The sequence below is a fragment of the Microtus oregoni genome, unplaced genomic scaffold, assembly GCF_018167655.1.
Source record: "Microtus oregoni isolate MIOR12 unplaced genomic scaffold, Mior012 000019F_ref0000042, whole genome shotgun sequence".
In the NCBI taxonomy this organism is placed as follows: domain Eukaryota; kingdom Metazoa; phylum Chordata; class Mammalia; order Rodentia; family Cricetidae; genus Microtus; species Microtus oregoni.
In genome coordinates, this window is record NW_024543078.1 from 36,418,779 (window position 1) to 36,539,638 (window position 120,860).

The 120,860-nt window shown below is 49.0% G+C and overlaps 6 protein-coding genes and 1 pseudogene across 9 annotated transcripts; 2 read left to right on the plus strand and 5 right to left on the minus strand.

Moving 5' to 3' along the window:
• Window positions 1–10,913: 10,913 nt before the first annotated feature.
• Window positions 10,914–16,249, minus strand: LOC121459642 (cytosolic arginine sensor for mTORC1 subunit 1). 3 transcript variants are annotated; one of them, XM_041669557.1, is made up of 9 exons: window positions 15,792–16,249; window positions 14,272–14,342; window positions 13,053–13,240; window positions 12,839–12,971; window positions 12,518–12,641; window positions 12,051–12,164; window positions 11,800–11,882; window positions 11,612–11,706; window positions 10,914–11,448 (listed from the first exon to the last, which is right to left on the minus strand). In XM_041669557.1, the coding sequence occupies exons 2-9, from the start codon at window positions 14,294–14,296 to the stop codon at window positions 11,371–11,373; spliced, it is 840 nt and encodes a 279-aa protein (XP_041525491.1). In that variant the 5' UTR covers window positions 14,297–14,342; window positions 15,792–16,249; the 3' UTR covers window positions 10,914–11,370. The 3 variants fall into 3 exon arrangements, with proteins under 3 accessions (XP_041525491.1, XP_041525489.1, XP_041525490.1); XM_041669555.1 differs by lacking the exon at window positions 15,792–16,249 and adding an exon at window positions 14,879–15,683; XM_041669556.1 differs by lacking the exon at window positions 15,792–16,249 and adding an exon at window positions 14,965–15,508.
• Window positions 16,250–17,407: 1,158 nt separating this feature from the next.
• LOC121459641 (TBC1 domain family member 10A) lies at window positions 17,408–51,913 on the minus strand. The gene is made up of 9 exons (XM_041669554.1): window positions 51,639–51,913; window positions 29,748–29,847; window positions 25,618–25,725; window positions 20,774–20,880; window positions 20,074–20,188; window positions 19,935–20,000; window positions 19,162–19,351; window positions 18,928–19,082; window positions 17,408–18,216 (listed from the first exon to the last, which is right to left on the minus strand). Exons 1-9 carry the CDS (start codon window positions 51,845–51,847, stop codon window positions 17,764–17,766), a joined length of 1,503 nt encoding a protein of 500 aa, XP_041525488.1. The 5' UTR covers window positions 51,848–51,913; the 3' UTR covers window positions 17,408–17,763.
• A 501-nt stretch (window positions 51,914–52,414) lies between these two features.
• On the plus strand, window positions 52,415–53,073 carry LOC121459713 (annotated as a pseudogene).
• Window positions 53,074–59,987: 6,914 nt separating this feature from the next.
• LOC121459696 (splicing factor 3A subunit 1) lies at window positions 59,988–83,996 on the minus strand. The gene is made up of 16 exons (XM_041669671.1): window positions 83,806–83,996; window positions 80,785–80,906; window positions 74,642–74,849; window positions 73,439–73,696; window positions 69,665–69,739; window positions 67,986–68,136; window positions 66,936–67,129; window positions 65,880–65,997; window positions 65,265–65,450; window positions 64,449–64,570; window positions 64,124–64,369; window positions 63,400–63,607; window positions 62,806–62,960; window positions 61,478–61,579; window positions 61,293–61,364; window positions 59,988–60,639 (listed from the first exon to the last, which is right to left on the minus strand). Exons 1-16 carry the CDS (start codon window positions 83,866–83,868, stop codon window positions 60,538–60,540), a joined length of 2,382 nt encoding a protein of 793 aa, XP_041525605.1. The 5' UTR covers window positions 83,869–83,996; the 3' UTR covers window positions 59,988–60,537.
• Window positions 83,997–84,077: 81 nt separating this feature from the next.
• On the plus strand, window positions 84,078–99,826 carry LOC121459697 (coiled-coil domain-containing protein 157). Its single transcript, XM_041669672.1, has 12 exons — window positions 84,078–84,203; window positions 89,138–89,291; window positions 90,201–90,465; window positions 92,601–92,772; window positions 93,579–94,224; window positions 94,866–94,943; window positions 95,260–95,450; window positions 96,168–96,344; window positions 96,476–96,644; window positions 98,441–98,580; window positions 99,196–99,284; window positions 99,368–99,826. The coding sequence occupies exons 3-12, from the start codon at window positions 90,218–90,220 to the stop codon at window positions 99,615–99,617; spliced, it is 2,160 nt and encodes a 719-aa protein (XP_041525606.1). The 5' UTR covers window positions 84,078–84,203; window positions 89,138–89,291; window positions 90,201–90,217; the 3' UTR covers window positions 99,618–99,826.
• A 1,953-nt stretch (window positions 99,827–101,779) lies between these two features.
• LOC121459359 (heat shock protein HSP 90-beta-like) lies at window positions 101,780–104,296 on the minus strand. Its single transcript, XM_041669019.1, has one exon. The coding sequence runs from the start codon at window positions 104,186–104,188 to the stop codon at window positions 102,014–102,016; it is 2,175 nt and encodes a 724-aa protein (XP_041524953.1). The 5' UTR covers window positions 104,189–104,296; the 3' UTR covers window positions 101,780–102,013.
• Window positions 104,297–104,300: 4 nt separating this feature from the next.
• LOC121459360 (RING finger protein 215) lies at window positions 104,301–110,166 on the minus strand. 2 transcript variants are annotated; one of them, XM_041669020.1, is made up of 9 exons: window positions 109,409–110,166; window positions 109,009–109,161; window positions 108,379–108,450; window positions 108,213–108,298; window positions 107,727–107,883; window positions 105,608–105,724; window positions 105,388–105,531; window positions 105,070–105,172; window positions 104,301–104,982 (listed from the first exon to the last, which is right to left on the minus strand). In XM_041669020.1, the coding sequence occupies exons 1-9, from the start codon at window positions 109,697–109,699 to the stop codon at window positions 104,960–104,962; spliced, it is 1,146 nt and encodes a 381-aa protein (XP_041524954.1). In that variant the 5' UTR covers window positions 109,700–110,166; the 3' UTR covers window positions 104,301–104,959. The 2 variants fall into 2 exon arrangements, with proteins under 2 accessions (XP_041524954.1, XP_041524955.1); XM_041669021.1 differs by having other exon boundaries at window positions 105,608–105,727; window positions 109,018–109,161; window positions 109,409–109,812.
• Window positions 110,167–120,860: the final 10,694 nt, after the last annotated feature.

A 120,860-nucleotide genomic window follows, 5' to 3' on the forward strand; every position in this document is an offset into this window, starting at 1 on the left:
AAGCAAGCTCTTTACTGGTGGAGCTGTCTCCCAGCCCCTAATTTCTTTCCTAATCCAGACATACTGACTCAAAGCCCCCCAATGACCCGTTTTGATTTACCATTTGAAGGACCCCATTTCCAAATACAGTCCCATCTGAGATACTGTGAGTTAGGATTTACATTGTGACTCCAGGAACAGGCTCCAGTCCATAACAGATTACAAGAGGAGTCAGGATTAGAGGATGGGGACACCAGTGGAGGGTCCTTGGTGCTACACAGGAGCAGTAGGAGTGGCCCAGAGGCCCAGAGGCGGGGACTCACTACCAGCCAGGCAAAGTGTGAGGGAAGATGCGTCAGCGATTCTGGTGAGGTCAGCTCCTAGTGACGTCGCTATCGCCAGCAGGAAAGGCTTGCAACAGCCAGTATAAATAGGATCCTCAACCACAGGGCCCAGGCTGTCCCCTCTTCCTGGGCCACGTCAGTTAGGTCCTCGTGATGCAGAGAGGAAGAGAGGGTGGGTTTGTTTCCTCAAAACTGTTATCTTCCAGTCTTTCTGACCCACCCTCTGGCTGCGAGGGCTCTGCCCCTTTAAATGCATGACCAGGACCTGCCACGGCCTGAGGTGGGGTACAGGAGGCTGCTCCATTGGGCAGAGTGGGTGGACCCCCACTTGCTGGGTCAGAGGTAGACACAGATTCAAGTTGCAGTCCCTATGGCTCATGAGCCCCTTCTCAGCTGAGTCACGCCCTCTCAGGGCCTCGGTCTCTCTTCCCTGTAAACCTCAGTGGCACAATTCAACAACAAGACACATGAACAATCCAATTAAAAATGGGCAAAAGATGTGGTAGCACAGGCCTGTGATTTGAGCATTTGGAAAGGTAGAAGCAGGAGGATCAGGAGTTCAAGGTCAGCCTCAGCTACCTGGGGAGCTCAAGGTTGACCTCAGCACACAGTGAGACCAAGGGTCAATCTCAGCTACACAGTGAGACCAAGGGTCAATCTCAGCTACACAGTGAGACCAAGGGTCAATCTCAGCTACACAGTGAGATCAAAGTCAACGTCAGCACACAGCGAGACCAAGGTCAGCCTCAGCTACAGGGTGGGAGCACGGCAGTCTGTGCTTCAGGAGAGCCTGGGGATGGATGGCTGGGGTAATGAAACTGGGAAGAGTGTGCTGGAGATGGCACAGCCAATGAATTGTGGCCTGAATTCCATCCCCAGAACCCACAGAAAAATGCCAGGCACGGTGGCCTGTTCCTGTGATCCTGGCAGCAGCGTGACAAAAATGGCATCCCAGAGGGTCACTAGCCAGTCCAACTGGGGAGCTCCGGGCTAAGAACAGACCCTTTTTCAAAGGAGGTTGCTGGCATTCCTAAGGATGACACCCAAGCTTGTCTCTAGCTTCTGGGCACACGCACACCACACACACACACACCCTTGACAAAGGATTTGATCAGACATTTCCTACTGAAGAAAAACATACAAGACTGTCCTAGAAGTGTCTGAAAGGTTGCTCAAAATCAGGAGATATAGAGAGGTACAGAGCGGCGGCTGTACCACACCGTTATGGGTTGAATCAGAGACAGACAGTAGCAAACATTGGTGACAATACAGGGACACTAGAACCCTTGTACAATGCTGGCAGGAAGGCAAGACACTGCCTGGAAAACAGACAAAAACAAAGAATCAGCCCAGCAAGTCTGCTCCTGATGTGGGATTCCCTTCTGTATGCTGTGAATACCATTGGTGAATAAAGGAACTGCCTTGGCCTGTTGCTAGGGTAGAGTAGAGCTAGGCGGGGGGGGGGGGGGGGGGGGGGGCTAAACTGAATGCTGGGAGAAAGAAGGAGGAGTTGGAGAGAAGCCATGTAGCCCCACTGGACACAGACATTGGAACTTTACCTGATAAGCCACAACCTTGTGGCGATACACAGATTAATAGAGATGGGCTAAATTAAGGTGTAAGAGTTAGCCAATAAGAAGCTAGAGCTAATGGGCCAAGCAGTGATCTGATTAATACAGTTTCTGTGTGGTTATTTCAGGGCTGAGCTGCCAAGAACTAACTAGTGGCCTCCTACTACACGCTCCTCCTAAACTCACACCCCAAAACACATCCAAACTGTACCATAGGCTAGTCCTCACTCTAGGCTAGTCTGCAATTCACTATATAGTCAAGATTGGCCTCAAACTCACGGCAATCTTTCTGCTTTAGCCTTCCAAGCACTAAGATTACAGGTGTGCACCACCACTTCAGGCCAAAAACACTTGTTCTAATGAGAAGCAAAACCAGAAAATACATGCCCACACACAAACCTGCAGGAATCAGAGGAGAGGTTGTTTGCATTCCCCCGAAAGCATAAGCCCGATGGCCAGAGGAAATGGATAAACAAAGTACAGATAAACAACACAATGCCATATCAAGTCACAAAGACAGGTGAAGTGCTGACATGTGCCACAACATGGACACGCCCGGAGGAAGCACACCAGTAGGAAAGGCCACTGACACTGTGCGATGAAGATGATGCTCACACACGAGGTCAGGGAGGGCAGCAGGAGTGTGGGAACTCAGGGATGGGGAATGACCGTCAGCAGAACCTGGAGAGGAATGGCTGGATTATTCTAGAACCGGAGAGTGGCCATGACCGTGTAACCCTGAATGAAGGAAACACACAGACCTGTGTAAGCCCGAAACTATGAGGGCTGTACCTGCCGTGGCAATGCAGGCCACTTCTTAATCTAGTTAGTGTCGCTCAAGGGCTGAGCCTGGCCCTCAGTGGGAACTTGGTAAACATGTACCTGGCACTTCGTGGGGCAGACGAAGGCACACATCGGTTTATGTCACTGGGTGGCTTTGGGGCGGTTGAGAAAGGCATTGTTACGTAAGCCCCAGTGGCGGGGACAAGCGGGTCAGAGAGGTCATGGGGCCCCGGGGATCCCTTGTTCTCCAGTTACCACAGAGTCTTCCTGGGCCCTGGCCTGCCAACAGGTGTGCTCTCTGCTTCCCCAAATGAGTAACTGACCCCCAGGGGTCTGAAGCCTTATTCAGAAGAGGGGAAGGAAAGACAAGAGTTCCTCCAGCTCTGTGCCTCTCTCTGACACACTAGCCACCATCACTACAGCTCCTGTGACCAGACCCGAGTCAGGGAAACCCAGACTGAGGGGAACCCGGGGACAGTGACAACAGGCGTACCGACAAGCTGGCAACCGAGCAGAGGTTGCCCAGCCGTCACTGGCTGGTTACCCCAGGATGACCTTACCACCTACTATAAGCCCAGATCAAACCTGCAGGGTAAGAGAAGCCCAATGGCTACAGAAGGTCCAGGGCCCCCACAGACTGTGTCCCTCCAAACGAACCACCATGCCCAAAAGTGACAAGGTAGGAATTCAGCTGTACACCACATTGCTTGTAGAATACACTGCTCACTTTTTGAGGCGGGCTCTCAGGGATCCCAGGCTGGCCTTGAGCCATTATGTGGCTAACCCTGAACATGTGACCCCACCTCCTCCACCAGTGCCTGACACCACAAAGACCTACAAGGTGTAGTGCTTGAATCCAGGGCTTCATGCATGGTAGGCAAGGAGTCTACTAACTGATCTACCTCTCCGGCCTTTGGAACACCTATTTTGAAATTCAGATCCTTGACTAAAATATTTGGGTTCCCTAGCCCCTCAAAACTAGGTAGGTTTCTAGATTGTTTTTCATGGGCCAGGCTTGGCATTACACACTTTTGCAGCGCACACCACCAGATTCTCATAACCGGTTTAGGAGCCAGCTCCATTTTGCAGATGGAGAAACTGAGGCGTAGAAGGCAGGATCCTGAAAGGAGAGAACATGCAGGCTGGAGCTCAGATAGCCTTCCTAGGCCAAGAGACCAGCATGTTCAATGGACTGTCCAGAGCTGATGCTGCCAAGTGACAAAAATGACAGTCTCTCCGCAGGGGCAGAGGTAAGAGGCACAGGACCAGGTAGGTGTGACCGAGAGTCCAATAGGGAGGGAGGAAAACAAGGAAGGAAAGTGTGTCCCGTGCTCAGGGTGCAGACAGGGCCCGGGATACAGGAGGGGCTGAAGAGACCTCAGTGGGCATATGCATGGACATCCAGATGTGGCCATCTGGAGAAACCGCAGCGCAGAGGAGTCATGGCTGCCAACCTGCAGGACCCAGACACGCACCCATGCATCCATGACCGGGCTTCTGGAGGGGCAGCATCCCGGGCCGCTGGCTGGAGCAGCTGATCTCAGGCAGTCCAGCTGCTTAGGTCCCTTTCCAAAGGAATCAAGTCTCTGTCACCCTTGTCACACCGGAGCACGTGATCTTGTTTCTGGGCAGCTTTGGAAACATGCTGACTCTTTTATAGCATGTCCGAAAATTTGCTTTTTAGACTGCTCTAGATTGCAACACTTTTCCAGGAAAGCCAGCTGAAAGAAGAGTGCCACACGTCACCTCCTTTAGACAATTCACTCGGGCACCCATTCCACAAAAGCGGCACCTGCTGGTCTCACAAAGGGAGGTGCCGTGGAAGGCTGACTCGTTTTATGTGTGTGTGTTTGTGTGCATGTGTGATGTGCATTGGCTAGAGGCCAATGCCCAGTGTCTTTCTCAATCACTCTCCACCTTATTTATTTATTATTTATTTTGAGACAGGATCTCTCCCTGAACCTGGGTCTCACCAGCCTGACTGGACTGGTTGGCTATCCAGCAAGCTCTAGGGATCTACCTGTCTCTGTCCCCCCACCCCTCAGTACTGGGGTTATACCTGCACCATAGGCCCTGGATTTTGCGAGGATATTGGGCATCTGAACACAGATCCTCACATATGCAAGGCAGGCACATTACTGACTCTTTATTCCTAGGAATTAAACACCAGAGATAAACAATCAAGAAAGAGAAGTTATGTATGGGTGTGGTGGCGCACGCCTTTATTCCCAGCATTCAGGAGGCAGAGGCAGGTGGATCTTTAAATTTCAGGTCAGTCTGGTTTACGTAGCAAGTTCCTGGACAGCTAGAGGAAGATGTGGGAGAAGGACTCCAGGCCCACAGCAAGAGCACTGGGTAAGTGACTTGGGAGATGCAGTGAAGTCACCGTCTTCCATGTGTGTTCTTGGGGACACCCCAGGGAAAGTCCACATGATTACATGATATAAGAAAGAAATTTATCCTGCACCCAAGGAAAAAATTCATCATGCTGTTTCCAAGCACCTCCTGGTGGCCACGCAATGGAGGGGAGGGTGTTAAGGGGTTGCTGATCCCCGTGTTCTAGAATGAACTTAAGATCAGGATGGAGGAACCATACCAGCTTACTCAGACTCTGAGTCTAATAGGCTCAAGTGGGCAATCCCCAAATTTCTTCAAACAAAACGCAGCATGCAGTAGGTATTGCATGCAATGGGGTATTAGCACCCATGAGGAGGACATACTGACACATGCCACAGTGCAGGTGACACTCAAGAACATTGAGCTAAGTGGGAGCAATGACACACAAGTCACACTGTACGGGTGTGTGGTTCCACCAATAGGAACCAGGGAGGAAAATGCAGAGAGAATGTGGACCAGTGGTGAGCACAGAAGGAGCAATGGGCGTGGCTGCTCATGTGTGCATGGGTGGTGAACTAAATGTGCCAAATACCATGAAATCACTCGATTGAAAACAGCTGTCAGCACACCTGTAATCCTAGCACTGGGGAGGCTGAGGCAGGAGGATCGTGACATGCAAACAAGACCCTGTGTCAAGAGAGAAAGGAAAAATAGTAAAATTATGCAAATTTAAAAATTGGCCAGGCAGTGGTGGTGCACGTCTTTAATCCCAGCACTTGGGAGGCAAAGGCAGAAGGATCTCTGTGAGTTCGAGGCCAACCTGGTCTACAAGAGCTAGTTCCAGGATAGGCTCCAAAGCTACAGAGAAACCCTGTCTCAAAAAACCAAAAAAAAAAAAAAAAAAAAAAAAAAAAAAAAGAAAAGAAAAGAAAAGAAAAAAACTGGAGAAGAAGCGGGAGAGATGGCTCAGCAGTTAAGAGCACTTGTTGCACCCACACTGGAGCATCGGACTGAGCTCCCAAGGTCCCAATGAAGAGCAGAAGGAGGGAGAACATGAGCAAGGAAGTCAGGACCACGAGGGGTACACCCATCCACTGAGACAGTGGGGCTGATCTATTGGGAGCTCACCAAGGCCAGCTGGACTGTGACTGAAAAAGCATGGGATAAAACCGGACTCTTTGAACATGGCGGACAATGAGGGCTGATGAGAAGCCAAAGACAATGGCACTGGGTTTTGATCCTACTTCATGTTCTGGCTTTGTGGGAGCCTAGCCAGTATGGATGTTCACCTTCCTAGACCTGGATGGAGCGGGGAGGACCTTGGACTTTCCACAGGGCAGGGAACCCTGACTGCTCTTTGGACTGGAGAGGGAGGGGGAGAGGAGTGGGGGGAGGGGGAGGGAAATGGGAGGCTGGGAGGAGGTGGGAATTTCTTTTTTTTTCTTTCAATAAAAAAAAAAAACATAACCATAAGAGAAAAAAAAAGAGCACTTGTTGCTCATGCAGAGGACCCGAATTCAGTTCCCAGCCTCCACGGTTCACTCACAACTGTCTGTAACTCCAGTTCCTGAGGATCCAACCCCCTCTTCTGACATCTGCAGGCATTGCACGTATGCGATGCAAATACATGTAGGCAAAACACTCATACGCATGAAAACGTGGAACTTTTTTTAAGTTGGGGAACTGGGGAGATGGCCGGGGGTAAAGAGCTTGGGGCACCAGCACAAGAACTGAGTTCAGGTCCCCAGCACCATGTAAAAGCCGGGCACGGTGGTGGGCATCTGAGACCCCAGCACTGGGGGTCAGGGACAGGTGTGCCCCACGGGCTCACTGGCCAGTCAGTCTAGCAGGAACGTGGAGCTCCAGGTTCACTGAGACCCGACCTCAAAAACGAGGTGGCAAGCCATAGAGGAAGACACGTGGCTTTGACCACTGGCCTCCACAGACATGCATCCCTGCATCCACTACCCATGTGTCCACGCATGCACACATGCATCCACATACTCATGTGTCCACGCATGCACGCACAATCCAAACACTAAGAAAAAAATGAAAGAGCTTAAAAGCATGCAAGGGCTTGGGGTGTTATCAGTATGTGAGGGGCCCTTCAGTATGGAAGCGGGGAGGAAGGAGATGGGTGAAGAGAAAGATGCAGGACAGAGGGAGGAAGGGAGACAGACATACAGCCACCTCGGGAAATCCAAGGGGTTTCCAAGGTTACATGAGTGAGTGGGAAGCCCAGGGTCTGCTTGAGAAGGAGCACAGCTGTGGGGCTGTGCTCTCAAGGGACGTGCTGGGGGACAACTCACTTGTGCAGTGACAGGAAAGGGAACTGAGTCACTAAAGCCAGTAGAGACCAGGGCCAACACCAGGAATAAGAACACCCATAAGGTGCTGTGTGCTGATCAGGAGGCTCACGAGGGGCTGGAGGATGGGTCGTATCTTGGGGTCTAGGCAGGAAGCTGTCCATGCTTGCTCTGGGGGCAGCAGGCAAGGGGACAGAGAGTGGGGTGAAGTGCGAGCACCTAGGAGAGCTGAAATGGAGGAAAGCAAGGGGAAACAGGGACCCTGGGAAGAAGCAACAGGGGCAGAGGGCACCTGTGATCATGTAAACACCAAAGATGCCCACAATTCCTACATACATGCAGAGATAGAGTCAAGCCCACAGCGGACATTCATACAACACAGACACGCACACAGACAGACATCCACATGCTCACCAAAGAAGACTGGGTAACGACCACACCAGGACACTGTCCCTTCTCCATGTGTATAGGTGACTAGCAAATACACACACACACACACACACACACACACACACACACCACCAATATCCATATGATGCCACAGCTAATCCCCTGGAAAGAAGTTCTGGGCTTCACTATGACAGGCACCCATGGCTCAGAACCCCAGCACCATGACCCTCTTGGGAAAGTGACAGACAGGGGCCATTGCTCAATATCTCCACCCTATTCAGCTCAGGGTCAGGGAGGAGCCAGGGCCAGACCTCGCGTGCCTGCCCACACAGCCGCTGTCAGCTGTCACCAGCAGCAGACACCCGGCCACCAACGCAGACAGCTTGGATTACAAGGGATCTGACAAAATCTTTCCCATCCTTCAGGGCTCCTCTGAAGTCTGTCTGTCTCTCTCTCTCCCTCTCCTCTCTCTCTCTCTCTCTCTCTCTCTCTCTCTCTCTCTCTCTCACACACACACACACACACACACACACACTTCCCAGGCCCGGTGGGCAGACAGACCCTTTCAGATCCCTGATTTTGTTAGCCCTAACTGTGTGGCCTTGAGCAAGCTGCTTCAGCTGTGCTTCATTTCATCTAAGGATGAGAAAGACTGTATGGGATGTGAACCAACAGGCACACCCCCTAACAGCCCTACCCACAGAGGAGGACACTGCACACCCCCTAACAGCCCTACCCACAGAGGAGGACACTGCAACCCCCTAACAGCCCTACCCCACAGAGGAGGGCACTGCACACCCCTAACAGCCCTTCCCACAGAGGAGGGCACTGCACACCCCTAACAGCCCTACCCCACAGAGGAGGGCACTGCACACCCCTAACAGCCCTACCCCACAGAGGAGGGCACTGCACAAGATCAATGGGAGAAGCAGCCTCCTTGTGGGCATGCAGCGCCAGCTGCAGACAATTTCACCTCCCGCTCCTGCCTCCTGGCTGGGTTTCCTGCAGGGCAGGATCCTGGCATTGCGTGGTGACTAGCACCTTTTCTCACTCCTACAGAGGAGCAGGAGTCCAACTGCGAGGGCTGGAGAGACAGCTCAGTGGTTAAGGGCACTGGCTGCTCTTACAGAGATCAGGGTTCAGTTTCCAGCAGCCACGTGGGGGCTCACAACTATCCATAACTCCACTTCCAGGGGCTCCGATGCCCTCTCCTGACCTCCGTGGGCACTAGGCATGCACGTGCAGGCAAAACACACACATAAAATAAATAAATCTTTAAAAATTAAGAAGAAAAAAACCCAGCTGGGATGCAGCTTGGCACACACAGGAGCAGGCAACCCTGAACTTCTGTTCCTCTCCTGGAGGATGACCTGACATGGATTCCTGTGGATTTCCTGTGTATTGACAAGATGGGAGAGGATAGAAATGGGCCCTAGCTGAGATTTGCTCCTGTCCCATCTCCACTTGTCCAGGCCCACATCTCAGCCAGAGCTGGACCCTGGGCTCCATGATGGAAGGCTAAGCATACCTTCCGTTGCCTCTAGGACAGACCTGCTGACCCCAGCCCAGGCTGACCACACTGATTGCCCCGAGACCCCCAAAGAGGCCTATGGAGAACAAACGGGTTGGGTCTCAGCCCCTACCTCAGCCTGGAGACTGCTAGGCCCAACCTAGAACATCAGCCTCCAGAGAGGAAACAGGCAAGTTGAAGCCACTCTCTGAGGCACCAGGCTGGGCTGGAAACCCCCTCCCTGGGGCACCTTCTAAGTCCTGTGCCTGTACCCCCCAAATGTCTGAGGCCCCTTGGAACTTAGTGGACCTGCTAGAGGCTAGAACCCCAGCCCTGGGACCCCAAGGATCCCAGTACCTTGAGAGCCAAGACCCTCTACACGGACGAGTCAGATGCAGACAGAGAAGTGAGACACAGATACACTCACCAAACTGTGCACACCACCAACGAGGCTTATTGCATCTGCAGCCAGAGGCCCCAGCCTTGGGGCGCTCCTGAACAGCCTTCTTGGCCAGGGTTCTGGCCCCCAGCTGGATCAGACAGTGGGAAGCCCTGAGAGGCAGCTGGGACTGGTCTGGACCTGGCTGAGGCCTGAGGCTTTTGAGAACCAGAACAACAAAAGCACCCAAACCTGAGAGTGACTCACAGGCAGACCTTCCAAGTGGCACAGGGCCAGCTGGGTAGAGGAGAGGCAGCCCTGAGCGTCTTCACCCCTCTCTAGGGCCGTCTGCCCACCGCCCCAGCCTGAGCTTACACTAATCCCCAACTGTAGAACACAGGAGTTCTCCGTTCCATTCCCCAATCCAGACAAACTCCAAGAAAATGCTCCCTCCCAGGGTCCCAGAAGGAACTGATTCCTGGGCAGGAGAAACTGAGGCTGAGGAAGAGGACTGGCCAAGGTCTCTCACCACTCACTCACCATGCCGGACTGTGCTCTAGGCTCATCGGATCTGCAGCCTGAGGCCCCAGCCTCGGGGTCCCCAGAGCCAGGTGGGCATACTGCCAGAAGCCTAGCCCGTGTGTTGGCTTTTCTGGGGAGTCACTGTGACCTGGGTACACAGAAGTCACACCCTTCTTCCCCTCCTGAGCATGGGTGGGTCTGAGCTGAAGGCATCTGATAACCTCCCAGGGTATGTCTGGGGCCCTGGCTGCTGTAATGGAGTCCTGGTCCTACTGAACAGGGGGCCCCATGACAGAAAAACCCAGGTTCGGATGTACCCAGACATATAGCCCTGGAGGGCAAAGAGGGCTCCAAGTGGCCTCTAGGGTTCTGCTCTGTCTGCTTAGCCCTGTACCTCAGCAGGAAAAGGCCTGGCCACCTTCTCAAGTGTCATAAACTGTGTGATTTCTCCACAAGAGGAACATAAGAATTCGGGCAAGACCCATAGGAATGTAGGCAGTGGCCTGGGAGGAAGGTGTTCTGGGAGCTCCTGGATAGCTTCCCAGTGTCCAGCTAGGGGACTCAGATAAGAGGGACAGGAATTTCTCCCTGAATAGAACTCTAGGTCATCCTGTAACTAAGAATGAATGGACTCCAGACTAGCTTTGGCTGGGAACCACGTGACCTCGTCACAAATGCGTTAGAGGCCTCAGTTACTCATTGGTCACACATACATACTGCTCGAAAAGTCACGGAGGTCGGAGAAATCTGGAAGGCCAAGACCTGACACTGGCTGACACTCAGAACCTGAAGGCCCAGCTCAGAAAGTCTTTTATTTAAACAGTCATAAAAATATGAGTGAGATGTAAAACCCCTTTCCTTGGGAGCCCCAAGCGGGAAGGCACTGTTGGAGCTCACCTGGCCAGGAAGGCAACCCAAGCTGGAGATCAGAGCCCAGCTCAGGGCAGAAGGACCCAGCAAGGTGAGACAGAGATGGCTCGAGCCTTGTGCAGGGACTGTGCAAACGCTGAGGTCATGTAGAAAGTGATGGGTTGGGGGTCTAAGCCCCAAGCACCAAGGTGTCCTTTTGGGCAGATATTTGGAGGCAGCACTGCCCACTGTGCTGAGGGCCAGCTCCATGCAGCTTACATACAGACAGCAGAACCAGGGTCCCTTGGTAGGATCAGGGGCTCATTCTGCAGCTTCAGGAAAGAGCTCAGAAAAGTCTCTGAGAGCCCCGTGGTAGGGAATTCTGGGAGGCTTGTGTACCCTACGGATCTTTGGAAGTCAGCCCTTCTTGCCTTCGCTGGAGCACACCAATGACACTGCCGATCCCATCTTCAGGAACCTGGGGTAAGGGCACAGCACGAAATGCCAGGGCCGAGTCTGGCCAGGGATGCCCAACTCCCTAAATCAGCTGGAATTTCTTCCCGCCCCCACTCTGGGATCTTGCAGGATATGCCCCAGGGGTCAGGGTAGTTAGGGATGACCAGCCCAGTCCAGGCACTCACCAGGGCGTGGTCAAAGTTGAAGGTGCTGATGTAATAAGCAGAGATATCGGCAGCCGCCAGGGGACCCGCGATCTGGGCCACAATCCCACATTCATCTGAGGGTTGGAGAAACGGGTGGCTCAGGGTAGATGCTGTGGATACCCATAGGCTTGCCCTAACCCCCAATTCAGGGTGTGTGTGGTCCTCACCAAAACCCAGGGGCTGTCCCCCGATGCGCACCATCCTCCACAGCTCTCCAGAGGAACTGGTCAGCAGGAGGTCACTGGGGAACCTAGGGAGGCAGGTGGGTGATGGGAAGGGAACCGAAGCATCCCCAACTACCCTGACCCCTGGAGCATATCCTCCTGCCAACCACAGAGTCTGGCACCCCGCCTTCCCCTTTCCCTGAGGCTGGCTGAGGGGCTATGACCTTCTTGGGGGTCAGGGAGGGGTTACATACTTTTTCTGGGTCTCGGCATCCATAACAATGGAGATGTAACCCTCAATGAGGGAGAAGGCGAAGAACGGGATGGAGCTTGACTCAGGACCACTGGAGGCTGCCTCCCTGGGGACACTGGAGAGGGATGACAGGGTCAAGGGCTCTGCCAGGCACATGGCCCTCTCCATTTCCTGAATACCAGACTACAGAGGAGCCAGGAGAACGGCTCTGGAAAGGGCCTCATGAGAGAATCCTGATTTCCCAAGGGACAAGCCCTAACTGCCAAAACCCAAGGGCCTTGGGCAGAGGGCCTGACTGGGGTGTATGTGGTTTGGAGTGGCTCTGTCAACACCTCTGGCTGAGGGCTACTGGGCTGTCAGGAACCCTAAGGCACTGAGGACACAGAGTGACAGAAGGGATGGATGAGACAAAGGTCAGAGTGCACGGAGCACTAGTGAGGCCAGAGATCAAGTGTACGCATGGCCCACCTGTGTGAGTAGAAGAGGACATCGATGAGGGTGGTGGCAATAGCCGGCAATGTCTCAGGGTCCAGTGTGAGGACACAAAATCGGTTCTGCGGGCTCTGAATGGGATGCACCGTGGGGCTGGGCCCTGCACGAGACACAGGGGTCATAAGGTGAAAAGGCAATCCTGGGCTGGGGCGACCCCTGGTGGCTGGTCAGGGAAGGGCTTGGGTGTACCCATCCCATCTCACACATTGAGAAACACCCATCCCAGTCCTTCGAAAGACAAGCCCTCCTGTGGGGAAAGGTCCCACCGAAATCTGGGTGTTGGCGGGCAGACTTTACCGTGCTGGGCTCGGGGAAAGCCGTTGCTCGAATCATCCTTGGCAACCGGAACAGGCTCCCCACCTACTTCCCGGTAGATTTGGAACTCCTGGGCCAGTGTGTGGATCACTACAGACAGGTCCTGCTCCCGAACCTGGGTCAAGGCAAACGGCACACATTACGCAGCCCCAGGCACCTAGGCTCCCGCCCTGCCACAGCACCTGCCCGAACCCACCAGGATGAAGTCTGTCTGGTATGTGGACAGCATCAACACAGACACGTGGTGCTCGGCCAGCGGGGCAATGACAGACCGCGCAATCTTGGTAACGCCAGCAGCCTGCATCACCGCCCCACTGTGAGAGGATACGTTCATCACCAGCCATGTGGCCTCGGCCACTTGCAGGAACTCGGATGGGGGTAGCTCTGTGGGCAGGAGGTACATGAACCTTAGTGAGTTCTAGCAGGGCAGGCCAGGACTGGAGCTCATGGCTGTCTCTCCTCAGTTCTGCCTCCGTGTGTATGAAAGCATTCTCAAACTCAGCACTAGGGTGACGTCCCAGTTTTACCATTTGCTGTGAGACTTGAGACAAGTGGTTGCTCATTGCTTGTTTCCTTTGAGCCGTGTCTTACAATGTAGATTAGGCTGGGCTTGAACTCAAACCGATCCTCTTGCCATAGCCTCCTAAATGCTGGGATCCCAAGCCCTGTTTAGTCTCAGTTTCCTATCTGCAAAATGGGATATTTCTCATGACTTTTATGTGACCTGATTGGCTTCGTAGCACCACCAGAGGGCGCCGAGTGACCTACTGATGAGGAGGTGCTCTCCTGCAGGCCAGAGCTTTCCCTGCAGAACAGGGAAACTAAGTCCTTCGGGAGGGCGGCTAGGCCAAGCTCCAGGTGGCTGGCTTGAGACTCCAGGCCTTAGAGGACAGGACAGGCAGGCAGAAGTGGGAGCCAGAAGTCAGCTCCCAGGTTCCAGTACTGAACAGGGACAAGGGCCAGGGTGACTGTTGTTCGCCCAAGCACAGCCAGGAGGCCCCAGGACCTTGCTCTGGGCTTGCTGCCTGTTCCTGCATTCCTTCCCCAACCCTCAGACTTTTAGACTTCCCAGGCCAGTAAAGGAGAAGCTGGCTTTCACCGAGGAGCTAATTCCAAGAAGAAACAATGACCAGGGGTTAAAACAGCTACAGGACTGTAGCTAAAACACCTTAATCTGGCCTAAAACTGTGAGAACTCCCCCCAACCTTGCTGGCCTGGGACTCATATCCAGACCTTTATAAAGCTCTCATAAATATTGTTAAACAGCCATGACTATATCTTAGATATGAGAAAACAGTACTTAAGTGAGGGGTGGAGTTTCGAATCCAGATCCATATGCCTTTGAGTCCTAAACTCTCTGGAAGCTGTGCTTGGTAAGAATAGGGCTTAGAAGTGAGCAAGGGGTCAGTTCCCACCTTTAAAGCCCTCCTCATCCACCATGAGTGTGTAATCTTCCGGGGTCTCCGTCAGGCTGAAGAACTTGCACCTAGTGGGAAGGAAGGGGTGGGAACTTTCAGGCTGGGGAGGACAAATGAACTTTGCTCCAGCAGCACTAAAGGACCCCCCGCCAGGCGCCTTCCTGACCCGCCCTCAGGCCTCAACTTCTTCCTCGGAGCAACGTGGTCTGGGTCCAACGTCTGGGATCTCCGGCTGTTTTCCAACTCCAGATCTCCCCTCCATTCCACACCCTAGAGGTGTCGGGCTTTGGATTCCCCTAGACAACTCTTAACACTTTACGTGAGGAGTCTGGGAAAGGGCTAAGGCAGGGCTAGAAGGCATGCTCCACTACACTGCCTATCCCAGGCAGTTTGCACCTTGACAAGCCCAGCAAGAGGACCGCTCCAGGCCGGATAGGCGGCGTCTCAGAAAGGGTAATCCCCGGCCAGACGGCGGCCAGAGAGGACAACGTCCCCACCCGGTACATGCCGCTTCCTCGCGGCGACCCTAATCCTCTGCCCCTGGCCTGGAATGACAGAGGAGCCCCCACCCGTCTGGCCTGCGCCCCTGAACCCGGGTGCGCACCGGCTGCGATGGGGCAGGAAGAGCAGCTTGATGAGAGGGTGAGTGTAGAGCCAGAGGCCCGGGCGGGCGAGGCTCAGTACACGCACCCGGTGCTCTAGGATGTGGAGTTCCATCGCAGATCGCCCGGCCACGGCCCCGCCGCCAGCTAGACCCAGGCAGTGGCGGGGCGGCGCCCGGCTTAAAGGAGCCGCGCTGAGGGGGCTCCGCACCGCCCGCTAAGCCACGGGCCCGCCCAGGCAGCGACCCACTCTCCGAAGGCCACGCCCCACAGCCTCAACGAAGTGGTCACGCCTCCTCCCGAGCCCCGCCTTCCCGGCGCTGCAGGCTGCCCTCGAACCCGGACTTGGTCTACTGTCCATTCCTCTAGCCCAGTCTGGGGATCCCTGCCTGCTCCCACCCCTCGGCGGCCTCCAGGCCACGCCCCGGCCACGCCCTTTCCGCTGGCCGCCGGCTGTGTTGGGTTTGGAAACGTGCCGGAAGCTCAGGGTCCTGTCTGAACTCCAGGCTTGCACGTGGGCTTTACAGTTGAGGTAATTAAGACGCGAGAGGGCTTCAAGACTTGCCGGGGTTCGGCTAGGGCTGGAATGCTGTCCACAGATATCCGGAGCGTGGAGACTGGAGACCCGTGCGCGGTACAGCTGGGTGGCGCTTTTGTCCTTCCTTTTATTGCTGGGGACAGGGACTGCAGAGCTGACAGGGCTGATCGTACTAAAGATCACTAGGCAACGGCTGCCCTGGGCTGGTATTGGTAATACTGCATCCTCTACCCGGCCATTCTGACCAGCCGTCCTAGGTTTTAATCATCCGACTTCCAGAGTAGAATGCTCCTCTCTAAGGGGAAGCACAGAAAAAGCATCCCATCACCTAGCTAAGCAAAGCTTGGGGTTATTCCAGGGAAAGAACCCAGAAGTACCTGAGTTGGGACCGCCCAGGGCTCAGGCATTGAGGGGACAGGCCCTTGCACTTGAGGCTCCCTGGGTATTCAGGCCAGAGACTTGAGCCCCATAGAAGTCTCCTCAAAGCCTGTCACCCTCAGCAGAACGCAACTGGTCTGAGCACATCTAGATTTGCTTCCGATCCAAGAAGGCCCCAAGCGCTGGCAGACACCCCAGGTTTGATCAAGTTTAAGAAGACCCCAAGGCTGAGCAGGAATGAGCAGGCACAGGTTGGTTCCACGGCAGGACACAGCATGCTCCATGGGGCTTCGATTTGGCCCAGGCACTCAAGCCTCAACTTGAAGGCGTTGAATAAGGTAGGTTAAAGTCGACCTCCAGCACGACTGGGACCCAGCAGGTCCATGCAGGACGTGTTCTGGACCCAGTACCGCAGGCAGACGGAAGCTGGGCTCAACCCTGTTCCTGGCTTTTCTAGCTCCAAATGATTCTCATGGAACACAGTGCAGCCACCACATCCTGGCTGGTCCTCTGGAGAACTGGGGGTGGGGTGGGAGCACTTCCCAAAGGCTGAGTCCATCTCACCATGGCAGGTGTGGAGAGTGGGAAAGCAGAGGGTGAGAGGCAGGAGCAGAGAGCGAGTGAGCTGCCCAGGGCCTCTGGTGTCCACTCACTTCTCGAGCCTCGGTATCCTCAGCTGTGCCAGAACATGTTCTAGGCCCAGGCTGTGTCTGAAGCTCCCAGCGAGAGTCTGTTTCTCCCTCCCTGTTCCCTCCTATGGTCTGGCCCAGCTTGGTCTCAGGCCAGGAACAGCCACTATTGTTTGACTAGAAAAGCTGCTTCCTCAGCAGAAGGGGGGAACCCTCTCCCAGGGACACCCTGTTCTCGCCATTGCCAGTTATCAGGTTGTCACTGAGCACCTGCCTGCCCCTCCATGGCAGTCCGCTCACTTGGGTGAGTGAGGACCTTGGGGTATAAATGTGGCTCTTGGAGGGGGAGGACACAGAACTCCTTTTCTGTCAGGCACAATCCCAGCCTAGCAAGAGGACCATGTCAGCAAATAGGAAGTAGCATCGTATCGAGGCCAACCTCGCCCCTTACCGGTCGGCCTCTGGTGGAAGCCTGTGTCAGACATCTACAGTGCCTCATCCTGGTGGCAGCCCCTGACACAGTGTGAAGTGATCAGAAGTTAATGGGATCTGAAGTGGCATCAAGGCCTGGCTCTGGAGGAGGAACAGCTCTAAGCTACCTCACAGGGATCCACCTCTAACTCCCACCCCCAATAAAAAGACAGGGACCAGGCCAGCACACGCCTTTAATCCCAGCACTCAGGTGGATCTCTGTGAGTTCAAGGCCATCCTGGTCTACAAAGTGAGTTCCAGGACACCCAGGGCTACAACAGAGAAACCCAGGGACCTCAGGGATTATTTCCTGCTCTGCCCCAGTGGTGAGCTTCAGTTCTCGAGTCATCTAGGTCAGAAGATGGACACAGCCTCAGAGAGAACAGCCTAGAACAGCAGCTGGCCTTGGACTTGGGGCCTCGTGTATCAAAGGTATGTTTCAGAGGGGTTCCTGCCGGGCTGGGGGCCCAGGATGAAGGGTGATACCCCTTTTGGGTCCCCAGCTGCACACCAGCTCTCTATACAAGCCTGTTTATTTTCGTACAAAACCATATTTCTATTTTACACAAGAGTACCCCCTGCTTCCCCTCACGTCAGCACCCTAGCCCTGAAGAATATCCCCCAGAAGGACAGGGCTGGGTGAGACCCAACCCATTTGGCCATAGCTTCTGCCTGTGCTGGCTGGGCCAGCTTGACTCAAGAGAAAATAAATAAGGAGGCTTGGGCAGAATCTGTACTGGGCCAGCCAGATTCTATCCCAGCCCAATGGCCAAGCAGTTGGGCCTTCAGGTACACAGGACCTGGAGTGTTGTCAGTCTCTGAACCGTGTAAGATGTGTGGAGACCCCACCTGGAGGCCTGAACTCCCCGGGTTACAAGTAGGTGTCCTCACTCTCCTGGGAGGTCAGGCTCTCCTGGGAATGGTGGAAGGCTAAGTCCTGGGGAGCAGAGTCCTGGGGGACTGGGTCCTTTGGAGGCACATCCTGAGGAGGACATGCATCTCCTGAAGCAGTCACCACTGTGGCTTGATTGGGGCCTGGGGACTTGTCCAGCTGTCCACTGGCCTTTGTCCTCCTCTGCTCCTTCTGGACCTGCTTGGGCGGCTTTGCTTTGGAAGTGAGGAGGGTTGCATCTGGGGGTAGGCGGATGGATGGTGAAGGTTGCAGGGCAGGTCGGGGACCAGGCTCTGCATCCAGGATGGCTTTGGCACCATGCATCCTGGGTGGAGAGCGACACTCCAGCTCACCACGGGTCTCTTGCCAGCGCCGCAGCTGGATGAGATGTTCTCGCTCAATCTGGCGCTCTGTCACCGGCAACTCTATTACCTTTGGGACAACAAAGGACAAGTGAGCACCAGAAAGAGTGACCTTTCCCTTCTGTCTGCAATCCTAGGCTCTCCCCCCACCAGCAACCCCTAACTGTGTCTGCTAAAAGCTGAACCCAGGAAGGATGTGACTGTGGTTTGAGTGCCAAACATGAGAGACCCATTGTCTCAGAGGACAGACCTGCCTACAGCTCACAGGCCCACCCAGCTTCCATCTTGGACAGAAGCAGCAGTCTTGTATTGTCCCCTACTGACCAGGGCAGCCTGGCTGTCCAGGCTCCACTACTTTTCAGCTGGAATTGAAATCTGCCTCTGAGCCTCTATTTCCTCAAACGTAAAATGGGGACACTGCTGGAAGTTGCATATGCTGAAGATGGCCTTGTATGTCTGCCCCGTAACATGAACTAACATTGGCCTGGCCTTGGTCTGTCCCCCCTCACAGAAGTTAGCCATGCCTATGTCTCTTAATTTGTAGCCTCCAAAAAACAAGTACCCTCAGGAGAAGTGAGAGGGCAGTAGATCACAGCTCTGCTCTACTCATAAAGCAGACTCGAAGGAAGGCACTGCACAGCTGGGCCCCACTTGCCTAGCAAAATGATGAGGTCCATCAGTCCTCACCTGGGCTGACCAACCCTTGGATCAGGGCCATATAAGGCCTCCTCTAAAACCAGCTCCCTTCCCTCCAATAATATGTGGGAGGTGTGGGCCGCACCTCCTGGACCAAGAAGGCTTCCTGCATGATCTTGGGGCTGAGGCTCCGCAGCTGCTCGATGGTTTCATACTGGCCCTGGCAGGCTTTGAGCTTCTCAGGAGAGCCTAGTGCATGCTTCAGCAGTACCAGCCCCACACGGAAGATAATCTTGACGCCTGTATGGGGCAGGTGATGAGTCCAAGGGAGGCTTGTGGGCTTCTTTTGCACCCCCCACAATCCAGCACTGCCTGATACCTTCACAAAAGAACATGTCCCAGACTCGCAGCACGGAGCTCCAGGGCAGGGTGCGGGCAAAGGCACACATAAACCATTCTGTCATGTACAGCAGGGGGTCAATCTTCTGCCTGCTAAGGTGCTTGTGAGCCACGGGGGACACCTTTTGTAGCAGTGAGAAGAGGATCTCACCATCCAGCTGGATTGCCTCCTGGAGAAACAGCAAGGCCACACAGCATGACCATAGCCCATACTGGGTCAGCATAAGGTAGCTGGAGCCTATAGAGTACTGGAAGACAGGTGAGCAAACTAGATACAGAATGGGAGAGGGAACACTGGGGCTGAGTTTCCCAAACAAGGAAGGAACAGGTGCAGCCTATCAAGGTCAGGAAAGGGCCACTCCTGGGCTGAAGGACAAGGGAAAGGCATTCTGAGTTAACAGAATGGAGCTGCAAGCAGAAGCTCTCCCCTCCCTGCAACACAGGGGTTTGTTCTGGAACTCACTTTGTAGACCAGGCTAGCACTGGACTCAAGAGATCACCTGCCTCTGCCTCCCAAGTGCTGGGATTAAAGGTGTGTACCACACTGCCAGGCTCTTATACCTATGTCAAGGAGGGAGGGACCAGGAGTCCTGAGGAATTTTGATCCGTCCCACTGCCTCAGAGAACATCAAATGGCCAGAGGCACAGATGAAAATATAACTGATGAAGCTGGTGCCTGAGTGGCCTCTATCAGGTTTTGGGACTTTAGCCTTGGAGTGGCCACAGAAGGCACCCAAGTCAGCAGGTACTCACCAGTTTCTCACTGTAGTAGCCAGGCAGGTACTTCTCACAGACTTGTACCAGACACCAGAAGGCTTGCTGTGGGTGAGAGAGGCATGAGCCCTTGTGGCTGAGGTCAGGTCCCCTGCCCACCCACCCGGGTCCTGGGTACCTCAGCAGGCATGTGCATGAGCAGCACAGCGGCAATGGGTGCCTGGGCCTGGCAGTAACCCTCCTCAGGACGGTACAGCGTGTAGGCCTTCAGCACACGGAACAGGTCCTGCTGGCTGTGGAGAGGACAAGCAGGATAGGATGGCAGGCATGGCTACTGCCCACCACCTCCCCTGTACTTCACTGAACCAGACCTGCCTCAGGACTTGCTCTTCCCTGGAAAGGATGTACTGTAGTCACTGTGGGTCAGTCTCCCACTGGGATCCAAGGACAGGGTTTAAAGAGAAAGCAGGGGTTGGGGCAGGGCTGTATAGCAGATAGAGACTGAAGAGGGGCTAGAGAGGGCTACCTTGCTAGGCAGCTCTGTCCCCTTGCCCAATATATCACTCCCCTCCTACCTACTGTTTCGGTCCACCAGCCTCCCTTACCTCTTTCCCCTTGCCCAATATATCACTCCCCTCCTGCCTACTGTTTCGGTCCACCAGCCTCCCTTGCCTCTTTCCCTACATCAAGCAGGCCTAACCAGCAAAGTTCTAACAGTCTAGAGAGGAAAGAGTCACAAGTGGGTCAGGACACCAAACCAGAAGGTAAAGGCTAACAGCAGGGTTTTGAGCACATGCCCCCAAGCTCAGTGTACCTTCCTTGACAGTCTAAGAGGCATCCTAGAGCCACTTCCCAGCCCACATGCTTAGCCTGCTTACCCATGGCCTCCTCGGGACACAAACATCTCATGGAAAGGGAACTGCCGGTGCAGGTCACGTTCAATCACATCTAGCCACTTGGGGTCCCCAGGAGACATGTCCAGTTCCTGGAAGCAAGGACATAATGTCAGGAAGCAGTGGGGGGGAGGGGTGGCACTTCTGGTAGAAGATAACTGTCTTGGGTATCAGATTAGGTACCAGAGGCACCCAATTGCATCATAGAACCAGGCCTTCCTGAAGATAGCAGAACCCTGGGAAACCTGAGAGCGATCCTAGTGCTCAGTAGTTTTGTTTTTTGAGATCCAGAACTCTATTTTTTTTTTTTTTTTTTTTTTTTGGTTTTTTGAGACAGGGTTTCTCTGTGGTTTTGGAGCCTGTCCTAGAACTAGCTCTTGTAGACCAGGCTGGTCTCCAACTCACAGAGATCCGCCTGCCTCTGCCTCCCATGTGCTGGGATTAAAGGCGTGCGCCACCACCGCCCGGCTAGTTTTGTTTTTTGAAACAGGGTTCCGCTCTGTAGATCAGGCTGGTCTCAAATTCAGAGATCCATCTGCCTCTGCATCCCGAGTATTGGGATCAAAGGTGTGCGCCACCACCAACCAGGCTCTCAGAATATTCTTATGAGCAAGAATCTATCCTAGCTGTTTACCTTTTTTTTTAAACCTTATTTAACTTTATTTTATGCACAATGGTATAATGGTGTCAGATTCTCTGGAACTGGAGTTACAGACAGCTATGAGCTGCCATGTGGGTGCTGGGAATTGAACCCAGGTCCTCTGGGAGAGTAGTCAGTGCTCTTAACCACTGAACCATCTCGCCAGCCCCTCCTAGCTGTTTATCTAGGGATAATGTTGTGTCCTTCAGATAGAAGGCTTCTTTTTTTCTTTTTATTGAGAAAAGGAGGAAAAAAAAAAACAAGTTTCCACCTCCTCCCAGCCTCCCATTTCCTTCCCCCTCCTCCCACCCTACGCCCCCTCCTCCCACCCTTCTCCCCCTTACCCCCACTCCTTTCCCCCTCCCTCTCCAGTCCAAAGAGCAGTCAGGGTTTTCTGCCCTGTGGTAAGACCTAGGACCTCCCCCCTCCGTCCATATCTAGGAAGGTGAACATCCAAACTGGCTAGGCTCCCACAAAGCCAGAACATGAAGTAGGATCAAACCCCCGTGCCATTGTCCTTTGCGTCTCATCAGCCCTCATTGTTTGTCATGTTCAGAGAGTCCAGTTTTATCCCATGCTTTTTCAGTCACAGTCCAGCTGGTCTTGGTGAGCTCTCAATAGATCAGCTCCACTGTCTCAGTGGGTGGGTGCATCCCTCGTGGTCCCGACTTCTTTGCTCATATTCTCCCTCCTTCTGCTCCTCATTGGGACCTTGGGAGCTCAGTCCAGTAGAAGGCTTCTTAATAGCTACAGGTGTTACCATTGCTCAAAGCCAAAGACAGAGCTGAGTGTAGAACACACATGGGACTCACTGGCCCCTTTTCTACCCCAAAACAGATCCTGACATAACACCATGTTCACAGATGAGAGAACTGAAGGGTCAAAATAAAGTCGGTTACCCAAGGCCTTGAGACTAGAAAAATGATGGAGCTGAGATGTGAAAGCAGGTGTGACTCAGAGCCACCAAACCCAGACTCTGCTGCTTGCACCCCGTGTTTCAGGTATCCCCTGTTCAGGAAGGGACTGTGACATCTGTCAGCCTTAAGTGCTTGTCTAGGTACTGAGGGCTCAACAGTGTGCCTTTCTTCTCCAAACCCTGACTGTGTACTTTTGAAAAGCCATCAGGCTCTACCAGAATAAAGTCCCACAGTCATTGGAAATGTCTCCATCTGAGCGCTGGCAACATGCGCATGTTTTCTCAGACTCACAGCTCTATGCTCGAGTCTGTCCTTCTTACTCTAGGTGAATCCATACATCCATTTTCAGAAAAGGAAATTCAGAGGGATGGGCCGGGAGGCCAAGCAAGTACTAGTTGCCTGCGGGGTGGAACAGCATCTGGAAAAGTCCTGTAAAGTGAAGCCTTGGCAAACATACAAGATGGGTGTAGGCGGGGCTTTGGCCCTGGCAGACAGTGACTGCACACAGACCCCTTTCTCTCCTGGCCCTAGGTAGTGGTATTCAGAATACTAAAGAACTAGTGTGTTCTTCAACACACTTCTCTCTGGTCAGACCTGTTCTCTATGAAGAGGGCTCGAGCTATTTGTTGGCAGCACTCAGACTTGAAGAACAGAGTCTGAAGGGGTGGCAGCATCAGACTAGAGAGCATTGCCCAGTCAGTGAACCATATCTCCTGGGAGCTGTTGTTCATCTAAGATTCTACCCTTAGCAGGCCTAGTGGAATGAACTTCATTACAGCTCTGCACCCTATTCTAGCCCTTTCTCTTGGCAATTACTCAGGTTTGCTTTTATGGTTGAGCTCAGTGCATTACTTCACAGCTCCTGGTCATCAGGAAGTGACCCTCAGACCACATCCCTTCCTGGTGCCTCTAACATGTGCCGTAGTCTTTAGGAGCCTTCACATTTCTTGGCCCCAATCTCTATTCTGTCTCCTGTCTCTAGTATGTCAGAAACTGGGCTGGAAAGCAAACAATGAGGTGAGGCTCATGGAGTGTTGAAGGTTGCAGGGCAGAGGAAGGGGCTGGGATTTTTCAGTGGAAGGAGTGGGCACCACCCCCTCAAGTTAGTGTCCTGTGTACTCCCCTGTATCACCTGAGTACAATGCAGGCTTGCTTTTCTCAGGAAGAAAGTTCACTCGATTCTTCTAGTGGCTCCTGAGAACCCCAAAAGTCAGCTCCTTGGATGTGGGATCGGGAACCTCAGCAGCCCAGCTGCAGGGCCTCCAGGGAAAGGGATGCTGAATACCACAGGCAGGTGCAGCTGCCAGCAGACCCGTGTGTGGTGCAGTCGTTAGGACTGCAGCCTCTGTGAACCTAAGTGGTGCTTGAGGTGCTTAAGGAGATGAAGTCAGAGAAAACCAAAAAAAAGCAGGAAGATTCTGCCAAGGAAGAGGCAAGAAAGAGCAAGTGCTGGAGAAAATGGAGCCAGCAGATGCTGTAGTGTGTGCAGAAGGGCCCCGAGCTCGAGAACAGGTCAGAGCGCTGACACCACAGATCGGCTCTGTGCTTCCCCATGGCTCAGGCACTCAGAGCAGAAGAGAACACCCCACCCTCACTACTTTCTCTAGATCTTCTCCAGGTAAGTCTTTCCAGGTGTGCTTGAAAACACTGGGGCCCCAGTATTGCCATGACGACCCACCATACATCTTCAGGGTTCCAAGACAAATCTACCTCTTTATATAAGCAACCTACCAGCCATCTCAGGGGTGGCCATTTCCTCTCTGGCACTCATCTAGGCACACATGTACAAAGTTCTGTGCTTCTGCTGGGTGGTGGTGTACACCTTTAATCCCAGCACTCAGGAGGCAGAGGCAGACAGATCTCTAAGTTCGAACCAGCCTGGTCTACAAAGTGAGGACTGTCAGGACTACAAAGAGAAACCCTGTCTTAAAAAATTAAACAAACAAAAAACAACCAAAAGACCCCCCAGAAACCAAAGCTCTGTGTTTCACTGCACTGTGGACACACTCCTTCTAGACCATGCACCAGGAGGCTAGCTACTCACAGCCTGCCTTTATGCTTATGTCTGGGCCCATCCTCACACTGCCAGCCCTGGCCAGGATGGAGCCCCTGGAATACAGGAGGCATTACTACTAGAGGGAAGATTAGAGAATCAAGTTGCTCTTGTGGGACCTGGTCTCGGTGTTGTATGGGAAGATCCACTCACCCTTTCTTTTAATGAATATTGAGAACATAGTTACTGGCTCTGAGCCTAAAAGGCACCCTTGGCACTATCAAACCCAATTCACAGCTGCCTCTAGCCAAGTGCTGCCACCCCCATCAGGCTCTCTGTCTCCCAGGACCAAATGCTGCCAACAAATAGCTCGAGCCCTCTTCAGGCCAACAGTGTAAACTACAGGCTGCCCTGCTCTGCCCCTGACCACTCTTCACAGAGAACAGGTCTGGCCAGAGAGAAGTTATTTACTGAAGTATGAAGCATATCAATGAAGAGTTGGTAGCTGGCATCTCTGTCTCACTGCCTATTGTTAGTCCCAATGGCCTGGAGGAACCCCTAATGCCTGGAGCCAAGTCTGGAGGTAAGCTGGGTCAACTGTTACCATGGTATTCTCCAAGGGTAACAGGCTCTGCAGTTCAGTTCAATGAATGGAAAAGTATTATGCCATGGGAGCCATGGGGAGAGCGCTGGGGAGCAGGATGGTGGGGCATGACTATAGAAGGCACTGTCTCTGACTACTGACTGACTGGCTTCTGACCCCAAGTAGCTGTGAAGACCACCTAGTGGACATGTCTCTGTAGGCTTAAAGACAGGAGACAGAGTAGATAGAGGATGGGGGCCAAGAAATGTGAAGGCTCTTGTGATCCTAACAGGCAAGCTCCTAAAGACTACGGCACATGTTAGAGACACCAGGAAGGGATGTGGTCTGAGGGTCACTTCCTGATGACCAGGAGCTGTGAAGTAATGCACTGAGCTCAACCATAAAAGCAAACTTGAGTAACTGCCGAGAGAAAGGGCTAGAATAGGGTGCAGAGCTGTAATGAAGTTCATTCCACTAGGCCTGCTAAGGGTAGAATCTTAGCTGAACAACAGCCCCCAGGAGATGTGGTTCAGTGACTGGGCCAATCTGGGTCTTGAGCAGTCAGGTTGTGAGTAGAAGTCCTGCCAATTGTCCATCTTGCTGAAGCCTAGGGCAGCACATGGGAGATCCACTGCCAGGGGAGATGCCCAATCCAGAGACACAACAGGCAGACGAAGTAAAGGAAAGAAAACTCACATCGAATTTTCCAGGGTTCTGCTGAAGTTTCACCTTGCCTCCTGACAGGTACTGCCAAGCCCGTCCCCGCAGAGAAGGTGGGATGCCCTTCTGGCACCGAAGACGAATCTGAAAGTCAAAAAGACAGCTGTGCCCAAGCATCCACCCTAGCAGCTCCTCTGCCAAGGCTTGGTGGTCCTTCAGTGAGCATTCACACAAGAGCAGAAAGGGACTGAGGGTTTTCCTACCCTGCAATGCAGAGCCCATGGCGGGAATGGGGACTGCGATTAGACATGCTGCCACCAGGTAATGGCAAAGTGCACATTCTCTAATGGCAACACAGGGACTTCTGGACCCCACAACTACAGTCAACTGTCAGTAACCATGGGAGATTGGTTCTGGGATCCCCTGCAGACATCAAACCCACTTACAAAGAAGAAGCCAAGCATAATGGGACATACTGTTAAGACTCAAAGATCTGGGACAAATGGCTAACTGTGGTGCCTATTAGCCTATAAGTGAATGCAGGGCTCCAGGCTCACTCAGTACCTGTCTGTGGCTCTCTTAGCTCTTCTCACTACATCCCTACCTTCTCCAGTCCAAGGCTTCTCTTCTCTTCCCCCAGCTTCTCTTTTCTGTGCAATCCTGTCATTTCAGTCCTCTGCTCTTGGTTCCTGGTCTCCTCTCTAGGTCGTCCCTCCCTCTCACTGCCCAGTCCAGTCTGCTGGCCATGTTCAGTCTTTTTCTTTCTTTCCCTGTTCTGGATTCTTCCAGATGCCTTTGGCTGTTCTCTCCCTCATATCTACAATAGAAACCTCCTCAACCATACCTTAAAGTGTCATGTTCTCATTTTCACTTGTACACCTTGAATCCCAACACTTGGGAGGCAGAGGGAGGCTAGCCAGGAACTTGCTGTGTAGACCAGGCTGGCCTTGAACTCACAGAGATCCACAGGCTAACACATGTGCTACCATGGCCAGCCTACTATCATGCCTTTGAAGAAGACACAGAACTATTTAAGGGAACAAAAGATATTAAAGGGAAGGAGAGAGGAAAGGGATACAGATAGGAATATGCTCAATGTACAATAAATATATACTTACATGAAAATTTGAAAACAAAGAACAATATCTTTCCTCAGAACAGGGAAAACTCTTATTAGCACAGGCTCAGAAACCCTACCACCTCTACACTGTGCCACACAGGCTGGAGGGACCCAACCCTGTGTACTTCCTACCCCACTGGTCCCTCAGAAATCTATAGGCGAAAGGAAGTAGGCTCCTCCTGGGCTTGATCCCCAAAAGAAGTTTTCAGGGTAGCTGTCTGACCTATCAGTCAGGTGAGCGCAAAGGGGCAAAGAGGGCCTGAGTTTGTGGGGTGATGGCAGAAAGGATAGGGTCGAGAGGCAGTGACCCTCCTTCACCCCTGCACTAAGCAGCCTGGCCTGAGATCAAGGGGACCAGTGCTTGTGGCATGAGAACACCTGATGTGGGTTTGAATCCCACACTACCCTTGGACCAGCCACTTCTTACCTGCTTTAATATCTGAATAACATTACATGTTTCTGTGGAAGCTTGACGAATTTCCTTTAGAGGAGAAATGTGCTTAGTGTGTGTGGGGCTTTCTCTCCACCACCATCCCAGAAAGGCACTTGGCACAGAAACGCCAAGGGATTCAGCTGCTCACATTTAAAGCCTCACAAGAGGGTTGCAAAGTGGCTGGCCTTCCTGATGACGAGCATAAGTAAAAGGAAAGTTTCTAGAGTTAAGAGCAACTTAAGGACCAGGAAGGAGACAGACACCAGGCTGTAGAATGCAGTCAGTAAGGAATAGCAGCTGGCTACTCAAAAGAGCCAAGCTGGGGCTTCTGACAGCTTGAAAACTGGGAGAGAAGGGAGCGGAAGAGAACTGCATAGACACTGGGGACAATTTCCTGTTGCTGTGGGACAAGGGTCACCTTAAGGAAGCCACTTTTGGCAGGCTTTGGCAGTGGGACATAGGACAGTGCAGAGCCACAGGTCCTTCAAGCTCCCACACTTGGGCAAAGTCAGCATAAGACAACCTTCTCTCAGCCCATCACACATGCCTGCTGCAGGACAGTCCTGGACGCACTCAGCCTACTGTGATGCTCCCATAGACACCAGGGCGAGGGCAGGAAATGGAGAGTCAAGTGCACATCCAGCCTTTTCCAGATCCCTACAATTGAACACAAAGGTACTGGAGATGGTCATCAGCCTGCCTTAGGGAGGACGGACAGAATGAGTTAGGATAACACACGAGGAAGTATGGCCAGAATACTCAAAAGATTGCCAGTCTCTATGGCAAACTTGAAGGGGGTCATCAATGACAGCTAAGTGAAGCCACACCCTTGCCTGCTGAACTCTGGGAGGGCAAAGTCCTGACTCCCTTTCACTTCTGTCCTGAGCACAACTGGGAGGTGGAGGAGGCATCCTCCTAGCAGGACTAAGGATGAATCCAGGAGAAATGCTGAGTCTGAGCCCACTTCCCAGAATGGTTATTACCCTTCCTGTGACATGACTTCCTGAGTGGAAGAATCCATGCTTCCAGAGCCAGGCAGGAGTTACCCAAGCAGAGCCCGATGTGGCCACAGCTGAGGCAGCAGTCTTGGTTTGGGTTTCTGAGTATCATAGGCTAAAGCATGTCTCTGAAGGCCTCTGCTGGGCAAAGGCAGCCCTTGGCTCTACCCACAGTGCCAGGGAAGTCAAAGGGAAAAGGAAGGGTTTCAGGGTGATCTACTAGAGAAGGTCCCCACAGCTACAAAAGAGGTACAGAGCTAGCTACAGCTCAGGGTAAGAACTGCAGGGAAGATAAGGTAGTGCCCCAAAGTTAGCCAGGGAACAACTGGAGAATAAGTGTCCTAAAAATACTGAGTTTATCAGGTATGGTGATAATCCCAGCACTTAGAAGAATTACAGCAAGATGGAGACTAGCCTGGTTTATAGAGCAACACACACATACACACACACTCTCTCTCTCTCTCTCTCTCTCGGGGGGGGGGTGAAAGAAGGAGAAGGGAGGGGAATATTCTTTCTTTCCTTGCACATGCTAAGCACGTATTCTATTACTGAACTCTACTCCCAACCCTACACAGAATAGCAAGAAAGAGCCCCAGCCTGGATGAGCCTCTCCCGCTTGGCAGCATGTGAAGTACTTCCTGTTACCACCTTGTAAGGATCCTCATAAAAAGGCTTAGCACTCCCACTAGACTAAGGGCTCTGAGTCTGAGGAGAGGGAGACGACTTGTCCTAAATTCCATAGCTCACGCGTGAGGACACACGTGAGACTGAGCCCACACTCTCTCCAGACTTGCAGCTCTGGGCCAACAGACAAGTGTGTCAGCTGGTGACAGGAAGCAGTGAGCTAACTTTGTAGATTGGGAATTTGCACAGACTGTGGTCACGAGAGGCCAGGCAGAGATTAAACTCTGCAAAGGGCTCCCAAGGACATTGACACACACACTTCAGAAAGGTAATTGAGTATGATGTTCCCATAGGTGGACCAAGTCTATACCTAAGGACAGTCTAAATAGACAGAGAATGGGTATTCTCATTTCTGTAACACTACTTGTAAATTATAGGGTTACTTTTCTTTCTTTTCACTCTGGCCAGGAGACAAGAGGAAAATCATCAACTTGTCTTGGTGGTGAAGAAGGCCCTTACTGTGGGGGTCAACAGTGCAGACACTAAAGCTTGCTGCCTGGCTTCAAATCTTGACTCTTAGGTCATTAGTAAAGCAAGCGTGTTGCTAATACTAACTTCATCAGGGTGTCAGCTAGATTATTGCACTCAAGACATGAACCCAAAAAATGCTCCCACAAGTTAGCTGCATTAAAATTAGGAAGCTCCTCAGCCCTTCTTCTGCCAGGTGTAAAGCAAAATTACCAATGAGGGCTGTTGGCTACAGAGCGGCTCTGAGGTTTAACTCCAGGACAAAGTTCTGTGCAGCTCTTCGCTGAAGTCAGATGCCAAGTCCTAACTCTGTCCCAGTCCTAAAGCCAGGTTTACTCCCCACCTGACCAATAGAGGACCCCTAAGGCAGTCTGGCAGTTGGAGAAGCCCCATTTTGCTATAAAGATGAAGTTCATCCCCCCTTTCCCTCTCCCCTCAGACTGCGCAAGGCCAGGCCCCTTACCTTTTTGTGCTTCTTGGCCATCCATTTGTCCCAGTTGTTGAGCATGTCCAGCCACTTGGACTCCCTCTGCCTCAGCACCTCCAGGGGAACTTCCTCCAGCCTGTGGATGCAGGGCAGGGTATCAGATGTGTCAAGACAAGCAAAGGCCCTGGCTTTGGCCAGCCCTGTAGTCCACTGCACTCTGCCTCTCGACCTCCTTCAGGTCTGCAGACTCATGATGCCCTGCTACAGATGAGCACAAACGTCGCAGGCCAGATACAACAGGTGCAGGTGCCTACTCTCCCGATGTGTCAAGGGATCAGGGACACCTTGCCTCTCCGGGTCAAAGGCTGATGTATGCCTCTGTGCACTGAAGTCAAACATTCCTGTCTCAGGCCTGCCTTAGTAAATAAGCTCTTCAGGGGCCAGCATGTAAGAGTGAAGCTGGATGCAAAAACTAGTCAAGCAAGTACAGAAATATCATGCTCACCTTTTCACCTGAGCCAAACTCATTACTCAGACTTTTCCCAATTATACGCTCGCTCTTTCCCACCTCTCAACCTCTCCTCAGGCCAACCCCTTGGCAGGAATGCTCCCCAAGTGGTCTCCACCTATTAAAACCATACAGACACTTCAAAGTCCTTCAAATGCCACCTTCTATATTTGTGCACCTACTGACTGAGCAGCTGTGTCAGTTCTGGGCAGGCTAAGCAGATTCTTGTTCCCAGACCCCTTGTAGAGTTGACATTTGATGGGTGCCGAGGATCAGCCCAAGCAGATCAACACCAAAGCAGGCAGAGGTGGGTTGAGGGAGGAATCCCTGTCTTATGTGGAGAGCAGTAACTGAGTAAGCTTCCTCAGAGAATAAGCCCTGGAGACCCACAAGTTCACAGAACTCTCAAAAACAGAGAAAAGAAGGAAACTATATTTATAATACAGGCATTGTACATATGATTTCTTATCCGGCCTACAGAGTCACGGCAAAGCAGACAAACATGTAACACAAATGTACATGTACAACTCTGTCACACACACACACAGTTTCCTTAAGTGCATTTTAAAGTACTAGCTTATTAAAATCTTACATTTCTTTGTTGTGTTTTTGTGAAGTTCCCCCCAATTCCCCAAGTAAGAAAGTGGTACTTGGTCTGATGATTTGTAGCTCAGTGATAGAGTGGATGCCTAGCATGTGCCAAGCACTGTGTTCAATTCTTAGTACCTCCAGAAAAAAAAAAAGTAGTATTTTATAAACTGGGCATAATCCTGGCAGAGGCAGAAGTTTAAGGCCAGCCTGGGAAACATGACATCCTGTCAAAAAAAACAAAACAAAATAAAAACAAAAACTGAAAGTACTTGGGGGCTGGAGAGATGGCTCAGCCAGTGGTTAAGAGCACTGACTGTTCTTCCAGAGGACCCCGATTTAATTCCCAGCACCCATATGGCACTTCACAACTCTCTGTAGTTCCAGTTCCAGGGGATCCAACACCCTCACACAGACATACAGGCAAGCAAAACACCAGTGCACATAAAATAAAATTTTAAAAAATCATTAAAAAATTAAGTACTTTACAGTATTAAGAAAGGATTAAATACAGACGAGGAAACAGGCACAGAGAAGCTAACATACCCAGGGAGGGTATCCTGCTCAGAGTCAGACAGAAAATCAGTGAGGAACCTGGACTCAATTCCAAGTCAGACCCTACACAGCCCAAAGCTGGCATTCAGTCCTATTGACTGCCCTGAAAGGGGCACAGGGTAGGAGGACTTGAGTCAGCTCTGGGGAGCTCTCAGTAACAGGACATGGTAGAGCTGGGCCTGGCCCAGAGCTGGAGTTTCTGATCCTCTATGCCGGAAGGAAATATGTTGCTGTGACTTTTACTGGTTGCAAGTGCAGAGGGAGGGGCCCTGGCAGAGCTGAGGCCTCCAGGATGCCAAAAGGCAAGTCCTCTTGTTTAGTGAGCTTTATCTGGGGAACTGAGCCTGAACTCAGCCTTGGAATAGAATTTGCCTAGGATTAAAAACAAAAAACCGGGCCTCTTAACACACTGACACTAGTCACTGTGCCTTAAACTGTCTCTCCAACCTAGGGCAGGTCCAAGGCACAAAGTTACTTTCTTTCTCTCTTGGGTAAAAACAAAGCAGTGTCAGGGTGGTGGCGCACGCCTTTAATCCCAGCACTTGGGAGGCAGGGCCAGACGGATCTCTGTGAGTTCAAGGCAGCCTGGGCTACAGTTCCAGGACAGGCTCCAAAGTTACAGGGAAACCCTGTCTCAAAGAGAGAGAGAGAGAGAGAGAGAGAGAGAGAGAGAGAGAGAGAGACAGAGAGACAGAGAGAGAGACAGAGAGACAGAGAGAGTTAGTTTTAGAGAGAGAGAGAACACAAAACTGTCAAATAATTAACAAGAGGATACACATGTTCAGGCAAACCCCAAATACCTAAGAAGCAAACATCAAAGGTCCCTACACCCCACGCCACAATGACCTGTATACCAACAACAGTATTCACTTAGGCAACAAGTCAGTGATGGTCTTCTAGTTAACTAAACCGAGGGTAGGGTGCCCATGAGAAAACAGGAAGTTCTAGCAGTAATGGGTGTGATAACATCTGATTCAGCCCTCTGTGCAGATAGGAAACTAAGGTTCAAAGAAGATGAGACTTACAACTGAAACTGCTAGTTGCCAAAGAATCCCCCTGAGATGAAATCCCTGCCTATATGCCAGCTCAATCCCGGGGTCTGGTTTTTGTTGGTAAAATGTGACTGTAGGGCCTCAGGGACACCTATTCTCCCAACTGCAAACACAGGCAAACATGCTAAAAGTTCTGTCAGCTGATACCAGATGATATCTTTGGCAGTTTCAAAGCCCCAGTGCCAAACAGCAACGCAGAATTCAAACAGGGCACAAAACAAAAGGTCATGTTTCCTGGATTCTAAGACACCCCTGATTGTAGGCAAGTTTCCAGAAAGACAAACAGCTATTGCTCTCAATGTGCCTATCAAATAGAAGATTTGTTTTAAATTTAAAACCTTGAACTGGGGAAATTTTGAGGAAATATACTCGTTTAAATGGCTTCTCTTCCAGTAAAAGAACTTAATCTGGAGGTTGGGAGGGCAGCCACTGAGGCCTGGCTGTCCCTAGCACTCCGCACGGTTTCCAACTACAGGTGGGTATGTCTTCCCACACAGGATGTCCATTTTTTAAAAATCAGGTTAAAGATCCTTCAGTAGTGTCAGTCAGGATCCTAAAAAGCATGTCTGGTTTCTACAACAACCAAGTCCCACCAGGGCTGGAGAGATAGCTCAGCAGTTAAGAATACTGACTGCTCTTCCAGAGTACCTGGGTTTGGATCCCAGCACTCACATGACAGCGACCAGGTGTCTATAATTCCAGTTCCAGAGGATCCGATGCCCTCTTCTGACCTCCACAGGCACTGGTACATAGACATACATACAGGCAAAACACTCATACACAGTAAATAAAACTAAAAACTAAAAACAAAACAAAACGAAACAAACACAAAAGCCAACAAGCTAGTCCCCTTCCTTTTCTGTGCTTGTTTTCTTTGATATGTGTACAGGTGATACTGTAAATTGACTTTAAAAGGATGCCAAGAGGGGAGCTGAGGGATGAAGCTGGGAGGTTGGGAGTGCTTTAAACAGCTTGGTGGTATAAAGGCCCTAAGGTGGCTCCCTCCTGACAGTGTGGAGTGTATGAGCCAATTGCTAGTAGTGAGAGAGAAACTGACCAAATGCTCTGTGGGGGTGCTTCAGGTCAGGAGCACACTCACTTTCCAGAAAACCCTCTGGTGTAGGAGGTCCTTCTGTTTGTGTGTTGCTTTCATTGGTTAATGAATAAAGAAACTGCCTTGGCCTAGTTGATAGGGCAGAACCTAGGTAGGTGGGGAAGACAGAACTGAATGCTGAGAGGAAGAGAGGCGGAGTAGGAGAGAGACACCATGGAGCCGCCAGAGACAGACATGCCAAATCTTTCCCGGTAAGCCACTGCCACATGGTGATACACAGATTAATAGAAATGGGTTAAACTGAGATGTAAGAGTTAGCCTTACATCTTACAGTAAGAAGTTAGAGCTAGTGGGCCAAGCAGTATTTTAATTAATGCAGTTTCTGTGTGGTTATTTTGGTTCTGGGCAGCTGAGACAAACAAGTGGCCGCCCCTGCAACAATCCTCTTTCTTGAAGGTGGTCTGAGGGGGTTTCAATACCCAAAGAGCCTACTAAGAGCAATCTCTGGGGTCAGCTTTTACTGGGACGGCACGGGCTAGTGCTTATCTCTATGGCAGCCATCCTACTGCTGAACAGGTTCTACTGCTAAATGTTCTTTCCCCAGCTAGGACAGAAATTTCCTGGTATCTCCTCCCTCTAATTTCAACACCACCTTCTGGGGCTACAGTGCTCGCGCCCTCTTATACCAGACACATACAGCGTATCCCTTGTCACCCACTCACCTACTCTTGTCTGAAATGCTCTCTCTTCTCTCTTCTCTGTCAGCACCAGGGCCTCATATACCATCAAAACCCCCAACAACAACAGTAGTTAGCATTTATACATCACTTACTACTTAACTAATTCTGTCTCAGGATTTCATGTGTTTATCACATGTACCCCAGGACAATGTCACTCTCTCCATTAACAACAGAATACCAGACCTACATGCACAACTGTAAGAAGTAAAATTGAAACGAAACAAAGGGCTGCGTGACTCCACAGCCATGTTTTTGACCTTTATGCTATAGTCCTACACATCTAGAGGCCAAACCCTCAGTATCCTCACAGCCTGACCATCTGTGTGTGCAACTTGCAGACCTTCATCTGGCTTGCAACACTGTTTCTCAGACTTTAAACTGAGGCCCACGGTAAGACCCACATTCTATATTAAGTATACATTCATATAACTGAAATGTTTTATGAAAGAAGTTTCCCTTACATGAAGAAATATGCACTCTGATTTTCAAATCAATTTCAGTCAGTTTTTTTAAGTTAGGTAGGCTGGGCATAATGGCATACATCCCAGCACCTGGAAAGTTGAGACAGAAGGAGTGTCGTGAGTTTGAGGCTAGCCTGGACTACAGACTAAGACCCAAACAATCAAAAAGCCACTTTCAGGACAGTGAGATGATTCAGTGGCTGAAGGTACTTGCCTCCAAGCTTGACAACCAGAGTTTGACCCCTGAGGTCTGTTTTCCTTAGACCTCTGCACACATGTAAGTGTGCGTATGCACACACACAAAGTTTTAATAAAGAATCATTTATTTATTTTTGGGTTTTTGAGATACGGTTTCTCTGTGTAATCCTGGTTGTCCTGGAACTTACTCTGTAGACCAGGCTGGCTTGAACTCAGAGACGTACCTGCTCTGCCTCCTGAGTTTTTTTTTTAAAAAAAAAAAAAAAAAAAAAAACTTGTTTTGTTTTTGAGACAGAGTTTCTTGTAGCTTTGGAGCTAATCCTGGAACTTGCTCTGAAGACCAGGCTGGCATCAAACTCACAGAGATCCACCTGCCTCTGCCTCCCGAGTACTGGGATTAAAGGCATGTGCCACCCCGCCTGGCTCAAAAAAAGACTCTTTAAAGTTACATATAATCCTCTGGAACGGACTCCAGTAACTACATGAATGGATGGAGACATTACATCTGAAATGAATGTTCATTACAGTGTGGGTTTGCTCATACTGCTTAGTGTTATCCACTGCTGGTTGAATCAGGTCTCACTTATGCAGTAACTCCTACTCCTGATTTTCTCTGACATCATAACTTCCATATATATTATATTCAGGCATATACAAGGCACTTCTACCTACAGTAACTGTCTTTGTCTCTCTAATGTTCAACGAAAAGGAGCCCTAACAGATTAACTATAATTTCCATTTGGGCAATAAGGAGAGTGGACCAGATCAGAAACGCTTAGGCAAAGTCACATAGTTAGAAAGTAGATGGCTGACCAGAGCTTCTCCTCTGCCACAGTAACTCATGCACTGACGCTGACTCCCTATGGGAGTCTGTGGGGAAACCAGACCCTGTTCCAGATGATGCATGGTTTTATCTGGCCCACAGGCCCCTGGAGAAGTCCGTCTCCTGCCTGTGTTCTTACAGCTATAATGAGAGTCAGTCAGCCTATGTGTAACACTGCCCAGCAAGGTCAATAGGATGGACAGGCATTGCTGGCAAGTACAACCTCAGCAGGAGATGCTATGCTTAGGCGATTTGCTGTTTGCCAATAGGAGAAGGGCAACTCAGAGACAAAGGTGGTAACTGACTACAGATCCTGCCAGGCTCCCAGACTCTCAGACCTAGCTGTGCTGTGCCATCCTATGGCCCAAGGTGGCAGCGACACTTCACATACCCCACTCTCTGCAAGCCCTCCCAAAACTCAGAAGTTAGAGGCTTCCAAAAGCTCAGAGCGACAAGCCCACTTCCTAAGGTTCCTGAAGTTTCTCTCCCTAGTCCTTTTAGACTTCTGTTCTCAATCCCCTGGCCCGGCAAACTCAGTAAGGTACTGCACATGCCTAGAACCCTTATATCCTATGTGGAAGATACACCTTGGTTCCCCTCCTACAAGCTGCACTCCCTGAACCCTAAGCAGACATACTTACTGAAGTCACAGATCACAGGACTCGTGCTTTTCATCTCCCTCATCAGGGATACTAAACGGGACACCCCTCAAGTCAACCCACCTAGGAATGCATTACAGTTCCTCCATCTGTTCGCTGGACACCATGAGCTGGAGCTTCCCCCAACCTGCTCAGCTCCGGCTACATCACCCCTGGGCCTTGTGTATGATGTAAAAAGGCAGTCTTTGCCGAGCTGCATCCCCAGCACTACTTCATCTTTAGAGGGACCACATACACACCTTGTATTACCCAGGACTGCAATGAAGAATAAACACACACTGTGGATAGTCAGAAAATGGCAGCCAGTTCACAACTTGTATTTGAAAATATAACTTTCACACTCATTTTCTCTTCTAACTAGTCCCCAAATGCAGCTCCTGGACACAGGCAGGACAAGATCATCCTCATTTTACGTAGAAAGCCACAGAGGTCCACGAGATGATGTCATTTATTCTATGACACATGAACTATAGTTCCTGGCATCTATCACTTTATTTTGGGGGGTGGGGGCTCAAGGCAGGGTTACTCTGTGAAACAGTCTTGGCTATCCTGGAACTTACTCTGTAAAACAGGATGGCCTCGAACTCACAGAGATCCACCTGCTCCTGTCTCCTGAGTGCTGGGATTACTGGTGTGTGTCACCACCGGCTGCATCTATCACGTTTCAGCTATGAGAAAGAAAGAAGGGCTCTGCTTCTCCATCCTCTAAGCTCCCTGTTTCTCATTTCTAATAGGGTGGCTAATGTCACCTGCCCAGGGAGCAACTGTAAAGATGCCTCAAGAGCTGCCCATGTACTAACTCTGCTGAGCCACTACAGGGTACACATTTCCCCCTGGAAACGGTTCTTATCACCTCCATTCAGCATGGTTAAGCAATCTGCCCACATTAGATAGCCTGTAAGTGGAGACTGTCACTCAGACACTAACCTAATAGATATAAGTACCCCACACAAAACACAGATTGTCTTTGTCATACTCCCTTTCCCTTCTCTTCCCTACCACTTAAGTTAAGAAAGAGAAGAATATGAAACAGCTTTCACACCTGCACCTCTAGGACAGAGACAAGGTCACGTGAGGAAATCCCAATCAAAGTGTGGGAATTAGAAATATGCAGAGAAATATGGTTAACCGTGAAGAGAGGGGAGCTGGGAAGATATATGATAAAGAGGATGCCCTGCTCTACACACTGGGTGATAACTTCTAGAGTTCATACTCTAAAAGGTAGTAATGCCTGAAAGTACACATAGCTTTACAGCCAGTTTCATAGAAATGGAGGGGAAACTAGAGTATGGGAGAAGGTAGGGAAGGGTGTGCAAATGGCTGACAGTCAGGCCCGACAGATCACACAGTTAAGAATACCCTTTCCAGGTGGCACATGCCTTTAATCCCAGAGGCAGAGGCAGGTGGATGGTTCTCTGTGAATTCAAGGCCAGCCTGGTCTACAAAGTGAGTTCCAGGACAGCCAGCATTGTTAGACAGAGAAACCCTGTAACAAAAAACAAAACAAAAAAACAAAACAAAACAGCAACAAACAAAACAAAAAGAACACCCTTCCCAGACAGCTGGGGAGGTCTGGTGTCCAGAGGGTAAGTGACTTGCCCAAGGACATGCTGTGGGTGGCAGGGAAAAGGTGATATCTGTAGCAGCCTAGTGCTCCCTCCTGTGGTCTGGTCTCTCTGCCTTGGAGCTGGCTGGCAGTGGCTCCTGTCTGGGTGAGAGAGTCTGGCTTGCTTCACTCTCCCTCACTCCCAGTGGCAGTGAGTTCTGGACCAACCTCTCTATCCCATGAGGCACTTACTGGCTCTGCTCCTTCCGGCTCTGGGTCAGTGCACAATGGTAAACAGGTTCTCTCCACCCTTCACTGGCCTCGGCATCCTGGCCTCTGCCCAGCTCTCCACTCTACTCAGCTCCACCCTGTTCTGTTTTGCAGACTCCAAAACTCAAGGAATCATCTTTTAGTCCACTAAGCTGGGGAGGGCACAGATAGCAGAATGCCCAGGGCAGCTCTCCCTGACAACTACAGGAAGCTGTGGAGGCTCTTCTTAACAGAAGCCACCACTTTCCCAAAACCTAGCTGTGCTCAGGCAGAGTGGTGTTGGACATTTTCTGCTTGTGACTGAGCACTTAGCTCACAATCTCCCTTGTAGACGCCCAGAGTCCACCCTGATCCACGTGTGACTCCCTAGACCATCCTTACCAAACTGTTAGCTCTCACCTACTATCCTGACTCACTGTGTTCACAAGGGCCCTCCTTCTGAAACTTCCTGGCTCCCTATTGCCCCCATCTACAACAAAAATTGTAGCCCCTGGTTCTCCAATCCTCCTGTCCTTTGCACATGACTCCTCTCTCTCCTACTTTTACTCTAGGTGCCCCCTCCCTGAGCCACTTCTCTCAGCCGCCCTCCACTTCTACCTGGCTCCTACTGACCACTGAAGATCTCATCCAAAACTGCCTCTCCTTTCTGTATTGCCTCTAACTGCTCCAGGCACTGCACAATCAGCACATTTCACTCCATACACTTCTCTCCAGAGCCTTACAGGAAAGATGAATAGAATACATACTCTGCCTTTGCAGAAGCCAATGGTGCAGAAGCAGCTGGGTGGATAAATAACTCATACACACTGAAAAGAGGGCACAGAGCTTGGGAAAGGTGCTAGGAATCTGCAAGAAGCCCCGGGGTGAGGGTGGAGACGTTTGGGGAGCTGACTTTTAAACTGAGGTTTGAAGGCTGACAGGAAGTGGCTAGGCTGAGAAAGGGGGAAAGAACATAGCAGGCAGAAAGCCCAGTATGCACAAGCGCAAGTTAACAGGAAGGGCATGGCTTGTGTGGGGAATGTGAGCAGTCCAGCAGAGCAGGTCCAGCTTCCCACCTGACCTCTGCTCTGCTGAGGCAGCATTCCTTGAGGAGGTATGCTCCTAGCGAGCCCATCAGGTCATACTCTACAGTGCGTCTCAGGCTAAGACCATTACCTAGTACCTAGCTGGCACTTACTTGATCAACACAAGGTGAACGATTTCCTTTGTGACCTCAGGTCTGAGTTCTCAGCAACAAGCTGGGAAAACTGACTGCCTTGAGACCAGGCAGATGCACAGTAAGAGTATGCCCTCTCCAGCCTAACACAGCTCTGGATCTTGAAGGCTAGCAGAGGGCTGAGCTCAGATCTGCTTGAAGATGGCCTTTTACAACATTATAGTTCTATTCAATTAACTTGACTGAAGTCTGTAATAACACTTACCAGGCACTTGCTAAGCACCAGACACCGCTCAGCATCCAATTGACATCATTTCATTTAACCCTGATAACAAAGTCCATGAGATGCATTCTCCAATTACCAGTCCCACTGGGCAGATGAGAAAACTCAGACTTTCAGCAAGCTAATCACTGCCCAGGGTATATGGCAAGCAATCCCTGGCAGGTGAGGGTAGGCCCTCTGCTCTTCTCTGACTATGCCACCCCACTGCAGCACTCAGTGAGATGCACACAAACTTTGGCCCCAGGAAATTAGCGCTCAATGAACTCCCACTCACAAGCAGTGCAACACTTTGCCAGTCACTTTAGCTCTCTGGGATGAGGCTTCTGCCGATGTAAAATCAGGGTTATAATGATAACCCATCTCCCAGAATTAAGTCTGATGTGGGAGTGATTTCTTTCTAATCTGTTGCTTTCATTGGTTAATTAATAAAGAAACTGCCTTGGCCCATTTGATAGGCCAGCCCTTAGGTGGGTGAAGTAAACAGAACAGAATGCTGGGAGAAAGAAGCTGAGTCAAGGGGTCACCATGATTCTCCCACTCCAGACAGACACAAGTTAAGATCTTCCCTGGTAAGCCACCTCGTGGGCTACACAGATTATTAGAAATGGGTTAGATCAATATGTAAGAGCTAGCCAATAAGAGGCTGGAACTAATGGGCCAAGCAGTGTTTAAAAGAATACAGTTTTTGTGTAATTATTTCGGGTATAAAGCTAGCCGGGTGGCGGGACACAGCCCGCCGTTCCCTACAACATAAGTCAGAAGAGACAAGTGACAAGGCTACCACGCAAGCTCCTCTGTGAAATGGCATTAGGTAACAATGGCGAGAGAATGGAGGGGTCACCTAGGCATGCCAGGAAAACAGGACAAAAGTCCACAAGGCACAAAGAGGGAGAGTGCTGATGGCAATTATGAAGCAAACCTGCACTCTTCCTCAGGAGATTACTGGATGGCCCTAGGAGGACACAGGACCCAGGCAGCCCTCTGCCACACACTGCCCTGAAGTAAGCCTACCTCCTCTCTCACTTCTGTTTTTTCTTCACAGGCCACATAGAAAGAAAAGCAGACCTAGAGTCAGGGCTGTCAGAGGGCCTTGCTGCAAACGACTCAATAAGGAACTAATGGGGGAATTCCCAACCTGCCCTGATTGGTCAGGGAACTCCTGACCTCAAGCTGAGTAGAACTGGCTCCTGCCTTACCCCCAAGACCATGGACGAGTGAGCTGCGCACACGAGGGACACATGTGCTGGGTGCTTTTTAAACATCCTCCTCCTAAGATCCTCTTCCACTGCCACCAATGCCCAGAGAAGTCACACGGCTGGAAAGTGTCAGGAGGAGGCCTGAAAGCTAAGTCTGCTGGTGTCTTGAACTTGGGCTCTTCCAGACCCGAGTCTAGGTTGCCCTTCCCTGTGAGTCAAGACAGGGAGGAAAAAGAAAAAAATAGCATCTTCCCGGGGGCAGACTAGGAAGATTGTTCTGTGCACACAGTGTCCAGGGCCAGATGCACTGAGAATGAGCAAGAGCTCCTGGAACCTATGCTCCCTCACACCCAGCTTTTCTGTCTCATTTCAGGGTGCAAGTAAGGCAGTGTGTGTGCAGACATGGGACAGGAGTTGTACTATTCCTTGTGTGCAGACATGGGACAGGAGTTGTACTATTCCTTGTGTGCAGACATGGGACAGGAGTTGTACTATTCCTTGTGTGCAGACATGGGACAGGAGTTGTACTATTCCTTGTGTGCAGACATGGGACAGGAGTTGTACTATTCCTTGCAACAACTCAGTTACAAAACAACACAGAAAACCTGTTAGGAAGAGTAAACATTTAGGGCTGGGCTGAAGTCCTAAGACTGTGGCAGGAAAAGGGGCCACAAGGCGATCACCAGCTTTAGTAGGATGGAAAACTGAGACCCCCAGATATCAGGCCCAGTTCCATCCCTTGTTCAGCCAGTTTCCCTGCCTATAAACAAGACAATTTCCATTACTCCATCAATTTCCCATTGCTCCCATAATGGTTACCAGAGACGAAAAAGATAAAGCTCAGCATAGTGACACAGGCCTTTAATCGCAGCACTTAGAAGGCAGAATTAGGCCGATCTCCCTGAGCTCAATACTGGCCTGGTTTACATAAGGGTTCAGGCTGGCCAGAGCTACATAGGAAGACACTGTCTCAAAAATAAATAAATAGACCCAGGAGGTCTCACCAACATGCTGCCTAAACACGACCTGAACTAGGCTGGTACTGACACTAACAGGTGTGCTAACGTGAAGAAGGAAAGCACACGGGAACCCATCCCTAACAAAGAGCCACAGACAATTAAGGATGAGAGTAGAAGACTGGGACAAATAGTCTTCCCTGACAAGAGCTCATCTATTGGTTATCCAATACCAAATGATAAGCCCTGAAAACTATATATACAAGTAACATTATACTGACTGTGAAGGCTGTATTTATATAGTTAGGAATAAACACACACACGACTGCACATGAGGGACAACTAAAGAAGAGGCCATAGCCAGGCAGTGGTGGCGCACACCTTTAATCTGAGCATTTGGGAGACAGAGGCAGGAGGATCTCTGTGAGTTCAAAGCCAGCCTGATCTATAGATTGAGTTCTAGGACAGGCTCCAAAGATAAACACAAACACCCTGTCTTGAGCTGGGCAATGGTGGTGTATGCCTTTAATCCCAGCACTCAGGAGGCAGAAGCAGGTGGATCTCTGAGTTCAAGGCCAGCTTGGTCTACAGAGTGAGTTCCAGGACAGCCAAGGATATTATATAGAGAAATTCTGTCTTGAAAAACAAAAAAAAAAACAAAACAAAAAAGAGGCCATAAATCTGAGTAAAGAGTGGGTGTGTGTGTGAGGGTTTGGAGGGAAGAAAGGAAAAGAGAAATGATGTAATTATATCATAACCTCAAAGACTAAAAGCTCTTTTTAAAATTAAAAAAGAGATGAAAAAAAAGAAAAAAAAAGAAAAAGAAAAAAAAAGAGATGAATCTGATTTAAAAAAAGAAATAAAGCTTCCTTCCATCTGAATACATCTCCACACACATGAGGACCATTGGTTCAGTGCACAAAGCTCATCCAAGAGGAACAAAGTATGCTGGAAGTGCTGGCTTCTGTGGAATGTGCCACAATGACCCCTGGTGTTGAGGCTACCTACCAAAGCATTTTTCCAAGGCCATTTCTCAGAATGTTTGAATAGATGAGCTCTATTTTCTCTGCAGGTAAACTGAGGTTTAGAAAGGCCAAGCAGCTGATGATATGATAGTTTACATAAGCAACCCCAAAATTCTACCAAGGAACTTCTACAACTCATAAACACTCAGTAATGTAACAGGATCCAAGATTAACTCAAAAAAATCAGTAGCCCTCCTGTACACAGATGATAAATGGGCTGAGAAAGAAACCAGAGAAACATCACCCTTCACAATAGCAACAAATAGCATAAAATATCTCGAAGTAACTCTAACCAAACAAGTGGAAGACTTGTGTGACAAGAACTTTAAATCTTTGAAGAAAGAAATTGAAGAAGACACCAGAAAGTGGAAAAATCTCCCATGCTCTTGGGTAGGTAGAATTAACATAGTAAAAATGGCAATCTTACCAAAAGCAATCTACAGATTCAATGCAATATCCAGCAAAATTCTTCACAGACCTTGAAAGAACAGTACTCAACTTCATATGGAAAAGCAAAAAATCGGGGTTGGAGAGATGGCTCAGCGGTTAAGAGCATTGCCTGCTCTTCCAAAGGTCCTGAGTTCAATTCCCAGCAACCACATGGTGGCTCACAACCATCTGCAATGAGGTCTGGTGCCCTCTCCTGGCCTGCAGGCATACACACAGACAGAACATTGTATACATAATTAATTAATTAATTAATTAATTAAAAGAAAAAAAGCAAAAAATCCAGGATAGCCAAAACAATCCTGTACAATGAAAGAATTTCTGGAGGCATCACAATCCCTGACTTCAAACTCTACTACAGAGCTACAGTATTGAAAACAGCCTGATATTGGCATAAAAACAGGCAGGAGGACCAATGGAACTGAATCGAAGACCTGGATATTAATCCACATACTTTTGAACACCTGATTTTTGACAAAAAGCAAAAAATATCAAATGGAAAAATGAAAGCATATTTAACAAATGGTGCTGGCAAACTGGATATCAACATGTAGAAAAATGAAAATAGACCCATATCTATCACCATGCACAAAACTCAAGTCCAAATGGATCAAAGACCTCAACATAAAGCCAGCCACACTGAAAACCTCATAGAAGAGAAAGTGGGAAGTACACTTGAACACATTGGCACATGAGATCACTTCCTAAATATAACCCCAGGAGCACAGATATTGAGAGAAACAATTAATAAATGGGACCTGCTGAAACTAAAAAGCTTCTGTAAAGCAAAGGACACGGTCAACAAGACAAAATGACAGCCTACAGAATGGGAAAAAATCTTCATCAATCCCACATTAGACAGAAGTCTGATCTCCAAAATACACAAAGAATTCAAGAAATTGGTCATCAAAAGAACAAATAATCCAATAAAGAATGGAGTACAGACCTAAACAGAGAACTTGCAACAGAGGAATCTAAAATGGCTGAAAGACACTTAAGGAAATGCTCAACATCCTTAGCCATCAGAGAAATGCAAATCAAAACAACTCTGGGATTCCATCTTACACCTTAAGAATGGCAAAGATCAAAAACACTGAAGACAACTTATGCTGGAGAGGTTGTGGGGAAAAGGGAACACTCCTGCACTGCTAGTGGGAGTGCAAGCTGGTACAACCCCTTTGGATATCAGTGTGGTGATTTCTCAGAAAATTGGGAAACAACCTTCCTCAAGACCCAGCAATACCACTTTTGGATATATATCCAAAGGATGCTCAACCATGCCACAAGGACATGTGCTCAACTATGTTCATAGCAATATTATTTGTCATAGCATGAACACAGAACCTAAATGCTCCTCGACCAAAGAATGGATAAGAAAAATGTGGTACATTTACACAACGGAGTACTACACAGCAGAAAAAATAACAACATCTTGAAATTTGCAGGCAAATGGATGGAACTAGAAAACATCATTTTGAGTGAGGTAACTCAGATCCAGAAAGACAACTATCATATGTACTCACTCAAAGTGGTTTTAAAACATAAAGCAAAGAAAACCAGCCTACAAACCACAATTCCAGAGAACCTAGACAACAATGAGAACTCTAAGAGAGACATACATGGATCTAATCTATCTGGGAAGTAGAAAAAGACAAGATATCCTGAGTAAATTGAGAGCATGGGGACCTTGGAAGGGGGTTGAAGGGGAGGGGAGAGGCAGGGAAGGGAGCAGAGAAAAATGTAGAACTCAATAAAAATCAACAACAACAACAACAACAAAAAAAAGACCAAGCAGCCTTCTCAAGGCCACACAGCTACTTAGTAACTCAGGGGAGACCAGGACTTGGGTCTTTTGAGCCCTGCTCAGACGCCTTTGTTTGCACTGTGTTCCTAACCCAGTTATTTTATTTGAGCCTCACAAGCCTTTGCATAGCTGCACCTGTAACCACTTGTCTAATGTGCGACTTCCCGGTTAGACTATAAGTCATTTGAAAGTAAGACTGGTTTCTATCTGGAAGCTGACACAGGGCTATACATACAGTAAATGCTGGATAAAAAGCAGGGAACTAGCCTGTGATTGAATTAGGAAACATGCTTAAGCCATAAACCACAGAAATCAATTGGAAAACTGGCACCAACACCCTCATACACCTGTGCTGAGTTAAGAGTACTTTCCCCATTCTGTAGCCTTATGCTTCCAGCCAGAATCTCTAATCTCTAAGACTGCCTCTCATAGACACTGTACTCACCTGTCCCAGCTAAGGCACCAGTTGGAAGAAAATCAAGATACTCCATGAAATCAGACTAACCCCTGGCTGTCATCCTCCTCCCCTTGATCAGTTTACACTAGGCCGAGAGCCAAGTCCCCTGTCCCAGCTGCCATGCTACCTTAAGGTAAGGATTTCTATGTCCTCAGACTCATTCCTAGCTCCTTGGAGAGAAGCTTGGCTCTCCTTGTAGCTTTTCATACCATCCAATTTGTTTACCAGGCAGCAACTATAAAGCTCAGTGTTACTCACCCTTCCGCCTCCTCCAGCCAGGTCAGCCAACTCTCTGTCCTGCTAGAGAGAGACAAAGAACCCCTTGATGTGCCCTGGGCATTCCAGCCAAGCTATGCACCTTGGGGATATGACAAAGGCAAATCAGCAGCAGCCCACTGCAAAGGCTCCGGAATAGGCCGTGTAAGAGGCCTTTCCACCTCTGTCACTCTCAGGGTTAGCCACAGTCCAAGCTCTAATGACTTGCCAGTCTCTTCCTCCCTCTTCCAAGTCCCACCATAGATCCTTTGGCCTATCTTGGATTCTCATGACAATTTCACCACCTGTGATCCAGCTCCTCTTTCTGTCATCTTCAACAACCTCTGGGACACAGGAGGACTCAGGCTGGCATTCAAGGCTAACTTAACTGTCTGTCTAACCTCTTTTCCAGCCTAACCCTGCTTCTATCTTGCCTGCCACCACTGCTCTTAGCAAATTATATACTTCTCAAAGAGCTGGCTTTTGGGTGGAATGTTGCACATAAGTCCTTTCCATCCAATGAAAAGACCCTGCTTGTCTTGTCCCTTCTGAGTGCTGGGATCAAATGGCACTTCTTCATAGGCTCCTGTAGGCAAAGCTGCCGCTTCCTCCTGTAGATACTAAGAGCAGCTGCACACCTCAATTACAGCCTTTATCACTCAACATTGCAAAGATTTGTTTGTGGTTCTGTCTTTCAACCAGTCTGAATTCCTTGAGGGCAACAAGACAGAGATGTCTTGTTCAGTTCTTCATCCAATCACAGCATCTGGCAGAGCAAGCATTCAAGAGTTTTTTGGAAATAAGCTCACTGCTAAAGTGGCTAAGCTAGCAAAATGAAGCCTTTAGCTGGCTCCCCAGGCTCCCGCATGGGCTACCTCACTACCTAAGCAGAAATAAAGAGCTAATCTGTGCCGGCCTTTGCAGGGCTAGACAAGGAGTAGGGTAGTGTGGGGCAGGAGAGGTGGAAAAAGGAAGATGAAACAGAGAAACCCAAGCTGGCAGCTGCCCTAAAGTCCTGGCTAAGTGAGCTTTGAAGCAGGAGTTCTGGTTTGCCAGTGGGGCAGCCAGGCCAATTTTCTCCCTTCTAGGATTCCCCTCAAGGAACCCAACTGGAAGAAGAAAACTGGTCTGGCTGCTTCAGGATTTGTCATGTGATAAATTTGGGGCACTCTTTTCTGAGGTCTTCAGGTGCTTGTGTTCAGAATGGGCACTACCACCCCTTCAAGGGAAGTGAAGTTCACCTGATTAGGACTTTGTCTTGCCCATAGGGCAAGGCCTTACTATGACCTGAGAGGTGGGAACTACTCACCTTTAAAAGGGGAAAGAATATTACTGAGCACCTACTCTGTCCCAGGCTCTTTTCACACAGCAGTTCATTTAAACCTCACAGCAATCCCCAGAAGTCAGCACTAGCATAATCTTTTCATGGGTGAGACTCTGACGTTCAGAAATGAGGCGGCAAGTTCAAGGTCACACAGACAGCCAGACTTCAGAGGTTGTATTAGGAGAGGGCCCAGGACTACCTTCTTCCCCGCATCCCGGTGTAAACAGACTGAGTGACTGAGCCTCAGTCAGGTATTGTTGTCCCCTACTCCCAGGTTCTGTTTCAGGCCAGATGCTGGGAAGACAAAACATCAAGCAGGCTCCATCGCTTATCTCTTTCCCACAGCTTAGGGTTTCTAGTGAGTGGACACACAGGCACCTTCCCAGGACGGCAGCTGGTGAGCTGCCTCCTCCTTTAGCCTTTACCAAGTCAGATCTTGTCTGAGGCTCTAGAACAGTACCATTAAACGGGATTTTCCTTAGAGGCTGAGAAAAGGAAATGAGAAACAAATAAGAAGGCTCATGGTCAGGAGTCAAAGACTGTACACACATGTACAGTCGTATTCTTTCAAATGGATGACCCAGGGACCACTCACTGCCAGCTCCATGCTCTCCTGGGACCTGTACTAGCTCAACAGAAGTGGAGAGTCTGAGCTTACACACTAAAAAAGGCAGTGGAGGCAGTATAGCAGAGGCAGGCTCTAGCTTGCCAGAAGGGCCCTGGCCCCACCTCAACAAAAACTGGCATAGACCAATCTGTAAGGATGCCAATTAAGTCAGTTCTATGACTTCCAAAGTCATTAGGCTGATATAATTGGCTAGAAGTAGAGGGAACCAAGGGATTAAAGAAGACAATACTGCTGTTCCAGATGTTTCTCCCTGAGCTCAGCTCAAATCACTTGCTCCCCTAACAGGAAGCCAAAGCCCACAGGATCCCAAAGAGTGTAACTCCTGACTCATCTGGCCTACATACTGAGCAGACTGAGGCAGGGTGGGACGCTCCAGCCTCAGGCAAGTGCTGACAATCACTTGGAAAAAGGAGAGGAGGGTTAGGGATTTACCTCTCCAGCTACCAGGGATTTAATTTATGCCCTTTCCCCCTCCTGACCAACTTTCAGCTGCAGAAGGACCATCAGACAGGTCACTCTTTCCCCTCAAGAGACGGAAGGATAACGTCACTCTTCCCTTCCCACCCTTCCCTGCTCAGAACACCTGGTCTTCCTAGGATTTTAACTGCCCAGCTAAGTCTTGGGTTAACCCAGAACTAATGCTGCCAGGGCCTCTGTCTGTGACTGTGCCACCCACAGGGTCATTCATGGGCTAGTTGCTTTCTTCCCTTTGGCTACTGCTCAAGAGAAGACAGGGAACAATTCAGTTCCACTAACGGTTCCCTCCAGAGCAGGCTGAATGACAAGATGGAAAAGTGCAACAGCACAGGGAACTCTGGTTTAGGCCAGACGGAAAAAGCAGGGCTAATACTTGTTTCACATTCATCTGTACGACAGTGGCCACCTCTAAGTTCACGTCTAGTTTTCTGACTTGGTACATCTATCAGTACAGCATTTAATTAATACATATGTAGCATTTATTCCACCGCAGACCTGAGGAGAGAAAGAGGTGAACAAGGCTGGTTGGTCCAGTCCTAAACCAATTAGACTAATGACAACACACTCTTTTCCTTTCTGGCCATTCCTGTTAGCCTCCTACACTGTCAAGAGTGTAAGGAGTGCGGAGGAAGCAAGGAAAGGTGATGGCAGGCAGATTCCTGTGAGTTATCTTCAGTTTTACCTTCCTGCCTGCCTGCCAACTGATTTCCTACTGGGGATGAAGGGCCACAATTATGGATGGTGAAGCCGATCCTGACCTTGGATTCTAACATCCTGGATCCAAATTCTAGTTCTGCTGTAATATGCTAAGTGAACTTAAGCATATTAAGCAAGTTTTTGCTTCTCTAGCATGTTTTATCTTCTGGACACAGGCTATACTGGACAATCTTCTTAAGATCCATTGCAGCTTAGCCTACAATTTTATTATATCCTTTAGGCCAAAATGCAACAGACATCAGAATGAGGAAGCCTCTGAATTCTTTCCCATTCCCACAGCCCTTGGCAACTACCAAAACTAACCTATATTGAGACAACCTTTGACCCAGAGTGTCTGAAATGGACCTTTAATCTGGAGACAGAGTCCCCATCATCTCCACTGCAGGACCTTTGTGCTAATGTTTCACTTCTCTGGGATGGCACATGGACTCCTAGCCCTCAACCACGAGACTAGGTTCAGGGCGGTCACCCTGAAACTTCCCACAACTTCCCCTCTATGGCCTTGGGCAGGGACTTACTTTTGGCTTTTTTAGAAACTAAACAAGGAAGATCCAAGCTTTCTGATTCCAGAGATCTTGCTAACCGACAAGCTGAAGGGAGACAGGCAGGGAGACAGAAGTAGATCGGGGCTTTCATTCAGCCGTGGCCTCCCAGACACTGGAGATGTGGAAGGCATCTGCAGAGTCACATCCCAGGTTTGTAGTCGGAGGGTGGAGAAGATAGACATCTGGCTGCCTGGTTGGGGATGAGAGCCAAAGGGAGGTGCTCCCGTTGGGCGACTCTTCCCACAAATACCAGAGGTACGCCCTCATTTTTCTCTTCATTTCTCAGACCCTTAGAAGGAGAAAGAAAGCTATTTCTTTGGCTATTACTTGTGCCAGGCAGAGTGCTGGGTGATTTCATGTATTAGATTCTCATTTTTCTCAGTATCATTGGATTAATTTTACCCTTGAATAAACAGGTTAGGGATTCAAGATCTGCCCAAGGTCACACAGCCAACAAGTATGACCCCTAAGTCTGGCCCTTTTTCACTTTATGCATCGCCCTGTACCCTGAAATCTGGTTAAATGCCCAATAGGCATGAAAGAAGAATTTTCATGCTTTACAATGTATCAGTAAATCTAAGCTGTTGCTTCCAAGACCCCACAAATAAAACTGAATCCCTTCCTACCCCAAGACCTCACCACCCTAGGCCCCTGATCCCTGATGCCTGTGCCCTAAATACACTCTACATGACGCTCACACCAAGGAAACTAGGACGGAGTCAGGGTGAAGGGTGAGAATCAGGGGTTCTCCTCGTTTTGGACTGGACGAGGCTTAGCTTAATGTGAGCAAGTCTGGAGGGGGTGGTGGAGACAGATCCAGTGGGTGGGAGGAAACTCCTTCTAGGGCAGAAGAAGCCTGGATTTGTAAGATTCTCCTCCTAAGGAGGAGGAGGCCTGGGGAATAAGAGACTCTTGGAGGGGAGGGGAGTTGTGATAATACGGAACTGACATTTATATGGGACAGCTTTACAGAATGCGTTTCTTAAGATAGTCAAGTACTTCTGTAAATCCCAGGAATAGCTGGGGACACCTTGGGCAGTCACACCTAGTCAGAAGAGGGGGAGGATATATTCTGGAGTAAGGCTCTCCTGGTGACGGTCTCTAGAAACTGGGAAGCACACTCACTATGGGAGGAGGCTTGTCAGCTCTCTGTATGGCACTAGTCTCACACTACAGGCCAACTGGGATATAAGTGGGATCTAGAGGCCATCTTCCTGAGGGGCCCACCACATTAGACTCTCAAGTCTCTAGAGGGCTGACTTCCAGGGGTTCTGTGGGGCAGACGGCTGTATAGTCCAGCATGCTCATCTTGGAGGGAAGGCGCTACTCCACTGGCTCACCTTTCCCTAAGGGTCAATGGGGTGCTTGGATGCTCAAGGGTGGGGTGCCCCATGAGTGGGGATCCTGCTGTGTCCCTCCTTCTCCTGCCCTAGATCTGGAGCTGGGAAGAAAGTATGCATGCACACAGCAGCCTGGGAGTCTGCTGGCTGGCTCCTATGGTGATGACGCTGACAGGGAGTCCTAGCGCTGAGGGGCTGTCACCCTAAAATTACTAGGAAGGGGGAGTGTCTGCTCACCTGTTGCCTGTGACAATGGACAAAGATGCCTTTTGGCAGAAGGTTTGTGTGTGAGAGAGAAACAGACACTCTTTGACCTTTCCATGATGGAAAGAAACTGTAGGTGATAAGACGGGTCTGAGAGTGAGCTGGCCAGTGTCAACGTGTCTACGTATCGTGATGTAAGGTTAGTGTGACCTGGGGTGGGGCCAGTCGGGAGTCCTGAAGTCGACCTAAGATTTCCTGGGATGGGGATCCTGAGGGGGTGAGACAAGGATTCTGTGGGGTAAGGGAGAGGTGAAGAACAGCTATGGGGAAAGTATGGGACAGCCATCTGTGCGCATGTCAGGGGGTGGCAAAGTCAATCAGCCTAAAGACCAGGGTGACCTAGTGTGAGTCTAGTGGTGTTGGTGGCTATCCCCCAGTGGCGAGGGCAATGTGAGTCCCTTGGAGGGAGCAGATCATTCGATCAGGGGGTTACCGGCGTGGGGACCGGGAGGAAGGGGGTGGCCTGTCTGTCCGACGTAGGTAGGAAGTAGACTCCGCTTGGGGCGGGTCCGTGGGGATGGGGCAGTGGAGACACGTTGGTGGGTCAGGCCCACGCCTGCGCTGGTCCCGCGCCCGGCCCAGACCCCAGCTCTACTCACGCGCCCTCGGCGCCCTGCGAACCCACGATGAAGCCGAACTTGTCGATGCGACGCTCGGCGAAGCCGTTGGCCTCCGAGTCGGAGCCGACAGAGCTGAGCTCGTCGGCGGTGGCGGCATCGGGGCCCTGGGCCAGGCTCTCCCGGGTCCCGGACAGGCTCCCGCCCGCTGCGGGCGCGCGCGGCCCATTCTCTCTGCTGCTCTTCGCCATCCCGGCCGCGCCCGCCACCAGAGCGCCAGCGGCCACCTCAGCCGCTCGGCCTCTGCCGACGCTGCCGACGCCCCGCCCACGCACCGCGCCCATTGGCTGCCGAAAAGCTGGGGGCGGCTCCCCAGGGAGCTCCCACCACGCGCCCAATGGGTGCCGAGGGGCCCGGGCCCCGCCCCTCTTCCAGGCTGGCGCCAACTGGACCGACGTGAGGGGGCGGGACAACCGTGACCACGGACCCTCCTTCCCTGGCTGCCAATCACACAAACTCACCTGGACGAGCTCTTCTGGCTTTTCCGGGTTGGCCCGGCGCTGGCGTGTCACCTGCTGCGGCTCTCGGGACAAAGGCCCAGGGCTTCCCCGGAGGTCCCGCCCGCCTCTGCCTCTTTGGGCCCGGTCCTTGCGAAACAGGGTCGCGGGTGGGGCTGCTTCACTCTTTCAATTACAATGATCAGAAGCTAGTGGGTTTAGGTATCTGAATCACCTTGCTGCTGTTTAGGGGCGTTTAAATTAACTCGTGGGAGACGCTATAAGAATAATACAGAGCTCTTTGCCCCATCTACTGCTAGAATGAAGACCATTCTCAGCAATCAGACGGTCGACATTCCAGAAAATGTGGACATCGCTCTGAAGGGGCGCACAGTCATTGTGAAGGGCCCCAGAGGAACCCCCCGGAGGGACTTCAATCACATCAACGTAGAGCTGAGCCTTCTTGGGAAGAAGAGGGCTCCGGGTTGACAAATGGTGGGGCAACAGGAAGGAACTGGCCACCGTCAGAACCATCTGCAGCCACGTTCAAAACATGATCAAGGGTGTTACGCTGGGCTTCCGCTACAAGATGAGGTCCGTGTATGCTCACTTCCCCATCAACGTCGTTATTCAAGAGAATGGGTCTTTGGTTGAAATCCGAAATTTCTTGGGTGAAAAATACATCCGCAGGGTTCGGATGAGGACAGGCGTTGCTTGTTCTGTCTCTCAAGCCCAGAAGGATGAATTAGTCCTTGAAGGAAATGATATTGAACTTGTTTCAAACTCGGCGGCTCTGATACAGCAGGCCACAACAGTTAAGAACAAGGATATCAGGAAGTTTTTGGATGGTATCTATGTGTCTGAAAACGGAACAGTGCAGCAGGCTGATGAGTAGACCTAAGTTACCAGTTCCAGAAACAAGAACCTGAATTTTAATATGATTTGGGGTATCTTTTGGGACAATAAAAGACTTGTATTGATAAAAAAAAAAAAAAAGAATAATACAGAGCAGGGCGGTGGTGGCGCACGCCTTTAATCCCAGCACTCAGGAGGCAGAGGCAGGTGGATCTGAGTTCGAGGCCAGCCTGGTCTACAAAAGCTAGTTCCAGGACAGGCTCCAAAGCTACAGAGAAACCCTGTCTCGAAAAAAGAAAAAATACCGAGCCGGGCGTGGTGGCGCATGCCTTTAATCCCAGTACTCGGGAAGAGGCAGGCGGATCTCTCTGAGTTCGAGGCTAGCCTGGTCTACAAAGTGAGTTCCATCCAGAACAGAGAACCTGTCTGGGGGGGGGGGGGGGAGAACAAAAACAAACCTGACCTAAGCTCTACTTTCCCTTGTAATCTTTTTCCTTCCCAACACCTTTTTTGGTGAAGGTTGATTTGTATTGTTTTGAGATAGGGTCTCCAGACCCTATGTAGCCCAGGGCCCTCCCTAGTCTCCCAAGTGCTGGGATTACAGGTGTGGGCCACCATGCCTGGCTCCCCTAATGATTTTATAGAGATACGACTAATATACCCCAAATCTGTTTAAAGTGTAGTTTCTAGATTTGAATTCCATCACCCTATCCACTCATCCACACATGCACCAATAAATATAAATTAATGCATGCCTATAATCTCAGCACTCAGTAAACTAAAACATGATGAGTTTCTGGGCCGACTTGGCTACAAAGGCCTTAACGCAAATAAATAGTACAATACCATGGTTCTTTAGCATCCTTAGAGTTACACAAACACTGCAATCCAATTTTCCAACATTTTTATTGTCCAAAGAAATTACTATTCAATAATGGTCACTCTCAGTCTTCCTCGCCATCTCTGGCAACCACTACTCTACTTTGTGCCTACAGATTTGCTCTTTCTAGACATCACAATTATCTGTGGTTAGCCATCATTTTGTGTGTCCAGTTTTTTTTTTTTTTTTTTTTTTGCTTTTTTGAGACAGGGTTTCTCTGTGGTTTTGGAGCCTGTCCTGGAACTAGCTCTGTAGACCAGGCTGGTCTCGAGCTCACAGAGATCCGCCTGCCTCTGTCTCCCAAATGCTGGGATTAAAGGCGTGCGCCACCACCGCCCGGCGTGTGTCCAGTTTTCTAAGAGAGGGTTTTGTCTTATGATACAGGCTAGCCTTAAGCTTTCTTTTTGTTGCTTCTAAGATACATCTATATTTGAGTGCTTCTTAGTGCCTTAGTCTTTTCATGGCTGAAATTATACTCATTGTATGGACATACCATATTTATACAGTATTCATCAGTGAGAGTCATTTGATTCTTTTTCTTTTTCTATTTGGAATAATGTTGTTTGATCAGGGAACATATTTCATTTTTCCTAGAACTTCCTAGGAGTGGAATTTCTAGGTTTTAATGGTAACTCTGGCTAAACTTTAAAAAAATAATCTCAAACCGGGCGGTGGTGGCACACGCCTTTAATCCCAGCACTTGGGAGGCAGAGGCAGGCGGATCTCTGTGAGTTCCAGACCAGCTTGGTCTACAAGAGCTAGTTCCAGGACAGGCTCCAAAACCACAGAGAAACCCTGTCTCGAAAAACCAAAAAAAAAAAATAATAATAATAATAATAATAATAATAAAATAAAATAAAAAAATAAATAATCTCAGTACTCAAGCGGCAGAATTCTGCGAGTTTGATCCCAGTCTGGTCTATAGTGTGGGTTCCAGGACTGCCAGGGCTACATGGAGAAACCCTGTCTTGGGAAAACCAAAAACAATAAATAAGTAGTGTGTATGCATGTGCTCATGCATAGCATATGTGCAAAAGTCAGAGACAATTATGAAGAGTCATTTTCCTTCTTCTACCTCATGGATTCTGGGTATCAAACGTAGGTCATCAGGCATGGGCCTTTACCTGCTGAACTATCATGACAGCCTGTTTAACCTTTTTGAGTAACTGGTAAATTGCTTTCTAAATTGGTTGTGCCATCTCTTGTAATCTTTTAGTAATTTTATTATGCATGTTCTACTCTACAGGTAGGTAAATTGAGGCTCTAAGAAGTAGTCAGTTGCATAGGGTCCCAGGCTAGTTTGACAGTCTCAGATATGACCTGTTCTCACAATATGCTTGTATTTGAAGGATTGGGCCAATTAAACTTCTATGGACTTAACCCCAGCATCCAACTTCCAGCCCTAGAGATCATCAACTCTTAGAATGGTTCCTCATCCATCTAGTATTCTATGGTTTACCACAGTGGCATTTGACACTCTAACAACTAAGGAGGGAGACAGTCTGAGCTACCAGGGTCTGAAACAAGCTCCAAGAAAGGGGCTTAGCCTAGAGTGAGTGACTCACCAGCCATTTTCTTGATGCCACATGGCCAGAAATTCTTAGAGACCTGTAGTCTGCATTCCATTTGCTTTCGGTTTTCCACAAAAAGAGCAACAGCAGACATGGGAGCAGGCACAGGCCATTTTGCTCTTAAACCCCGTCTGGGAAGGCATTCCTCCTTTCCAATGACTGAACACAGCTCCCAGGAGGCAGAGTGGGTCTATTCCAGGGAAGGAGGAACCAGATATATACACTTTGACCTAACAATGCTGGTCCTAATATTCTTTCCAAAACATAACTACCATTCTGTCCTGTAATGTACCCGACAAAAGCAACCAGGGAGAGATGTTCATTCATTTGGGACACACAGCTTAAGGGTCCAGTCCATTATCATGGTGAGGTAGCTCTATTTGTTCGAGACAAGTCTCACCATGTAACCCTTGGGATACAAGGTATGTGCCACCAGCTCCTTTGTCTTTTTCCATTTTATTTAGTACTGGACATCAGCCCATGGAATGGTGCCCTTCACGTTCACAATTGGTCTTCCTCCCTCTTCAGTTCAACCTTTCTGGAAACCTCACAGACATGACCACAGGTGTCTCCTAACTCCAAATCAAGTTGACAGTGACACAGATACCCAGAGATCTCAGAGCAAGGGTACCTGTCTTTTAGAAACATGACAGACTGTAGTTGATGACTTGATTCTGAGGCTTTTTCTTCTTTTGAGCCAGGGTCTATGTTACCTAGGCTGGCCTCCAACTCCAGGGCTCAAGCAATTGCCCTGCCTATCCAAGTTCAAGTAGTTGGGACCAGGTAGGCACTACCATGCCTGGCTTCTTTTAGACCATTTCTTCATTAGTAAAATGGAATACTGGAAAGAAGCAAAAACAAATGCTTAATTATTTTGAGATTGTAGTGTGACATGTTCTTAAGCACTTGCTTAAGGAAAATTCCCAGTAACAATGGGCAGAGGTGACAGAATTCATCAATTTCATGAGTCCACTATAGCCTACAGCTATAGCACTGAAGTTAACAGCTTAATCCAAAGCATGTGGATTGCTTCACGCCTGTCCTAAATTACCATGTGTCCTTGTGTAAATTTATTTAACTTTAAGAACACCATTTTTCCTCTTCTGAAAAAATGGGAATGCTATTAATTACTTGGTGAGCCAGTGTGCTTTGATTCTGAAGCCTTCAGAACAAAGCAGGCTCACTGTTAGTTTATGCGTGTCTGGGTGTATATGCACACAAATGCATGTGGGTGCAAGTGAAAAGCCAGATGTTCTTGTAAAATGTCTTCCTCAATTATACCCCACCTTATTTTCTGAAATAGTCTCTCAATGAACTCACCAGTTCAGTTAGATTGGCTGGCCAGTCAGCTCCAGGAACTGTCCTGTTTCTGCCTTCCTAGTGTAGACAACATGGTGGAGATTGTTTTATGTGGTGTAGGGACCTTAATTAACTCAGGTCAAGCTTATTTGGTAAGTGCTCTCCCAACTGAACCATCGCTCTACCTCCCAATGTTAATTTCTTTAACGCCAGAGCATTGTCAAATTTTTTTGCTTTTGTTTTTTGGAGATAGGATTTCTCCTGAAACAGTCCTGGCTGTCCTGGAAATCGCTTTGTAGACCAGGGTGACCTCAAACTCACATGGATCCACATGCCTTTACCTCCCAAGTACTGGGAGCACCACCACCACTCGGTTAAGTTTTTTGTTTTTAAATGTCTTTAAAATTTATGTCTGTGTATACAGGTGCCCCCTCGGGTCAGATGGAGTAATTGGCAATTGTGACCAACGTGGGAAGGATGATGGGAACTAATCTAGGATCCTCTGAAAGAGCAGCAATCTTCAAGCACTGTATGACTGTAGTGAATGGGGCTGGCTGTTCCATGGCTGTTGTACCCATGAACTCACAGCACAAGGCCTGCTGGAAACTGGGGCCTACCAATATTCCATCATGGATGGGGAAGGACGGTTATAAGGTCCCACCCTCCCTGAGGATCTAGAGGCAGTTAACAGTTGTTTGGGTAGAAAGGAATAGTCTTTAGTGGTATAGCCACTGTTACGTTGTTGCCCTTGATCAAATACACAACCTTAATTAAATGCAGTGACATACACACATACACACACAAACATGAGAGGAAACTTGTTGGGAAGAGTGTTTGCTGGGAGGAGGAGAGAATAATGATAATGGAGGGCATATGACCAAAGCATACACATACACATATATATTAGCTATCTTTTTGGTTTACGAGATAGGATTTCTCTGAGTGAAAATGCTGGCTATCCTGGAGACCAGGTTCGTTGGCCTCAAACTCATAGATCTGCCTGCCTCTGCCTCTTGAGGGCTGAGATTAAAGGAGTGTGTCACCACACCTATTTTACATTTTTTAAATAAAATTAAAAAGCAAAACTTTAAAAACTCAAAAAAAAAAAGTAAGCACTTTTTAAACTTGCAATGTTGTAGAATGTGCAGTGCCAGCAAACAACATTCGTCTACGGCCAGCCACCAAAGGTCACAAGGCTCTGTGGTCAATGAGCCTCCAATGAATGTGAGCCAGGACAGGCTTTCATTCAGGAGTTCTGGGAACTGTGAACTCCATGGCGTATGGATCAAAGGGCCCATTCACTTGCATTCTGCCCAGCCCCATTCCTGGCCCCTTGTCATAGCCTCAGCTACAGAGAGGCACTGTGGGGTCTGCCAGTCTGCAGAGGCATATGTCTTGACACCATGCCATGTCCCTAATACCAAAAGGGAGCTCTTGGACATGGGTGCCCTCCCCTCCTGGAAATCCCTCCAGAGGATTTCTAGTGCTGCCCAATTAGTGTCTAGCAGCAAGTCTGCTTTCAGGTCCCTAATCAGAAAAGCCTACCAGCAAGTCAAATTTTGCACTAGTCCTGAGGGACAACCTTGGGGCAACCAGGAGAATGGCAAATGTCACACAGGGTACAGAATGGCATGGCATCAACAAGGTTGAATGTGAGGAATTTGTGCTGAAGCCCAGTTTCTGGCCCTGCCAAAGAGCTTCCTAAGCTTAGGTTGAGAGAGGAAAGGTAGAGCTACGGTGAGGACTAGAGCACTGCTTCCATGATCATGAAAGCACTTTCCTCTCTGACACCTGAATCACAGCAAATGAAAAGGTACCAAGAACTTCAGTTCTGAGCATGTATAATTCTCAAAATAAAATCAGCTTTGTTTACATCATCAACAGGCTCTCATCTCCCTCCCTCTGAATACTTACAGCAGCGCCTATGCCTCTGCAATAGCACAATTCCAAAAATAATAACCTATATCAGCACCTCACTCAGCGACCAAGACTGAGGCAAATGTTTCACCCATACTCTTTATCTGAAACATGTGATTATGGGCATGTGACTTGCCTTTGGTACCTCAAACAAGAAAAATCACATAAGGACTACCACACAAGTGCTTGAACAGAATGCAGTGTCAGGTCTGACAGCTTCCGTCTTTAATCCCAGCACTTGAGAGGAAGCAGCAGGCTGATTTCTATACATTCAAAATCAGCCCGGTCTGTATAGCAAGTTCCAGGACAGTTGTCTCCAAACAAAACAAAAACAAACGAACAAAAAACCCAACAACAACAAAAACAATAAAGCAGCAAACTAAATAAAAGGCCCTTAGATATGCCCACAGACATGGCATAATTAACAACACACATCCTAAAGAACAACCTGTGTTCACACTAGATGAAACACTACCTAAAAATCACTGTGCCAATCAGTGGATGGGTGATTCCAGGTCTGAAGGAAACTACTATACCAGGTACTGTGGTCCTTGTGCTGTGGGATTCTGCATGCTAGAGGGTCCCAATGCTTTACAAATATAAAATGTGTCTATGTAAAAGTGTGGCATTGTACACACGTGGAGACAACTACAGGCATCAGGCCTTGCCTTCCATCTGGCTTTAGACAGGGTCTCTCTTGTTCACTGGCCTGCTTCAGATGGTTCTGGCTCAGTCTTCCACCTCCCAGTGCACAGAGGTTACAGCAGCTTAGGCGGATTTTTGTGCCATAAGCACTTTACTCACCTGATTGGGATTTCCCTCTGAATGCTGTGATTACCACTGATAAATAAAGGAACTGCTTTGGGCTATAGCAGAGCTATAGGGAAACAGAGCTAGGTGGGGAAAACAGAACTAAGTTCAATGCTGAGAGAGAGAAGGAGGAGTCAGGAAGAAGCCACGTAACCCCACCAGAGACAGATGCCAGAATTTTAACCAGTAAGCCTCAGCCATGTGGCAATACACAGATTAATAAAAAAGGATTAAATTAATATGTAAGAGTCATCCATCCAATAAGAAGCTAGAGCTAACGGGCCAAGCAGTGATTTAATTAATATAGTTTCTGTGTGATTATTTCGGTTCTGGGTGGCTGGGACGAAGAAGCAGAGAGCAGCCAGGAACCAACAAGCAGCCTCTCTCTAACACTCACCGAGCCACTTCCCCAACCCATAGTTTTTTAGAAGAAGGACTAATTGACGGCAGTAAAAATTTACACCCAAACACCGCGACTACTGAGACCCTAAGAGCTCCATAGCACCAGGTAGTGGACACAATTGGTTAAGAGACAGACCTTATTAAACTGATTCCACGAGGGTCCAAGAGGTGTTTTGTTTTTAATTTTAAAAATACTTTTTGTTTAACACAATATCTCACACAGCCCAGGCTGGCCTCAAGCTCTACAGGTGAGGGTAACTTTGAACATCTAATTATCCTGTCAGCACTTCCCAAGTCCCAGGATTACAGGCATGCAAGTCATGCCTGGCTTCAAGAGGTTTATTAGAAAGACCAAAGCATGATACAAAATGATCAATGACAGTAACCATATCCTATCAGCCAACCATCACTTGGCATTATGGAACTGTCCAGCAGGAAAGCCCTGGGTTTTCCATCCCTAATGGCTTCCTGAAGAACCTCCAATCCAGAACCTAACATGAAGTCATTCCACAGACTGGCTTAGAAAGCTCTGCTATTCTTACCCATGTCAGGTTAGATAGTGGGCAACAACTCTAAGAACAAGGTGAATTTCCAAACTGATTTAAGAGGGAAACAAATGCACAGGCTGTGCTTGAGGTTCCAGAGAAGCTCCTGGAAGAAGTGGTGAAAGAAGAGGTCCAAGGCAGGAACTCAACTGCAGAAATTTCTCGTTACTTCTTCCTGCCACCTCTCTCCTTGAGGGCTAAGTGGATGACAGCACCACTGGCCATGTTGTAGTAAGCCAGGGAGTTGGAATCCTTGATGAAAATGCCCTGGAAAACAGACAAACGTCTTAGTTGTGGCACCTGTCTTTGACCACATCACACAGCTGAGCATAGCTGTTAATACTTAGACTTCAGCAATATGGAGACTTAAGGGAAGGCCAGTTCTGGATTACAGAACTTCGGTTTCTTCTAGAACACTTTTTCCTTCCTTCCTTTTCTTCCTTTCCTTTCCCTTCCTTCCTTCCAGCTGATATTGACAAACATAAGGGACCTTTATCAACATCTGGTTCAATTTTCAACTCCCCAAGATGTCAGCCATGACCAAGTCCAACGAACAGCCAACTTCTCAGGTCATAAGACCTTTAGTGATTACCTAATTCAACACCCTCGTTTTACAGAGGAGGAGATGAAGTCCCAGAAGACATGGAATACCCCCTCTGCAGAGAGAACCAGGCTAAGATCACATCACTGGCCTGGTCCCCATCCAGTTCTAACAGGTTTTTAGACCCCGCATTAGGCTGTGCTGTCAGGTCCAGCACTGTCAGGTTCACCTGCCCCAGCAGTCCAGCTGTATCATTTCTGGGATGGGCTCAGATGGCCACATCCAGGTCTCTCCCCATCTACTTTGTAACAGGAGATTGTTTCTAGGATGAGAGAGATGCTGGAACCTAAGGGGCAAGACAGGGGTTACCCTGGCTTACTTCATATTGTAGTTTTTGTTTCCCTGCAGGCATGCCTGTGGCTTCATGAATCTTCACTTTGATGACAGAAACCTGTGGGACCAAAGAAAAGCCACACTCATTCTGTTGCTAAAACCAGCTGGAAACATCTGACCTAATCCATTGGCTCTCAAGCACGTATAACAATTAGGGGTGGCAATACATACCTGGTCTGTGAGTGGGAGAGTGAAGACCAGTCCCTGTCCATTCAGCTTCCATTCTGTCTTATCCTGCATGTTGGGTACCTGCACTTTGATGGACACTGGACCCTGAAAAACACAGTGCTCATTATGCCTGGAGAGCTCCAAGGCAACCAGGAACTATGCTCTGCTAACAGTGGGCCCATCCAAACAGTGATTCCTGTCCCTCTGGCCCCATTTACTACTGCTGCTACTTGAGACACATTACACAAGGCTTCATTTCTTTATTTACTACTGCTGCTACTTGCAACACGTTACACAAGGCTTCATTTCCTTATTTTTGGTTTTTAGACAGGGTTTCATATCTAGCCCAGGCTGGCCTCAATCCTCCTGTTCTGAGATTTTAAGGGTATACTACCATGCTCAGTTTCCTTTCCCTTCCTTAAATAGACCCATCTTGTTTTCTAGTTAATTTGGAATTAAGGTGAAAATATTCTGCAACCCCAAGGACCAGTAGGATAAAGAATGTGGTCTGAAGTACTGGGCTCACAACTCAGCTCCAGAGTGGACAAGATGCCTGAGCTCAATGCAGCTCAGAATGCTAAAGAGAGGACAGTCTGAACCTTTAGTAGGTGCTCAAAAAATAGACCTTAGTCTTGGAAAAACAATTATATCAAATTTACAGGGCAAATCTAGTGGGAGCTGGGACTCTGTTTCCTCACTGACGCCTAACAACTTTCCTAGTGACTGGCAGGCCAAGGTAGGATCCTTGGTCCAGAATGTCAAGCAGAATCCTACAATAATAGGCAGCTTTCCCAGGGCTGGGGTTAGAACTAATTTTTTTTTAAAATGATTTATTTTTATTTTATGTGCATTGGTATTTTGCCTGCATGTATGTCTGTATGTGAGTGTCAGATCTTGGGAATTACAGACAGTTATAAGCTGCTATTGGTGTTGGGAATTGAACCCAGGTCCTCTAGAGGAAGAGCAGTCAGTGCTCTCAACCACTGAGTCATCTCTCCAGCCCCATGGGTAGAACTGAATTTAAGAGCCATGCCTAGGACTTCCTCCAGCTAGTTTAGTGCTCCTTCACTGAACTTCACTTAGGTGATATTGTCTTGGCATCTCCACACTGGCCTCTACAAGACTCCATACTATCAGAACCACCACCACCACCACTACAACTTTCTGTTCCCCCAGCTGTTGACCTCACGTTAAACACATACACAGAAGCTTCCTCTGGCTGACCTACATCCCAGAAGCTAACAGAAAGGGAGTGGAAAATAGCTGAAGCCTGGGCAACCCACAATGCTGCCACATACTCCAGGGAAGAGGCAGCATTCTAGATCACAGACCTTGTTCCTGCGCAGGAACTCTTCCTCAGGCATGAGGCTGTCCTCAGTCTTTAGTTTCTTGGATGGAGGCTCATCTTCCATAGGAGGTGGGGGGTGTACAGGAGGCATTGGAGCTGGGGCTGGGACTGGAGCCACAGGTGGGGCAGGCACAAAGGCTGCAAAGACATGGTACAGTGCCCAATGAACGTAGAAGGGGTGCAGAGGCCCAGGAGGCAGGACTGGGGAGATTTTTAAAGGCTTTACTCTTTAGAGGTATGAAATGCTCTGTCTTGGTAAGTCTGGCACTCAGCAGGTTCTCTGGCAGGCAGCCTTGGGAGGCTGCCCAAATTAGGCAGCAAAGGACTAGAGGCAGGGCAAGATCAGCCAGAAATAGTCAACTGTCAGGCTTCTGAGCCTGTCAAGGACCCGACCACCAGATGCAGACACACTAGCCATGCCATCTCAATATCTTGTCTCCCTCAATAACTATGGCCCCTAGATCCCAGTTTGGATTTCCTCTGGATGGATACCCAGCAGGAATAGTTAGCTGCCATTAACACCAGTCATGGTTCTGTGAACTGATCTAACAGATAGGAAAGCAACACTCAGACTGACCTGTTGGCACAATCATGGGAGGTGGGCGGGGTGCCATGATGGGAGGTGCAGCAGGAGGCATAGGTACCACATTGATCCTGGGTGCATGGATGATGGGTGGCATGGGGGCGATCACTGAGCCTGGAGGCAGCCGGACCACAGATGCCATGGGTGGCCGAGGCATGACAGGTACTGCAGATACAACAGTGGTACGAACTGGAGGCGGCATCTGAGGGTGGGAGGAGACCCATACATCAGTCACAGAAAACCAAGGCTCAGGTTCAAGAGCACAACAACTGGCCACACAAGATGGGGGTTAGACAACGTGGACTCTGCTTATCACTGAGACTGAAGTCTCACATCAGGCCCATGTTAACAACTCACTGCTGAGAGTTCCAGGATATTCTGTCCACCTGGGGCTTGGTGGTTCGGATTCAACCAGCTCCTCAGGGCAGACTGTACCACTAAAGAGGTTGACCTTGACTTAATCTCCTGGATACAGGCCACCAGTTCTCAAAGACCCATGAAGCCCACAGCCCTTCTTTGCCTCAAATCTGCCTCGCCACTCAGCTCACTCCCTATTGCAATGTTCCTTTGCAGTGGAAGACAAAGCTACAAGTTTCTACTTTCAAGTGAACAAATTAGCATTCAGGCCATACTCTAAAACAGTTGCCCTTCCCAGACATCATCCCACCCTAAGGACCAAAGTTTAAAACACTTGATCACAGGGTGGCTTCTGACTCACTGCAGGTGGCCGGGGCACTGATGTGATCGGGGGTGCTGAGCTGGGGATGTTGGTGGCTGAAGATGGAGGTGGTGGTTGCTGGGGAATTTCATTGGGCTTGCTGGGGCCAATTTTCTCCTTAGTGTCGTCTTCTGGCACCAGGCCCTTAGCCTTATGGATGGCCTCAATCTGCTCCTGGAGGGTGATGTTGGCCTGGGCAGCCTGCTGGGTCCGGGCCATGCTACCTGAATGGCCATCCCAAGTCACCTGCATGGGAAAGCAAAGATACAGTTTGCCAGGACTCTTGGAACTGAGCCCACATGTGGGAGACTCTTTGGAATTGTACCTTTTCCTCTGGCTTCTGGATCTCCTCTTCACCAATCTTCTTACCAATAGCTGTTTCTTCTACCCCAAAGATGTCAGTACGGCGCTCAGCCAACTGCTTTAAGCTGCTCTCAATATCCAGACCTGTACACAATAGAATGGAGAGAAAGGGAAGCTAAAGCTGGCGCCCTTTGGCAAGTCAGCAGTTTTCTGGGAATGTAGTGTGGAGGTTGGATCCACAGTACTGGCTGGCTTTCAGCTCCAATAAGACACTCTCATCCGTTTGGATGAGAGTCTTGGGAGGGTTGCCAAAGAAGGAGTAATCCTAAAGACCTGGTGCTTGTCCAGTCCTTACTAACAGGATTAAAGACCCAGTCCCTAACCCTCGGCAGCCCCCTTCCTATCCTGTTGTCTTTTTAAAGGTTCTATGTAGTGCTGGCTGTCCTAGAATTCTCCAACGTGTAGACCACGTTGACCTCAAACTCACAAAGATCCACCTGCCTCTGTCTACAGAATGCTGAATTTAAAGATATGCACCTCCACATGAAGCCCTATCCTGCTGCTTTGGCAATAAGACTTGTGAGTGTCACTCAAGAAGAGAATTTCAATTACAAGTCTGTCCAAGATAGCAAAAGACTAAGTATCCCTCCCAGCTATTGCCAGTATTTTGTTACAGAGTATCAGCAGGCAGTACCAGCCTTTGGAGAATTCAGTATATGCTGGAAAATAAAGATTTCTTTTGCATTAACATTGGTTGCACCTATCTCCCAAACTCTCACTGACCTCAAGCTTTCTGTGTCTACATAAGCAAGCTATGGGATGGGACCCTCCACCTCACCTGGTGCATAAACCTCATCATCACTCTGTTTCTCTCGGATGGAGCGATCTCGCTGCTCCAGCCAACGAGGGTCAAGAAGCCCAATACGCATGTGTTCTTGCATTTTGCTGGCAGGAATCTTCTCCCCAGTGATGGGGGATACAAGATACTCATCAGGAGCAGGAGCTGGAGGAAGAGGCTTGGAAGCTAAGAGAAAACAGAGGTGTCTAAGTGAGAATTCTAAACGGTAGTTCAAGTTAAGATTGTGGTGTATTCAAACGTCATTCACTGAAAACATTCATCCAGTACCACCTTCACATCAGAAACCCGAAACTGGAGAGGACTACTTGTGTTTCCCACCACGAGGCTTGTAACATGGGGTCACCACAAGTCCTTCTAGAACCAGCCCATCTGGCTAAATTACAGCTATGCCTATGTTGAAATAATTTGTTAAGTCTCTATACATTAATATGGTGAATAAATCATATAATATTCTGTGAATAAGGAACATGCCAGAATGTAACAAATTGTTTTTAACTTCGGGGGGAAAAAAAAAAAGAAATAGCCCATCTGAAGAACACACAAGACCATACAGGACTTTCTTTAGCAGCACAAGGTCTGGGAGGCAGGCCCTACCTTTGGGATCATAGTCCTTTCGCACAATGACTTGGTCTGGAGTTGGGGGCAGAGGTGGAGGCATGGGTGTCTCTGGGGGTGGAGGCACTTTCTGTCCTTCTTCTTCATCATCTGAACCCTGAAAAGCAAGGCAGTGGCACAACCTAGGAGATGAAAGGCCGCTTTCCCAAAGCTCAAGACTATGGCAACTCTCAGGGTGCCAATGAGCCTTGGCCCCTGCCAGCCAGCATCTATTTGCTAAGCCTTCTGGGGTAGCTGAGGTCAACTGGCAGCAAGCCAAGCTGTTTCCTCACAACATGAATGGAAGCATCAGGGACTATGGTGCTAACACTCCTCCCAAGCACTTCCAGTGGTTGGCACCAGGCGATCCCAAGAGGCCAAAGGCACTTAACACACAGAAGAGGAATACAGGGGCCAAGTTAGTACTCAATGGTAGCTGCTTCCAGAGCAATGCTGGGAGGGAGAAAAAAAGTCAATTCCCACAGACACTGGGGCCCTTTCTTCTCAAGCAGTACACAGATTCTTTCAGAGTGGGGAAAGCAGCTTGGCTCAGGACTCTGTGCCTACTTGGGAGGGCCATGCTGAAAGAGGGTAGAAATCTCTGAAAGGACATGTAGGCTACATTTAGACAAGTTAGGGAACTAGTGATCTTTTAGACCTAAGTGCTAAAAAGGCATAAAAGCATAGGGTAATATGGTTCCCTAACAGTGTTGGTGAAGGGCGTAGGTTGGGAGCAGGAATGCTGAGCCAAAGGGAAAGCAACAGATTATACAAGGCCGGCACAGCTTTCAAATCTTTCCTATGAACTGATCTTTGTTGCTGGAGCTGGAAAGATGTGTTGGGCTGCCTGGGTTTAAACAGCAGCAGTCAGTCTGGCCTTCTCCGGAGCTCACCATCTTTTGGTTGTGAGCCTAGCCTTTAACGGCTGAGCCATCTCTCCAGCCCAGGAGCTCACCATCTTTTGAGCCTCAAAGAATGGAACCTTGGACTAGGAGAGCATCACCTAACCTCTTGGACTCCAGGAGAAAGGTAGGCTAAAACCACCGGGGAATTTACCTCATCCATGTCCTGTACTTGAGTATCCTGGTCCAGCTGGGAAGGAGGCTCTTCAGCCTTTTCCTGCTTCTCATCCTCCTCATCAGACTCAACTTCCATCTCCACCTCCTCACTTTCCCCAAACTTCTCATAGCGCTCTTGAATGAGGATTCGGGCTCCCAGTTCCTCTGGTGTTGTTGGGGGAGGGAAGTTTCCTAAAAGGGGTAAGCCAGGGTCAATGGCATTCTGAGCTGGGCATGGTGGCAAACACCTTTGATCCCAACACTTGGCTGAGGCAAGCAGACTTTCTGTGAGTTTATAGTCAGCCTGATTTACAAAGTGAGTTCTAGAACAACCAGGACTACATTGAGACTCTGTGTGATGACTATTCTTGGTTGTCAACTTGACTATATCTAGAATTAACTAAAATCCTATGAAGGATTTTTCTGATTGACCATTTTAGGTGGGAAGACACAACCTAAATCTGGGCTGCACCTGGTGATAACCTGTATAAAAGGACATTAAAGAAAGAAGATTTTGCTTTTTGCCTGCTTGTCCTCATTCTTGATAGAAGGTTTGCCTATCCGGCTGCTGAGGCATTCTTTCCCTAGTCAGAATTCCAGTTAGACTGAAGACCAGCTGAGACATCCAGCATCCTGGACTTTCTATTGGAGACAGCCATTGTTGGACTAGCTAGACCACAGGCTGTAAATCACTCTAATAAATCCAGACAGACGGAGACAGAGAGAGCATGATTCATTATATCAGTTCCTCTGGAAAACTGATTAATATGTCATCTCCTAAAACAAACAAACAAACAAAAAAACAAGAAAAGGCATTCCTTGTCCTGTGAATGCCCCAAAGGCTGGGAAACTGTCTGATTTTATTATCTGCAGAGTCTAACATAGTAACCAGCTGTTGAATTGCATTTAACTTGGGCAAATGAACAATGTTTCCCTTTCTGGAACACAGGGAAGCAACACACTAATAAAGTCTGTGCCTGGCTCTGTTGCTCCCAGGAGCACCAGACTTCCTGGCTTCCACACGAAGGTACTCTCCTCCTAGACCTACCTTGCTCATTGGGTTGGAAATCCACTGTCTCCACCACTACAAAATCATGCCAATCAATCTGAGCATAGGCCACTCGTTCCTTCTCTTTCTCTTCTTCTTCCTTCTTCCTCTCACGTTCCTGGAATTTGGCCCATTCCACTCGGTAACACACCTACAGGATTAGAAAATAGCAAGATGCCTCTTATGAGGCTTCAGGGCTTCACCTTCAGACCAAGAGGCAACTATATTCACAAGGAGAAAACTTCTAGTGTCCCACCAGAGCTGGCAAAGGCCTCTGCACTCACAGCAGCAAACTCTTGCAGCAAAAGTGCATGAAAACCTGGTTAAGTGGTACTTTAAGCCTTGTCAAGAGCTAGTGGCTGCAAGTGTCATACGCCCTAGGGGGATCCTGTTACCTTTTTTTATTCTTTTGCAAGATGGTCATGTTGTTAATTGTTCATGATTAGGTCTCAGCAGAGAAACCTCTTATTAAACTTTGTGGTATTTAATGCAGGCACTGGTCAAAAGCCAAGGGTAAGTGAAAGTAGTATACAGCCCTAAAGAGGACATTCATATTACTCCTTCCAAGGCTCAGTGGACATTTATAGAAGAGGAAGTAGAAAGAACGTAAGAGTCAGAAGATGGGGAAATGTACAGCAAAAAGACATCTTCTGGACATAACAAAGCCACTGGACTCATGAACTCACGGTAGCTGTGGTTACCTGCAAAATACTGGACCCATCAGCGGTCCAGTACAAATGGAGGAAGGCATTCTTCCCTGAGGAACTACTGGCAATTAAGGGTGCCTTAAGTAAGGCTATCATTTTCTGCAGTGTTGCAGTTGCTGGTGAACTGGCCATGTTCCAGTAAATAATCTCTTATCCCATGTCCATGTAAGCAACTCCAATAAACGCATCAGGGTCACACAAAAAGATGACAAGAAAGGAGGGGACCTTATTGAAAAAGGGTTTCAGTGAAAGAGGCAGGTTGGATGAAGACATCTAAAAATTATAGAAGTGTATATGAAACTATCAAAGATTTGGGGGGAGGGGGAGCTTTGTTTTTTTGAGACTCTGTAGCCCCTGAGTGGCCTTGAAGTTGTTCTGGGATTAGAGGTGCGACACTATATCTGTCAAAACATTTTTAAAAATTAAAAAGAAAAGAAACCCTGTTATCTTCAAAAGCAGCAACAATCTAAGTGTCTGAGAAGCAGTCACCTCACAGTTAAAACCAAACAGCACCACCCAATATGCCTGCTCAACTGTGAGAGCCTGGTGACTTCAGAAGGCACCTACCATCTCTCACCCGGCGATCCGCTCGGGAGGAAGTTTCTGCCTAAAGTAGGGAAGAGAAACTTGCTAAACTTCTAACTGGACTTCGTAGTCATCACAAGGCTTTTCTTCTCAGCACTCTATAACTAGGTTCAAGCTGACTATCCCTTACCTGGGATGCTTTGGGAACTGAAGTGTGTCTAATTTTGGAATATTTATATTCACATGTTGAATGAGATGTACCAGGGATAGAACCCATGCCTAACCTGAAGGTCATTACATTCCATACGCACCTCATACACATGGCCTGAAGGTTAGAGAAGGTCAACCTGTACTGCCTCAAAGACAGGTTAGGTTTCTAAACAAAAACAAAACCCACATAAAGAACCTGATACGTTGGTACCTGGTACTGGGAAATCCTGTGTTTACCTGGTCCAAAACTTCTCGGGGATTTTCAGCCTCTTTCTTGAGCTTTGTAAATAAGCCTTTGGGTGGAATCAAGATCTGAAAGAGAATTACAGCAACTGTCAGTAAATCACAATATAAACAAAGAAGCAGCCTTCCCAGGCCCATCACAGAACATAAGAGATGGATTCTTAGCCTCAATCCCAACTCTACATGTCAAGAGTGTGCAAATTATTTAACAGCTAGAACTTATATTTCCTTCTCCAAATGTTGACACCACTACTTTAGAGAAGGCCATTTCCATGATTCCCAGTAAAGCATGTAAGCCACTGGCAGGTTATCCAGAACATGCTACATTATGGCTGCTGACATGACACTGATGCGCTCCGATCATTTTGAAAATATCAGCCGGGCGGTGGTGGCGCATGCCTTTAATCCCAGCACTCGGGAGGCAGAGGCAGAGGCAGGGGGATCTCTGGGAGTTCGAGGCCAGCCTGGTCTACAAGAGCTAGTTCCGGGACGGGCACCAATGCTACAGAGAAACCCTGTCTCGAAAAACCAAAAAAAAAAAAAAATCATTCAGTCCTCTCTACTGTCCTGTTCAAGACTGCAACCACCTCCTCCCTACTTCCCAGAACTTCCAACCCCTGCCTTCTGATCTAGAATATCTATCTCCATCTGAAACACATAGGACACTTCACTTGTATTCTCCTCCCAACTAAAAAACTCCATGAAGACAGATTTCTGTCTTCTCACTACTCATTACCCAATGTCTAACGTGCATTTACCAAGGACACCGACTGCCTTTATTCTAACAACCATTCCAATTGTCCCAGCAGTATCTACTTCCACTCATAAAGCGGCACAATTTTACCTTGCTCCCCTTATACCTTTATCCCTAGAATCTACCTGCTATAACAGCTTTCCATGAGTAGACACTAGTGCCTTCAATTATGAGTCAATAACAATAATCCAAATTTAGAGAAGGAGAGAAAAAAATAACAAAATAGAGACTAAGGATTTCTAACTATGGAAGCAGCTCAAACTGAACCCAGGCCTTTACTTAGAACTGATATTATGGGGCTAAAGAGATGGCATGCAGCTAAGAGCAGTGTCTGTTCTTTAGAGGACTTGGTTCAATTCCCAGCACCCATATGGTAGCTCACAACCATCTATAACTCTGGTTCCAGGAAATCTGATGGCACCAGGCACATGAGTGGTGCAGAGATGCAAAGTAAAAATAAATAAAATATAAAAATCCACAAAAACCTGATACTGTGTACTTACAGTAACCTTTGGCTTTGAATTTCAGTTATTGTTCTACTAACTTCTAGATTCTAAAGATAACCCTCCTCCCCCAAGACAGGGTTTCTCTATTTAACAGCTAGCTGTCCTGGAACTAACTCTTGTAGACCAGGCTGGCCCTGAACTCACAAAGATCCACCTGCCTCTGCCTCCTGAGTACTGGGATTAAAGGCATGAACCACCACCACCTGGCTACATTTTTATATCTTTAATTTTATATAGAGCTAGTCCTTAAGAATTCTTTTAATTTAGATCTTTAACACCATTTCTAAATATTAAGAACAGATTTATAGACCATCTTACTAAAAAGGAAAACAAGAAAAATGTGCCATTGGTAATCATATACCAGTGAGTGCCCTTTGTAACCCATTATAATTTATTTCTAGGGGTGGAGAGATAGCTCAGCGATTAAGGGCACTGGCTGTTCTTCCAGAGGTCCTGAATTCAATTCCCAGAAACCACATGGTGGCTCACAACCATCCATAATGAGATCTGGTGCCCTCTTCTGCCCTTCAGGTATACATGCAGACAGAACACTGTATATATAATAAATAAATAAATCTTAAAAAAAAAAGAAAAAATTGATTTCTAAAGCAGAAAGTCTCTTAAAGAGCTCAGGCTGGCCTAGAACTCCTGATAATCCTCATGCCCCAGTCTTCCTAGAGCTAGCATTAGAAGTGTTAGTTACTATACCCAGCTAACTGATTAATTAATTTTAAATACCAGATTTCCATGTCAGATTCTGTTCTAAACACAATTTCAAAGTGGGACAGTAGGGGCTGGAGAGATGGCTCAGCGGTTAAGAGCATTGCCTGCTCTTCCAAAGGTCCTGAGTTCAATTCCCAGCAACCACATGGTGGCTCACAACCATCTGTAATGAGGTCTGGTGCCCTCTTCTGGCCTGCAGGCATACACACAGAGAGAATATTGTATACATAATAAATAATAAATATTTTTTTAAAAAAAGTGGGAGCCGGGCGGTGGTGGCGCACGCCTTTAATCCCAGCACTTGGGAGGCAGAGGCAGGTGGATCTCTGTGAGTTCGAGACCAGCCTGGTCTACAAGAGCTAGTTCCAGGACAGGCTCCAAAACCACAGAGAAACCCTGTCTCGAAAAACCCAAAAAAAAAAAAAAAAAAAAAGTGGGACAGTGATAGTGCATGCCTTTAATGTCAGCACACGGGAGGAGGAAGAGGCAGGCAGATCTCTGTGAGTTCAAGACTAGTCTGGTCTACAAAGAAAGTTCCAGGACAGCAAGGATTGTTACAGAGAAACTCTGTCTCAGAAAACAAAAAACAAAACAAAACAAAACACAAACAAAACGGTTTTAGTTTGTAACCCAGGCTACACATCACCAGGGCCAAATGGGAATATGTTGTACATGTTTTCAATGTTAGTAAACTCATACTGAACTTTCCTGGTATAAATTACTTCACTGGGTAAAAATAACAAAGGTTTGAATCTCAACAACACTGCTTACTAGCCTGAGACTGTAGACATTCTGATGACTTTGCATTTCATTCCTTTTTTGGTCTTTATCTAGCACTTAATCCAGAGCAAAACTAATTAATTAATAGAATCCATGCTAGAACAGTACTCAACAACCGAGGTGTAACTGTAGCCCCATAAAATCATCTTTCTTAATCCATTTCTGCTTGTGAAAACTGGGGAAACATCACTAAAGTTTTTGAGGATTAAATTAATAGGAAGCAACTATATAAAGAAAAAGCCTGCTTCTCAGGCCATACAGTAGACAAGTGAAAATGTAATACACCTAAAAGCAGCTAGTGCTACCTAGTCCTGTCACACAGCAGATGGCCACCTAATAATGCTTCATAAACACGTCTCCTTAATAACAAGATTTAAAGAGATAACGACTGAAGCTGCTGTCAGGGGAGGGAGGTGTGCCTTTAATCCCAGGGATCTCTGAGCTTGCGGCCAGATTGATCTACATAGTGAGTTCAAGGTTAACTAAGTTAGAATCACACAGTGAGATCCTGTCTTTAAAAGAACAAACAAAAAGCACAATAAAGATTTAGAGTCTCTGAGATGGTTCAGCAGGTAAAAGCACAAGCTATGCAAACCCGATGTACTGAGTTTGATCCTCAGTGGAAGGGGGAGCTGAACGCTGTTCTCTGACCCAAAGTGTGCTCCATGGAAAGACAAAAAGCACCTACAGTCTTTTTTTTTTTTTTTTTTTTTGGTTTTTCGAGACAGGGTTTCTCTGTAGCTTTGGAGCCTGTCCTGGCACTTGCTCTGTAAACGAGGCTGGCCTTGAACTCACAGAGATCCCCCTGCCCCTGCCTCCCAAGTGCTGGGATTAAAGGCGTGCACCACCACCGCCCAGCAGCACCTACAGTCTTAAACACACACACACTTTACACTAAGCTGGGATTCACTTTTGCCCAGATACCCACAAAGCAATGTCCTTGTTGACAGAAGGTGAATGCTATACTCCCAGTGTGAGACACTACCCTCTGCCCCAACCCAGCACCTTTGTATACTGCTCCACCAGCTTTGTGAAGTAGTTGAAGAGGCTGTGCTGCGGACGGAGAAAGTCAAACTGATAGTTGCGCTGCTCTTTCTGCATCAGCTGAGTCAGAAACTGGCGCCCATTCCTGGCCACAAACTGAGCTGTCAGCTTCACTACATCCAGGTCGAAGGCTGAGATGGAGGGGGGATCAGCGATGAATTCAAACTCAGGAGGGGGTTCCTTCGGTACTATGGTCTCTTGGATCACCTGGGCTTGGACCTAAGACAGCGTTGAATAAGAACAGAACAGAAGTAAACTAACTGTGCAGAATGGCCAAAGACTCCAATGTTTTATTAACTGAGCATCACTGGGACTTGCTATGAGAAGACTGGCACCCAAGGGCATTGGAGTCTCACCCAACTACTGCTTCAAGTATCTACATCTCTGCTCCCATCCTGAAATTAAAGGCCTAAAGAGGTGGCAAAAATACAAAGGAAACAGGCTGTAAAATCTAACTTAAGAGGCTATACAGTAAGACCCATGTGTTCTGTAGTAAATCCCATTGCATAAAGTACATCAATGACCTCCAAGAGAACCACGAGGCAGACAGAATAGATACTATGGCTGTTTTTTACAATGAGAAATTTAGGCCCTACAAGCAGCAATCAAAATGCAAGGTCTTCAAACATGACTTCAATTTTTCTCATGGCTAAACAAAAGGCTGCTTTTCCCACAAAAGTCTGGGAGCTGTGTAAAATGAAGAGACCAGGCCAGTTCTACACAGTAAACAAACTGCATTGGCACTTTCTATCTTTACTGACTAGTGCTGGCTTCAACACTCCTGGGCCCCAGCACAAACTGGGTACTGGAACCGCCCAAACAAAAGGGAAGGAATGGTACAAGGCTAAATCACCTCCTTTAGCTCATCCAGGCCAAAACGTTATTCTCACACTACAACTAACTCACACCTTGAATTGATAGATCATATTTGGACAAGCCTCAGCTTCATCATCTGTTAAATAGTTGTTCCACTGGGCTCTTCATGATCTGGGCCCAGAGCACAGAGCTTGACCAACAAGTGCTCAAAAAGTACTATGTACTATCAGTGATTCTGAAAGACAAGGGTAACTTTATTCTGTCCCTGGTGATTGTGGACAGCAGAGCTAATTATGCCCACCAATCTTGCTTCCTCCCTAACCCACAAAGAGGGGCTGCGCTACAAACCTTCTGGGGCAGCTGTTGTTGGGTGGCTTGCTGCTGCTGCTGCATAACCTTGGGGATGGCAGCTGAGGGTTCCTGAGCCTTCCCCTCCTTAAACTCGCTGACCTTGTGGCGGTAGTAGGCATGGTAAGGGTCATTGGGATTTAAGAAGTTGAACTTGGGGTTGTTGATCTCATTTTGTCGGATCCTGGCTTCAAATTCAGGCCCATTTCTGTGGGGAAAAGTTAACACATCAAATGATGAATACCACAAACTTTGTGATGACTCAGATCCAAACCTCCATCTGTATCAATATCTGTGCCACCACCCACTCACAAAACCAGTCTATCCCTGGTATACTGGAGCTCCTCGTTTAGTAACTAGGAATCAGCAGTCAGTCTATCTGCCAATGAAGGCCTGGCCACTCCCACCAGTCATCCCTTAAGCTCCTCTGCCACAACCAGCTGAACAATTGTTTTTTTTTCTTAGAATAAAACATTTTTGACTAAGGATGTGACAGAAATGTAGAATGTTTGTCTAATACATACAAGGCCCTGGATTTGGTTCCCAGCTCCACAAAAAAAAAACCCAAAAAACTCAAACAGCTAATAAATGTTAATAGCTTGTCCAAACACTGCTTAAAGTAACTTCATTTATTATTGGGAGGCCCACAAAGGAAATGTTTCTCTGTAAGGTTCATGAGGCTCTGCAAGATTTATTTACTTTGTATATATACAGGATAAGGCCATGGTGCGATGCTTGCTGACAAGATGAACAAGCTGAGTTTGATCTCCTGGTTCCACATGGTGAAAGGAAAAGAACTAACTCTCACAACTTGTGCTCCGATCCGTGTGTGTGCTTGTGCACATGCACACATACAGATTCACACCCACACAAAAGAAATGCAGTCAATCCGCTAGAACGATGACAAAATGGGGAATCCAAATTTTTAAGAGTCCCAGTAGGTATAACTCAAGTGGTCATAACTTTTTGGTTTGGATTTTTTGAGATACAGTCTCACATAGACCAGGCTAAGAACTGGCCTTGAACCCTTGATCTGACTGCCTTTACCTTCCAGGAGCCACTAAGTGTGCCACCAAACCTAGTTCCAGGTGTCATACTTACATATAACATCTGTGTCAGCTTAAAGGCACACAGCCTTAAAAAGACACAGGATATAGACACCTTCAAGTTTCTGCTCACTACTTAGTCTCACAAAGGTCAAGGCTCCAAAGTATTCCTTGCTTTGATTTTCACTAATATCATTTTCTCTATGTACCTCCAGGCATTATTGAGATTTGTGTAAGTAGTGATTAAGGAAATGCTCCAGACTTTTTGAATACAGTGGTTTGCAAACAAAGGGGATAGTTACTACTATGTAGCCTAGAAGGGGCAGTTCCACCAACACTGAAGATGACTGGCCTCTTAGGAGGGGCTTCCACTGATTGTCACCAGAACCCTACGTTCAGGGACACAATGAAGACACCAAGCCAGACTCCCAATTCCCACTGCTGCAGGGATTAGTGCCAGACAGGTCACTTTCTTCAGACTGTCACACCACCCCTGGTCCTGTCAGTTAAACAGAGCAGAAGACAGGACACAGGTGACTTTATGGTTAAAATCAGCCACTAAAGGGGCTGGAGAGATGGCTCAAAGGTTAAGAGCACTGGCTGCTCTTCCAGAAGTCCTGAGTTCAATTCCCAGCAACCATTTATAATAAGATGTGGTGCCCTCTTCTGTCATGCAGGAATACATGCAGATAAAACACTGTATACATAATAAACAAATCTTTAAAACAAAACAAACAAAAAACAAAAGATTAGACACCAAAACAATCTGTGACATCCATGGCAGACTGTGGAAAGCCTAGACTCTAGCAAGTTCTGGTCACACCCTGCAGCCTGACTAATATCATGAAGTCTCAATTGTGCTTTAGTCCAACTAGAACCTCATGCTTTGGAAAGAAGCATTTTCCTACCTCCCTATGTAATGTAAACCACACACAGATTTGATTTGGATCCCACTAAATCAGGTCACCATGTCTGGAAAATGCCCAGAGAGACTAATGGCTTCTAGAAAAGGGGGTCTGGGTTGTCTCTTGCAGTGCTGCCTAAGCCATAGTCTCTACACATCAGGAAACAGTTAGAAAGATATAATGAGAAAGCAGATGTATTTATTCCAGGAAATTCCAGTGCTCTAAGTTGGCTTACTGATAATTTTAGAATTAGATCTTCCAACATAAGGAATGGATTTCAGCAGAAAAGCCTGACTCTGACTCAGCCCAGCTGGCGGGACTTTTTAAAGGTATTTCCAATTTAGCTTTTTGACAGAAAAATGCAGGTCTGGGAAAACCTACCTACAGAGAAAAGATTCCTTTCAGCCAGATTTGGTTGCAGATACCCACTGCCTGCTCCTGAGTACCAGGTTTAGCAGAGCAGACCTAAATATACCTCTCCCAGAGCAAGATCCTGACCTGTCCCTTCATTTCAAAGCGTGATGTTATTTACAATTTCTGAGAGAGAGAGAGAGAGAGAGAGAGAGAGAATGAGAATGAATATGAATGCATATGCTCATTAGCGCTCACAGGGAGACCAGAGGTTGACACTGAGTAACCTTTTCTATCATTTTCTGCTGTGGGATGGTCTTTCTGTATGCTGTATGTGTGGTTCTCATTGGTTGGTAAATAAAGCTGCTTTGGCCTATGGCAAGGTAGGACATAGCAAGGAGGGAAATCCAAGCAGAGATACAGAAGAAGAGATACAGCCAGCCACTGAGGAAACAAGACACGTAAAAAATAAGGTAACAAGTCATGAACCCTGTGGCAAAGCATAGGTAAGAAATATGGGTTAATTTAAATATAAGAGATAGCTAGTAATAAGCCTGAGCCTTGGCCAAGCATTTATAAGTAAAATTAAGCCTCTGAGTGCTTATTTAGGAACTGGCAGGCAGGAGAGAAACCTCCAATTACAATTTTCCATCTTACTTTTTTGTGACAGGGTCTTGTACTGAGCCTGGAGCTCACCATTATGGTTAAGCAGGCTGGCCAGTTAGTGGGCCCCAAGAATTTCCCTATCTTTACCCACCAGGGGTGGGGTTACAATCACCCACACACACATACCACTTTTTATGTGGTGCTAGAGACTCAAACTCAAATCCTATACTTTACAGCAAGCCTTCTACCCATTGAGCCATCCCAAGTTCACATTTATAATGTCTATAAAAATGACTCCCATGGTTAAAAACCCATCTTATAAACACGGTGGTGTTTTTACACTAGAGATAGAATTCATATCTTTGTACATAAAAATAAACACTCACTCCATCACTAAGCTACACAATCAACCTTTTTCTTTCTTTTTTTTCTTTCTTTGTCTGTCTATCTATCTATCTATCTATCTATCTATCTATCTATTTTGGGGTTTGAGACAGGGTTTCACTGTAGCTTTGGAGCCTGTCCTGGAACTACCTCTGTAGACCAGGCTGGCCTCAAACTCACAGAGATCTGCCTGCCTCTGCCTCCCGAGTGCTGGGATTAAAGGCATAAGCCACCACCACCTGGCTAACCTTTTTATTTTTTATTTATTTTTTTTTAAAGACAAGATCTTGGCCTTGGTTGATCTAAAGCTCACATTGTAAACCAGGCTGGCCTTGAACTCACAGAGACCCACTTACCTCTGCCTCACATAATTAGGGGACTTGAAGGAATATCCAATCCATTTTGTTTTCCTTTTCCAAAAATATAGTTTGTGTCTATGTGTGTTACTCAGATTGTGAGTTGCCTGACATGGGTGCGGGGAAACAAACTCAGGTCCTCTGTAGGAGCAGAAAGTGGTCCCAATGTTTGAGCCACTCCTCCAGTTCCTATTTCCTTTCTTTGAAAAGAAATAGCCAAACTAGTCTCCAAATCCTCACTACCACCGGGATTACAGGTGTGCATCACTATACAGTGATAGGTTTTTCTTTTTTTTTTTTTTTTTGGTTTTTCGAGACAGGGTTTCTCTGTGGTTTTGGAGCCTGTCCTGGAACTAGCTCTTGTAGACCAGGCTGGTCTCGAACTCACAGAGATCCGCCTGCCTCTGCCTCCCGAGTGCTGGGATTAAAGGCGTGCGCCACCACCGCCCGGCTTTAGGTTTTTCTTTTTAAGAGAACTAAGTCATGCTTTTCTGTCTATGGCAGCAGAGCATGACACAATTATTGGAAAGTCACTTGCATACATGTGTGCACACAAGCCTGTGGATACCAGAGGTTGACATGCTATCAGGTGTCTATCATTTCCCACCTTATTTAAATTTATCTATATATTTATTTTAGATAGTGTCTGATAGTGTCTAGCTGGCCTGAAATGCTACTAGGGTGGCCTTAAACTCAGTGATTGACCTGCCTCTGTCTTCAGAGTGCATCAACACACGGGCCCCACTTTAGTTTTTGAGGCAAGGGACAAGGTCTCTCACTGAATCTGAAGCACAATAATTTGATAGACTTCCTGGCCAGGAAGCTCCAGGAATCTGCCAGTCTCCATTCCCCAGTACTGCGGTTACCAGAAATACGTATCACTAAATCTTGCTTTTACATAAGAACCAGAAATACAAATTCAAGATCTTGTACTTTCTTGACAGGCACTTTACTGAACTGAGCCATCTTCCCAGCCCTTAGCATTGTTCTTTTAATGCTCTCTTAGCCACTAATGTTTCACATGGGATTTTCTTCTAAAGAAAGCATCTAAGAAGAAAAAACAATGTTCGAACTCTTCTTACAGCTTCACTGACCAAGTGGAAACACTGGAAACAATCTCAAGAAAACATAGTCTCAACACCTTGCATCCCTCTTTATAGAAAGCATCCAGCATGAGGGAAATCATAGAGTAGTGTAGGAAATGTTTACAATTTAGCATGCAAGAAAAATCAAGACATGATAGTATTTGTGCTGGTATTACCACATCCAAAAAAGGATGCTAAGAGCAGAAGGAAACAGGAAAAGGTGACAACAGCTGGCAGGAATTGTCCTGACAGTAAGATTGCACCTATTCCTTATGCAACACCCTTTTCCCAATTATTAACATCACAGGAGAAACGGCAAAGGCATTAATGTTGCTATGAAACATTAGCCAACTAAACATAATACCCAATGTCCTAATTTTAGGGCAGTTTTTAGGTGAAAGTCTAAGTTTAAAGTGACATAAACTCTCATGGAGTGGACACTGCGAAAGATGTCAAACAACCTCTTTACTTGAGTAGGAAGTTGGGAAAGAAACACCTATTAAATGATACAAGGTGGTAGAGACGTTGCCTCAGGGGAGTGACTATGAATGTGGGCCTAACACAGCATATGTCCCTAGACACTGTTCAGGGCCATGTAGTACTCATATAAGCAGTCTAGTTCAAGAAAAGCCAGAAATCCAGACAGATTGTGAAATCACTTCATTTTTAAGCGTGGTAATAGGAATTTTAAAGAAAGATTCTAAAGACAAACAAAACATCTGCAGACTGGATATATCTGTGGGATGTGTTGGCCTTTGGAGTCAAGTGGGCCTGAAGATTACATCTAAGGATGTAGGATGAAGAGGTTGGGGAAAAGCCTGACCAATGTCCACCCTGCCCAGAAAGATTAACGAAGTGTTTAGAACATAACTGAGCTTTACTCAGTCCTATCAGCTCGCTTCTGACTCACCTCAAGTGATCGTATACGGCTCCTTACACAAGGAGAATGATCAACTCTGCCTTCTATCTCCTCTGGTCAGCAGCCAAACACAGCATACACATCATCAGGGAAAAGAAGCCACCAGGAATTCCCTCAGGCTTGTTTTGGAAGCTGAAACTCCTGGTGACTATACAGTTGGGTATGGCTCTCACTGTGGTTACTGCTGTTACATGTCAAAGACACCAGTCCTGCTTATTGCCCACCTCCAGGCCCTACTGTGGTTTTGGAGGAACTAACAAGCCTAAGCCAGAGTCTTGAAAAAGAAAAACAAGAAAACAAAAAAACAAAAAATCATACTGCCTTTGTGCTGACTCAAAGCCCTTTCTTTTTTATTTATTTATTTATTGAGAAAAGGAGAAAAAAAAAAAAACAAGTTTCCACCTCCTCCCAGCCTCCCATTTCCCTCCCCCTCAAAGCCCTTTCTTTATGTTACAATTTTCCCCAACCCACTGTGCAGAAGCAGCTGTTACCTGGCCACAAAACTGGCAGTCTTGTCAACGATATTCCTGACCTCTGGAGGAGGGTAAATAATCCCTACCACTGGCTTGGAGGGAGTGGATTCCTCCTTTGATGTTGCTTCTTCTTCAACTGGCTGTGAAAACAAAAGAAAAGATCTTCAAATTCCTGGTTTGGGTTAGGCTATCATAAACCAGCTTCTAGCATTTCTCCAAGACATGGCTGACAATAGTCTTTGTCCTGCAGACTTCTTATATGGGGCCATTCCCAAGAGCTAGGGAAAAGAATGGCTTTCTTGGCTACCCTTCAGACAGGCAGACTGGTGTGATCAGATACACAATTTTTTTTTTTTTTGCTTATTTGCTGACATAGGGCTGAAACTTAGAGCCTTACACATGCTAAACAAGGAACTGATTATACCCTTAGCATCCAAAAGGCCATGTCTTTAGCCCTGAATCTAGTATTGCGTCTTTCACAGAATACTTAATGACTGTCTGCCAAAGAGCAGCTCAGCAGTTTAATGTGTTTACCCTGCATGAGGTACTAGGTTCTATACTTAACACAAACAGAAATAAAGGAGAGAAAAAAGAAGAAGAAAAAAGTCTGGCTGATAGATCATTTTGTCTTAATTGTCCATTTTTTTATCCACCAGTTCCATAAACCTAGCCACTGTTAAATGCATAAATGGTTTGTGGAGCTTCAATGGAATTTGACACCAACGGTTCTTTAATGCTTTATCCAGCAGCTTCTTCTTCCTCTCAGTTAAGAGTTGGGCTCTCATCTTAAAAAACTGGGATTCCCTCCATCTTCATGTTCCTCTGGGCTGCTGCCTTCCCCTTGTTCTTCCTCTGGCAGCTGAACATTACAAGTTTCTACTCCATCTCATTTACTTCAAGTATTTTATTTATTTATTTATTTATTTATTTACTTAGGGGGTTTTTGAGACAGGGTTTCTCTGTGCAGCCCTGGTTGTTCTGGAACTCACTTTGTAGACCAAGCTGGCCCCAAACTCACAGAGATCCGCCTGTCTCTGCTTCCTGATTGCTCAATTCAAATATTCTTGGCAGCTGCGGGAGCCTTGTCTTCTGTCTTCTACATTTTACCTCTTAACCTATACACTGGAAACCTCTAAACCAGCAGTTCTCAACCTGTGGGACTCGACTCCTTTGGGAGTTGAACGTCCCTTTCTTTCATAGGGGTCGCCTAAGACCATCCTACATATCAGATATTTATGATTAATAACAGTGGCAAAATGCAATTATGAAAGCAACAAAAATGGCTTCATGGTTTGGGGTTACAGCACAAAGACCTGCATTAAAGGGCTGCAGCATTAGGAAGGCCAAGAATCACTGCTCTAAACATATGGTTTACGATTTCTTCTCAGTATTCTGTCTTCAGCCAGACACTCTTGAGAACTATGTTCTACATTTCCTTTCCCTACTTTAGGCTGAAAAATCCTGCCTACATCAATCTCCCAGGCAAGTCTTGAATACCACCAAGCTTTAGAATGGTTTTCCAGGTCTCCTGAGCCTCCCTAATTCACCAAACACAAAGTACACCCCAGGCACTTGAAGCGTATTAGCTCTTAGGATCCTGATGCCAACCTTGAAGTGTTCTTACTCCAGACCACAGGAATAACAAACTTGTGCCTGGCCCCCAGACAGAATCAGGATTCTAGCACATCACTTTGGCTGGAGAGCCTGTGCCAACACCATTCTGGGACAAACACTTGCCCATCCCTCAAACCCTCAGTGTCTTTGGGATACGGTTAACTGTTTCTCGTCCCCCTCTTTACAGCACTGCAAGTCTATGTTTCTGAAACACAAATGGCACTATCCAGCCTAAACTATCTCCCACTGTCCTCATAGACATGTTCAAATCCTACCACCATTATCCCAAATTTGTACTTGAGCCACACTTGTTCACGTACCTTTGAGAAAAGAGGGAGCACCTGACTCTACCGTGGTGTAACTATTATTTGGTATCACCTTGTCTGTTATTCCCCAGTGTCAATGAAAATACACAAGCATACAAATACGTAAACGTTTGGAGAAAGGACATGGGCTTTATCTGTCATATTTGGGATTGTGTTCTGAACCCAAAGCAACAATCAGCATATAGTATGTGCCCGGTAAGTGTATGTTGACTAATTTCCTTTCCCCCATCACTCTTCATTGTTATTCTTTCCTGCAAAACAGCCACTCACCTCTCACTCCTGCGGACTTTCCTCACATTCATTTCCCCTCTGCTCCAGCAAGCAGTGCTGGTTAAATTCATGGCTTATTTGTATCCAACCCACATACTTCCACCTCAGCAATCTGTTAGCTTTTGGGTCTCGCCCTGTAGTCCAAGCTAGCCTTCAATTCATGATCCTCCTGCCTTAGACCCACAAATGCCGGGATTACTGACGAGTGTCATGGGCCCAGCCTTGAGAGCTTTTAAAGGCTGCCTGACATTTTATCACTTAACACCGACACAGAAAATAAACATTGAGTGTTCATGCATGCCTGTACTTTCACTAGTCTGGGCTCTCTCTTAAGGCAGGAGTTACGCCTCATCCGTTCTCCAATGATGAAGACTGGATCCTTGTCCGGTTTAGGAAAAGCACCTCGTAGGTGTTTGGGAAAAACGAAAAAGACATAAGGCAATCTAGGAAATTAGCGATTACTGGACAAATGCTGAGCGACGGGGAGGCCCAAAAGCCACAGTGAACAGACAGGCCCAATGCTTCTCACATCTGAACGAAACAGCTTGGGATCGGGTTAAAATAAGGTTTAGAGCGGAGGCTTCGTGATTCTAATAAGCTCCCAGGTGAAGCCTAGGCTGCAAGTCCGCAAGCTTCTTTGACAATTCCGGTTCTAGGGAGCTTTTTGGGACCAGAAGGCAACGCAGCGCGTTGACTCCTGGGACTTGCAGTCCCTTCACGTCCTTCAGGGCTGCCTGGGCTTCCAGCAGGAGTGCCGTAGAGCCCGCGCGGGAGGGGAGGGACGAGGCCTACACCGGGGCAGCGGGCTGAGGAGCACGGGGCGCGGTACCTGTTTGGGCTCAGTAGCTACTGGCGGCGGCGGAGGCACCGCCTGCACGGGTCCGGCGGGCATGACTGCGACGCTCAGAGCTGCCAGTCCGCCTCAGGGTGACAACCGGTACGGCGGTGAGGTTAAGCTCCCCACACGAAGGCTACAACGCAATGGCAAGATGGCTGCGACCCAGCGGAAAGCCGCGGAAGGCAGTGAACACACTTCCGGCCCCGCCCCCCGGCCTTGGCGCACTTCCCACCCCGTAGCGCGGGCACGGCGGCGCGCTACGTTGTTGCCATGGCAGCGGTCTGGGCGCGCTGCTAAGGGTTTCGAGGGATCCCAGGAGCCGCAGACGCCCTGGGGGAAGTTCTGTGAGCCGGCCACACACAGAGCTGAGGCTGCGACGCCGGAGACAGGTGAGCTGAACTCCCCTCGCGGCCCTGGCCGCTTCTCGCTCCCTGCGACCGCACCTTCCAAGCCCCCTCCACTCCAGTCTTCCTTCCTGCTTGGCCTGTCATTTTGAAGAATTTTCCTCCCATTAGACCTGTTGCCGTAGAGTCCCACCTAACTACACCTTTAGTCCCTTGATTCTGATCAGCACCATCTCCTCCGGATCCCTCCTTACAGAGCCCAAGCCCGCAATTCCCTGGGGTCTCTTCCCACTGGCCTCTTTTGTAAGGTGCACCCTAACTTCCATAGCCCCGCCCTCAAGCCCGACCTCCTCCAATCACAGCTGTTCTTCAAACTCCAACCGGTGCCGGCCTGCAGACCACGCCTCTCGCTTCCCGGAGTCGTAAACCACCGTCTCTACTCTCTTGAGATCTTCTAGGTCCCCATTCCCTTTCCTCTCCCAATTCCCCGAATACCGAAAGAGGGTTCTGTGCTCATCCTGCCTCGCTTCACCTGTGAAATGGGGCAACAACAAAACACCCAAGGTCCCTCTCCATCCCCTCGGTAGCTGGTTATTTCACTGTTGTTAATGCAGAATAGGGATAGTTAGGATCAGTTGGACATTTATTTACTCCAAGCTAGATCCTGTGTCAAACACTACAGGTAATGCATCATTTGCTCCTTAGAGCAAGCTGTTTGCTGGTGAAGACCACGAAGTAAGAGTCCATACTAAGGAGGGGAAAAAAAATTTGCATGGGGGGGGGGGGGGAATCCATTCTCAGTCCAGTTTTCTCTACTAATCTGATGTTTATTACTATATCTTTACTGTGTCACTTTAATGTCCCAAGGGGTCCAGACAATAGCTAACTCGGGTCAGAGATTGGCAGTTGTCATGTACGTGGTTTTAGAGTTTAAAAATACTTTCTTAGTAGTGACCGAACCTCAGGGGCTTCAGGCTGCCTGAGAAATAAGCACGGTCTTCAACTACAGTGTTAGTTGTTTGAGAGAGGGAAGACTAAAGGTTGAATGGAGAGAAAGGCTCCTGTCCTTCCTTGGGAGTCTGAAAACCTCAAATTACATTCTGAGCTGCTACCCCTGTAATAACAGTGTTGCTTCCCTTAGAGCCATAACCTCTGTGGTCACAGGCGCAGATCAGAGCTGGTAGCTTCATGTTTATCGTTCACTCAAGACCTAGGAATGACAAAGCGCGTGTCACATGTTCTTCACAAGCACACTATAAATCTGCATAAGCTCTATTTCTAAAAGAATCAATAGAGAGTAACCTTGGGTATTCTGTGGGCATACATGTTTGTGGTGCTGACGGCTTGCCCAGGGCTTCAGACATGTTAAGCAAGTGCTGTCCTCCCAAGCTGTAGTGTCTGCTTAACTTTGACTATTCTTGTTGTTTTGACCCAGAATCTTATGGGAATTGGTATCCAAGATGGCCCCAGTAAACAGATTGATTTTTTTTTTCACTCAGTGCTTTGTCTCCTGAACATGCTTCTCCCCAGACTGGAACTTCTTGCTCACTTTATTTCCTTCATGTTCTTCCCTGGAAAGAAATCCAGGTTATCTCATGTTGTTTTCCTTGTTGTCTTCACTTCACTTGGGGACATAAAAATCTCTTGGGCTGCACTGTCTCACCAGAGGCGGTTGCCAAGTCAACACATGGGAGATATGAGTCAAATGTATTTGTTTGTATGTAAGTATTATGGGCAACACTCCTTGCAGGGAGTTAGTGGTTTCTAAAGGCTCTCTCCTTCCTCCCAATTTTCACTTTATAGCCATGGATGTCCTTGAACTTGCATTCCTCCTGCCTTAGCCTCCTAAGAGCTAGGGTTACAGGCCTGTGTTACCATACCCTGCCTGACCCTAGCAGGTAGATTTTCAATCCCATTGTTGATAAACACATAGCATTTTACCCTCTGCACTGTACTGCACAACACAGTAACCACTAGCCCCATGTGGCTTTAAGTATTTGAAATAGGACCAAGTGTGGTGGAATCACCTTTAATCCCAGTACTGAGAGATAAAGACAGGTGGATCTCTGTGAGTTTGGGGCTAGCCTCGTCTATACAATGAGTTCCTGGACAGTTGGGGCTATGTAGACAGACATAAAACAAAACAAAACAAAAATTTTTTTAATTGAGATTTGACCCATATGGGTCAAATAAGCACTGGACTTTGTGGCTTAATAAATTTAAAAAAAATGTTTAAGGGCCGGGCGGTGGTGGCGCATGCCTTTAATCCCAGCACTTGGGATGCAGAGGCAGGCGGATCTCTGGGAGTTCGAGGCCAGCCTGGTCTACAAGAGCTAATTCCGGGACAGGCACCAAAGCTACAGAGAAACCCTGTCTCGAAAAAAAAAAAAAAACGTTTAAGGGTTTGGTGTATAGCTTAATCAGTAGAGTATTTTCCTAGCATTCACAAAACCCTGAGTTCACTCTCCAACATCACTTGTAGAGGCTGGTGGTACACACCTGTCATGAGAGCACTTGGGAAGTAGAGGTGTGGGGGATCATATCTTGAAGGTCACCCTTCTCAAAGTCAAGGCCAGCAGGGGTACCTACAAGACTGCCTTTTTTACTTCTTTCTCTTTGTGTTTTTTGTTTTGTTTTTAGTTGTTGTTGTTATTGTTGTTTAGGTTTTTCAGGACAGGGTTTCTCTGTGTAAGAGTCCTGGCTGTCGCAGAACTCACTTTGTAGACCACATTGACCTTGAACTCACAGAGATCTGCCTGTCTCTGCCTCCCAGGGGCTGGGATTAAAGGCTTGGACCACCGAGCCCAGTACAAGCACGTCCTAAAAAAAATATTACCCAGGCTGTAGAGATGACTCAGAAATTGAGACCATGTATTGCTCTTGCAGGAGCCCTGAGTTCACTTCCCAGCACTCATGTCAGATGGCTGACCTGCGTGTACCATCAGCTCCATGGGATCCAACACCACCAGACTCCATGGGTATCTACAAACATCAGTCACACTTACACTTACAAATAAACAAATTAAAAATAAGTAAAAAGCCAAGTATGATGACACACACCTTTTGTCTCAGCCCTCGGGGGAGTATGGGACAGGTGCAGGCAGGTTTCTGTGAGTTTGAGGTCAGCCTGGTCTGTGCAGTGAGTTTCAGGACAGCCATGGCTACATAGTGAAAGCCTGTCTCAAAAAATAGAAAATAATAAACAAAAATCCTAATTTCATATTGAGTTTATGTTGAAATAATGTCTTGAGTATATTAGGGTAAATAAAATTAAATTTTCTTTTTTCACTCCTTTTTTAAAAGATTTACTTATATTTATGTGTATGGGTGTTTTGCCTGCAGGCATGTCCAGGTACTACATGTGTGCATGCCTGAAGACACAAAAGAGGGCATCACACCCTCTAGAACTGGAGGTACCCATAGATGCTTGTGGGTGCTGAATCTGGGTCCTCTGCAAGAGGGCCATCTCTCCTGCTTCCTTTTTGCTTTCTTTTTTAATGTGGTCTAAGAAAGGGAAAGTAATATTTTAACTTACTCATCACAAGGTTCATGACTGAGATCCCTAATAAGACAGATGTTAAAAAAAAAAGGAAGGAAGGAAGGAAGAAAAGACTGAGATCCCTAGTAAGACAGATGTTTAAGAAAAGAAAGGAAGGGAGAAAAGAAAAGAAAAGAAAAGCAGGGCTGCATATACACACCTTTAATCCTAGCACTTGGGAGGCAGAGACAGGTGGATTTCTGAGCTGGAGGCCAGCCTAGTCTATATGGCAAGTTCCAGACCAGCTAAAGCTACATAGTGAGACCCTATCTCAAAAACAAAACAACAATGTACTTGTTTATTATTATGTGTTGATGTATGTATACATACATGCATGTGTCACAATGCCTGTGTGTAGGTCAAAGGACAACTTTTGTGAATTGATGTTCTCCTTGTACCACATAGGTTCTGAGGATAGAACTCAGCTTGTCCACCTTGAGTGACAAGTGTTTCACCTGCTGGCCATCTCTCTGACTCCAGATTTTTCTTTGCACTCTCCTGTGGTACTCCTCGCCAAGCAGATTTCCCACAGAATGCCAGGCATACAAGGTCTTCAGTGAGAAGGGAGGGGAGCCAGTGTTCCTGCTGCCAGGCATACAAGGTCTTCAGTGAGAAGGGAGGGGAGCCAGTGTTCCTGCATTTACCACCTTTTCAGGGAAGCGTGAGGGGACAGGAAAGGTGGCCTCTGTGCTTATGCCATTTTCTGTTTCCAAGCCCCTTTCTTTGTATTATACTTCTTTTGGACATGGCTATTCTAGAAGCAGCATGGCCTAAGGATGGAAGAAAGAGGGTAGATGGAAAATTCCTGCTGCCTGAGTGGTTTCTCTAGGTTCCACTTTCCCCTTTTCTGTATAAAGGGGATAGATTTGGGGCAGTGGCACTTCTGTGATCAGGCTGAAGGTCTGTATGCTCCCCAATCTTTTTTTCTCATCCCTGTTGCAAAGAGGGGCTGCTTGTTAGTCCCAGCTGCCCGGCTAGCTTAGCCCCAAAATAACTACACAGAAGCTGTATTATTAAATCACTGCTTGGCCCATTAGCTCTAGCCTCTTATTGGCTAACTCTCACATCTTGATTTAACCCATTTCTATTAATCTGTATATTGCCACATGGCAGTGGCTTACCAAGAAAGATTCAGCATGTCTGACTCTGGCGGCTCCATGGCAGCTCTCTCTCTCTCTCTCTCTCTCTCTCTCTCTCTCTCTGCTTTCTTCCTCCCAGCATTCAGTTCTGTCTTCTCCACCTACCTAAGTTCTCCCCTATCAGACCAAGGCAGTTTCTTTATTCATTAACCAATACAAGCAACACATAGAAAGAAGGACCTCCTACACCACTTCCCGTTCCTCCAGCCTGGACTCTTCTTCTTGCAGGTAGCTCCTACCCAATCTCCCAGAAATCCCTCCTGACTGTGTGCTCACTCACTCTCTTGTGCATCCATTCCCAGGGATGGGAGGGCCGCTTGCGGCCAGCCCTGCACCTGAACCAGGAAGCCAGGAGCCAGAAAGCCAGGCATCTGCACAAGCCCCAGACCTCAGAGCCTAGTGCGAGAGATAGACATAGTCAGTCACTCCAGCTTCATGGGCAAACATCCGTGAGAGGTAAGAACTAGTCCTCTGGGAAATCCAGAGTCCACCTCAGACCCCAGCACCACCTTGGGCCTCTGAGTTTTCCAGCACTTTTGGGCCCAGGTCTCAGGCTTGGTGACCAGGTCATACAGTGATGAGCTCAAAGGGCACGGTCCACATGTTCACAGGGGTGCAGTGATCCTAGCATTCCCTGTCGTGCTGAAGCTATGATGTGTTTGGGCTGTGTCACATGTAGCATGGCTCCAGACTTGGACCTGCCAGGGAGCAGCGACAGTGTGATGCCAGGACAGACACAAAGCAAAGATGGGGTTGGGATAGAGAGACCAGAGCATCTCAGAAGCTCCGCGTTTCTATAGAGGGCTGGGCAGGGGGGCAAGGTCATTATAAATACACAGGGAGACTGGGTTTATGGTCTACCAGTGGACATAGGAGACAAGTTTAGCTAGGTAGGTACAGTCTCAGTAGGGGGCAATACTCAGGCTGTAAACATCCATGGGGAGAAAGCTATGGTGGGAATAGTCTGAATATACTGTCAACATCCGTGCTTAGTGCCACAAGGGAGACTCTGGAGTCCTTGATAGTCTGTGCATATCAAGAGCATCCATTCATTCAGTACTCCACTTACTCGGGGCTTCCTCTGTTCCCTTCAGGTAGAAGACTCATTCCTATACAGCAAAGGGGCCTGGGGCACACAGATTCTCTGGAGGCAGGGTCGCCATGGGACTGGGTAGGTAGAAGTGAGGCTAGATGAGGCTGGCTAAGACATGCAGAGAGCCAGGGTCTAAAAGGCCTGTCACTCAGGATTTCTCCCTAAAATCAGAGGTGGATTTTGGATTTGGAACACCCAGACAGACCAGGGGGTTTATAAGGTTCTCCTGGCAATAGCGACATCACTTTGGCTGACCCTGGTTCCTCTTTCAGCCCCAGGAGTTGTGGGGATGGCACACCTGCTAGGCGGCCAGGCCTGCATGGACAGCCTGCGCAAGGACCTCACGGACCTACAGGGCACCATTGTGGATGTGTTCTCCCGAGCTGGGCCTGTGCGCTTCCCATCCTGGAAGTTCCCTGACCGTGTGGCCTGTGACCTTGACATGGTGGCCCTTCTGGAGCACTATGACCACGTGCCAGGTGACCCTGAGTTCACGCAGTTGTCCCATGCTGTGCTGCTGGAGCTGGTCATTGACAGGTGAGGCCTGGATCAAATCTGGACATCTAAAGATGCCAAAACCTGCCCCTTTGTAGCAGCTGCAGGAGCCCTTTCAACCGTCAACTGTGAAGTGAATATACAGGTCGGGCCACAACTCAGGACCCTTTGTTTCTTTTTTCTTTCTGTTTTTTTGTTTTGTTTTGTTTTGTTTTTCAAGACAGGGTTTCAAGACACAGTAACAGCCCTACCTGCCTGGAACTAGCGCTGTAACCCAGGCTGGTTTCCAACCCACAGAGATCTGCTTGCCTCTGCCTCCTGAATGCTGAGATTAAAGGCATATGCAACCACAGCCCCGACTTCTACAACACCACCTTTTATTCTGTGCTGTGCTCTGCTGCCCTATCCTGTCTACCTCAGGAAGTTCTGTCTTTAGCCCCACTCTGCCCTCTGCTGTTGGTCCCCATAATACCAGGGCACTGCTATCCCCTCAGGTTTCTTTTTTTTTTTTTTAATATTTATTTATTATGTATACAATATTCTGTGTGTATGCCTGCAGGCCAGAAGAGGGCACCAGACCCCATTACAGATGGTTGTGAGCCACCATGTGGTTGCTGGGAATTGAACTCAGGACCTTTGGAAGAGCAGGCAATGCTCTTAACCTCTGAGCCATCTCTCCAGCTCCCCCCCCCCTCAGGTTTCTGTGTGGCAGGAACACTATAGCTGCTGCTTAGCATTTTCATCCCAGCTTCTGGCGTTTTGTGGGCTGTGTTCCCTCTGTGCTTCTCAAGGCCAGAAACGCGGTGGGGGATGTTTTTCCCACCCTTGGCCCTGCTAGGCAAAAGCCAGTTGCTCCTCTGTCACCCCACCACCTCTACACTGTCATTAAAATTTCCTCCTGGGAACCACTCAAAAACTGCCCATGCAGTAAAACTGCAGGGACCAATGGGCATCAGAAACACTGAGGAGGGACCTGCCTGGATCCAGAAGGCAGGGTACTCCTGAGAGGCCTAGAGGAGGTCTGAGTGTGAAAGCAGTGCTTGCACCTCCTCAGGGCTGGACTGCTGTGAGTGCAGAGCACTTCCTTTCCCAGGGCAGGCAGCGAAGCCAGCCCTGCCAACCCCTTCCTGCTCTGACAGAACACCCCTTTACCCACCAGGGCCCGATCACTCACCCCTTTCCTGTAAAGCTGTTCTGACATACCTCCCGACCTTCACACCCCAGCTAAGCATTGTTTACTTCTGAGTTAGTACTAGCTTCCTTTGTGTATAAGTGACTCCTGGGTATAAAAGTAACTCCTGCCAGAGACAACTGAATCTAAGCTTAGCTTGGGAACCCTAGAGTGAAGGCCGTGGCCTCTAGCCAACAGTGTGACATTTTAAGATGCTCAGGACATGTCAATGATGGGACCATGGCTAAGGCTACATGTATCACAGCATCCCCCACCACAGGTGGCTGTCTGAGAACACAGACTGATCAGCTAAATTCCCTGCTGGGTCCTAGTTTCCCAGTGTTATTATCCACATGGCCCAGAGGGTGGGCCTGGAGGCAGTAGCTACCTCCCTCTCAAGGCCTCGGGGCCTCCTGCTACCCCTACCTCCTGTAACAAGATAAGTTCACTTACCTTCCAGCTGTGTGTTGCAAACATACAATTCTATCTTTAAGGTAAGTCTTGGCCATGCCTAGGCACACTTTCCAACACCCCCTTTCCCTAGCATTAGCTTGACTAAACTTGAACTTGGAGGTTAGCTGTCTGCACCCCATCTCAGTTGTCACAGAGGTTGCTCAGCCTGGAAGAGGCAACTCTGACTGGAACCATGAAAATGCGTATGTGCCCTTGCCCTGCCCCGCTTACCCTGTGACTTTGGGATGTTCTTGCTATTTAGGGGTTTCATTTGTAAAAGTGAGGCACTACTTACCCAGGACTTTCTGAGCCAGGCTGCCTTTCTTCAGCTCCTTAGTCAAGTGGGAAGCAGAAGGCACATCCAGGAAGCCACAAGAGGGCACCAGCTTGGAGGTGGCCCCTGGTTTGAGCATGATGCTCACATGGACTCTCTCTAGGTCCTTGATGTCCAAGTCAATTCCCAGAGCTCAACCCCCCCCCTCCCCCCCCCCGTTGTATGAAGACTTTATTAGACCAGCATTGGCCCCAGGCCACCCAGCAACTCTGCCCGCAGGCTCCTGCTGCTGCTTCAGAGCTGTGCCAGCTACCTGGAAAACCTCAGTCTGGATCAGATGATGCCTCCTGCCCGAGTTGCAGGGCCATGCATGTCTGTGGGGCTCACAGTGCGGCGCTTCTGGAACAACCTGCTGAGGCTGGGCATGCTGTACCAGCAGGCAGTGCCCCAGGTGGGTCATCTCAGCCCCTGTGGTCTCCCTCACATACTGTTCCTATTCTAGCTTCTTACCACGCCACTGCACCTGCTGGTCCTTTGCTGGCTCTCCACTGTCCAGCTGGGGCACTCAAACTCTAGAGCCCCCCATTCAAGTCCCATGGCCTTGGCAATGAAGAAAGCAGACCTTGGGGTCAAGTCTGGCTCCCTGGCTTTGCTGTTTACACACTGAACCTCAGTTTGTTCATCTACACAGCAGGTTTTCTAACAGGTTATCCGTTAATCCTCACAGTCGCCCTGTGAGGAAGGGAGAGGAATCTAAAACAGAGTGGTTACAATGGCATGAGAGCAAGCAAGAGCCCGGGAAGTCTGGAGAGGTGGCTCAGAGGTTAAAAGCACTGGCAGCTCTTCCAGAGGTCCTGAGTTCAATGCCCAGCAACCACATGGTGGCTCACAACCATCTGTAATGAGATCTGATGCCTTCTTCTGGCCTGCAGGAATATATGCTGACAGAATACTGTAAACATAACAAATAAATCATTTTTAAAAAAAGAATTGGCTGTAACTGCCACCATTACCCTCCCAGTTCCATGCATATTTAACCATGCAAAGCCTGGGATTAGAGCAGGGAGAGCAGAAAAGAGGCCAGGGCTGGGTTGAGTCAGAGAGAAAAGGGAGAAGGTTCTCTGTGATTTGTGTGGGTGTCACTTAACATCTGAAGGTCTGATCACAGGGCAAGGCTGTCATGAACATCTCCAGGGTACTGGTTACCTCCCATGTCCATCTCTCTCACCTGCCTTCCCTTTCTTTTCCTGACCCCAGAAAAGAGCAAACCAAGGGGAGATTCCCATCGGCAAGCCCACAGCTAAGGGTGAACCAGCCAGGAGCCCCGAATGCATGACTGCCAAGTTCATCAAGCCTCCTTCCCCAGTGCCAGGCTTGCCCTTGATCTGCCAAGGGCTGCAGAGCATCCCTGTCAGAGTCTCCTTGCGGGGCCCAGCTGGGACCACCGAGAAAACCAAGAGCGTCCACTCCCAGACCATCGAGACAGCCTTGGTGCCCTGTGATGCTTGTACCAGTGTCCAGGGCAGCTTGTGGGAGGTGGGCAAGGTGGTCATCAGCCTGTGTCAGAGCCAGAACTTGCCTTCGTCCTTGGGCCAGTTCCAGAAGCTGGTGCAGGACAGCATGGGGCGCAAACCACTGCCAGCTGCCACCATGGGCCACTGGGCAGCAGAACAGAGTAAAGACCTGACTCGTCTCAATAAGCATGTGGGAGCCCTCACCCAACTTATCGGGCCCCTCAGGGCCCAGCTGGAAGAAGCTGAGGGCCAGAAGGACGGGTTACAGAAGCAAGTGGGCAAACTGGAGCAGGCTCTGCGGCAGGAGAGAGGAGAATGGCAGCGGCAGACAGAGGAGGCTGAGCGGAGCCTGGCCGAGTGCGAGCGTGACAGGCAACAGCTAATCGCAGGTTACTCCCCAGAGGCCAGATACTGCCATAACCTTAGGACAATCATCCCTCCTTCCCGTCAGAGAGCAGGGCGAATCCCAGTAGAATGCATGGAAGAGACCTAGGAAAGAAAGGCGGCAAGAAGGGTGTAGACATCCATTGGCCACCCTGTGAGCAGGGGATACCTGGAGGCTTGCGTAGCACCTGAGCCTCAGGCTTGTCGCCTCAGAAGGGGAGAGGGCTGGGATGTTCATCTAACATTCACTCAATAATGGTCACTAAAAGTACCTGCAGGGAGCTCCCCCTATCCCCAGCACCTCTGCCTCAACAGAGCAGCCTCTTGGCTTTGGCAAAAGCTCTTGGACAGACACAAGGTACTGCTGTCCACCGTTACCAACTGAGGGCTTAGGGCAAGAAGTCACTGCTTTCTGAGCCTCTCCACTGCCTCCACGCCCATCACTGGGTCCAGAGAGGCACAGGTAATCCAGCAGCCAATGGAGCATGCCAGGGCCCAAGGCCTCCTAGGATTACCCCAACCCCACCTTGGCAACTCAAGCAGCCCTTGCACACTGGATGGTTGCCTCTACTCTACAGGGTTCACTGGGCTTAAAGGCCACAGGCCCAAGTGATCCACTGAAAGGCCTTTCTCTTGGCTGCCACAGAAACGTGTGACCTAAAGGCAAAGGTGACCAATCTGGAGGGAGACCTGAAGCAGCAGCAGAAGTCCATGCAGGCCATGGGTAAGAAGCCCCTTTGTGTGACCCCATCCACATCTCCAACTCTTTGTATAACTGGACGTGTACCTCTGTTTCCATCCAAAGCTTCTAGGGCGGAGAGTGGGAACCACAGGAGAATGGTTCTGACTCTAGGCTGATGGTGATGGTTCAGGCTGCAGTCTCAATTTCAGGGGGCAGAAAGTGCCTTCTGTAGTCCAGACCCGCCTCATGTGGTCCAGAGCCCGTACTGTGATCTGTGACCTCTGCTTAGTCCCAGTCAGAGACTCACCCAGAGCTCCCTTCCCCTGCCCCCTGTGTACCTGCTCTCTCAATCCTGCAGTGGCAAAGACCCAGCAGCTGGAGGAGGAAGGTGAGCGGAGGGCAGCAGCTGAGAAGCAGGTGCAGCAGCTGGAGGAGCAAGTGCAGCTGCTGGCAGGGCGGCTGGATGGGGCTGGGCAGCAGATCCGCTGGGCCAGCACAGAGCTGGACAAAGAGAAGGCCCGAGTCGACAGCATGGTCCGTCATCAGGAGGTGAGGGCTTCAGGCTCTGCAGCCCTCTTATCCCTATTCCCTGCCACAATGGGAGGAGGTGGATACTCTGTTGTTCCTTATTTTATGAATGGAAAAACTGAAGCATAGTGAGGTTAAACAAGTTTCCCCAGGGCATACAACTACCGAGAGGTAGAGCCAGGTCTCTCTCTTTATATTCAGTGTGTGCCAGGATATTTGGGTTTCTTTTGTTTTGGCGGAGGGGTTCAAGACAGGGTTTCTCTGGGTAGCCCTGGCTGTCCTGGAACTCACTTTGTAGACCAGGCTGCCCTCAAACTCAGAGATCCGCCTGCCTCTGCCTCCCAAGTGCTGGAATTAAAGGTGTGCGCCATCACTGCCCAGCTGTTTTGTTCATTTGTTTGTTTGTTTGGTGGGGGGGAGTGATATTCAGTGACACAGGAAAATATGACACTGGAGACTTGATGAAAAGAAACAAAACTTGTTTCCCAGAATCCTTTTTGAATGAGTGGAAAGAAGGGGTCATCCAACTGCTTTCTCAACAATGGGTCTTGGTGTTGTCCCGATCAAATGTGCATCTGCCTGCTGCCTTCCTTCTGCAGTTGAGCATCTGTGCGCTGATCTCTGCATCCAAACATAGCACAGAGGGTCACAGACACCGCACCACAGCTTCCTTAGTCCCAGATGGCTAGTTGGGCCCTAGGGTCCTTTTATCTGCCCTGCCTATTCATTTCCATTCAGTCCCTGCAGGCCAAGCAGAGGACTCTGCTCCAGCAGCTGGACAGTCTGGACCAGGAGCGGGAAGAGCTGCGGGGAAGTCTGGATGAGGCTGAGGCCCAGCAAGCTGAGTTGGAGGAGCAGCTGCAGAGCCTCCAGAGCGACAGGGAACAGGGACAGTGCCAGCTACAGGCACAGCAGGTGCAGTGGGGGTAGGGTGGGAGAGAGAGGGCAACTCTCTTTTCCGAGGAGCCTCTAACCTGTTGTGTATCCCTGGACCTGTGTGTCCCCAAGAGAGCTTTGAGCCAGGGCTAAGCTCTTCTTTGCCCCAGGAACTACTGCAGAGCCTGCAGCGGGAGAAACAGGAGCTGGAGCAGGTAACTACAGACCTGCAGCTGACCGTCTCGGAGCTGCAACGGGAGCTAGAGGAACTAAAGGAGCGGGAGCGACTGCTGGTGGCCTTCCCAGACCTGCACCAGCCCACGGAGGCCCAGATCCAAAGTAGGGGCCTAGGGTACTGCTAAGGGCAGGGTGGGGCCTGGTTGGGCATAGGCTTGCCTGGATGTGATCGGGTACTGTTCTCACCCTCAGCAAGAGGAGACTGGGGGCAGGAGGTGAGTTGTGGTTCTAGAGATGCCATGATCCACAAGTGTCCCGTGTTGTTCACTCCTTTGTGGAGACAACGGCAAAGTGACTGTACCTCTCACCCTAGTGCAGTGTTCTCGGCCTTCCTGATGCTGTGACCCTTTAATACAGTTCCTCATGCTGTGCTGACCCCAGCCATATAATGCTACTTCATAACTGCAATCCTACTGTAATTAATTATAACGTGAATATCTGGTATGAAGGAGATCTCTATGCAGCTCCTGTGAAAGGGTCATTTGGCTTCCAGAGGAGTCACAACCCACAGGCTGAGAACAGCTGCCCTAGTGGAACTGAGGCATGTCTTCCCTTAGCACATGTCCTCCACAGCACATGCCAGTCCTGGTTCAGCTTCCCCAGGTTGCCTTTCCTGGTGTCATACAGCATAGGATCATCTTGCTAGACATATCCCCAGCTGTTCAGTGTCTTAGACCCCATGGTTAGGAGCATAGGGCATCTACACTGGTACAGGATCCTGCCAGGCAATCTCTGCTCTCCCACCAGCTCTCTTAGACTTCTCAGGCCCTGGGATGGGTGGGTCCACTGTGGCTCAGCTGTCAGTGAGTCATCACTCCTGAGCACTACACGTCAAACCCTTGCCTCATGAGCTCACCTGGACTTTCTCTCTCTTTTTTTTTTAATATTTATTTAATATGTATACAATATTCTGTCTGTATGCCTGAAGGCCAGAAGAGGGCACCAGATCTCATTACAGATGGTTGTGAGCCACCATGTGGTTGCTGGGAATTGAACTCAGGACCTTTGGAAGAGCAGGCAATGCTCTTAACCTCTGAGCCATCTCTCCAGCCCTGGACTTTCTTGTTAAAAACTTTTTTTGCACCTTTAGTGTGTGTGTGTGTGTGTGTGTGTGTACCTGCCGTGGCACAAGTGTGGTCAGAAGACAGATGTACAAGTTGGTTCTCTTATTTTGCCATATGGGTCCAGGGGTTCAGGGACCACACTCAGGTGGTCAGGCTTGGTTTCGATCTTTCCTTACCGGCTGAGCCATCTCACTAGCCCTACAAATGTTTGTTTTTTTTTTTAAATTTTTTCTGTATGGCTATTTTGACTATATATATATATATATATATATATATATATATATATATCAATGTACTGGTGCCTGAAGGCCGAAAGACAGGGTAGATCCTCTGAACTGGAATTAGGTGGATGTGAGCTACTATGTGGGTGCTGGGGATTGAACCCCGGTCCTCTGGAAAAATAGCTAGCACTCTTCACTGAGCCTTCTCTCCAGTCCAACAACCTTCTCATAAACCAGGAAACTGGGCTCTAGCATGGACAGCAACTGCTCAGGTGTATAGGACTGGAAGCTGTCATTCATCTACCACATACAGTTAAGGAAGAACATATATGATGACTTCCTGGAACTCAAATCCCAGTGGACCTTTGCACAGCCTATAGTACCTCTGACAGGTCAATGACAAGCGGTCCTGAACAAGATCCAAACCTCCAAGTTGCAGAACTCACCCTGCTCTCAAATTCTAAAATGTAACATCACCTTTAACAGGCAACAGGAAGGGAACAAAAGCCTCTGAAGGACTATGTGACGGGATGCCTGGGTGCTACCCCTCCCCACCGTCTGCCCTGACAAGAGGCAGGTCCAGTGATGTAAGGCCCCAAATATGTCTTTGCAGACTCCGGCAATGTCACCCATGACATGGAGAGGCAACTGCAAGCCAATGGTATCCGTATTCAGATCCTACAGGAAGAGAACAGGCGGCTCCAATCAATGCTGACCAAAATCCGAGAAGTGGCCCAACAGGGAAGCCTCAAAGTGAGCCTTTGAGGGGGGTTGGGTATTTGGAAGATATAGCACGATTAATAAAAACCCAGGGACTCCAGATAATTGGCGTTCAACCTGAAGGTCAGAAAAGCCAAACAGTCAGTTACTGGTTCTTACCTCTACCTCAAGATGAAATGGCAATCCTGCTTCCAGGAATCTCAGAATGAGATTAAAGGTGTGTGTCAGGCTGACCAGTGGGGCTGTTTTACTCTCTAATCTTCAGGCAGCTTTATTTATTGAAATGCAAATGAAATATCACTACAGGAAGGGGTCCTTACCAGGCAGGACTCAAGACTGCCTACTTCGTGGCATGTGGCTTTAGGCCACATTTGAAAAACTTCTTCCGTATGTCAAAAGGTATGAGGCTGTGGAAGATGTAGCCTTCCAGCTCACATCCCACTACAGCCCCTCCCTCCTTTACTTCGTCAGTATGCATTGCCTGCCCAAGGGTTTGCAGGTGAGGAGGCCCTTGGATGGTTTTGCAAACCCCATCTCTTAGTGAAGGGAACTGGAGGGTTTGGTTGGGGATTCTGCCTCCGCATCCATCTTTGGACACTAGTGCAGGGAGGGACTCCTGGGCCCTTCTAAGCTTGACCTTCTTTGCAGATGATCCCACAGGGCCAGCTCTGGTCCCCTCCCTACAAGGACACCCAGGGAGAGGTACCCCCAGCCCAAGCACAGAATACATCTCCAGGGTGAGTAGGCTTTCCTTGAGGTGGGGCAGATAAGCGGTGGGGTCCCCTTGATCACAGAGAATTGTGTTCCGGTCCTCCCTCAGGCCCATGGGCAGACGGCAGTCTCCTGGCAGCAGGACGAGCAGCACAGGCAGGACCCACCCAGGAGGGTCCCGAGCATCCCCCTCTAGGCAGCCCTGCAACTGGCCCAGCAAGTCCTCTTTGGAGGACAGAACCCACTCAGCCACCTGCACCCAGAACCCCATCCGAGCCCTGGCCAGGCTCAGGAGGAAACTCTCACCGAACCGAGGTCAGGCTGGCTCTACATACCAGCCCCAGGAACGACCCACCTAACCTGAAGCAGGGGTAGGGCTGGAGGGCAGGTGGCTAGCAACCCCCATGGAATAAAAGCCCCAGCCATCTGCCCACAGTGATCTTGGCCTCAGCGTGGCTGAGCTGGGGGAACAGACCTTCCCTCCTTGTTGGACAAAGGCCTCTGTGATCCCACCAGGCAGGTCACTGGCCCATAGAGGCCTGCCATTGAGTGTGAACTTTTTGTCTCCATCCTGACAGGCACTGTGGGGAGAGTATGCAGAGGGGGTAACCCTGGGTCACTGAGCAGCACTCAGGGTAGGGCTCGGGATGTGAGGGCACATCTGGAACAAGGAACCAGACACCAGGACTTTGCCTCTGGCCCATCAAGGGAGGCAGGGAACAGCAGTGCCGTCACCTTCCACCTTGGCTCTGCAGCTCACCAAGGAGCTCACTGCCTTTAGGGACAACTGAGAGGTCCCTCTTAAGTCCTAGAGGTCAGAGCCTCACAAAGCCACCGAAGGGAAGACCAGGCCTTTGGACACCTTAGCCAACCATGGTTTGATGAGCTCAGGATGACACAAGCCTGCAAGGCTGGACCAACCATCCTATGACACAGTGGTCATTTCTCTAGAGCGGGCCATCAGCCTGCCTCAAGTCACAGGACTTCTCAGGTCACTCTCCAAGCCTTCTGGGTGGCATTATTTATTATGTGGTGGGGAGGCCGTCAGGTCGACTGCCTTTGTTTGCAGTGAAGGGTCAATGGGAGCCACATGCGCAGTAAGCTGGCATTGTCAGGTCTCTTGACTCTCTCTAACAGCCCAGGGTATCTGGAGGAGACTGGATGCTCTGAGCCACTGTACTGGGGAGAGGCCATTACTGCTGGGCGTTCCAGGCCTCCGCTGACTCAACATCCATTTCTTAGCTCCCACTTCTACCAGTTGGTAAGCCAGACCCTTCCCAAACAGGAGGACTGAGAGTTTGAGGCTAGTTAATGCTATATAGGGAGGACCTGACTCAGACAGACAGACAGACGGATAGACAAGAGAACAACAAGAAACAAGCAAAAAGTCCAGAAGTCCAGGTTGTTTGTGTCTCCTTTAGATGGCTCTGCGGAAGAGTCCTTCTGGCTGGGGCAGAGCTTGATCCTTAGGCTTAGGCTGTGGAGCTGAGGTCCCCATAGCCATGCTGCTCTTGCCTGGCCTTATTTGCACCACCCATCTTAAAGAAGGCAGCAGAGCCAGGTGGTGGTGCTCGCCTGGAATCCCAGCACTCAGGAGGCAGAGGCAGGCAGATCTCTGAGTTTGAGGCCAGCCTGGTCTACATAGCAAGCAAGCTTCAGGACAGCAAAGGGTACATCTAGACCCTGTTGAGAGAGCGTGCACAGCAGAGAATGTGTCTCCCACACGGATTCCCCTGTCTCTGACTTGCTCCTGCTTTCCTTGGACGAGTGCTGACCAGAAGCTTTTCTCATTTTCTTGTTCCTGTTAGTGTTGGGAACTGGATTCAGGGCCTTGTGCATTTCAGGTGAGTAAGTGCTTGCTCTACCAGTGCCCTCGCCTGAAGGTCTCACCTGAGGTCACGTAACATAAACTTCTTAGAGTCAGGGTCCTAAAGATTACACATGGCATGTTCATGCAGCAGAAGGGTGCGAAGCTTTGAGGACTGTAAGAGTTCTCCCTGCTCCAAGCAAGAGAAGCCAAGGTGACTGGTGACTGCTATTTTGTTTGGTTGTTTTTGGCAGGAGCCCAGGCTGATATCAAACTCACTGTATAGCCGAGGTTGATTTTGAACTCATGATCCTCTGGTTTTCTTAGTAGCCCAGATCAGCCTTGAACTTTTTGTTTTGTTTTGTTTCTAATTTATTTATTTACTTATTTATTTTTGTTTTTATTTTATTTATTTAATTTTTTGAGACAGGGTTTCTCTGTGTATCCTTTGTTGTCTTGGAACTCACTCTGTAGACCAGGCTGGCCTTGAACTCACAGAGATCCATCTGCCTGCCTCTGCCTCCCCAGTACTGGGACTAAAGGGGTACACCACTGAGAGGCCCACTGGCCTTGAACTCTTAATCCTCCTGCCTCTACCTTCAGGTTTCTGCGATTATTGCATATGCCACCACATACCCATCTATTGCTTAACATCTTAAAACATCTGCACAGATTTTATGTCTTTTTTTTTTTTTTTTTTTTTTACATAAAACGGCATTTTCTTTATTTTTGCATACTTTTAATTCCGGAACAAATAAAACATAAAACAAAAAAAACCACAATACACAATACCCAACCCTGCTATTCTGTGGGAAGGGATTTTCCTGCCTTAAGGCACAAGACAGGGTAGGAGATCCTCTAGCATGAGCAGGTTAGGTCAGGGCCAGTCAAGGCTGCTAGGGGAGTACAGGGAAACTATACAGAGGACATGGTCTTCCCAGGGCATCTCTAATCTACTTCTTCCATGCGGGAGGCATCTTCATCACCCTCAAGTGGGGGGATCTCATCAGGAACAGCAGCACTGGGCTCCTCTGCTGTCACCTCATCTTCATCAATACCCAGGCCTAGTTTGATCATGCGGTAGATGCGGTTGGAGTGGGTCTGGGGATCCTCAAGTGAGAAGCCAGAGGAGAGCAGAGCAGTTTCAAACAGCAGCACCACCAGGTCCTTAACAGCTTTGTCATTCTTGTCAGCCTCAGCCTTCTGCCTCAGGGTCTCCACAATGGGGTGGTCAGGGTTGATCTCTAGGTGCTTTTTGGCCATCATGTAACCCATTGTAGAGTTGTCTCGAAGTGCCTGGGCCTTCATGATCCTCTCCATATTGGCTGTCCAGCCATAGGTGCTTGTCACAATGCAGCAGGGTGAAGACACAAGCCTATTGGAGATTGTCACCTTCTCAACCTTCTTATCCAAGATCTCCTTCATGAGCTTGCAGAGATTCTCAAACTTTGCCTTGCTCTCCTCCATCTTCTTCTTCTCTTCCTCATCCTCTGGCAGCTCCAGGCCCTCCTTAGTCACAGAGACCAGGCTCTTTCCATCAAACTCCTTGAGCTGCTGCACGCAGTACTCGTCAATAGGCTCAGTCATGTACACCACCTCAAAGCCCCGCTTCCGCACACGTTCCACAAATGCAGAATTGGCCACCTGCTCTTTGCTCTCACCAGTGATATAGTAGATGGACTTCTGTGTCTCCTTCATGCGAGACACATATTCTGACAGGGAGGTCATCTCATCTCCAGACTGAGAGGTGTGATAGCGGAGCAGCTCAGAGAGGCGCCGGCGGTTAGTAGAATCTTCATGGATCCCAAGCTTTAAATTCTTGGAGAAGGCCTCATAGAATTTCTTGTAGTTCTCTTTGTCTTCAGCCAACTCAGAGAAGAGCTCCAGGCACTTCTTCACGATGTTCTTGCGGATGACTTTCAGGATTTTGCTCTGCTGCAGCATCTCTCGGGAGATGTTCAAGGGCAGGTCCTCAGAGTCAACCACGCCACGGATGAAGTTGAGGTACTCAGGTATCAGCTCGTCACAGCTGTCCATGATGAACACACGGCGGACATAGAGTTTGATGTTGTTCTTCTTCTTCTTGTTTTCAAAAAGGTCAAAGGGAGCTCGCCGAGGAATGAAGAGCAATGCTCTGAACTCCAGCTGACCTTCCACAGAGAAGTGCTTGACTGCCAAGTGGTCCTCCCAATCATTGGTGAGACTCTTATAGAATTCACCATACTCCTCTTGAGTGATGTCATCAGGGTTTCTGGTCCAAATGGGCTTAGTCTTATTCAGCTCTTCCTGATCAATGTATTTCTCCTTAATCTTCTTTGTTTTCTTTTTCTTATCTTTGCCACCGTCATCCTCCTCATCCGATCCCACATCTTCAATCTTAGGCTTCTCCTCATCATCCTTATCTTCCTCCTCTTTCTCACCCTTCTCTTCCTCTGCCTCATCATCACTGATCTCCTTCTCTCGTTCCTTCTCCAGATATAGGGTGATGGGATAGCCTATGAACTGGGAGTGCTTCTTCACCACTTCCTTGACCCTCCTCTCCTCCAGGTATTCTGTCTGGTCTTCTTTGAGGTGAAGGATCACTTTGGTGCCCCGGCCAATGGGCTCACCATGGTCGGCACGCACTGTGAAGGACCCACCAGCAGAGGACTCCCAGGCATACTGCTTATCGTCATTGTGCTTTGTGATCACAACCACTTTCTCCGCCACCAGATAGGCTGAGTAGAACCCAACTCCAAACTGCCCAATCATGGAGATGTCTGCACCAGCCTGCAGAGCCTCCATGAAAGCCTTTGTGCCAGACTTAGCAATGGTTCCCAAGTTATTGATGAGGTCAGCCTTGGTCATGCCAATGCCTGTGTCCACCAAAGTCAGCGTGCGCTCCTGAGGGTTGGGGATGATGTCAATCTTCAGCTCTTTACCACTGTCCAACTTGGAAGGGTCTGTCAGGCTCTCATAGCGAATCTTGTCCAGGGCATCAGAAGCGTTGGAGATCAGCTCTCGAAGGAAAATTTCCTTGTTCGAATAGAAAGTATTGATGATTAAGGACATGAGCTGAGCAATTTCTGCCTGGAAGGCAAAGGTCTCCACCTCTTCCTCTCCATGGTGCACTTCCTCAGGCATCTTGACAGAAAAGCCAAGTAGTAGCACAGAGCAGGGTGGGCACGGAGCGCGTCCGACTCGCACGCCAAGCCTAGGCTGCGCGGGGGTGACTCAAGAGACCAGATTTTATGTCTTATGTTAAAATATATTCCATGTTTATTTTACTATTAAAACTTCCCTACCCAAATGTTTTTTTAAATGACGCCCTTGGCAGATGCACCACATATATTCTGTGGCTTCAAGTATCCTGGTCAGTGACATTTAGCTCAACCAAGAAATAGAGCACTAGATGGTTTCTAAGGCCTCTGATCCGCCAGACTGGAGTCATCCGGCTGGACAGGCAGCAGGTAGTGGAGGAGGCTCATTTGAACGTTACACCTTTGATTTGACTAGGCAATAGCCTCAAAGATGGGGCCATGCCAGTGGGTCCCATGGCCACAAATCTTTTCCCTCAATCTATCCCCCAATAAATAGCATAAAACTCAATCATAGAAGCCCCAGAAGCTGGAGACAGATGTAGTGGCCATGTTTTCTTTCCCCAGAGTCCTGGGAGCTGCCTATAAGGGCAGACACAAATATCCCAGGGTTGCAGAGAAGGGCTTTAATATTTCTCCTTGCCTGTTGGGTCCTGGCTCTGTGTCTTCAGCCCAGGGCTGTGAGTCCCTCCTACCCATCATGGGTACGGTGAGGCCTTGACTTTGCCCACAGGGCTAGCTGGTCTGTCCAACCCACTATCCTGTAGTGGAGGTTGGGAAGAGTCCATCCCAAAGTGGAGATTCTTCACTTGGGCAGTTAGTCATCTGAGTAGTGGTTCCCTGAAGGGTAGAAGGAAGAACAGAGAGAGAAGGATCAGATGGGGCTTGGGGGTTAGCCCAGGAGTCCCCCCTGCCCCTGATGCTCACCCAGGACATTGAACTTGCACAGTGGGCAGGTCTGCTGTAGCATCAGCCAGGGGTCCACGCAGTCTCGGTGGAACTCATGCTTGCAGGGCAGTACCCGGAGCCACTACAGGGTGGGGGAGGAGCACAGGCTCTAGATGAGGGCCAGACCTGTGCCCTTCACCTGGGCTATGCATTGAGCACTCCTGGGTCTTCCCCGGGTATGCTCTTAGTAGCCATGATGAGGACTGGAAGAAGGTCCTGGTTGGAGGGTTGAGGGTCTTGGGAGCAGGATCAGGGATGCCACAGGTCAACTGGTGGCTGACTTGCCTAGGCACTAACCTGCTTGTTACAGAAGTTGTCTAGACACACAGCACAAGTCTCAGTGCCAGGCTCTGGAAGGCTGTGTGCTGCTCTGCTCAGCCGGCAGCGCCGGGTCTTGAGGGATGCTAGTCTCCGAACCACACGGCGTTTGAACAAATCCCCCTGTAGGAAAAGGATGGCCACAGTCTTGCAGGCCCAAGGGCTGTGGGCATGAGGGCTTCTACAATCTAGCTCCCACCTGGCCTCCAGGATCCTGCTGGTTTTGTCTTGATGCCTGCCGCTGGGCCTGAACCACAAGGCCTGTGCACAAGAGCATGGCCACAAGCAAGATGGCATTCCATAGCTGCTGCAGGGGCTTCTGGGGAGGGAGAAGGATGTCAGGGCCTCTGGGCTGCTCTACACATTTCCCCCAGGAATAGCCACCCCCAGGAACACTGGTGACAAAGCAGGGGACATGCACTGAGGGCCTCTGTCTCTTCAGGCTCCATCTCACCTACCTATGCGCTCCTCAGGATCTGCACCAGATGCATGGAGAGCCACATCTGTCCTTAGTGCCTTGCTATTCTGTTGCCAGCGTAGATTTCCTCCTGGTCTGTCCCTACCGTCCCCATTTGACTTCATCTAAGCTGATGTTCACCCCTGAAACTGCAGAAGCAGCAGGAACAGGTGCGCCTCTATGCTGTGATCATTTCTCTCTCAATTGCCAGCATACAGGCCCCACCCCCAGACCCACGGACTTCAGCGGCAATCCAACAACGCCATGCCTCCTTCACTGTCTTCTCCCTTGTCCCTTGCCTTGTTCATGCCCTGACACATTTCCCCTATCTTGAAAATTGCTTTTACTTGCCCTTGTCCTTTTAACAACTTTGGCCTATTGCTCCAGGAGCTCCCCCGCCCCTCAGGGTGACTGTTCGCCCTGCCCCGCCCCGCCCTCCTAACACCCATTAACCATGGGGCTTCCTTGCTGCTGCCCTGGGTAGTCCTCCAGGCCCTTTCACTGGTGGAGAAGGAAGTCCGACACGTCACACTGTAGCTAGCCTCAGTCTCTGTGCAAGCCACGTGGGCACCCGCACACAGGTGCACTGGCTCACGCAGATTAAATGTGCTGTGACCAATAAAGACACTTCAAAACTCCCGGCTTTCTCAGTAGCTCTTGGTCTTTGTCACGGATTACAGGGCGGGATGTCCTAACAGTCAGTGCTTCCCTGTGATTGCTCTTCCTAACACCCTCGGTTGGGCCCAGGTGCTCTGGCTATGACCCGGAAGGGTTCACTGTTGTCCTACACAATGACTGTATCTTTCTGCTCCCCAGCCAGAGCCGCTCTGAAACTGCACTGAGGCAGCCAGGCTGGAAGCCCCAGGTAGGGAGAGCAGGGCAGGGCCCCTCCACTAGGACAGCAGGGTGCTGCTCTTCAGGACAGCTTTTCATTCCTGGCTCAGGGTGGCAGCTGGACCTGGGGCCGGACTTGGCATCCATGTCCATCAGGACAGCTACTTGAGATGCCTGCCCAGCTATCGTTTGGACATCTCATCTGCCACGTCCACCCCAACTTGGCTGGCAGTATGTTTGCAGCTGTTGAAATCTGTCTTCTGTCCCTGCCAGCCTGTCCTAAACACTGTACATTCTCACCTCCAGGCCACCTGGGCCCTTTCCCAGAGGTCTATGTAGTCCACCCCAGGGGAAGGGAGAATGTGAGGAACAGGAAAACACTGGCCTGTAGTTGCTCAGCTAAGGTTCAGGAGCCAGGGTTTTAACCTGTCTGACTTCAAACTGCTCAGTGTGGCCCTTATCATACACTAAGAGAGAGTACATCTTCCTCTCCCCAACTTATACAGACTGGTGTTCAAGAAATGTTGTGGATTGAACCCCTGGAAGCTAAACACTGGGAAACGTGGACACTAAGCCACTCTCTCCAACATACTGGGTTGGATCTAAAAATGCTGAGAAAGCCTGGCCAAGCCCAGCTATGACTGAGCAGACGGAGCGAGACTACAAGCAGAGCAATGGAGGGGACAGACAGTCCAAAGCAGTGAGGTGGGCTGAGCTACAAAAGTGCCATTAGGCAAGGACTCATGTGGACAGAAAAAAGGGGAATGAACACCAAAGGCCAATCAAGGCCAAGGTCCTGAGGCAGGAAGTGAGGGTACGTATAGGAGCTGGTAAATAACATAAGGTAGCCAGAACGTAGAGAGAAGACTAGAAATAAAGAAGCAGCGGGGGTGAACTCTGCAGCAGAACACTTGCTTAGCGTGTACGTGGCCTGGGTGCTTTCCCCAGTGGAAAAATAAACGGGAAGAGTGAGAGATCTGTGAAGGCTGCTGGGGGGGGGGGAGACACGACAGCAGCAGCTACCTACCTGCTCCTGGGCCTGACCACCTCCCAGGCACACCAGGTCCTGCCAGCCGCCATAGCTGTCCTTGGAGAGGCCACAGGTAGTCCACAATGTCAGCTTCCACTCGATGTTGGCGGACAGGGACTCTCTACTGGTGATCTCAGCAGTAGCCTGGGTCCTCCTGGGAGGAAGAATCATGGGGTGGGGTGGGGTGGGAGGGCAGACAGAAGGAGATGAATCTACCTGGCTCTGCAGTGGATGCCCAGGGTTCTCACCCAGCCAGGCCAAGGAATAGCCTGACAACCAGGCTTGCAGCTTCCTCATGCTGGGCTAGTCCCTCTCTGCCCATAGGGCAACTCCTTTCCCAGGCCATGCCTCCTCCTCCCCATCTCCCCGGTTCTGAACCAGACAGTAGTTTACAGGCTAATGGGTCAGGTAAGGGCCCACTGGAGGAGAGTCAGAGACCCACGGCACTCGGGCAGCAAACCACCCCAAACAAACCCAACTCACTGCAGAAGTGCCTCCAGCAGCTTGGTTACATTGGCAGAGTAATGGAGGACAATTACTGGCCTGAGCAGAAGCTGGGAGATGTCCAACTGCAGGGGACAGGGGAGGTCAGCAGGCTGCGGTCCCCGTTCCCCTCACCTGCTCACCCTCACAGTCCACTCCGGTTTACCTCTCGGACCACACTATGGTTTAGGATGAGGAGAAGCAGGGCCGAGGCTCCCAGGAAGAGGGCACGGCGCATCTGTAAAGGAAGCAAGAAGGTGAGAGGCCGCCACATCTGCCTTCCCAGTGGCCCCGGTTCTCAGGAGCCTGACCACTGGAGAGACTAGGCTGAGCTCCCTCAAGGTAAGCAAAAGCTAAACCGGAAGAGCTATGACAGCCAAAGGTAACATGTGATGGTTGTGGACTGAGGCAATATTTAATTATGAGGCAGAGATTACAATATTTTAGCGATGTTAACTTTCCCAACTTCAGATACCATAGTTACATAAGAAATATCCTTGACTTTAAGAAATTTGCACATTTCCAAGCGTGTGTGTGAAACTTCCACTACTGTAGGATCCAGAAAGCCTCATCATTTGCCCTAATCCTGGCAAAGCAGCTTCCCCACCCTCGCTGACTCCGTCACATATTCTGAGAACAGGTGCTCTTTCCCAAGGAAATCTTCCACCCCCTCCCACCTCCCCATCACACTGGGGTCTACTGACCCAAGGCCAGGCCTTCTCTGGAAGGCTCCTCATAAGCCTGGCTCTAGAAGATGTTCTGAAAGCATTCCCTTTCTCCACTTCCCTCCAAATACCCTTTGCACCTGCTGGACCAGGGCCTTGGGATATGCCTTCCGGCCACTGCCTTGATTGTCCTGGTGGAACTGGGCAGCCTGCTCTTTGCCCACATACGCCACTGCAATCCAGCTGTCTACAGGTATCTCTTGTTCAGCATCCACGACATCCATCTGTGTGAGGAGCCATGAGAAAAGGGAAGCAAAGGGTGTTTAAGAAGCAGCTGGGGTCTCCCACAGAGGATGCAAGGTCGGGGTGTGGAAATGAATTTGGAAGGGGTATGTGGATCTCAGGTCTGTGAAACCCTGAATGCCGGAGAGCGGCTCTGGGCTGTTTAGGGCTTGCTTCAGAAGGAAGACAGATACTGGGGAGCAGGGTCTACGCGAGGGTCACGGCATGTTTTGGCAGGGTTGCGCTCACCAGCAGCAAGCGACCGCCCAGCAGCGGCTCGGGACCGGTTTCAGGACCTATCCTGACGCCCTCCAAAACCAGGGCGTCTTGCCGCGGCAGCTTCACGTCTACTCGCACGGCGCGGGCTCCGCCCCGTCCCGCCCGGGCCGCCGGCTCGCTGCCGTCCGCCGCGGCCCCGGGCCCCGCCAGGCCCAACCACAGAGGGAGCAGGGGCAGCAGCAGTAGCAGCGGCGACGGCGGCGATGGAGGAGGTGGCGGCGACGGTGGCGATCTCAGCGCGGGTCGATCGGCAGGGCCCATGGTCGGAGCGAAGAGCTGGCGAGTCCGTGGGCTGGGGGGTCCTGGGCGCCTGGAAAACGGAGAAAGCGAGGCCGCGCCGGACGGGGCGGGGCGCCGGTAGGGGCGGAGCCGCAGCCGGAGGGAGCGGGGCACCGGGAGGGTAAGCTGAGTGGTTGGCAGCTCCGCGCACCCCTTAGTGGTCCCTAGCGCCCCCTAGTGCAGGCGGCGGTGGATGCTGAGCTGCGGCCCAATCCCTGACAACAGAAGGCTCAGGAGAGCTTGCCAGGTTGTCAGTGGAGTCAGAGTCTGGGTAGTCGCGGGATTGGAGAAAGGCAGGAACGAGGGAGGTGCAGGGGCCTTGACGATGGACCCACGGTGTGACCAAGGCTATGTCACATCCTTCTCCAAGTCTGTGTTTCTTCATAGAATCAAATAGCAGGCGATAGAGAATCAGCAATGGAAAGCAGATGGAGAGATCGAGGGCATGGTCTTAAAGGAGCAAGGAGAAGGGCTAGGCTGAAGTAACCACCAACCACACAGAGCCATAATGGCACTGAGAACTGGGCTGTCCTCATCTGTAAAATGGGCTTGACCCGCAGTACTCCACATTTAACATAATCTCCAAGGCTTGCTGGATTGTAAAGGTTCCATTTTTGTACTACAATTTGTCCTTTACAGAGGGTTGTGGTTGCTGGGAACGGGCTCAATCTGAAACCTGAGCCTTTTACAAATTGTACCCTGATAAAAGGGCAAAGAGCAGATGAGCTGCAACACCCCCCCCCATTTTCTATTAAAATATTCAAACCTACGGAAAACAGAAGCCTGATTAGCTACCAGAATATGATGACCAAACTATTTCTAACGAAGACAGATGTATAGAATGTATAGAGAAAGTCTGCAAAAGGGAATTGACATAAAACCGGCCAGCACATACATAAATCTGGTTTGTCAAATGACGTGTTGCCTTTGGGGAGGTGGGAGGAGATGCTCTTTGACAAACTGCTGCGAAGTCAGGTAAACACTGGGAAAAGAAGTGAAATTGACTGGGCAGTGGTGGCACCTGCCTTTAATCCCAGCACTCCAGAGGCAGAGTTCAAGGCCAGCCTAGTTTACAGAGAGAGTTCCAGGACAGCCAGGGCTACACAGAGAAACCCTGTCTCAAAAAACAAAAACAAAAAAAGTGAAATTAGACCCCTAATGCACAGAAAACCAATTCATGTAAATTAAAGGTTTAAACATGAAAAGTAAAACTTTAACATTTTAAATAAACAAAATTTTGATTATTTCAAGTTCATAAGGGAGTTTTGTTTTATTTTGATTTTTTTTGTGCGTGTGTGACAGAAACTTTATTGTCATGGGCATGCCTGCAATCTCAGCAATTGAGAGGGTGAGGCAGGAAAGAAGATCATGAGTTTGAGTATCTGGCCATCAGGATACAAACGGGAGTCCCTGATAAACCTGGAGGAGGAAGAAGAGTGGAAGGGACAAGAGACTCGAGAAAACGACAGCAAAACAGGCTTTCTGATCAAGTCGCGAATTTTACTATTCCTTACAAGCTGTTACACAGCAAAGGGCAAGGGAGAGGGGAGGGTGTCAGGTCTGCTGGAATTCAGGTCCGGAAGGTCTCTGGCTGAGAGAAAGAGATATTAACTAACAAAGGAGGTGCTAATTGCTTCTAAAGCTTGGGTCCTGAAGGTCTCACTAGGAGATGCCAGCTTGATTTCCTAAGGCTCGGAATTTACCCTGCAGAGGGGATAGAGGTGAACATTTTACTTATCTTGTAAGCTTAAGATGGCTGTAAACAAAATACAGATCTCAAAATACAGGTCTTTGCTTCCGGCATTTGAGGTCAACACAGGTTACACAGTGAGACCCTGTTTCAAAAAATGTACAATGGTGGGGACAGCAACTGGAGAGATGACTCAGTGGTTCAGAGCACTGGCTGCTCTTCCAGAGGATCTGGGTTTGATAGGCAGCACCCCCAGGGACTGCCAACTCACAAAGTCCTGTGACTCCAGTCCTAGGGCATCTGCTGCCCTCTTCTGGCCTTTGTAGGCACTGCATGAACATGGCACACCACTTAGAATGCAAACAATCATGGGCATAAAATAAAAGTGAAAAAAGTTCTTTTATTTTTTTCTAAATTTTGGTTTTTCAACACAGGGTCTCTCTATGTAGCCCTGGCTGTCCAGAAACTCACTCTGCAGACCAGGCTGGCCTTGAACTCACAGAGATCTGCCTGCTTCTGCCTCTAGAGTGCTGGGATTAAATGCATGTGCCACCACCGCCCTGCTAAAAGAAACTTCTTAAATATAAAATTGTGTTGGTGAGATGGCTCAGCTGGTAAAGCCTGCTGACCTGATGGCCTGGATTTGATCCCTGGGACTCACCGGACAGATGGAGAGAACCAATTTCTGCAATGTCCTTTGACCTCCGCACGTGTCTTGGCACTCTCACACCCACACCCATATTTTCACACACATTTCCACACCTGTGCCATGGCACATGTGCTCCCCTTAGACACAAAGTAAATGTAAGAGTGTGCTGGACTGTGCTGGCACATGCTGGAGCCATATCAGAGGAGGGAACTTCATTTAAGAAAATGCTTCTATTTGATCGGGCCGCAGGCAAGCCGATGGGGTATTTTCTTTTTCTTAATTAGTGATTTATGGAGAAGCAGTGCTGTTCCAGGGCTGCTGGTCCTGGGTTCTATAAGAAAGCAGGCTGAGCAAGCCACGGGGAGTAAGCCAGTAAGTAGAACTCCTCCATGGCCTCTGCATGAGCTCCTGCCTCCAGGTTCCTGCCCTGTCTTCCTTCAACGATGCACTATGATGTGGAAGTGCAAGCCAAATAGACCGTCTTCTTCCCAAGCTGCATTTGGTCATGGTGTTTATCACAATAGTAACCCTAACTGGCTACTATTATTAATAAATAAATTATATTTAAAATAAATAGACAATGTATCCATGACAAAATGAAAATACCAAACTAGAGTGTGCGAAGGGCTGAGGAGGCTGCTGAGGCCACGGAGGGGGGCGGGGGACAGACGACGACACTCATGCACAAGTCAGGCGGCTAACTGGGTCTTGCCTGCAATCCCGGCTCCTGCAGAACAAAGTCAGAGAAGCCCTGGAGCTAGCTAGCTGCGATTCAAGTGAAAGACCTGCCTCAGTGTCTAAGTGGAGCTACATCTGGGAAGACATCAGCGTCAACCTACGGCCTCCACACACACATATGCACGTATGTTTCCCCAACACTCTCGTGTGCCTGCACACAGACAAGAGAATCCTTCCATGAGCATGCATGTAAATAATAAAATGATATAAACCTAAGCTCCAAACTGAAAGAAGATATTTGTAACTAAATGACTCATCCCAGATTATGTAATGCACTCATAAAAAGATACCAGTAGGGAGTGGACAGATGCGGGAACAAGAACGCTCAATAAATGTGAAGAGTTTGCCGAGGAGAACTCATTGGTAGAGTTCCAGGCTGGCCTCAGACTCAGAGATCTGCCTGCGTCTGCCTCTAGAGAGCTGGGATAAAAGGAATCGTCCTAGCAAAAGTAATTATTGAGATGGAAAATGAAACTGTTAAGTCCCGTGAGAGATTAGCTGGAGTCTGACCCCGTCAGGTGCTGCTAGGGCTGTGGAATTTCCACATCGCTGGGGCATGCAGCTTTGCTGTGCTGGTCAGGTTCAGCCACACTAGAAACCCATTCCTCAAACAGAGATGGAAGTCAACATTTTAGGTGTTCTAGTCCCAAGTATATAGTCTAGAGTACTGATTCTCCAGACAGACAGAATACTGGTGTTATTTAAAAGTCTTAAAAAGAAGTCTAACAAAGCCCAAGATGGTGGAAGTTCTGGTGGAAGCTCCACCCCAGCCCCTGGCATCCTCATACCCAAAGAGTCTGGAATGTTCTGGGGGAAGCTCCACCTCAACCCCCCTCCTTCATCTCTCTCCAAACCCTGCCTCATCTCAGAAAGTCTATCAAACATGGCTCCTCCCCCAGAGATAATCAAGACCACATCCATAGGGTATTTAAACTGAGCCCCAGAAAACAGACACCTGATTTTTAGGTCTCCTCTATGGGAGGCTGGAAAATCATCCAGGAACATTTTACACATCAAACCTGGGCCTTTTCTAATTTGGTTTGATTTGGTCTGATTTGGATTGCTGAGTCGGCGGAGAGGCTTATGGGGTGCAGAAACTTATTTTTGTTTGTTTTAGTTTTTCGAGACAGGGTTTCTCTGTGTAACAGCCCTAGCTATCCTGGAATTCGCTTTGTAGACCAAGCTGGCCTCAAACTCACTGAGATCCTCCTACCTCTGCCTCCCCAGTGCTAGGATTAAAGCATGCCACCACCACCTGATTGTGCAGAAACTTTTCAATGGATGGGGGCTGGAGAGATGGCTCAGTGGTTAGCAGCACAGTCTACTTTTCTAGAGTACCCAGGTTCAATTCCCAGCACCCACAGGGCAGCTCACAGCTGTCTGAAGCTCCAGCTCCAGGGGACACCCTCACACAGACATACACACAGGCAAAACACCAGTGCACAGGGGGAAAAAGTCCAAGATGGTGGCACAAACCCGTGCATTTAGGAGACAGAAGCAGGCAGATTGTGGGTTCAAGGCTAGCCTGAGGCACAAAGTGAGATACCCCTCATCGGAAAACAAACAATTAAAGCAGGATGCTGTGGCAGATAATTCCAGATACTTAGGAGACTGTGGCAGAGGGATTGGTTGGGCCCAGGAGTTGGAGTTAGCCTTGAGAACATAGCGAGACCTGTTCTCAAATCAATTACCCACTCCCAAAATCCTCGGCCCTTAACCCATACTTTAAAAGTACCAGCATCTCTGGAGGTAGCTTTGTTTTTGTGAGTTGTAAAAGGTTTCCCAGGGAGATCATTCTTACGTGCAGTCTCATCTGAGAATCACCCCTCTGTGACGTACAAAACAAGGTTGCTTGTGAGAAAGGCTGGAAATCCCTCAGCTCTAGCACTAGGACAAGAGATAAATAATGGATTCTTCATCTGTAGACAGTCATACAACAGAAATAAATGGTTTTTTTGTTTTGTTTTTTTGGATTTTTGGAGACAGGGTTTCTCCGTAGTTTTTGGTTCCTGTCCTGGAACTAGCTCTTGTAGACCAGGCTAGCCTCGAACTCACAGAGATCCACCTGCCTCTGCCTCCCGAGTGCTGGGATTAAAGGCGTGCGCCACCACCGCCCGGTAGAGATAAATGTTTTGCAGCATGAATGAATCTTACAGGATGCTGAGTGCAAAAAGCAACTTAAGAACAACCCAGCTGGATGGTGGTAGTGGCAGAGGGCGCCTTTAATCCTAGCTTTCAGGAGGCAAAGGTGGGCGGATCTGAGTGTGAGGCCAGCCTGGTCTACAGAGCTAGTTCCAGGACAGCCAGGGCTACAAAGGAAAACCCTGTCTCGAAAAACAAAAGCAAAAAAGAACAAACCCAACAATAAGCTCATTGGGGTGTCTAGGATCAACTCACAAAGGTCGGTCTGCAGTGTCTTTTTATATACCAGCTAGGAACAATCGAAAAGAAAAAATTAAGGCAATAACCTCACTTATACTAACAGCATACAAAATAATGAAACACCTTTGAATAAATACAAACACGGAGGTAAAAGACCCACGCACTGAAAACTACGAAATGTTACAGAAATGCACAGCAAGACCTTAAAAAGCAAACCAGAAAGGCGTTGGCATCAGTGGATTAGCAGAGTCGGCATTGCTAAAGCACAGGTGCTGCCCAAAGCAACTGAAAGAAGCAGTGCAATCCCAGCACAGCTGCAAGGATCTTCAGTGGGGGGAAGAGCTCAGTCCCAGGACTGCAGAATCGCAAGGGCTCCCTAATAGCCAGAACACATGGAAACGTAGGAAGTCAGAGGACCTGAAACCCTGTCCTGAAAAGCAAAAACAAACAAACAAAAAGGTGAACCTTGAAAGCACGGCGCAAGAAGCCATATATAAACATCACGCCTATGTGATTCCACTTATGTGAAATACTCAGAAAAGCGAACACCATAGATACAGAAAGTTAACTGGTGGCTGGGGGATGAGAAATGACTGCTAAATGGATAATGAACCTTTTGGACCTGGAAACAGGTATGACTGGACAACATTATGAACTACTACAGGTCATCGAACTTCCCATTTTAAACAGGCTAGTCTTATGTAGTGTGAATTTCACGTCAGTGACAAAGAAACCAATCCGCCACACCAACTGACCTGTACTTTATGGGGATGTGGTCACTTATAGTAAAGCTATGAAGAAAATCAGGGAGAGGCACGGCATTCGGTCACCAGAGTGGGACATAGTGCTGCTGGGATCCAGCTGAGGGCCTAATGCGTGCCAGGAAACACTTTAGCGCTGAACCATGCTCTGCTTTTAAACCACATGAGTTCTCATTATATCATTTATTATTATTGTTATAATTATTGTTACTATTACTACTACTACTACTATTGGAACTGTGGGCTGGGTTAGACTTGAACCTGTGATCCTCTTGCCTTAGCCTCACTAGTGCTTAGATAATCCATTATGTATCATTAATATAAGCATATGTGAAATAACTCATCATAAGTTGCAGGATATACTCTAAGGGATCTTTGTGCTCTTTGAGACAGGATCTCACTCTAGTACAGGCTGGAGCCCCCTACGAGCTCCCCTTCTGTGAAGTGAGTTCCTCCACCAGCTATGAGGCTGGGTAAAAGTTGCTGGGGAGGATGAGGCCTGGAACTCACTGTGTGACCCACGGTGGCTTTGACTCTTGATAATCCTCCCTCAGTTGGGCTACAGGCGTGAGCCACCACCCAGCTTCCATGAGTCTTCTTTCTTTTGGTGACTATTTCAGTCCATTTGTATGCCCCAGTGACAGGGCTGCTGTTATCAACAAAGCTGCAGGCTCTGACTGTTCCTGTTGGTTTCTTGCTCTCTGGCCCACCCTGAGGCCTGATAGGAGCATCCCCTCCCCTTTCCCCAAACTGACGATCCAGAAAGAAGTAGAACCTTGCTCATACTTGACATACTTTTTGTCCCAATAAATATCTACATCCCAGCCTTCCATCAGTGGCAGCCAGAGCTCCCTGAGAAAGCACAGTGGGTACTAAAAGTACCCTGTGGTCTGTCTTCCCATTGAGTGTCCCTGCCTATCCTGGAGGCAAAGATTAAGAGTGTCATTGTAGGGCTGGAGAGATGGCTCAGAGGTTAAGAGCACTGATTGTTCTTCCAGAGGTTCTGAGTTCAATTCTCAGCAACCACATGACGGCTCACAACCATCTGTAATGAAATCTGGCCTGCAGGCATACATGCAGATAGAACACAGTGTCTTTGTAGCTGGGTGCAATGCTGGCACATGAGTTCGAGGTCAGCCTGGTCTATAAAATGAGTTCCACAGTAACCCTACAGCTGTTACACAGAGGAAACCCTATCTCAAAACCAAACCAAACCAAAACAAAAGAATGCCATTATAATGTGGGTCTGGTATGGGTGCTGCTGCTGTGGGTGTGGTATGGGTGCCTGAAAGAGGAGAGCGAGCCCAGGAAAGGGAGCAACTAAGTCTAGGACACTGGCTGCAAGGAGTCTAGGACCTTGGCCCCACTTGGAGTGGACTGGGAGCGAGACAGGGATGGATAGACAGGATGCTCAATTCTGTCAATGCCTTTGAAGGAGTCAGGCCTGCAGCTACCAGCTTACTTGACTTCTGGGACAGGATGGGGAACAAATAGGACAGCCATTCTTTTATCATGTGTTTTCAAGCAAGCCATCACCGCTTTGGCCAGCTCTTATGGATCTTCAGTGAAAAGATTTGGGCCTTTCCACCACACAAGATCTGATTCCAACTGACTTGCTTCTGTTTATACCAGGTTTGCTAGCCCTGGCCTGAGCTGACTAGTACAGAGGGGATCCCAAGCTCCTGTCTTCTCTTAAGCCCTAAGGATGTAAGAAGATCCAGGGTGAGGCAGATGGGAGGATGGGTACTAGTAATGGGGCGCACAGTGAGCCCCCATGAGCTCCCTAGGCTGTGTAAATGCGACTGGGGTCGGTGAGGCCCACCTGGACCGGTGCTGGTGGGGGAAGGGCAAGGAATGCAAACCCACTTGCTGGTTACAGGCTCTACCGATCAGGAAGGGCCACTGCCAGCGCACTGCCACCAGGTGGCACCCCAGTCCCAGGGGAAAGGTTACCACCTTGAAATGCATGGTTTGATGTGCTACCTTACACAGAAAGGGCCTCTAGGGAAGAAATTCCCAACTCACAGGATCAGTTAAGACCAGATCAAGAGACAGTTAAGTTTGGGGGGCGGGGGTTAATTTTAGAATTTAGAAGTCCCTTCACCTTGCAGACATGAGACCCGAAACAACACAGGAGAATCGGTAACTGTCCTTTGGCTGTCATGACACAGCTCCCTCTACTCACCTGGATACCCAGAGCGGGTTACTGAGTCACCTGGGGTCACATAGGTCAGTTGGAGAGTAGCAGCGGTCACTTGTCACACAGTGGAAGGAGAGACCGGCTCTTCTCTTTGTCAGTCCTGGAGTCCAGACACTGGGCACATAGCAGTGCCCCTGACCCACGGTGGCTCCTGCCCTTGAGGACAGAGAGTCAAGCAACCATATACACTGTAACATCACTTCAGACCACAGGTAAGCGCCACAAGGAGTACAAAGCAGAATGAGGCAGGCATGGGGATCAGGGGTTACTTCAGTCTCAAGCCAGGAGCAGGAAAGGCGCTCCCAGAAGGAGTGTGGGTGGCCGCCTACGGAATGTCTGGGGCAGGAAACAGGAAGTGCACGCAGACAAAAGCTGCTGCATTCTCTGGGTTCTAGACACTTTTCAGAAATTAGCTCACGTAACTTCACCCCAGCTGCTGAGGGACACTGAGGATGGTGACAGCTCACTTGGTTAGGGGACAGAACCAGGTGGTCTGGTTCCAGAGTTCTCTGGTGGGTCACCATTCTGTGTCCGGAGTCCCTGGTATAGAGGGTGATCTGGCCTCCATCTTGGATGCGGGGTAGGAACAGAAGTGGTGGACCACCTTCCCACAGGGTGGTCTCGGGCCTTTTGCCACCTAGTGCCAGAACTGAAGTAAGGCCCTTGAGACCCTTCCTGCCCTCCAGTCTCCTCTGAGGTAGTTCCGAGGTCCCTGTTCCCTCCCCCCAGCCTCTCCCTTGGCAGCAAACTGGGCCACTTCATTCTAAAGGGATTTGACTCTCCCCGTGAGGACTGGAGACTGGTGAGAAAGGATTTAGGGATTAGACAGTGATACCCGGGAAGGCAAAGGACTTAATCGGCGGGGGTTGGGTTCAGGTGTGGGAAGTGGAGCTGGGAAAGGATTTGTATCTCTTGACAAAGCCAGGGTGGACTGCGGAAGCAAGGAGGAAGTGGGGCCCCAGGGGAGGAGAGGGATGGACCTGAGTTCTCATTTTCTTCTTGTGACTTTACTGATAACCCATAGCAGCAATAATAGAGGCTCTCACCCCAGGCACTCACTGATCTGCCAGTGACGATGTCACCTGAAAGCATCCCAGTGGCATCAGAGAGAAAGGCAAAAGATTAGTTTTCACTCCAGGCTACTGGCACACTCAGAGAAGAGAGGTAACCTGAGGCAGCCGCACCCTACAAGGCCAGGTTAAGGGGGGACCTTGCTATAGGGCTGCCCTCTGAGTTCAAGGGCTTCCTAGAATGGCCCTGGCGTTGTAGAAGTAGAGTGTTCCACAAATATTTGTTGAAGGGTTTAAAAGACCGGACTATGTTTCCCAAATCTCTGTGCCAATCCTTGTGCCACTTTGCCTGCTATGGGCATCAGGAGATCTGAGGTCAGGGCACCAGGGGAGGGACTTTGGTTCTGAGGGCTATGTTCGCCATTTGATGAGGAAGCCACAGAGGCCTGGAGGCACAAGCCAGCAGTCATAAAGGGAACACGGTGTCCCCATGCCCACTCCCACCCCTGTGCACACTGCCGCTGGAGAGCCCCTAAAACACATTAGTTCTGGGACACGGAACAAGGAGGCCACTCAGGACTCCCAGGCTAGAACTCTTCCTTGCCCAGAGCTGCTCCCCAGAAGAGTCGAAACCCCAGCGCCCTAACTTTCAAGGCTAAGGCTCCCAAGCGTCTCTATGAGTCCACCACACTTCCTCAGCTCCCAGTACAGTGCCCTGAGAGCCCTGCACCCCTGTTGCCAACGCGTACCTCCAGGCTGTCTGGCCCTGGAGGCCAGTCCAGGTGGCAGTCACAATACAGAAGAGTCCTTGTTAAGATCTGGAGAAATGGGCTTCTGGTTGGCAGAGGTCACATTTCAACGGGCAGATAAGGGAGAAGTTTCTGGAAACAGCTTTGGGTCAGGGCTTCGAGGGCCAAGGAGGAGCTGGTTGGAAGAAATAAAGAAGACCTCGGGCAGAGGCAGGAGGTAGAAGTGTGTTGAGGGAACAGCAGGGGACATCTCTGACTGATGAGAAAGGGTATATACAGAAAGGGGGACTTTTGAAGCCACAAGGGATGCTGGGAAGAGCTGGAGTAGGCCTTGAAGTGAGTCAGTGGGATTGGGGTGACTTCTGAGGGAACTAGGGAGCCAGCGATGGTTCTTGACCAGAGGGAAGCAATATACTTGCAGGGAGGAAGAATTGTGGGGCAAAGGGTAGGAAGTAGAGGAAAGGCTAGCATAGGACAGAGAGTCTCAGAAGCCAACTCCGAGGAGTTTACCGGACTATTTATCTATGATTTCTATTATCAAATTAGCCAATGGCTTCCTGGTGGACTGAACACAGCAAATCTCAGTGGACGCAATGAGCAGCCAGAGAACTGGAAAGGGACAGACAAGAGGGAGAATTTTTTGCTTGGACCTTTTTCTTGGGTATCTACAGATATGGGCTTGGGGAGCAACTCTAGGGACTTCATCCTTGGGATAAGCATGTCCCTTGTGGTTTTCTGAGTGGGCCCTGCAGCAGAAGGCACAGTCAGGTGTGTCTTGACTGACAGCACTCTTCTGGAACCAGCCCTTCGGCAGGTGCCTCCACACATCAGGTGACTGGCCACTTTAGAGAACGTTTGGCCAGCACTTCTAAGAGAAGTCATCTGCACGGTCCTTGCCTTATAAACTGCAAGAGGCTGCACCACCAGAAGGGGCTGCGCTCCTTTCCTTTAGTAAGAAGCACAC

What these genes read in the sequence shown, in the direction of transcription:
- LOC121459642 (XM_041669555.1), bottom strand. Translation starts at nt 14,991, where the DNA reads ATGGAACTCCACATCCTAGAGCACCGGGTGCGTGTACTGAGCCTCGCC. An exon ending in GGATGAGGAGGGCTTTAAAG is followed by an intron (nt 13,241 to 14,271) that starts GTGGGAACTGAC and finishes TCCTGCCCACAG; the next exon opens with AGCTACCCCCATCCGAGTTC. An exon ending in CTTTCCCCGAGCCCAGCACG is followed by an intron (nt 12,642 to 12,838) that starts GTAAAGTCTGCC and finishes TGTCTCGTGCAG; the next exon opens with GGCCCAGCCCCACGGTGCAT.
- LOC121459641 (XM_041669554.1), bottom strand. Translation starts at nt 51,847, where the DNA reads ATGGCGAAGAGCAGCAGAGAGAATGGGCCGCGCGCGCCCGCAGCGGGC. An exon ending in AGAACCCTGGAAAATTCGAT is followed by an intron (nt 20,881 to 25,617) that starts GTGAGTTTTCTT and finishes CCTTGCTTCCAG; the next exon opens with GAACTGGACATGTCTCCTGG. An exon ending in GGACATGTTCTTTTGTGAAG is followed by an intron (nt 19,083 to 19,161) that starts GTATCAGGCAGT and finishes TGCCCCATACAG; the next exon opens with GCGTCAAGATTATCTTCCGT.
- LOC121459696 (XM_041669671.1), bottom strand. Translation starts at nt 83,868, where the DNA reads ATGCCCGCCGGACCCGTGCAGGCGGTGCCTCCGCCGCCGCCAGTAGCT. An exon ending in TCCAGAAGCCAGAGGAAAAG is followed by an intron (nt 64,370 to 64,448) that starts GTACAATTCCAA and finishes TTTCCCATGCAG; the next exon opens with GTGACTTGGGATGGCCATTC. An exon ending in AGTTCCTGCGCAGGAACAAG is followed by an intron (nt 61,580 to 62,805) that starts GTCTGTGATCTA and finishes TGTGTTTTTCAG; the next exon opens with GGTCCAGTGTCCATCAAAGT.
- LOC121459697 (XM_041669672.1), top strand. Translation starts at nt 90,218, where the DNA reads ATGGCACACCTGCTAGGCGGCCAGGCCTGCATGGACAGCCTGCGCAAG. An exon ending in CCCAACAGGGAAGCCTCAAA is followed by an intron (nt 98,581 to 99,195) that starts GTGAGCCTTTGA and finishes CCTTCTTTGCAG; the next exon opens with ATGATCCCACAGGGCCAGCT. An exon ending in GCACAGAATACATCTCCAGG is followed by an intron (nt 99,285 to 99,367) that starts GTGAGTAGGCTT and finishes GTCCTCCCTCAG; the next exon opens with GCCCATGGGCAGACGGCAGT.
- LOC121459359 (XM_041669019.1), bottom strand. Translation starts at nt 104,188, where the DNA reads ATGCCTGAGGAAGTGCACCATGGAGAGGAAGAGGTGGAGACCTTTGCC.
- LOC121459360 (XM_041669020.1), bottom strand. Translation starts at nt 109,699, where the DNA reads ATGGGCCCTGCCGATCGACCCGCGCTGAGATCGCCACCGTCGCCGCCA. An exon ending in TGGTCCAGCAGGTGCAAAGG is followed by an intron (nt 108,451 to 109,008) that starts GTATTTGGAGGG and finishes CTTCCTTTACAG; the next exon opens with ATGCGCCGTGCCCTCTTCCT. An exon ending in ACAACTTCTGTAACAAGCAG is followed by an intron (nt 105,173 to 105,387) that starts GTTAGTGCCTAG and finishes CCCACCCTGTAG; the next exon opens with TGGCTCCGGGTACTGCCCTG.